A 109,443-nucleotide genomic window follows, 5' to 3' on the forward strand; every position below is an offset into this window, starting at 1 on the left:
GGCCCAAAGTGTTGCTGTCACTCTCCCCAAAGGCCAGTACAAAATTGTACTTTGAGGAGGTTTACTATAACCCTTTGTAGGGTGTCATTAAACTTGGAATTCATCTGGATTAAAATAGATATTCATTCCCATACTTACCACTGATGGGAACTGGAAATTACCAATATATGGTAATTTCCACTTTTTCGGTATAACTGTAGGAGCTTGTGAAATGCTGTGACATACAGAAAATCCAAGGAATAGGAAAGGAAGAATACAGCCCTTCGCTTCTGATTTGTTGCTAAACATTGCTCATCTTAATAACACAGAAGTAAACTTCAGTGCCAGATGCCTACCTGGTGGTTCAAGTGATGGGATTTGTGGATACCTCCCAAATTTCTAGCAGCCATATTCTTGCACCAAATCCACATCACTGTAACCATACTCTAATAATGACTCCTGTACTTTTGTCTGGAGGACACCTAAAAAAATATGGCAATTTTGTGGCCTTTCACAGTTCACGCAGGTTTTTTTTCAAATAATAGTTTGGGATAATTGGAAGTTTGCAATGGCTGTTCTGTACATAATTTTCAGTGATAAAGCTATGTAGTCTAAAAATAACTTCAAGGCCTCCTCTTCCTGCAAAACGCAGGCTACAGAAGGTTTGTTGTTTCTATTGCAGTTTGTAGAATTTGGCAGATGGATAGTAACTTCTTTCCAGTCCCCAAAATATTTGTTTCTAGTTTTGAACCATTTGCTTCCGTCTTGGTTTAAATTCAGACTTTTCCCCCCCTGCTCTTGAATGCAGAATGAGTGTCTTCTGTGCTCCAACGATCCTGTCCTCTCCCAGTTTTTCATGTACCAGGCACTGGGAACCTGAGGCTGAAGGCAGCAGAAGGTATATTAAAACATGCAAATTATGCCTCTCATTGATGAACTATGAGTTTCCTCTACACAGGACTTTTGAAGTAGCATGTGTATCAGTTTCCTCAGATTCTGTCAGATTCCCAGGATCACAGAGATGGGATTTGCAGGAGTGACAAATCTGACAAAAGATCAAATTTGATACTTAATCCTGTAAACCAGGGACTGGAAACCTTTCATGTATAAAATCTAAGACTTTTTTTTTTTGACTTTCTGATCTAAAGGCCAAGTGTGCTTTCAGGACCCCCTGTGAGCCAGCAGAAGCTGCCTCCCAGGAGGGACGATTTTGCGGAGCTGCTGGTGGATGACACCTTTTCCTCCAAGGCAAACAGAGCCAGGGGCTGGGTGCTGTGGCTGCTTTGTCTCTCCAGCTCTGTCTTGCTGCCTGGCACTGCTCACAGCAGTTAAATGGCCACAAGTGCCATCTAAGGAAAATCCCTGCTCCCTTTCAGTGTTTCAGCTACCACAACTTTGTAGGTTAGACAGCACTTTGGTTATGAGTACAAAAGTCCACCTCCCTTAACGATTTATCAGTTGCTAGCCAAGCTCTTAGAACACGATAATCTCAGAGGTTTGATTGGGAAGCTATTAATGCATCAAAGTCTTAGTTAAACAAAGCCAAAAAGCTTGCTCATGAGGTTCCCCAGCCATGGCTTGTCTCTTAGCAGCTTGCATTGCCATTAACTGAAGGGACACAGAGAACCAGCTTTGAAGAGGAAAATGTTTATCTGGTTCTTGGCCTAAATGGGATGAAGGGAGACACTGCATGCCTGAAAACCATTGGCCTGTGAGTCAGGTTGTCTGTCAAAGGACAGTCAGGAAAATGATCACAGCCAAAGTGAAGTTTGGACGTGAAAGCACATTGGATTATCTCAGTTCTTGTGTGGACACTTGTATCCAGAATCAAAGCACCTAATTCCAGTTAGCTTGCCTCATTCTGAAAGCAAACATAATACATTTATCTACTTCCAATCTGCTGCAGACAAGCAAGAACTGATCATACCCAGAGCTGTTGTGTTCCCTCCTGTTTTGGAAATTGTGACGTAAATTACTGTCAAACTAAGGAGAACCTGAAAGCACACAAATGACAATAAATTAATTTTATTTACCCGATTCTATGGTGATGCATTTAATCAGAAATACCTTTCTGTTTCATGGCCTGAGAATATATTTTCCAGGAAGCTTTAAGCAGTGCATCAACACCATCAAATTTCATGGTGGTGTCAATCAAGACAAGTAGCCCTAGTCCCTCTCTTGGCACATTCCTGCATACAGTTGCCCCTCAGTTACCACCGGCCACTTAATCAAGGACACGTTTCCACGCAGGAAAGCTGAGGGTTGTTTTTTCTGTTTGTCGCCGTGTGACTGCATTGCCTCGCAGCCAGTTCTGTTAATGAATGGCACTTGATAGGAGTAACACACGGCTCTGCCCTTTGCCTTGGCGACTGGAAGAAAAGTGTAAGCCAGAAAAAAAGCTGAGGCTAAAAAGGGGTGGGAGGCAGAAAGAAAAGGTGGAGAAGGGGCGGGAGGATGAACAGGAAAGTAGAGGCTGAGAAAAAGTTAAGCCCGAAAAGGAGGAGGGAAGGCCAAGGGAAAAATAGAGGTGAAAGGAACACAGGGGTCAAAAAGGGGGGGGAGGCGGAGAAGGGGTGCGGGGACGCGGCACAGCGAGCGCAGACGCAGGTCCCGCCTCCGCCCCGCCATCTTACCCCTTCCCGCCCCCGCGCGGGACCTTTATAGGCTCCCCGCGCCCACGGACACGCCTCGGGGCGCTTCCCATTGGCTCCGTGGAGGGCGGGGGCGGGGCTCTGCCCGCCCCAATGGCGCGAAGGGCGGTGGGCGTGGTCAGGGGGTGTGTCTGCCTGCCCCGCCGGCCGCTCGCGAGCCCCGCCAGAAGGCGGGGCATAGGGCAGGGTGAGGCCTGCGATTGGTCAGTGTCGGACTGTCCGACCTGCGATTGGTCAGAGCGCCCGCGGCCGAAAGAAAAGTCGAAGCCGGAGAGGGGCGGGAGGCCTCGGAGGGGTGTGAGGGCGAGAGGGAGTGGGAGGGCAAGAAGCGGTGGGAGGCCGAAAGGGAAGAAGGGGCTCGGACAAATTTAAAGCGTCAGAGGGCTGAGAGGCTGGAAAGGGCCGTGGGGTGCAGGGGGCTGCATGCCCAGCGTTGGACCTTCTGGATTTCACTCTCCTCCCGACTCTCCCCCAACACTTGAGAGGCCCGAGGCTTTTCTGTGTGCGAGTAGGAAAATCAGCCATCACCTGTGGGAGAAGTTCTGGCTGCTTGCTCTCTGCCCCCTTCTCTGTCTCTATCGTTTGTTTTGCAGAGCTTAGTTTTAGATAAATCCTCTCTCTGCTACTCAAAGCCACTCAAATGCAGTAAGAACCATCTTGGTTTGAGTATTTACTGACTCTACCAGAACCCCCGACTCTCTCCTCTGTAGAGAGGGTCAGTCACTTTATCCCAGGCATCTTGCTGGGTCCGATGAAATGTATTTAGGAATGAAGCTTACCCATGGCACTGTAAATGCTACCAGTTACACAGGACATAGCTGAACCAGAGCACATCCACCAGGAAAAAAGCACACCATTGGTCAGGAAAAGAAGAAAACTTTGGGAAATAAATGGTATTTTCAAGTATCCACCAGAAACAATACAGACTTAGGGATGAAAAGGTCTTTAAGAGATCCTGACGGGTCTCTTTGTGTTCCTTATCTTTCTACTTAGTATTTTTACTGTCCCTTTCTAAGGAGCCCAGTTATGAGGATGGAGTCCTGTTGCTCTAGCTAGATGAGAACATTCATTAGATTCAGGAGTATTTCCAAACTGCTTTTTGAAAGTGGGATTTAGTGGAGTGTTATAAAGTGCCCTGGACTGTGTGTGTAGACCTGGTGCACATTCCCAGCCCTTTCATCTCTCTCCCCAGCCCTTGGCATGTGCAACAAACCTCAGAGAGGCAGCACTGGGATTTCTGCTGCTTTGAACACAGCGTGTTTGCTTTTTAATGGCTTTAGAGTCCAGCTGCAGAAAACACCCTTCATCTTCACGCTGTAGCTGGGGGTTAGGTAACAGTAAGGGGCACCAATCCCAGCGGGGCTGGAAGGTTGTTGTGGCAGCTGCAGTGGGATGAGACATGGGCAGGTTCCTCATCTGCTCATGTCCTGACATGGAATTGCACAGCCTGACACAAAAACCTTTTTGTATAGTATTTTCCTATCATGTGTACAGACTGTTATCATATATATTAAATAAAGTTGGGCAATATAAATAAGCTGAGATACCTGTCTTCCCTGGCAGACTTCTCCCATGTCCAACTAAAGCCATGGGCATCCCAGCTGGCTCCACAGTGTCTGCCTAAGCGAGGAATTTGTTAGGATGTTTTACACAGGAATCCAGACACTGTGCTTTAAATGAGGATAAAATTTAGACATTACTCGTTTCTATTCAACTGTCAGCTCCCTTGGGCATGATGAAAGCAGCAGTGGGTCCCAGCTATTCAGCTCACCGTGCTGTTGTATCTGGGCCTGCTGTGATTCCTGTGTAGTGTTGCCAGGACCTTGGAGAGGATGGAAATCCCGACAGGAGAATGCAGCCGCTACGCCATGGGGATTAGAGTTCAAAGTGCTTTAAACCATGGTGCCCAGTTCTCGTCTCCAGCTGACAATGACCAGCAAAGTCCACAGAGACACAAGCAATTTTATCCAAACCTATCTTGGGACTACTGCTTGAGGTCTGCTTATTTTCCAGCTCCTGCTTTTGACACTTTAACCCCTGAAAGCCAGATCTTCTGTTTTTCTCACATGTACTAGAGGGACCAGTGATGGCCCAATTTTTGTTCCTTTTCTATCCATATGGATAGAGCCGTGATGATGACTCCTTGGGAGTAGACATAATTTAGAGAAAATTAAAGGAGGGAGCAGACTATGGGAGTGCAGCAACATCATATGGTCCTGAATGCGTGTTGTGGCTGAGCAATGAAGGCCATGGAGGAAATCTGCACCAGCTGTAATGCTACGGCAGAAATCTCAGGGTGAAGTCAGTATGAGAAGGGCAGACACAGCTGGCACTGCTCTGAGAGGGTGCTAAAGGACAGGCGAACACAACCTGCCACGCTCTGGCAGGTTGCTCTGGAGGCAGGGGATGAAAAAAAAATTGATTCATCCTGAACAGTATTGTCATTTTCTGAGAACCATACACTTTGCTTTAACTTGCTGGGGGACAGTCGCTTTGCTCTGAAGAGATGCTGATGCTAAATGAGAACAAGGCAGTCCACAGGTAGGACAGTGAAATGGGAACTAGATTTAAAAAAAAAAAAATTTGCTTTTAATTCTCTGTGCTGTGTAACTGAGATTCAGGTTTTTTTTAAAAATCTATGGGTCAAAACCATCAACAACAACGTTTTACCTGGATCATTTAAGAGTATTTACAAGTGCCCAACAGAGTGAGGGCGCAGGGGCAGCACCTAAAAGATGAGTACAGCAATAGTAAAGGCAGGGCTTCATCATCCTTCTTGGGTACTACCCATAGAGCTCCTCCCTTCACACAGGGACATTTGATTGATCCTGGAGCACCAATGCCACCGCTGTACAAATAATAACAGTGTGCTGTGAAGAAATAATTCCTTTCTGACGAGGTGCTGATTGTCCACTAGATGGTACTAAGCATCGACTCTGAACCTGATTAAACTGCCTGCTGTCAATAACACTTTCAGGCTCTGGGGGTTGTTTGAAAACCTCTTGGCTTTTCCATTTTTTTGGATCCATACCCAGCTTTATAAATAGGTAGGGTTTGTCCCATACAGTGTCATCGTTAGTTGGTTCACCACGGGAAATGGTGTGATGCAGATTAAAATAACAAGCCTGGAGGCACACAGAATGTGTGTGAGTCTCAACTGCTGCTGCCTTTGCTTTAGACAACACATTCAACCCCCGTACAGAGAATGACCCAGTTCCTAAGTTTTTTTGTGTTGGATCTTTATTAGACTTAGCTTTTATAGTTCCTGGAGGCTTTGGGGGACATAGAGGGCACACATCAATGCCTTCCTCCCTGATAAACAGAGAGCAGTTCATTGTGCCAGGCAAAATGTGTCCCCAGAGGGAACGGGATGTTGAAAACATCTGTAGCTAAGAAACTGTTTGCCTTGCTTAGGTTTCTCCCTGGAACTGGCATTATGCTTTTGCTAGGCTTTCCCCTGCAGACACACGAGAGCAGTCCCACAGGGCAGCAGAAGCATCAGGCCACTGACGGCCGGTCACACGCCATCACCTCTGCCCAGGCAGAAGCACAAATGCCAGGCAGAGGCTGCGACCTGGCTGGAAACGCGCACTGGATCTGGTCAGTGAGTGCTCAGCTTGGCTCAGCCAGAAGGGAACAGGCAGGCGTTTGCTAACAGAGGAGGGGTTAAAGCATGTCTCTGCTCTCCCCTGCTTTAGGGGCAGGAGGGTGTCCTGAAGCACCAGGAGGACCACACGTTCCCCTGTGCGCATGGCCGCAGTGCCCAGCACCAGCGGTGACGGGGTGAGTGCTGCTGGGGCGTTCCCCTCCCAGAGGGGAATTAAGCCAAAATGCCCATTAACAACATAAAACTGGGCCAAGTCAAACAGTTAATTTCAAACCTGCATTTTTGCTGCTTCATAGCTTCCTTCATAGCCTTGTACTTAACTGCTGTGGAGTCCAGCGACATTGTAGAGTCCTTAAGCTGTGTCCTTTCAGTACGGAGACACATGCATTTCTATAGCAACAAAAATAGGGGGTTTGCTTATGAACAGTGTTTTATATGGCTAAGAATAGCCACACTTCTACCAAGTTCTTAAAAAAAGACAAAAATGCTAGTTTGGATATTAAGATTAATATATTTAATCTTTCTTGTTTGTAAAACAAGACATAAATTTGTGTATATATATAATTTATATATTTTTATTTATATATACTATATACAGACAATAAAAAAATTTTCCTCTGTAGTAGACTGAGAGATTTATGGAGGAATGATATAGGCATAATGGGGAGCTCGAAGAAACTCAGAGTTTCATAATAGATAATTCACGGGGTAAAGAAAAACCACGGCTCCCTGTCGGCTTTCAGCATTATAACAGGCTTTGCCCACCATGGACTGAAATCCGAATTGGCTCTTCCACTGTATATTTGCTACATGGTTCTTGAAAGCAGGAGGCTGTCCCCACAGCAGGATCCTCTCTGCCTTGCTGACAGCAATGGCCAAAGTCCGGGACAGCCATGGGCCAGGGGAGGTTATTGCACTTGGCAGAGGATGCGCATGTTAAAAGCACATTGTGCATTTCCATAACTCCTATGGAAGAACTAGAGATTCTGAATGTTCGTATTTATAAAAAAATAATAGAGATGGGAAGCGATTGATCGTACGGAGATCCCTGATCATCCCCAAGCACTGGGGCAAGCTGGCTGGGTTGGACAACGGGTCTGACTCCTGGTGCCATGAGGCTGATGCCACGATCTCCCTTTGCAGCCAGAGGTGGGTGCCCGGGGAGAGGCACAGGGACCCCGGGAGGAGCCGCTCTCCCCATGCACGCGTGAAGTGCAGTGGTGGCAGGGTAAGGGCAATGCAATGCGTAACCTTGCATTTTTCTCCTCGCTCTGTTTTGGAGGGTGGGTGACTGCAGTGAAGCACCAGTTAAGGCTGTCTGATTGATTATGTCTAGAAGCTAGACCAGGAGGACGAGGGGAACCTTGGGGTGCAAAGGGAAGCAGTTAGGAACCATTTTACCATTCACCTGGGAGTGAAAAAACCCCAAAACCCCAAATAAATAACCATCACACAGTACTAAAGAATGCTTCTTATGGCAGTCAGTCTGGTGGAGACAGGAAAAGAACCCCAATGCCCTGGCAAGGAGGGCAGCTCATTTGGCCGATGGCAGTGGCACTGCCTGGCTTGGGGGCAAGCCGTGGCTCACAAAGCTGATCTGGGGTTCCTCTCTAATGGGCATGGTGAAAGGAAATAGGAGAGAGTTTGGGCTGAGCCTTGGAGGCACGGACCTGGCCTCTGGAGAATGGTGTGAATGAAGTCTCCTCTCAGGTGCTAGCCCAGCTTCTGGCTTGTAATGGTCAAAGATCTATCTGGGTTCCTTGCAGGCTCTCTAGCATGGACACAGCCATCCAGCAGAGGAAGGGGAACACAGAATCACAGAACCGTTTAGGTTGGAAAAGACCCTTAAGATTATCAGGTCCAACTGTTAACCCAACACTGCCAAGCTCACCACTAAACCATGTCCCTAAGCACCACGTCTACACGTCTTTTAAATACCTCCAGGGATGGTGACTCAACCACTTCCCTGGGCAGCCTGTTCCAATGCTTGACAACCCTTTCTTTGAAGAAATTTTTCCCAGTATCCAATCTAAACCTCCCCTGGTGCAACCTGAGGCTCTTTCCTCTCGTCCTATTGCTTGGGAGAAGAGACCGACCCCCACCTTGCTACAACCTCCTCTGGGGTAGCTGTAGAGAGTGATAAGGTCTCCCCTGGGCCTCCTTTTCTCCAGATTAAATAACCCCAGTTCCCTCAGCTGCTTCTTGTAAGACTTGTGCTCCAGACCCTGCACCAGCTCTGCTGCTCTTCTCTGGACACGCTCCAGCACCTCAATGTCTTGTAGTGAGGGGCCCAAAACTAAACCCAGTCATGGAGGTGCGGCCTCACCAGTGCCGAGTCCAGGGGGACAATCCCTTCCCTGTCCCTGCTGGCCACGCTATTCCTGATACAAGCCAGGATGCTGTTGGCCTTCTCGGCCACCTCAGCACACTGCTGGCTCACATTCAGCAGCTGTCGACCAGCACCCCCAGGTCCTTTCCCACCAGGCAGCTTTCCAGCCACTCTGCCCCAAGCCTGTGGTGTTGCAGGGGGTTGTTGTGACCCAAGTGCAGGACCCGGCACTGAGCCTTGTTGAACCTCATGCAATTGGCCTCAGCCTGTCCAGATCCCTCTGCAGAGCTTCCCTACACTCGAGCAGATCAACATTCCCACTGCAACTCTTTGGGCCTGGCCGTCAGCCCGTTTTTTACCCAGTGAAGAGTATGCTCCTCCAAGCCAGGAGCAGTTTCTCCGGGAGAATGCTGTGAGAAACAGTGTCAAAAGCTTTACTAAAGTCTAGGCAGACAACATCCACAGCTTCTCCCTCATCTACTAAAGTGGGTCACCTTGTTGTAGGAGATCAGGTTAGTCAAGCAGGACCTGACTTTCATAAACCCATGCTGACCGGACCTGATCATGCTGTCCTGCACATCCTGTGTAATGGCACTCAGAATGGGCTTCTCCATAACCTTCCCTGGCACTGAGGTCAGGCTGACAGGCCTGTAGTTCCCTGGATCCTCCCTACTCGCATGCATTAAGTCCTTGCCTGTTGCACAGGCAGTACCTGTGCTCAGGACTAGGGCACTGATGCCTAAGCAGTGAAATTAGAACCCGCTAGGGTAACCTAGCTCTGCCCCAGGATTATGGCATCCTGCCCATGCTAGGACTACTTCCCAAGCCCTAGCATAGCAGCAGGGACTTGCATCCCAGAAATCCCTTCTGCTGCTAATTACATTGCATTTGTGGGCCAGGAAGATCCTGGAGGCAGAAGAGCTGTTTACGTGGCAAGTTTGACTCCAAACTGCCCAAGTGAAGCCAGGAGATCTCAGCTCAGTTCCTGCTAAGTCACTGGCCCACCACACACCGTGACAAGAGGTCTTTGCTTAAGTGAGGCCCAGAACCCCATGAAACCAAACTAACGTGGAGACGGGGTGACTGTGTTCCCCAAGTACTGTCACCGACCAGTCAACTTGGGAGAGCAAGCAGGACAACTGCTTGAGACCCCTGACAAGCTGGTTGCACAACTTGTGACAGGGCATGAATTTACCCTTCAAAAACACCACCAACACAACCATCCATTCTGCAGAGATAATAGAGTGTCTTGGCTACCGCAAACCCCAGTAGGTGTAGGCCTGTAGACACACATCCTCACCACACCTATGCGATTTGAGAACCACTAGCACATGGCCCAGCACACACTGGCTTCTTGGTTTTTGTAGCTGGCTTACTTATTGATCAATGTCTTCAGGGAGCGTGTGAGCGTGCTCATGACAGTGGCAACTGTGGCTGACTGGCGGGCAAGCTGCTCCACCGTCTGCTGGTGGCTCAGCGTTCTGGCTGTGGACTCCTCCGCAGCCTTCAGGAGGAAGGTGTAGTTTCTCACTACTTCTTCCACCTTCGTCAGCAGCTCTTGGCGCTGGGACTCTGAGCGCACGACGTACACCAGCCTCACAAATGTTTCTATGAGGCTGCTTAGCACCTGGAAGCTGCTTGTGATGGCGGAGAGCATGTGGGTAGGACTCTTGTCGACGGCTGCCACGCGGCGGCAGGATGCCCGGAACTCCTTGAACTTGAGGGCGAGCTCTTGCTTGTACTCAGCCAGCTGGGAGATGTAGGGTTTGCAGTCCCGGATGTCAGGGCTCACCACACACTGCCTCAGGATAGTCAGGAGCTCATTTGTGTCCAGCTGCACCTGCAGAAACCCATTAGGAAAGCTGTAGGCATGGCCTCGAAGGGTGTTGATCTTTGCCAGGCTCCCCTCAAAACTAGAGGTCCTTAAATCTATTTCCTGGGTCTGACTTTCATTGGGACTGCTGCAGGCTGTTGCATCTAGGACCTGAAGAGTCCTGCTCATGACTGGGACCATCTGATTGTCCAGCTTCATTCCTGGGAGTATCTGCATAGGGATGGAATAGGACAGCTCATCTTTCTCGCTCCCATCATCTGCAACATCACATTTCCTGTAGTAGAAGCAGTACCGGATGGAGCAGCACTTCTCATCCTCCATGTCTTCATCCCGTAGCTCAGTGGGACTTGGATATATCTCCTCCTGCACAGAGAACACTGCTGAACCCTTCTGGTTCTTTTTCTCCTGTGCTATCTGGACATAGGAGGGGTCAGCCACTCCAGAGGCTTCCTGGATTTTGCTCTTCAGAACAGGACAAAGGATGCTGGGCTCCAGCTCTTTCTGGGGGCCTTTCTGCTTGGTTGTATAGATGTTCTGGTAGATGTCAGAGGACAGGGATGTCCTATCAGTCTTATCTATTTCACTGACACTGTAGCGACGCAAGAGCTTCCTGTAGTGTGGAGCACCCATGCACTCCCCTGGGGAAGTGCACGTTGTCAAACAGGACATGCTGTTCTCTGGATCTGACCGGTAGTCTCTGGACTCTAAACTTGTGGATCGTATCCGCTTGCCTTTGGAAGGGCTGCTCATGCTTGTCAACCTAATGGCTTCTGACTGCTTCTGATCATCAGTAACTTTATCCCTCCCTCGCCTCTCCAGTTCTGGCATCACCAACTGGTTTGGGGGTGGCCTCACCCCACGGCAAATCCGCTTGCAGTCGCAGCTGCGCCTTTGCTCCCTGGACATCCCTGGGACTTTTTGCACAGGACTGCTCCTTAGCTGGCAGCTACAGCGCCCAGGGGCAGGAGGGTGCAGATACTCCTGTGGTGGGAGGTCCCCTTTGCTCTTTGGCTTGAGCAGCTCTTCAAGGAATTCCAGCTCATACTGCTTCACCTTCTGCAGCTGGGCCTGCCGCTCATCCGTCTCCTTCTTCAGCCGGGTTGGAAACGTTGCAGAGAACAGGTTCCTCAACCTGAAGGGAGCTTTTGGAGCTTTGGGTTTAGCTGGGACATCAGCATCTTGCTGAGTCACCTCCAAGACTTTTTCTACTTTTTTGGAAGGCACAGTGCTGATCTGCAGGCTCTCGGATCTGGACACCAGCTGGATGGGCCCTTTGGGTTCCTCACTGGTGCTCCTGAAAGTGCTACCAGGTAATGGAGAGTGCAGATTGCTACCCTCAGCTTTTAAGCTTTTGGCTGAACTTTCCTGTTGCATTTTCTGTCCTTGGTTTGAAAGAGCTGTGTGTTTCTGAAAGACAAGGCCTGTGGCTTCCCCACCTGCCTTCTGACCTGGCTCTCCGCCTGTGGCTTTTGCTGCAGCATCTCTACACACTTTTTGCTGGTAGCTTTTAGAGGCAAAAGTCTTACCGGGCATCATTTCCTCACCTGCTGAAGCAAGGTGGAAAACTTCAGTCTTACTGCCATGAATTTCTTTAGGATTTGGAGAAACTTCACAGTGCTGCTGTGGAGAGAGTTGCTGCTGCTGCTGCTGCTGCTGACAGTTGCATAAGGTCTCTGCAGTTTGTGTACCTCCTTTAAGTTTCAAAGACTTGCTGCTGGCTGATGCACAACTGCTGGTACCATTCGTGTTCTTGTCTTCTTTCGAGGCTGCTAGCACTGGGGGAGCTGAGCCTTTTGTGTTCGCCACTTGCTGCAGAGCAGCTGAAATGATGGCTGGAGTTACACCACTTTTCTGATCCAGGAGGAGCTTGGAGCTCAGCTGGATTTCTTTGGGCATCTTCTCTTGTAGATCCTGTGCCTGCTCCCTGCTTGGGGTGGCTGTGGCATGCAGAGATACCTCAAAGGCAGCTTTTGTGTGGCCTGCACCTTTGCATTCAGAGCCTAGCGCTGGAGCCCCCCTGTTCTGCTCGTTAAGCTGGGGGCTCAGCACTGGCTGGACAGCCAAGGTGTAGCTCTGCTCAGCACGCTGCTGCTCCTGTTTGCTCTTGCAGTTGGTAAGGCTGGGGCTTTGGTGAGAGAAAGCTGGCTTCAGTGAAGGGCTCGGCTCCTGGCGGCCGAGGGGGTAGGGTGACGTGAGAACAGCCTGGGCAGCACAGCTCTGGATTCGGAAAGGCAAGTCCTTTCTGGCCAGGAGGTTTTCCTTGTTGATGTGTTGAGCGAGGAAGTAGGCTGCGTTCTGATGCTGCTTCATAGCAGAGACCATCTCTGAGACATCAGTTAGCTCTGAAGAGTTGGTTTCGTGGCCAGAATCCAAGGATGACTCAGGAGTGATGGCAGCCAGGACAATAAGACCTGAGGAGGGACACAAAGAAAACTCCAAGACAACACTCACACCACACTGCTAGGAGGAGGAGAGGGGAACTCCATGCAGTAGGAGGGTCCCTGGATGCAGGACACAGCATCCCGTTGGAGAAACTTTAGTGACTTCCTGCAACTAAGAGTTAATGCTTTTAAGAAACATCATTTGTCGGCACTGATGTGGCTTGCTAGTTCAATTCATCAAGAGCTCTTGGCCCAGGAGAAGGACCTGGGAAACCTTCCTGTGTTAGAGATAGCAGAGCTACAGGGACTTGTCTGGAGCAAGAAGGAAAATCAGGCAACAGCTATTCTGCCGTAGTGAGTAGGGCAACCAAGGTGGGGAGAGGGACAAAGGACTGTGCTACCAGCAGGCTGGTCCCAGAGACACCCATCTGACAGCAGGTTTGCCCTGTGAAGGGCTCACACACTGCAAAACCTGGGTGGGAACCTGAGAAGACTCTGGGCTGAAGGTACCAGCTGAGTGGGGTCACAGCAGGGAGGAACTCACAGTTTGTTAGTGCCTCACCCCAGCATTGTGGCATGTGGACCATGGCAGATACAAGATAAACAAGCGACTCCTGCAGCTGCTGTCAGGGAGAGAAGTCCCACCTTAGCTTCTTAGAAATCTTCTGAGCAGCAGCTTGGCTGCTCCTGCTACAGCCTGTTGCCACAACTTAGTTTTTACTAGAAGCTACTCCACAGTCACATATAGGATAGGATAAGGAGACTAAAGGGAAGGATGTACCATAGGAAAGAAAGGCTATAGGGAAAAAAAAAGGTCACAGCCACTGAAATACCTGCTGTCTGCTGTGGTGGGGGATGCGGACAATCCTCTGAAGCAGCCAGGGCTTCCAGTGCCTGCAGGGTGGACACCAGGGCATCGTCCAGCTCTTGGGCATGGTCTCGGACTGTCCGCGGTTGCACGTTGTCTATCAGCGTGACGGGGATCTCATCGTAGAGGATGCCACAGAGGTGCCGGCCCTGCTCCTGGCTCTGGGCAGCTGCCCGGCGCTTGGGGTCGTCCTCGTCTGAGCTGTTGTCTCGGAAGCCGGGGGGGGGGGCAGCAATGGCGGGGAGCAGGGATGTCGTCTCATCTTCTTCCTCATCGCTCCCAGGAGGGGGAAGCGACATCAAGTCCACCATATTGTCCCGGGTGCTGCCAGGCTTGCCCCCCTTGCACAAGGCCAGCCGGCTCTTGATTTTGGCTTGGCAGGACTCACAGTAGAACTGTGAGGCGTCGCTCCGCAGGTGGGTGTCTATGGTGTGCGCCCTGGCCCTGCTCGCGTGCCTGTCTTGGTCAAGGCCATCCGGGTCGTACTCATTAGCTGCCCCATTGTAGCCTTGGCCAGAGCTTTTGGAAGTGGGGTCAGATTTGGTCCTGGGACGAGTTTCCTCAAAAAAAATCAGGTTTTCATTGATATCCGTCCTGCTCTCTCTTTCCTTCCTCTGCTCTCGCATGTGCAGGTAGCAAAAGCTGATGAGCTCCGAGTCCGAAGCCCTGGTGGCTGGAGCCCCAGCTGCTCCGGAGCCGGCGGCAGAGCCACCCACCAACCCGCTCTCCTTCTTTCCTGTGTGCCCCGCCGCAGCAGGCCGGTGGAGGTTGTGTGTGTTGATGTAATCTAAACCAAAACCACAACAGGCATATTAGCAGCAGCACCCGGGAGAAGGGAAAACAGCACAGGGAAGCTCCTGCGTACCCTGGAGAAGCATCCACGTGCTCTCTGCTCCCCAGCCCTTGGCATGCCGGACGCGTGCTCCCTGCAGCACAGCCAGGCCACCTGGCTGGTCTTCTGAAAAAACAGCTGCAACCCACTGGGCCTATCTGTCAGTAACGAGTGGAGGAAGAAAAGTCCTGCACGTGCAGATCATAGTCACAGAATGGTTTGGGTTTGAAGGCACCTTTAAAGGTCATCTAGCCCACCCCCCCCGGCAATGAGCAGGGACATCTTCAACTAGATCCAGCTGCTCAGAGCCCTGTGCAACCTGACCTTGAAGGTTTTCAGGGATGGGGCATCTACCACCTCTCTGGGCAACCTGATCCAATGTTTCACCACCCTCATCATAAAAGATTTCTTCCTTATATCTAGATTGAATCTACCCTCTTCTAGTTTAAAACCATTACCCCTTGTCCTATTCCTACAGGTCCTACTAAGAAGTCTCTCCCCATCTTTCTTATAAGCCCCCTTTAAGTATTGAAAGGTTCCCTGAACCTTCTTTTCTCCAGGCTAAACAGCTCCAACTCTCTCAGCCTTTCCTCCTAGGAGAGGTGTTCCAGCCCTCCAATCGTTTTTGTGGCCTCCTCTGGACCAGCTCCAACAGGTCCATGTCTTTCCTGTACTGAGGACTCCAGAGATGGACACAGCACTGCAGGGGGGTCTCACCAGAGCAGAGCAGAGGGGGAGAATCACCTCCCTTGACCTGTTGGCCTCTCTTTCTGCAGCCCAGGAGACAGTTGGCTTTCTGGGCTGTGACTACACGTTGCCAGCTCATGTTCAGCTTTTCATCCACCAGTACCCCCAAGTCCCTCTCCACAGGGCTGCTCTCAGTCCCTTCATCCCCCAGCCTGTGTTGATACTGGGGATTGCCCCGACCCAGGTGCAGGACCTTGCACTTGGCCTTGTTGAACCTCACCAGGTTCACACGGGCCCACTTCTTGAGCTTGTCCAGGTCCCTCTGGATGGCATCCTGTCCCTCAGGTGTGTCAACCGCACCACTCAGCTGAGTGTCATCTGCAAACTTGCTGAGGGTGCACTTGATCCCACTGCCTGTGTCACTGATGAAGATATTAACCAGTGCTGGTCCCCATACAGACCCCTGAGGGACACCGCTCGTCACTGATCTCCATCTGGACATTGAGCTGTTGACCACCACTCTCTGGGTGCGGCCATCCAACCAATGCCTCATCCACTGAACAGTCCATCCTTCAAATCTGTATCTCTCCGGTTTAGAGAGAAGGATGTTGTGGGGGACCGTGTCAAAGGCCTTACAGAAGTCCAGACAGATGACATCTGCAGCAATCCCCTTGTCCGCTGAGGCAGTCACTCCATCACAGGTCAGGCAGGAGCTGCCCTCGGTGAAGCCATGCTGGCTGTGTCGAATCACCTCCCTGTCCTCCATGTGCCTCAACATCGCTTCCAGGAGGATCTGCTCCATGATCCCCCCAGGCACAGAGGTGAGGCTGACAGGTCAGTAGTTCCCTGTCAGTAGTTCACCTGACTGCCATGACTTCAAATATCATGGAGAGTGACTTGACAACTATGTCAGCCAATTCCCTCAGGACTCTGGGAGGCATCTTGTCAGGTCCCATAGACTTACACATGCTCAGGTTCCCCGGGTGGTCACGAACCTGATCTTCTCTTGCAGTGAGAGGGACTTTGCTCCCCCAGTCTCTGTCTTATGGCCCATCCACAAAAAAGGTGTGGGAACAGAGGCTGCCAGTGAAGAATGAGGCAAAAATTTGTTGAGTACCTCAGCCTTCTCCTCGTCTGTGGTTGGCAGTTTGTCAGTGGTGCTCATTGGTCGTGTATTGCTTTATTTGACCTTCCTTTTCTGGCTGACACACCTACAGAAGCCCTTATTATTATTCTTTGTATCCCTTGCCAAGCTCAGCTCCAGCTGCACCTTGGCCTTCCTGACCCCATCCCTGCACAACCAGGCAGTGTCCCTGTACTCTTCCCAGGATACCTGTCCCTGCTTCCACTGCCTGGGCATTTCATTCCTGCTTTTTAGTTTGACTGGCAGGTCTTGACTCATCCATGCCGGTCTCTTGCCTTCCTTTCCTGATTTCTTACACCTGGGAATTGAGAGCTCTTGCACTCTATGGAAAGTGTCCTTGAAGATCTACCAGCTCTGTTCTGCTCCCGTGTCCCTGAGGGCAGTGTCCCAGGGGGTCCTACTGACTGACTCTGAACAGCTCATGGGCTGGAAGGGGTTTCGGGTAATCACCTTGGCTGTACCCCACCTCTGAGGCAGGAAAACCGTAACTAAAGAAACCTTCATATATGCCTGTGTGATGGAGGGGAGCACATGCCCATGGGAGACTTTGTATGTGCCACCCTTGCCTTGGCCTCTCCACCTGAGTGCGTGGGTCTCTAGAGGAAAGGGTTAAGCCCCGAGGGATACCGATGTGTTGCCACCAAGAGCAGGAGGGGACTGCTGACACTGAAGACAAGGGACCTTCTGGCTCTGAGAAATTAACCCCTCCCTGTGATAAGGAGAGAAGGGATGACCTGGAGGAGGCAGAAGGGAGAGGGATGTACAAACATTTACATGGTGGATGTGGAAGATGGCCAGCTCAAAAAAAGCCTATGTGGTATTGAAGAAGCTGACATGCCTTTTTTTCCTAAATCAATAAAATCTGGATTCCCATTAACAAAGAGTTGCTGGAAGTGTTTTAGTGAGGCCCTTAGGTGTGGCTGGGGTATAGCAATGATGGAGGCCAGAAGAGCCTTGAGGGTGGCTGGACAGGATTTAGAATCACTTGAGCTCCAGCCAGCAAAAGCCTTGTGACGCACTGATGGAGCAGGCCACCTCCTCATGTGGTTTGCGCCACTGTCTCCAAAATTATTACATGCTATAGAGTTTAATCATATAACATTTATAAATTTAAATGTTATGACATTTATGATAAGAAAGTATTGACCCTAAAGCTAGATCAATGACACCACAGACCAGCAGCACAACTGATCGGTGCCCTTTTACAAACAACCTTTAGACATCAGAAATATTGTCCTGTTCCTTCCTTTCCATCTCCTCACCCATCTCTTTTCTAGACTAACCACAGCAAATTCCTTTAACCTTTCCGGACAGGTCTGGTTTTTACTGCTCTGGGCTGGACCCCATCCACATCGGCTACCTGGGAAGATGTCTTGTTTCTGTGCTGCATGACAGCAGCTGGGGGAGGCAGCGAGATCCAGTAGCTTGCTGGGAGGCAGAGCTGGGCAGAACCAGCACAGTGGGCACTGAGACACAGGGATGCGGGTGCTGCATCAGAAGTCACCAGCCATAGTCAGAGGGCAAGGGGGACAGCCTGGCCGCATGCAGGACCAGGCTGCCTCTGTATGCCAGTTCACACGTTATATGGCAAGAAGGAATGGTTGTCACCAATTTTGCATAACGATGGCCAGACCAAACAGTTTTCCTCAGGAGACTGCTAAATGTGGCACAATATTGCCTTTCAGGGACACATCCAACGTAGCTTGGCTGACTTTTAAGTGACAGATACCCCCTGGTCCCTCATGCCTTGCTGGCCACAATCCATGCATGGTTTCTGTCTGGCTGACAGCTACCAGATCAGGCCAGCTCCAAAAGAGCCTTCTGCTTCTGTATTTCCCTGTGACAGCCTCCCCTTGCTCCCTTGTGAGAGACAAGTGCCTGAAATATTGCTTGAACTTCTGGCCAGTGGTCCAGCCCTCAGGAGGGGCATCTGTCTGCATTACAGGTTGAATTGTGCAGCTGTGATGAGAACAGCTGCCAGGGGGATGCAGGCTCTGTCTTACCAAGTATAAATTAAATCAAATAAATCCTAATTAAATTCATTAGCTGAAAAAATTGGGCAATTTGTCTCCCTAAACACACGTTTGTGTTATACTGTTCATCACCTGCAATGCCAGGATCCCAATCAAAACAATACCTCTCTCATTTATGGACACAGTGGTACGCAGAATTGACAGTTGTGTGAGTCAACACAAGGCTCCGCAGCTGGGGACGTGCGTTCAGCTCTGGGCTGGCAGCAGGGCTGTGGTGGACCGAAGCAGAGTCTTTCCCAAAGCCATCCCCCTCTGAGGGGTCATGCCAGCAGCCTGTCCTGCTTGGACAGCCTCACTGGCTGCCTGTGCTGAGCCAGCGCCTGTTGCTGAATGGGGCCAAAGCTCCAAAATCCATAATCCGGCTGCTGGATGCGCAGGGGGGGTAAGGTCTTGACAAAGCTGAGAGAACCAAGGGCATGGAGCTGCCTGGCTGACGATGGATGCTGGTGGGGGCCAGGAGAGGAAGGGGAGGGAGGTGAGTTGCCTGCGCAGCTCCAGCATGGCACAACTTTTCCTGCAGAGACCAAGGATCTGGCATATGGTTGTGCCGGGAAATGCGGAGACATGGATCTAACTGGCGGCATCCGGACAGAGCGTGCATTTCTAAAAATGTCTGCAGTTCAGCATGAGGTTTTAATGGGCCTCAGAGAAGATAGATGTGCTCCTCCTCTAGGCAAAAAGCATGGGCCAGGGCTTGATTTTACGTTTAAGATTCTGGCACAGCCTGCCTGCAGCCTGGAAAGTCAAAGCCTGGGCTAACTTGACTCATCCCACTGGGGCTTTCTTATCATTCCTGCAGAGATGTGCTAATGATCAGCAGTCCCTGCTCCCTGTGATCTGCCTAGCTCCCGACAGCTCAGCCTGCAGCCATAGTGAGACCAGAAGTGTGAGCAGACTTTGTTTTCTCAATACACACTAAATTCACTCTTGAAGGATGCCTGAGTGGCTAGGCTGAATGTACTGTGTCTGCAGGGAAACTGTCCCACTCCACTGCTCAGAGAGGTTTTCATGGCATCTCTGAGGACAGACCAGGCCACCCAGAGAGGGGCTAGCTCTTTGGTATGAAGACCATGGATCTACTGCTCCATCACTGTCCTACCCACACTGTGACTTCCCCTCATACTCACTCCAGGCCCCTGCAGAGTAATATTGGTTTCTTGAGACTGTAAAGAAAAGGGCAACATCTACTACTAGCATAGGTTTGGACTGTGCCCAAGGAAAAATCCTGGCTATTATCACTGTTGCTAGAGCGTGGAAAAACACCACTTGCACATGCTGAGACACCTCCTGAGTGACCAGTAACTGTGGGCGCTGCCAGTCTCCCTTCAAGCCCCTGGGGATGTTCTGGGACGCTCTCTGCTTCATACCACATTCCTCTGACTCCCCACAGCCATGTGTCCCTGTAGCCCATCTAAGGGTGACATGACCCAAGGAAGGACCACTCTGATGATGGCCAGTTAAGCTGGAAACACCCTCCACTCACAGGAAAATGTGACTAAATGTGTTTCTGTAGGGCACCCAGAGCAGAGGGCACAGTGATAGCTGTCAATAAGAGGTGTCAGGTGAAGAAACAAAAGGAAACCATGCGTGTATACTTACACCAACATCACCTGCCAGGTCCTTCCCTGGATTCACTGAGGTTGCCACAGATGCTTTCCTGATGCCTCTTGTGAGTGTGTCCTCCCACATGTGCTAAGTGCATGTCCCGGTGCCTTCCTCAGACCTCAGAGGCACTGAGTCCTTTCCCAAGGGCCCTGCTAGCTCTCAGCAATCCTCCCACCTCCTCCAGCTAGTCCCATCTCGAGGAGGCAGTTTTGACACTCTGCCAGCTTGTCACAGCTCTCTGGAGCTGCAGTGTCACTCGGGAGGGCTGGGGACAATCTTCCAGAGTCAGCTGGGTTGGTATTTTGCCCATCTCCAGCCACTGATCCCCTATTTTATATTTCCCCATACAAAAAACTTATTCAGTGTGAACACCTGCATGGAACAACAGCATGTAGCTCATGGCTGGCTCTTGTTTGAAATCACTCTAGAGAATCATTGGTCATTTTGAGGGTGACTCACACCTGCACCCATCCTCAAGGAACAGTGCCTGGTGGGACAGAACCTGTCTTCAGCTGTTCTGGTCTCCTGCTGTGCCCAGACTCACCCTCTGCTCCCTGCGTCAGACTGGGCACCTGAAAAGCTGAGCCACCAAAGTTTCCTTCCCGATTTAGGAAATGAGCAGAGCAGCCGTGCTGGCAGAGCTGCCCTTGCAGCCCAGACCCCACTGCTGAAGGCAGCAGGAGCGCAGTCCCTGGCTGGGTGCATACACTCATGGTGGCCTCGGGCACCAGGATGCCGGCCAAGGACTGTGTGCTGCATCCCTGTGGCCACACACAGGCTGTTCTGCGAGGACCCAGCGTTTAGCTGGCAGCATTACGGGTCTTTTCAGAGGCACCCCCTGGATCTGCTCTAGGAGCTGCCAGAACAACACCTGCAGTGAGTCCTCAGGGCCCAAGCTGACAGCACAAGTCAGAGCTTTTCTAAAATGAGGACTTGTCTCCTTGCAACTTGTTTTTTGGTTCAAAGAGGCTCTGCTGGTTTTGCAGAGCCCTGGGCAGAGGGAGGAGAAGGGGGAGGCTGAGGAAGGGGCTCGCACAGAAAGCAGAGGCTGAAACGTACCTGCCTTGATAATCTGAGGTGGGGGTGGCTGGCTGGGGGCCCTGGAGAATATCATCTTCTTGGAGTCCACCAGGAGACGGCAGTAGCCTGCGATCAGGCAGGCGAAGTTGGTGGCTTCAGGCCACTCCATCAGCAACACCAGTGGCTGGAAGGCAAGAGAGGCAAAGTGCATGAGGGCCATGCGGCTCCGCTGACACAGGACCAGTGTTCCAAAGGGCTGTGCAGGGGCCCTGCACTGGTGTAACTGGCGAGTTGGCTGCCACTTTTAGCACCCACACAGGAGAAACCAGCTGGGTGCACATCTTTACTCCAGATCATCCAACAAAGTGCTGTGCACAAGAAAGCGCCTCGCTGCAGCTGTAATTGCCACTCTCTGACTCCCCTAAGGATGAGGAAGGAGATGGAGCCCCGCAGGGCCGAGGCTCTGCACGGGCAGGGCCTCCATGCAGCTGTCTCCTGTTTGTCTGCATGTTGATGCTCTAAGCCTACTTGCAAACACCAGTTTAACCGTCAGGCCCTGGGGAGCTCAAGGAGTTTGTGGCATCTCCAGCTGCCAGAACCCCTGTTTCATTGCAGGCACCCTGTCGCCCTCCCACAAACTAAGACATCTGCTTCTAGCAAGATGGAGAAGGGGCAAACCCCCATTATTGGCTCCCTCAGCCACCACCCTGAGCCTGTGGATCTTATTTAAATCTAACCCTTTGGAAAACTGACTTTGTGCTTAGGAGCAGATGGTGTCTCCTCTTTTAGGAGGGCATTTACTTGAACACTGAAAAAGGTCTTTGCTTGAAAGAGAAGAAAAAAATCAGACACGATCTGCGTGACACATATCACACCACTGCACAATCTAGCGGCAGACACGGCGACTCCCCAACTCCCAGCTTGTCCCAAGGAGAAGGTTAGCGAGCCCGGGGAAGCTGTCAGGGTGGGATCCGCTCTTACCTGCCCGGTGAGGTCCCGTGTGCTGCTGGGACCTGGCTGGGCAGAGCAGCCTGTGCCAGCACAGCTCAGTCGACCTGTCCATGCTCGGTCTGAGCCCCCAGCACCGCTTAAGGTGGACCCATGAGATGGTAAAAAATTGACAGTGCCTTCAATAGTTCTTGCATGGCAGCTCCAGCCCTCATCTACCCCTTGCACAAAGCACCCTTACCTAAAGGACCTTTGTACCCAGGTACAGAGCTTATTTGGGGCAAAGGGGGGATGATTAGCTACTGCTGTGGTTCAGGCTGCCCACCCTGCCGCGCTCAGCCTCTTGCACACTGAAAGCCCTCCAGGACTCAGAATAACTCATTTACCACGTCCAGGCCAGACCAAGCCTGTTTTAAAAAACACTTAAGCCTATGCAGTGTGTAAAGCATTAAAACTATTTTGGTTTTCTTGTTTTATAACCACAGGAGGTTCCTGGTACCCACTGGCCAGTTCTGTGTTCTGCTCAACACTTGCTTTTTTAAGCCACCAAGCCAACTCTGGCAAAGGAAGACCCAGCCTTACAGCACATCACGCTCTGGATCATACAACGCAATAAACCTGGGGGTGAAGCCATCAGCCCTGGGCAGAGCTGTGTGTGATCCCCAAGTCATGCCAGCTCCTGGCAGGGGCTGATTTCTTCTAGGGCCAGGGTAAAGAAGTTCCCTCTCTGGCTGCTGTACAGGAAGAGAAAGGAGAATAAATAACTCGATGTGGAAGAGAAATAACCCGACAAGTGAACACGCTCTGCTGAGAGGCTCTGCCCCTGCCTGCTTGATAAGGCTCTTTCTGCATCATGGAAAAACAAACCTGAGATGACACAGATCAAAGGGAAAGTATCAAGAAAGAGAGAAAGGAGAGAAGAGAATCTCCACACAGCTTGAAGGAGGCAGGCATGCAGTGGTGAGGGGGGGGTGACACCTCTTAGCCCGGCTTCAGTCTTGACATAAGTGATGAAAGGAAACCATGTGTTCCAGTTCTGCTGTATGAAGCATCCTTAAAACAAGTGCCTTCTACACAGGGCTAAGCCTTCTTGGGTTTTTCAAGCCATCTGCTGAATAAAGAGACATTTGTGCCTTTCCTTCCCTCTGTTATGCAGCAACAAGGGCTTGAGCACTAGCACCAAGAAAGGAAGCAAATGCCAAGGAGAGGAAAGCAGTGGCTGATGAGTATCCACTAGTGGGAGATTAAATGAAGAGGCCAAGGTGGGTTAAGAAGTCCCTTTCAAAAGGAAAACCAGGGGCATAGTTTGTACCATGCCAGAGATTCACAGCTAGCTCTCGGGGACACCAAGGCTGAGTGGCACAGAGTCACAAAGTGTCACTGCCTCCTTGTCAGCACTCACTGTGCAGCTCTGCTCCCCCAGCTGGGTACCAGCACCTCTCAGACCCAGCCCTATTTCCATCTTTGCTCAGATACCTCTGCTTCAGGATGCTCCCACCCACCCAGAGATGGGACTGTAGGTTCTTGCTGGCAAGAAGCAGCCCCTGGATCAGTCCTCCTGAAGGGAGACAGGGCTGAGACACAACCACCCCAGCTGGTGTTTCTTGCCTACAGATGAAACACATGCAACACACCAAGATGCTGTGAGCTGCCTGCCATGTCCCCGAGCCAGCCCAGCCTCCAGAATGGCCTCCAGCGATTGCTGCATGGCATGCTGGGGTTAACTGTAGCACTGTGCTCTGAAAAACAGGAATCTTAATACTGATTAGCATTACAGCTTAGCGAGGGGTCTTAGAAATGATTATTCTCGCATCCTGGCAAGCAAGTTCTCTAGTTGTCAAGCATTCAAATATTGTTATTAGGGATTAAGTCACTTCAGGGCCAGCTTGAAGCCGTCCACCTGCACTGGCAGCAGTGCTTCAGTGAGCTCCCCATGACCCAGGAGCCCACGCTGCAGGGGCTCTGTGTCCTGCTGATGCATTATTGGCTGTTTAAAAAGATACCAAATGTGAGCAAAGCTGCTGCAGTTGGGCTTGTGCATCTCTCCCGGCCTCAGTGGCCTCTCTGATGCTCGCTAAGAGAGGGCTGGCTGTCACCCTTTCCCACGTGGGGTTACAAGACTGAATCTCTCTCTTCCACCCACTTAGGTAATTTTGCCAAGATTGCAGCACCTCGGCTGCCTTCAAGACTTCCACTCTGCTGTCACATCTCTCTGAAAGCGGCCAACAGATCTGAAAGTGATTGGTGGGGTCAAGAGGCAACACGATCGCAGCAGCCTTGTTTCCTTGGGCAATCAGGCTACAAAGGGGAGGTGTCAGGGATGGCAGCTGACAGAGATGTTATTTTTAGACATTGGCAGTCTTGGTCACCCTGTTCATGCAGGCGAGGCAAATAAGATCGCACAGATGCAGCCAGGCACAGCCGAGCTGAGCAAACATTGACTTTCTGAACAGTTGCATGAAAATTTTCCATCTAATGTTGCTAAGGGCTTTAGATGGTAAATTCAGGGCAGCTTTGCAGGGACCTGCTCAAAGTAACAATAATGCAGGACTGCAGTCTGTGCTTTGGGCTTCTTTGTGATGCTCATGTCTTCCGGCCAGTGGGACTGACCTCCTTCCCTTTGGAAACATCCTGCAAGGAGCAGTGAGTCCTCACGTCTGTGGCCGGTATTGGCCTGGTCCCCACAGGGCTGGGGCTCTTGTAATGTCCCTGCCTTCCCCTGCAATTTTTTTTAACCTGCTGCTCAGTCTCAACCAGACCTGACAGAAAAGCAACAACCTGAAAGAGTATGAAACTTCATTAAGTTTTCTAAACCTGGTGGTGTGGTAGAGCAGAGTCTTCGGTGAGCAGCTGGAAGGCAGGGGAGGACGCAGCAGGAGCAAAACTGGTGTCACTCCTCTAAGACCTGCTCCCTGCCCCATCGGCATGGATTTTTTTGGAAGTGGCCACAAAATGCGGTACCTCTTTCCCAGCTGTTAATCAGGAGATGGTGTTAATCACCAATGGGGAACAAGTTATTAACTAGGATAATGCTCTGGTTATCCTCCTGCCATGCACCAATGTGTGTCTCATGCCAACCAGCCCATCCTCTTCCTTCTCCTCTCCACCATGCTCTTGCCGAGCCAGAGGCAGCGGCTCATATCTCAGTGGCCCCAAGGGTTCTGGCTTCAGCTCTGGCTTCCATGGGATGCCAGAGCAGAAATGCCTGTCTTATTTTTGTCAGGTCAGCAGCACCTTTAGGCTGAAAGCTGGTTTTACACAGGAGCAAACTTACTGGGATAATCCTACTGCTCTAAAAATGCCAAAAGTCACATTCCTAGCGGGATGCACAGGTAAAAGTTCATCACTGACCTGTAATATGCCAACATGAAAAGAAGCAAATTTTTTTCTAGACCTAAAATTTCTAGACCTAAAATTCCTAGACCTAGCAAATTTATTTTCTAGACCTAAATGCGTACTATCAGCCTGGAATTATTGATGTCTTGATCTTTCAATCATACTGGTGTTCTAGATTTTCTAGTCCTAATGAGAAAAACACATTTTTCACTTAAAATTTCCTTCTTGGCAATCAGTCTCTCTGGAAAGTAAAACAAAATAAATTTGATCTGGATATAAGTTTTCCATTAGTTTATTAAGGATATAGTGCTTTTTCTATTATGCCCTGCCTTTAAATCAAACCTTGATGTCTTTCTGGAGGGTATTCTCTTTTTCAGACAAAGGTGAAGATTACACAGAAGAACGTCTGGAGGAAATTTTATGGCAAGTGTTATGCTAGAGGATCTTAACAGTCCTCACATTTAAATTAATTTATGACCCGATCTATGCATGCTATAACCTTAAGCTTATGTGCATTTCCTTTTAATCTCCCCCTTTATCATGTACTTCGGGTCTTACCCTGCTTCCTTTAATATAGTGCAGTAGAAAGGTGGGAGATGAATTTACATAATTTATGTACCCTGGTTTACTTGAGGTGCACTGCCAAGTTTATATTTAATAATACAGGCATCCGGACCTAACAAGACATCAGTCAATTTTTCACTTGTACACTGACCTTTCCTTCCCTCCCTTTAAGCATTATTAACTCAGCTCTATCAATACCAGGCTGCTGTGATTAGGACAATTATTTCCCATTTGTTGATCAATAAAGCTCCTGCCTTTGTTAGCAGCAGTGTCTCCTTCCTTAGAGTCTGAGCAGGCACCACCTCTGCCAGATAAACACCCTCCTTGTTCCCCGCACGGTCCCACACAACGTCACGGCAGATGGACAGGTACCTCTATAGACTGCAAACTTGTAGGTGCCTCCTTCTCTCCACTTCCATGGGGGTGCTGTGTCCCCTGGCAGTGCTGCTGTGTCCCGGGGAGGCACAGGTCCAGCCTACACCCTCGCACCAAGCTGCAGCTGCCACCCTGGCCGGCTTTCATCTCCTCCCCAGCTACTCAAAGGGCTTGTGCTCTTCGACGTGGGTTTTCTAATAACCACAGCCTGATGGCACTTTTGGCATACCCCACATTTCCTATTTGCTGAAGCGAGTTCTCAGGACTGCCAGGATTGCAGCACCATCGGGCTGCACTCACGCTCACAGCACTGGACACCTGAGGTCTGCTTGTTTGGTTGGTTTTTTTGTTTGTTTTTTTTTTTTTTTTCTTTTTTTAAATAAACAAATCAAATTTGGCTTTGCAGGCTTGGAAACTCATCCTCTCCACATGTCGTCTGGCTCTTCTGTTTCTGGCAGGCTCCCATGTTTCTGGCTGGCTCCTGTCCTGGGTGCCCGTGGGCAGCGCTATGGGTGGCACCGGGGCTGGCAGCACATGCTGGTACATGCTTTGCTTTATATCCCACTAGAAAGGCTCTGCGAGGCAGGAAACTGCATCCACCTCTCCCACCCCAGGTACTGAGCCAAAGGAAATCTCAATTCCTCCCTCTCTCCTGCGAGATGACAGTGTTTCAGAACGGCTCAATGCAAATAAAGAAGAATCCAGCTTAGGGAACCAGAGCCTTTAGGTCCATCATCACTCCAAAGCCTCGCTCTTTGTGTTGGAGAAATCTGATGGGCTTCAATCATTGCTTGCATGAGTGGGAATAACGCTGGCATCGCCTGCCCTCATCAGTTTGATGGGGCTCCCCACCATTTTCAGGTTACAGTTTGGCAAACACACATAGCACCGGCCTCGGCACCCACAGCGCATGGCTGGGGGAAGCACCGCTGGGCTGGGGTCAGCTGCGGCCCTGCAGGCAGCGAAGGCTGGGAGGCAGGGGGGTCACCATCCCATCGCCACGAGAGGGAGGGGTGGCTGGTGGACAGGGCTTGGCTCCTTCCAGGGGAGAGAAGAAGGCTGTGCCCCGTCCACGCACGGCAGCTTTTTATTTCCCTGGCAGGCTGGAAGCAGGTGGGACCCCTGGGATGCCGACATCAATAGCCAGATTCCAGGCACAGCAGCAGCCGGGGATCTTTCTGAATTAATTTTTCCTTTGTTTTCCTCTGTTGAGTCTTGATCTTGGCTAAAGTGCTGGTTGGCTGCTGGCCCTGCTGGGAGACATGAAGTCAATTACCCTGATGCCTTTGATTGAATTGCGTTTGGTGAGCAGCCAGCTGCTGTGGGCTCCTGCCCCGCAGCCCGGCGCGGGGACAAGGTGCAGCCTAGGACAGCTCCTCCATTCAACTGCAGATGCTTGTTTGGGCTCAGGCAATCCGGCTGCCCCACGAGCATTCTTCTTCCATTCCCACTCAAATGGCTTCAGCAGCTTTTTTGCCAATGTCAAGCCTGTTAATAATAAGAAGCCCAGCGGCATGTATCTGTGTAAATCAGAAAGGAGAAATGCTGCATTTGAAAAGGCATTTCAGCAAGAACAAAACCGTTGCCTCTGCAGGAGCTGAACGTCAGCAGCTGGCTCCGATGTGTCCATGGGGCTGAGCAGTTCTCCCCATGCCTCCTGCACCCCATCAGCACTGCCGTGCTTGTCTGGATGCTGGGCTGGAGATGCTGACGCTGCCCTTCCTGGGACACTGCAAGGTAGAAGAGGACTGCGTGGTCCTGTGCCGGGGAGGTTGGGGATGCGTGCCTGGAAGCCCAGATCTGAGGCATTGATTGCTCTTCAGTGCTGGTCCCAGCACTGCTGGGCAGCTGGAGGGGGAAGCCCCAAGGAGAAATGACAGCCCCAGCACAGAGGGGACTTTGCCAGGTGGGAATGACCACATGATCCTGCCAAATGCCCGCACCACACAGTGCAGCTGGCCTCGCACTGTCCTGCCCCCAGCTGCATGCTGTGGATTTTCTCAGCATTGCCAAGCAAACCTGCCCCACTCCCTCTGTGGCTGTTGAGGCGAAGCCTGCTCCTCTCCTCCCAGCAGCTCCCTTGGACATTGCAGGGAATAAAAGTCCTGCTTGCACCCAGTAGCAGAGTCCTGGAGGCTTTTGTTCCTCTGTCCTGAGGTTGTGCAGCTCTTCTGCAAGGGGTCCCACCAGCATTTGTGCCCCCCCTACCAAACAGCTGAAGAAAGCAAAGCAGAGGCACCAGCCCTGGGCTTGTATCCTACATGGGCTGTTTTAAACAGAAACCGAAGCCCAGGATGGAAAAGGTCCAAAACAAACCAATTACCTACCCAGTGAATAATTTATAAGACAAACACCATTTCTTTTCTTCCTGAATTAAATGCAAATGGTTTATGATCTCCTCAAGCCTGCTTGTTACCTGAAAATCTTCCCCCGCTCCTTCCCAGCAGGTATGTCTGGGCTGTGGTTGCAGGCAAGGAGCAGCTAAGGACATTTGGGTGGAGCTGGCTGGTGTGGTCGGGGTGTGCAGACCTCCCGGCTGATGACTGCTCTGTGACCTGACCCCTTTTTTTTAACTCTTAGGATCAACTACACATCAATAAACCTGGCACTTAGAAATTCAAAATGGCCTTTCTGCACAAATCCCTTCACCGTCACTGACCATCTGCCGTTTCCACAGTAACCCAGCAGCTGCCACAGGCCGCCACCACCCCACCGATTCAGGCCGGCTCACCCACATCCCTGCTGGTACCTGGGGGTACCAGAGCTGCCCCAGCACCCCGCAGTGCAGCACCAGGAATCACAGTGCAGTGGGCCCTGCTCTGCTCTGCAGTCTGCAGGGTTCTGACAGACCTCAGGGGGTGATACAGGTTTGAGCACAGGTCCCCAAAGCAGTCAGGACGCTACTTCGAGAACAACTCTCTAAAATGGTTTACGACAGAAACAGATTTATTTGCAACCCAGGGCTTTAGCCAGAGACATCATCAGTGCAATAGAATAACTGCAGAAAGCAGATTAGCACTGCAATCTTTTTGCCTGCTTTTCTTAGCCTGCCTCATCCGTCGCTGTCCTGCATAACATTAGCATATACCTCATTTTGGAGCAGACATTCTGCCTTCAAAACCCAGCCCTTTGGATAATGGTTAAATAAAGACAGATAACAGCAGCCTCTGCACCGGTGGGGTGCTGTTGAGCCTGCTGAGATTCACAAATGGGCGGGCAGGCAGAAGGGCTTTCGGTGGCTGCAGGCAGCTGCCTGGGATTTCTCAGGGAGATGAAGCTGCTGCGCACACGTACGTGCTGGTGGGAGTTGTATGTGAGCTGCCTTTTCTCCAGCAATTTGGAGGCTGGACGGAGGGGATATGGGAGAAAGTCTACTCCTACAGCAGGAAAGGGCTGGTGTTCGGCAGTTAATAACTGCCGCAGAGCGTGGCTGAGGGGAGAGGCACTGCAGGATCTCTGGAGAAGCCTGGTGGGAATTGCCGCCTAATTTACAGCAGATGGACGTCACCATCACCTCAGCCCCTAGCACATCTGCCACTCCTGCAGCCAGCCTGAGCCACGCACCGGGCTGTGTCCCCTCTGCCACGCCAGGGAGGGCCGGCGGCACCAGGGGGGCCTGTGCACCCCACTGTGACCTCGATGAGGTGCCGGGGCTGAGCAGAGCTAACGCCGCGTGTCTCCCTGCGTGGCAGCGGGGACACGCCGTGCGCCCAGCGTGAGCCGTGAGCAGCCAGTCATGGGGTCCTGACCAGCCTATTATTAATATCATGATTTATACACACATGGGAGGGGCACGGGCACCAGGAGGAACCAGGAGGGTTACTCATGGTTTAGATGATATCCCTCGGTTATATCTGCTCTGTAGGCAGTGAGGCGGAGACCCGATGGGTCTTTGAGGGTTTTGAAGGATATGGACAGGCACAGCAGAACTCTGGCACTTCACCTGGGCAACGACTGACTTCAGTGGGATGCAGAAGAGGGAATATTACAGCTGAGCAAATACTCACTGAATTACAAATGCAAAAAACAGGCTTTGGGCTGTTGGAAGGGACAACCAAGGCAGAGGGGAAGAGGATGAGTGCAGAGGCTACTGGGGTGTTACTGCAGTTCAGCAGAGCTACTGGACCAGGCACAGAGGCAGCAGGAAAACGGAGGAATTAATGAGCCTGGTGGGAGGAAGTGCTAAAATCCACCAGGGAGGAGGCAGCAGGAGAATCCTAAACAAATCCACCCTGATTACATCTGCGAGGCTATGGCTGAGAGCGCAAGGAAGGGGCTGCAGAGAGGGCTGGGGGGGAGAGACCTTGCAGGAGATGAGGAAATGCAGAGGCAGCCAGCAAAGCAGCTCAGCTTCATCAGCCTCAGGGGGAAAAGGGATTGATGCGGGAGCAGCAAAACTGACCTACAGCCAAAGGCTTGGAGGGCTCGTGCAGATACACCCTGTCTGCTGCGCAGCAGCAGCTCCATGGCCCACAGCGGTCGCAGCTCCACCATGTCAGGTGGCATGGCATGGGACAGCCTCTGCCAAGCACTGTTCCTCCCTAATTTAGCCCAAACTTGATCTTAACTCTGTCCTGCTGAATTGAAAGTGGGAGGAGAGGAGATGATGAGGCTTGGCATTTATCTGTCAGGTTGCTGCCTCTCAGCAATGTCCTTCCCCACAGGGCAGGGAAGAGCTGGGCGCAGGGAGGCAGTGAAACCTGAGGATGCCCTGGGGCAGGCACAGAGCTACCTGCCTGTGAGTCTGCTGGAGAAGTGTCCTAGCTTATTAAAAACCTGAGCAAAGGCCAGTGGAAGATGTCCTTTGGATCTTGTGGCTGCTGGACCAGACACCAAAGGCGTGAGTGAAGCTCTTACTGTATTGTTGACAGTCCTTCTGAAGGGTTTGGGACCCAGAAGAGACAGGAGACCGTGAGGGGTGAGGAGGGGTGGTGGAGCCTGACCGTGGGGATTCACTACCAGAACCAGCACTGCACCACCCAACTAGCTGGGGATGGCAGGATGATAGATAACACACAGGGCCCAGGAGGCCATGTATGCCAAGGAGTGGAAAGACTGCTCCATGGGCTAAAGGATAATGGAGACAGCTGGCAAGGTTCCCAGGGGGTGGCTTACTGGAGCCAGAGGCACCCATGGCCAGGGATGCCCAGTGATCTCTTCTCGCACTCTGAGCCTGACACCACCCCTCCCATTATTTCCAGTTCACTCAACGACCCTGTGTGGCTTGACAAGTTCCTTGAGTGCTGCTAGCACACAAACCACCACCAGTTCTCTCCAGTACCTTCATCCAGCCCAGGTATGGCCACGGCCCACTCCTCTCCAGCCCTGAGCAGAGGTGCTGTCCTGCTTCCAAGGCGCCCTGCTACCTGCCCAGCCTGCGTCACCCCCATTTGCCCCAAGGACGCTGCTACGCTGCTTGCATCCTTGGGCAGGCGTTTGGGTCATGGCCAGAACACCACCGTGCCTGTACCGCCCCCACCCCGGTGTCAGTCCCTGCCTCTGCGGCACAGAGAAGCTGAGGAGATGCCACAGACCTTGCACCCTGTGCCTGCAATGTGAAAGGGGCTTCTGAGTCTCCAGAAATCTCCAAGAAGATGCTCCAACACCCCCTCAAACCCAACACTCAAGCGCAGCCCCTCTCCCTGGTGCCTGCCTCTGCGGCACCCATGCCTACCTTGGCATCCAGGATGCTGGTCTCCACCCGGGCCACCCCCTGGTTCTCCCTGAACAGCTGGATCTTGCTGACCTTGCTGAACTCTGACAGCACGGTGGTGAGGTTGGTCTTTAGGTCAATGACGTGGCTGATGCCGTGCCGGGGTCCCACCAGAAGCATGGTGGCTGGCTGCTTCTCGTCCTGGTAGCATGAGCACATGGAGAGAGACAGATGGAGGGGGGTGAATAAACACACCCTGGGGCTGCACAGGCTCTCTCCAAGGAGCCAAACCCCAGTGTCAGCAGTTCAGGCGGGTCCCAGATGGCTTTTGTAGAGCAGCAGGTGAAGCTGGTGCCATGAACTGCCCGCCCCCCCGCCAACCCCAGCATCTCTGCAGAGCCAGGAATGCATCCTGGTGTGCGGGATGCCAAGGCTATTTAAAAATAAAGCACTGAACTGACTGTCCATATGAAATATTCAGGCCTGCTGGTGTCACTACAGAAAAGTAAGAGCACGTTACAAATCTGCCTGATCTGACATTGCCTCTGAGAGAAGGAAGCAGAGGAGGGAGTGGATGCATTTTAGAAAAGAAGAAAGACTAAAGCCTTGTCTGAAAATACAGATCTTTCTTGCTCTGGTCTGCCCAGGAAGGATGCTTCAAGCCAGACCTGGAGTGGAAGAGGAGCTGGGCAGGCCTGTGCAGAAGAGAATAAAGGAATACTTTTTATCACTTACAGGTGGTTCAACTCCTACACTGGCTCAGAGTCATTGCTTTGGTGTCAGAGATGAAAAGGCAGAGCACCCACACCAGAGGTGAGCTGCCCGACGTTGCACGCCCAGGCAGTGCTGGCGGCAGGCTCTGACCGCTCAGCTACGGCACCAACCAGACACCACAGCGCTCTGCCTTCATCGATTTCCTACAGGCAGCCCCCCAGGCTGCAGCTGGGGAGCTCTGAGGCACGGTGGAAGTAGAGTAGATCAAAGGCTGCAAGAGATGGGTGGAACCCAGGAGGAAAAGCAAGGGAAGCCAGGGAAGTGCTGAGACCTTGGGTGGGGGTAAAGGGAAGGATGGCAGGGAGGTGACACCTACATGAGGCCCCCTGGATAGCAGGTGGAGAAAGAGGGATGGAGAGGTGAGCCAGGCAGCAGCTCCACCATTCTCCTGCTTGTCTTGGTGGCTTTCCTCCTGCAGTGGAAGAAGTGAGGTGGCTTGGGTGAGGGGATGAGATGCCTCTGAGGGAGACAAGGGAGGAGGGGGCCACGGTGGTGGCAGCTTCCTGAGAGCTGCTAAGTGGTTGGGCTGGACCATTGCTGACGGAGACAGTAAGGCCAGCCAGGCTATTCCCTGTGTGGACAAGCAGGGGACATGGTGGCCTTTGCCAAGGGTGGCCTCCTCTGAGATGGATGGCACGATGCTGCCAGGGCAGGACCAAGCTATAAGCATGTGTCTGAATCTACTCCAACTTTGTTGAGCTGGTGATCTTGTTGCCCAAAAGGCTCGCAAGAACAGAGCCGACCCTGGCCCTGCAGCGCTGAAGATCTGACCTACTGCCAGCAGATGCTCTGAAGGTTTTTCTGGATGGGCTTGGACCCTAGTGGGGCAGAGCAAGGGAAGTAATTTCTGTGGAAGCCACATCTCCCCTGGCTCTCCCCTCCAGCACACACTCAGGACCAGTGCCAAGCACCTCCCAGCCCATCCTGAATTACCGTACCAGTCCCACTGTGTTGAAGAGGACCCCAGCAAAGGTGGGAAGCTCGTTCAAGATCCTCAGGTACTGCAGCTTCGCCTGGGCCGTGGAAACCTGACAAAACACATAACACGGGTGATCACCCCCAGCACAAGGGGGAAGAAATGCAAGAGGCTGGTGCCAACTTGAAGCTCCCAAGCAGGGGTGCGCAGGCAGCTCGGGGCATGGGCTGTGCTGACAGCGAGACTGGGGACTTGACATGGGGTGGAGGGGGTCTTCACTCCCCTCCTGTCCTGGGCAGATGCTGGGAAGTAACTCAGAGCAGAGGCGCAGCCAGGGAGGAGCCCAGACACTTGATGTATCCCCCCGCACCAGGGGATGTATAATCCCCCCCCCACAAGATGTGTAACTCTCCTGGGGGATATATACCCTCCCTGGGGAGCTCTAACAGCTGCAGGGACCAAGGTAGTGGCTCAGAGCTTTCCAAGTCCAGAAGCAGAGATAACGATAAGGACAGGCTTAATTGATGTGTGCTGCTTCAGCCAAGCTGAGAGCCAGCTCTCGGCTGATCTCACCCCACTGATCCTCAGTGCAGTCCCCGAAATCCAAATCAGCTCTCAGAAGTGGATTCAGGAGAGAGAGTGGCTTGCCTGGCTGTCACCCTGGGATTTATCTCCCGTGCAAGGGGACTTAAGCAGCAGTAACAGGAGTACCTGAGCAGTTAGGTACAACAGGATGGCTGGGGTGGAGGGCACACTGCCACCCCACCAGCCCTGAGCCGCGGCCGTGTGGGTTAGGCTCACCTTGGTGCTGCCAGGCTGGTTCTGGTGGGCTTTGAGCTGCTGCGACAGAGCTTTCCGGAGGCTCTTCTCTTTGATGAGCTGCAGGAGCGAGGGGGGCAGGAAGGGCTCCAGGCCCCACTCCTTCCTGCGGGGAGGGAAGCCTGCTTGAGCCACCGGCCCAGAGACCCCACTGATGGGCAGAGAGGGCCAGAAACCAGGGATGCTGTCTGAGAGCACCCTCTTGCCATCAAGAGGGAGCTGGAGCTACACCAGCGTTTCCTTAGTGTCACAGCTGGAGCAGCGGCAGCCCCCAGCCTGGGTCCCCAACGGGATGGGACCCCCCACTGGTGTCACAGACACTAGTAGAGGGTTGGGGAACACCACGTGCCAGGCTCTGCAGGTGAGGTGTCTTGGGTGAGGGGTGGAGATGCCTCTGAATGGAGACGTGGGAGCCCAGCTCCCACTCACCTTCATGTAAGGTTAAGAGGTGCAGGGAAAATCCCCAAACCTCCTTTGGGGTCCTCCCAGGGTGCCATCTCCCCCCTTCCTCCCCATGCACGAGCAAGGCCAGCCTGCACAGATGGACTGGACAGATGGATTTAAGACCAGCAGGAGCCACAGGAGGGTTGATCCAGGGCTGTGTGGCTTGGTGACGGGCTGAGATTATGCAGCCACAGTTCCTTCTCCTTCTCCTTGCCTTGGATGCCGGAAAATCAGCCCAGGTTCCCAATGAAATGATCCTGGGCTTGCAGCAAATATCCCTGCCAGCCCCTGGAGAGGCTGCTTTATGTGGCTGGATGTCAGCGTGCGGGGGTCTTACACGGCCCCACAGTGGCACCAGGGGCTGCATGCCCAGCCCATAAGCCACTGGCCAGCTCCAGGGGCGCTCCCAGGGCATCTCACGCTCAGCACCCTGAAACGTGGCTCAGAGCACCCCAGTTCTGCAGGGGCTGTGAGCAGGAGCGCAGGGAGAGGACACAGGGGAGAGCTGTGCAGCGGTGTGGTAGAGGGAGGAGGACTCACTCCACATTCTTGAGGGACACCTTCTGGCTGGGGTGGGTGGCTGAGACGGTGATGTAGATGTGGAGGGCAGCCAGCCCCAGCAGCATCTCTGGCTTCGGGTCTGCGCCGAAGCGCTCTCTGATGACATCGTTGCGGCTCTGCAGGAGGAAGGAGAGGTGTCTGCAGACAGCCACGGGGAGAGGGCACCTGAGCGATGCCTCCACAGGGCCCAGCCGGGGCAGATGTGTGGGCCATGAGCACCATCAGCGCCCCACTCCTCGGGGTGAGTCCCCTTACCTGGATGTACAGGTACTCAAATGCTGCGGGATCACGGCGCAGCAGCTCCACCGGGTCCTTGGGGAAGAAGCTCACACGGAAAAGGCATCTCATGCCATGGTAGTGTGTCCTCTGTACAACCTGTTGCAGAGGAAAGTGGTGAGCCCAGCAGACACATTTATTTGCCTACAGAGCAGGAGACCCCCTCTCCTCTCCCCTGGGAAGGGGGTGATTTCTCTCCTCCATGCACCACCTGATCCTTTCATCCCAGGAACAGCCCAGCCTTCCTTGGTGTGACAGCTTTGCCTGGTGCTGCTGGGGTTTATGCAACCAAGGCTACCGCTTCCTCCACGATCCCCATTTTATCCCTGGTCCCGTGCAGCACCAGCTTCCTGGCTCTCCTGGGTAAGCCAAGGATGTTCATGAATGCTGTCTGCAGCTGCGCGGGCTGGAGCACAGAGGATCTTCACGGTGCTGTCAGGGTGGGATGGGTAGAACTCTGATCATCTCCCTTGTTGGCCACCCTTTTCACCCCTGAGCCTACAGGACCATGCCGGAGGTGAGGAGAGCTTACACCACCCAGCACACAACCCTGGCCAAGCCCCACACTGGTGGGAGAAGAGCCTCCCTGTGCCCGGCCACAGCTGTCCCCCTGCCCTCCCGCACCCAGTGGCTTACATGGGCCAGTGGCTGCTTATCCTGGAGCAGCAGGAACCGGTGGCTCTGCTCTGGGCTGGAATACTCCAGGACCAGGGCAAAGTGCTCGATGTGCCTCAGGGACAGGCGGTCCTGCAACGTCACCATCACATCCTGCAAACACCACGGACAGGCTTGGGTGCAAGGTGCCAGCTCCCTCCCAGGGTGGGAGCTGGCACCCCGCTGAGAGCCCCCTCATCCCTCGCACTGAGGCCGTGCCAGTGCAGGATGAGGCCCTGCACTGCTGAGAGTGGGATGGTACCCAGCCACTGCTGGGCAAAGTGACTTTGAAGCAGCAGGTGACCAGCAGCCAGGACCAGCACCTTGGGCAACACTGCGGAGTTTCAGAGGGGGGCTGCAGGGACCTGGCCCCTGGCAGGGGGACTCGCAGGAGCACCCATCCTGGCTGGAGCGCAGGCTCACAGCAAGGAGAAAAGTTAGGAGTGGGAGAGAGACAGCAAGAGCCCATCCCTGGCAGCTGCAAAGCGTGTCGCCTGGGGAGGCGGAGGGGCTATCTATCATGCAGTGGCAGTTCGCAGCCAGCCAAGCGCCGCTGCGGTGTTTGTGCATGGAAGCAGGAGACAGGGAAAAATGGATCAGGCAGGCGGGAGGAGAGGAGTGTCACGGTGCCATGGGGGGAGTGGAAGGGCCCACCTTCACGGTGGTTCGGCCATCAAACGTGAAGGATTTGATCTGCCCATTCTCCAGGAAAACCTTCAGCACGTTGGGAATGAGGAGGAGAGCTTCTTTCTTGAACATGTCCTGGCACACGGGGCCGGCAACGGGGGAGGCGAGGAGGGTGAGGGGCACGGAGAGACAGAGGGAGGGTGGGGAGAGAAAATGAGTGTCAGTGATGAAGTGGTTACGGCATCCTCAGCTTCTCTGGGCTTAGGCACTAAGAGGCACATTTCCCTTGGAAATCCAGTGTCTCCGCTGAGCCATCGAGAAGCTGAGGGCTGGAGCAATTCAGAGCTGCCTGACAGATTCACCTCCCCAGCTCCCAGCAGCTGCAGTGGGAATGGAGCATCCCACTCTGCCCAGCACATCCCCGAGGTGTGCCCATGCCTGGCAGCCTGTCCCCCTCCCCAGCTGGTGTCCCAGCAGGGCGGCAGCGGCCGGGGTGGCTCAGAGCCGATGCCCCAGTCCTGACCCTTAAGCCAAGCCTAGCCCATCTCCACCTTGCACGTGCCCTGTGCAGGAAGTTGGGTGAGGCTTATTTTATTTAGCAAGAAGTGTTTCGATCAGATAATTACTTAATTGATTTTGCTTAGAAATAGAATTTGCTAGAAGCGCTTTATGGGGTGGGGGGTGGGGGGGTGTGTTTTGGATTTTTTTTCATATGCTGCTTAATAAAATCTTTCTGTAATTAAGTGCTAATGGCACTGGGCTGGAACACTACTGCAGCATAACAGCTTCCAGTGCCAGGCAGCAGTGCCCTGGTCACCCTGCCCTAAGCCTGGGCACTCCTGCGAAGCCTTTGGCACCAGGTTGGAAGCCACAGACCTTCTTTGGGGCAGGCACTGGCCCAGATGTCACTCTTGGGTGTCCAGGAGAACTCAAGTGGGACCAGGTGTCCAAGGACAGTTTCTGGGGCTCCATCCCGATGGTGGGACAGGGGAGGATCATGGCATGTCCCCCCAGCACTGACTCAACACCTTGAGTGTGCCCAAGCCCTGTGGGGCTCCCCAAGCCAGAGGGCTGCTCTCACCCAAATCAGCGGAGAGGAGCCCTGTGGCCCCTAGGCACCTCGCACCCCATGGCCCCGGGGATGCCTCAGGGGTGTGACTCACAGAGGAAGGCAGGGCAGGACTTACTGGGTCCGTCTCGCCGACTGTCACCTGCTCTGAAAATCGGACCTTCGCCGGGTTTGACCTTAGCTTCGCCTTCTTGGCTGCGCTGATGAAAGCAGATTTGGGAGACTGGAAAGAGAGCACCGGGTAAATCACCTGCCTGCCCTTGGAGCCGTGGTGTGGGGAAAGCCAGACACGGGGCCCTGAGAAAGCCTCTCCAAAGCCAGCGTGACGATGGGGAGCGGGCAGTGAACCGTGGGTGGAAAGCAAGTCCCCTTCTCTGTGGTTATACAGTGCTGCAGGCAGGGCCAGAACAATGAGCAGCAGCCCCTGAAGTCTCATCAGCACCCTCAGTGTTTTGGGGGAGGCTGCACCCCCAGCCAGCACACACGTGCCCAGCACCCTCTGTTAAAGCTGAGCTCCCGCAGACATGAGCCAGGGCTTGCTCGGAGCCACGGCCACTGGTCCCATGGCACAGACAAAGCCCCTCGGATGTGGGTCTGCAGTTGCGGGGAGGAGCCGGGTGGCTAGGAGCTGGGGGATGGCGAGACCCCGGGCAGCCCTGCAGGACGTTCTGGTGGCAGTGCCAGGCTGGGGAGGCTCTGCCTGCACACACGCTGGCACGGAGGCGGCGATGTTGCAGAGCTGTGTGTGGCTGAGGCCGCCAGTGTCAGACGTGCAGCCTGTCCTGGCTGGCAGCCATCCAGGGATGGGAATAAAAAAAACTTTTCTGGAGCCTGGCACATGCCCCGCTCCTGACGGAGCAGCGCTGAGCAGTGGCATCTCCTTCCTGGAGAGGAGGGGAGCGCAGAGGAGCTCTCACATTTATCTCCTTTACCGACATCAAAGGGCTCAGTAAAGCAGAAATCATGCCCTGTCACCACCGCTGCCAGCATGACGGTTCAGTCTGCTCCAGCACCACGGGCCACCCGGTGCCAGCACCACTTCCAGCGGCACTGCCTGGGGCCTGCAGCCGGCACTCCCATCTCCCTGGGACACCCCGCCCGAGCCTGCCGGGGACACCATGCTACATCCCTCCCTGCCATCTCTGGTCACTTCATCAGACACGCCTGATGCCCTCAGCAAACCATAGGGGTTTGGGGATATTTTTACTCCCTCCCTCCTGTGAGGAGGTAGTGACAAGGACAGGGAGATGGCCGTGTGCCCACACTGACCCTGCGGGGCTGTGGCAGCTCTCAGACCCAACAGCTTGGAGGAGTCTCGGGGTGGTGGGACACCAGTCCAATGCCTCAGCAGAGCTGCCAAAGTGGTCTCCTGGGGCCTCCAGGGACCCCATCTCAGTCTCCCAAAGGGCTCTTAACCCCTGTCCTGGCTCCCCAGGGCTGGCCATGGCCCCGCTGGTCTCACCTGGTGGGTGTGCAGGACCGTGAGGATGATGAAGTCCTTGGCCTTCCTGTGACAGAAAGGAGAAATGAAGGTGGATGGGACCTCATGGGGGTGGAGCTCAGCACGTGCATTTGGATATTGAGAGAGCACATCCCACCTTCCCCAGCCTGATGGTGGCTGGGACCTTCATGGGCATCTCGGGGTGCTGGGTAATACGGCTGTGGGTGCCCTCCCAGTGCTGCCCGCCCCTTGGCCAGCCAGGAGCAGGTATGGCACTTGCTCCAAGGCACCCCTCCTGCTCAGGTTGAAGCCTCCCCACACCAGCAGTGACCACTGGTGACAGCACAGCCTGGCAGTGTGCATCAATACCCCAAGGCTCCAGTTGGGGCACAGCAGCCTGGTATGAGCTGCCTCCCCAAAGGCGATGAGGGATGAGTGTTGTCCTCACCTGACAAGCTCGATGAATCTCTCTCTAGGGGCTTCACTCACGTCCTCATCGTTGATGGCCAAGATCTGGTCTCCTGGCAGGAGTTTATCCTCAGAAGGGCCGCCTGCAGGGACAGAGGGTCAGGGCCAGCCCAGGCATCCCAGGGCTGTGGGGTGGGGGGGGAAGCAGGAGGGTCCCAAGTGCCCCCAGAGCATTTGCCTGTGTATGTGGCTGTGCAGAGCACCCCGCAGGCCCACTGGAGGGGACAGGAGAGGACAGGAGCCCAGCGAGGGGGTCCCGCCAGGTGAAGGTGCCACTGTGCTTCCTGGCACCCTGCGGCCATGTCCAGGGACCCCCCCCACCACACACCCTACCTGCTGCCACCGAGCGCACCACCACTGGCCTCTCACTGCCGGCCACGAAGCCGAATCCGTAGTGGGGGTGGCGCTGGACCGTCACCTGTCGGAGCGTGTCCGAAGGCAGCTGCCCACATTCCATATCATCGCCACCGCGCTCCTCCGGCATCACATGGCTGCGCTGCGGAGCGGAGGGGCAGGCTGTAAGGCACCCCCCCATCACAGCAGCCCTCCCTGCTCACCCCAAGCCCTCTGTGACCTGGAGGGCAACCACACTCCACCCGCCTCCTGCATCGCTGCTGGCACTGCGGGTCCCAGCAGCTTGCCAGGACATCCCCAGCCCTCCCCAGGCTCCCTCGCAGAGCAGCGCTGCTCAGTGCCCGTCCTTGCAGGGGGACATTCATTTACCCAAGGGTAAATCACGCCATCCTCTCCCAGCATCTCTGTCCCATCCCTGTCCCAGCATCTCACTTCATTAGATGGCAGACCTGTGCGGGGTAACCTCCCGGTGGTGTGACTCTGGCCATTACCTGAGGCGTGCCACTGCCACAAGGTTCAGAGGAGGAGGCAGCCCTGGCACAGCTCAAGGGCCAGCTCTCTGCCCGTTCTGCAGAGATTTAAGAGTAAACTCGAGGGTTAGCTTTTTCACACTGTGTAACATGGCTGTACAATACCAGAGAAAAGTGGAAACAAGTTCAGCCAGTCTAAAAACTAGGATTAAGGCAGGCTCAGTCATGGCTGCTGGCTCTGCGACTGAGTCTCCGCTGCCAGCCCCGGGACTCCTCAAAGCACTGAGGGCCAGAAGACAGGAAGACCCAGCGCAGGGCAAGGTCATGCCAAACTCGCCCTTGGCATCCCAGAGCAATGCCAGGCTTGGCTCCAGGCGGCTTGGCAGGGCTGGAGCCTGCTATTGGGGAGCAATCCTAGCCCTGTCCGGATGGCGGTGGAGCGCAGCACAGACAGATGGCAACAGGCACGGCTGCGACCAGAAAAATAAAGTGAGGAACGCGTCATTGTTTCTGTGCTGCTCGTTGCTTGTTCCTGTCCAGACTATTTAGCCTGCTTAAAAAAAATCCTTCCTGGCCTTTTGGCAACACATCAATTGTTCTGTCTCTTATCAGTTTAGGATTTGACACATCATCCATCTAATGCAATCTGTCTGCATTTCCGACACCCCCTGCCCGCTCCCCACGCCGCATGTTGGCACCTGCTGCAGAGTGAAGAGGGACGGCACGCCAGGCTGAAAGAGGACGGCAGCTTCTTGCAGCTCTGCAGCAGCACTCGCACAGCTTCGGGCTTGAGCATATCACTGCCAGGAAAGCCAGCCCTGCGCCAGCCCTGATCCTCAGGTGACCTGTCCCAACATCCTTTAAGGGAGCGGGGTCTGGGCCTGTCCCTGCTGCCGTGTCTCCCATGGGAGCCAGGAGGGCTCTGAGCAGTGGGACACAGGCTGTGGATGAGCCACACTCCATGGTGATGGGATGCCACCACTGCCAGCTCCACCCTGAGCCATCCCTAGTGCCCAGCTGGACAGGTACCCATGGATTTCCCCTCTCTCACACGGCAGCACACGGATGGAGAAGCAAAACAGTAAGACCTGGGGAAGGGAACTGCTGAGGAACAGAAGGGTGCGGGTATCTCCTGGGGCAAGGGGGAGTCTCGCACCCATCAGCAGTCCCAGCGGGGCTGTAGCACCTGCTGGTGCGGGGTGCAGGCCCAGCTCCATCACCAGGAGAGCCCAGCTGTGGGGAGGCGCAGGCGAGACTGTCTCCCCTGCGACTGGCTACACGCCGCCTCATTAGCTGCTCTGCTACTCCCATGAGCATTTAAAAGAACAACAGCAGCAACGACAACAAAAACCCAACACAATTCAACCAATTTTCTCAAACGAACATTATCCAAACCCATTGTCTGCAGCTGAAAAGGGGACTGAATGTATCACAGCATGTCCACACGCCTGGCATGGGGGGGTGAACGCCTGCTGCTTGCGGGGATGGAGCTGGCTCCCAAGAGATGCAGAGCCGCCGAGCTGCTGGCTTCCCAGGGGACAACCCCCCCCCCTCTCATCCCACCTAAACTGCCCACAGCAACTCCAGCACTCCCATCCAGCAAGCCCCTGCAGAGCATGAATGTGAGTATCCACTGCAGGGACTGGGATGCCTCAGAGATGTGGCTGAGCTGCGTGTGACTGCTCCGGGGAAACTGAGGCAGGGGTTTGCTCACCAAGTCACATCCAAGTGGATAAGTCCCAGACTATGGCTGCCCACTTAAAGCTGTTGTGTCCCCTGATCTGTCCTTCTGTGTGCAATTTGGGAGTGGGTCTTACCCCCGCTCCTCCCCATGGAGCCTGTGGCCGAGCCACGGCCCTCTGATGGCCACCCAGGAACAGCAGCCTCTCACGCAGCTGAATTACCATCAGAAAAGGTTAGTGGGGAAATCTTTGAAGCTTAAATGGACAAAAGGAAAAGAAAGCACACCTCATTTCACCCCCAACCAGTCTGCCATCCAGCATTAAATGGAAGAGGGTAATAAAGACCTGGATACTGACAATAAAACTCCTTTACCAGGCTCTTAAGCTGCTCCTCTCCTGATAAGACTTTGACGCTGCAGAAGCATTACCAGGAAATTAAATAAAAGAGGACCAATGTCCTTGTAAGCAGGACTTATCCACTCCTGGAGAAGCACTAATGTGCTCAGCAGCAGGTATGACATGCCTTCCCGGGGCTGCGGCTCCAAACATCCTTCTCGGGGCAGGTCTCCATGCTGGGCTTGGGGCACAACATGTACTTACCCTGGACCAGGGCAAGAGGTCAGAGAAAACCAGCAGTAGCAGTGGGTAACACTCTCCTTAACACTGGTAATTACAGCTAGGCTCCACCCCAGGAGCCATCAAAATCTACTTTTTGTTTCTTCTTCTAATTCCCAAGCAAAGAAGTGTGCTGGGCTGCAAATCTCTCAGCCTCACTCACGCAGCAGGAAGCTGAGCTATAAAACAACCCCTGGAGCTCAGCAGCAGCTGTGCCCCGTCAGCAGCACCCAAACCCACTCCCATCCCATGCTCAGTGGCCAGTGATCTGGGCCACGCTGCCTGGCAAACACCGCCCCCCCGTCCTTGGCGGGCACGGACCAGTGCTGACACCACCCCAGCACAGGGAGAAGATGGCTGTTCATGTCTGTGTCCCCACCCTGCCTACTCCCTGCCTGCCTGCCCCCAGCCTGAGAGGCTGCACCCCATCCCCTCCCATTCCTGGGGACCACCACAATGCCACTGAGATGCAAGGTCACTGGAAAACAGCTCAGCACAAGGTAAAAGGACTCATCAGGAGAACCCCCCCCCAGTGCCCATCAGCAGCAGGAGCCCCCCACGGAGGTGTCCCTGCAGGAGGATGTCTGCCCCTCACCCGGCTCTTCACAGTGTCTCGACCGACACGGCATGAAGATATCCCCTCTCCTGGGGCTTGGACACTTATCTTCTGTGCTTAGAGCTCAGACACCAGTCCGGTCACGCTCTGTTGCCCGAGGTAAGAGAGACATCAGCTCCATCTGGTCACTCCCCACCACAATATGCCACTAAGGATGTGCCTTCAGCTTCCTGAGCACTTTCGGACCTCTGTGCTACAGAGCAGGGCTGAATCCAGAGCCCTCATTCCCCTCCAGACAGATAAAGGCAGAGCAAGAGTTACTCCAAAAGCTGACGTGTACATTTTTAATTCCCTCCTGCAATAAATCTCTGCTCCCTCCGAGGACAGGTTTTCTCCCTTTACTCCTAGTGCTGACTGACCATCTCTGCTAGAGGGAAAAGCCACCAGAACAAACTAGTATCACCTGCCTGGGAGGAGCAATGGTCTCCATCTACCCAGGGCACTCGCACCATCTTAACTGCCTTTAAACAGGAAAGATGGAAACACTTTCTGCAGCTGAAAAAGGGCTTACGGCTGAGCCCCAGGGCGGGGAGTGGGTACGGAAAGGTCCCGAGCCTTTTGCAGAGGGGCACTTTGCACAGATGGTGCTGCCGGGGTGGGTGCCAGCTCTCCTCCCCCTTTCTCTGCTGCCGTGAACACCCTGAGAACAAACAGAGCCTATGGATTCCTGTCTCTCCTGCTGCAAAACCATGCCTGGCTCCTCCATCTGCTGGGCTGCAGTTGGTGAACGGCTTGCGAGGCATGTGGGATCCTGAGCACGTGTGGCAGCGGCAGGAAATGCTGGGGAACAGGCCAAGAAGTGTTTTTATGGGGAGCATATGGCAGCTCCAGCCTCGCTCCTGGTCTCCATCGCAGGCGCAGCCTGCAGGGCTGCCAGGGCGCAGGGGGACCAGCCGTGGGGACAGAGCTGGCTGACACCGCCACATGAGTCTGTGCTCCATCATCCCTGCACATCTGCACCCAGCCAGCATCCGGTCACCTTGGAAGATGCCATTTAGACCACATAAACACGGCAGCTGTTCCCAGCGAGGGCAAACAGATGCTCTACTTCCAGACCATCGCGAGGCCGCTCAGACGCACAGTGCACACAGAGGTGGCATTTGATGGCCCGGTAATGGCTGCCCTTGCTTTGGCAGCTGGCTGAAGAGAGGCAGGCGGGACTGAGGGGTGCCAGCCTGGCTGAGACCAACGTTAAAGGCAGCAGAATGACCCAGGCCTTCACAGCTGAAGTCCTTCATGGACTGAGCCTGGAGAACTGCAGCCTGTGTATGGCTCTGCCATACAGCCCAGGATTTTACCCCCTGTGCTCCAGCATGGATTTGCTGTCAGTATTAGGAAGCAATTTAAAATCAGTAGAGCTCTTCAAAAGTGTTAGCAAGGGTTAGCTTTACCTTTGGGGCTGGATCTGTCCTGAGCTGGCAGGTACGCCAGGTACGCTGCTGGTACCGAGGTCGGGTGCCAGATGGCAACTGTTCAAGGGCAAAAATACTCGAGCTTTCAGCGCAGGAACAAGCAGACAGCGAGCAGCGTCCCCCAGCACAGCCGGAGCTGAGCTGCTGGAGAAGGCAGCAAGCGGCCAAAGGCAGCTGTAAATAATGAAGCAGCAGCCGCAGCCTGGCTCCAGGCAGCAGCCGCAGCTCTGCTGCTCAGCCTGCAGCTTTTTAAACAGTCCTGCCATCTCAGCTAGAGATAAACATAGGCAGAGGGGCAGGGAGGGATGGGGGCCAGGTGGAAAATCCAGGACCTGTGATACCCTGGGGGTGGCAGGGAGGGATGGAGAGGGGCTCAACACCCCCCGGCAGGGTGTGGGACCAGACCAACCTGGCACTGAGAGCTGCATCTTGGAGGGCAAGTGGGGCCATTCCTGAAGTAATGCTGCTTATGATCAAGAAATAGTGTGAGCATGGCTAACAAAGACCCTGCCCCCAAACTTCCAGACACGCTCAGGTCCACAGAAGAAACAGCTTCTGCACTGGGAGAGACTGTCCTGGAACAAGCCCTGTGAGACATGGCCAGAAGCACCACTGAGAATCTGAAGCCCAGCCTGGATTGCACCTTCCACAGACAAACGCTTACAAACATCATCTTCCCCATCTAAGACTTGTGCTCTCCAGCCTGGAAAGGAGAGGAGGAAGAAGTATCAGGATGAGGCCCCCAAAACCAGCCTGACATTGGGCAGGGAGCCAACACCACATGAGAACTGGAGGGCACCTGTGGGAGGAGGTTGTGGAAAAGGCAGAACTTTGCCACCCAAGAGCCAGTTAATCCCTGGAGCTTGCTGCCACAGAATGCTGGGGAGGCTGTAAATTCAACTGGGTTTGAAAAGCAATTTCCAGCTCCTGAAGACAGAGGCCTCCAAAATTCCCATGTTATAGCTTGCCAAATCCTGAGAGAGTTTACACCGAGAAGAGTCTGACTGGGATGAGTCCTCTCCCTCGATACACAGCAGGAGAGAGGACCCGAGCCCACCTCTCCGGCACATGGGTGGGGTGTGTACCCACCTGTGTGTGTCAGGCCACTGGCACAGGCTCCCTGAGGCATGCGTGAGCGTGGCAGAGCTGGGACCCCACCTGCACCCGCCTGAGCGTACTGCCAAGTGCCTTCAGGAGGCAGCAGGGCTCCGGGGCAGGTGCTCAGCAGCTGCGCTGTGGGACATCAGGGACATCAGGCACCTGCGGGAGCAAAGGATGCTGAGTGTGAGATGATGAAGACCTCCGGGGTGTTCACGCACGCAGCCTGGCTGTGCCTGCACGAACTGGAGTTCTGTGCAACCTGTCTGAATGCCCCCCAAAGGCAGCGGGTTGCCTCATCTGTGCAGGTTCCCATGCTGTTACAGACACCGTTCTCCTTTAAATGTGAATTGTTTTTACCTGGGGGGATCCCACCATTTTCTCCTGCAATTTTCACTACAATTTTGGGGTGTTTAAGGGATTTTTCTTCTCCCCAGCTGGAGAAGCACCTTGCTGAGAACAGGATCAAAGCAAAATCCTTTAGCAACAAGGTCAGGCCCAGAAGGCTCCTGTTCCTGCCTCACCCTGCAGGCAGGAGAGCCACTACCCCGGGGCTGCTGGCAAAGCTGAGCTGAGCTGGAGAGCCTGGGCTGGAGGAGAGGGACTGGGGGCAGGCAGGGCTTCCCTCCCAAGGCTCTAACAAATCTGCCTGCAATGAGCAAGGGATGGTGAGGGGAAAGCCTGTCTCCTCTCTAGTGCACTGAGCACCTCCCCTGAGCGTGGGCTGCAAAGCCACGCCGTGTGACAGTATTTTTAGGGGATTTTTCTTTCCCTTCAGGGATGCCCAAAGCATCTGGGCACTAATCTAGAGCCTGGGAGAAACTGGTTTCCAGCCCCTCCTCTGCTATCGTCTGCCGTGGTGACAAGAGGCACGTTACCTTGGTCCCCTCCTCTGCGGTGCTCCACCGGTGTCAGTGGGCAGGAGCCCCCCTTGTCCAGCCAGGGCAGGGTTGGGGAAGATGTTACAGACTCGGAGGGATTTTTATCTCTGCAGGGACTACAGGAATACAGTAAACAGACAGTCAACACTGGGCTAAAATGAAATGAACACATAAGAGGATTAATCAGAGATAAGGAGTGGAATAAAATTTGCAGCACTTTTCTCCCTTATTTGCATGGCACTTCAGTTGTGTGATGGGGGCTTGGAGTGACACCAATTCCCCACCTCAGCCTGGCTGCTCTGCCATTCAGTTACTGCTGCTGATTGAACTGCTCAGCTCCTCTGCTCCCTGAATTTAACCCAGGAAACCTTCACCTTGTTATTAACTTTGCTTTTTGGCAGTGCTGGAGACAAACACTTTCGGCCCCATGAGGAGGAGGGGGCTTACACCGAGCGATGGGTGCCAGCCCCAGGCTCTCCTGCCCCTCTCGTGATGACACAGCGGCTTGAACCCCAACTGAGCCTTTCCTGCAAGAGACCCCAAATGCACGCTGCATGTCCCCAGAGCCTTGTACTCCTCAGGGACAGGCTCTGGCTGCGGCTGCTCAGCGCCGGCTCCTCTCTGGCAGCGAGGCAGCAGGAGCACAGCTCCCTCCGCGCCTGCCCAGGTACCAGGTGAGGGACACCGTAGTGGCCTGCCTTGCTCCAAAGGATTTGTAAGAGGCGAAATTTATTGCTGCGTACAAAGTCCAGAGAGGAGTTAAATAAAGGGGGGAGAGTTAAGGGTCCTTTACTTCCCATTACCAAGAGGGCACAGCTTGCATCCCCTCCCTGGTGGCAGTGAGGAAGATTCAGGGACGCTGTCAGCCCCTCTGTCCCAGGGCTGCAGAAAGAGGCTTGAAAATCCAATCAAGCACTTTCCCTTTGGGCCCTCACGAATCCCCGCACTTTCAGTCGGGATTTACAGAGAGCAATTTGCTCAGCTGATGACTTGCTGGAGGTTTTTGGGACTGCTATCTCCACTCAGCACAGAGCAGGGAAGGGGCCTGGGGGAAGGGATGCCAACGGAGGAAGCAGGACCACAGAAGTGACAGCAGCATCCCCAGCACAGACGGCTGCGTGACAGCCCCCAGGTGCAGAGGGAGCATGAATTGGACCCAGTGAACTCACCCAGCACCTTCCAGTGTGGTCCAGTGACCCACGGCTCAGCTCTGCCAGTCTGTCCAGGGCGAGAGCTTGCCTTGACATAGAGGTGGCAAACCCTGGAGCATTTCTGGGAGCACAACATTGGAGAGAGGGTCCCCCAAGCCATGACAGAGCCGGTGATGAGCCTGCCTGCGTGACAGTGGGGGATGTCCCACCAAACCCCTGATACTGTCAGTGGCCTTGAACAGGGCTACACAGGAACCCACTTATGGGAGGTGACAAACAGAGCGTCTCTGGGTCCCGCTTCACCCCTGCCTTTCCTGGGACCCCTTTCCATGCTCCGAGGCGCAGTGAAGTTCTTGAGCTGGTACCAGATAAAGGCAAAGCCATTAAAAAAAGAAAAAAGCAAAGGAGCAGGGGGAGCCTGGGGCTGCTGGCATTTCTAGCAGAGAGGCTTAATTTATATTTCTTTATAATCTCTTTATAACCTGCTCCGAGCTCTGCTGCCTGTGCCAGCATGCTCCCAGGGGCGCAGGGTGAAGAGGGGGACTCTGCAAGCTGCAGTGAGTGGGCTTGTGAGTGCAGCATGCTTCCCAGGTAGCCAGGCCTATATTTAGAGGCACACCTGCCCACGCGTACTCTGTTTCCTACGTGTGTGTGTACAAACGTTGCACTGAACCAGCAGCCTCGGGAGACGGCGTCTCTCTGTTTGTTGACAGGAGACTCATGCCTCTCACCAGCCACGTGCCTCCTTGCCCACGAGCCACCTGAAGGAACTCGTCTGAAGGAAATGGCAAGGGCATGGGGACGTGGAGCTGCTCCTGCGGTGGCACGACCTGACACGTGTGTCTCAGGGTCCCCGTGGGATGCACACAAGCACGCTTCCCCGTGGGATGCAGGCACATGTGGCCCCCTGTGAGACACAGACAGGGGTGCTGGGAACACCCAAGGGACCACAAGGCCAAATGCCACCCAAGACCTACTGCCTGCCCGTGGCACAAATCCCTGCCAGTGACCCACGAGGCTGCCTGCCCCGCTGGCACGTGCCAGGGCTCCCCGGCAGCACCCGAGGTCGCGCTTGCCCAGCTGTGGCAGAAGAAGGAGCACAGATAATGGTGTAATGGTGCAGCCTCTCGGTCCCTGGTGTACCAGATGGGACCAGATTACCAGCAAGAGTGAGATGCTCACCCCCCACGTGCTGTGTGGGTGCCCTCCACTGCTGGCAGCTTGGCTGTGCCCGTGCCAGCAGGCGCTGCACTGCCGGGCCATCGTGCTCCGAACGGGGCTTGGAGAGCGTTGGGAATGCAGAGAATCACCCCGACAGGTTTCTAAACCAGACTAAATGATTTCTACATTATCAGGGTCATGAGTTTGCCTCTTCTGTCAGATGAGGGGGAGCGACATTTCAGGCTGCTGCTGGCAGGCGAGAAACGACCACCTCAAAGGGGCCCGGCATGCCGGCCACGTCCTGCGCACGGCTCCCCACGGAGACGCAGCTTCATAGCAGCAGACCTCAGCACTCCTGCTGCATAAGAATCTGATGATTTTTCTGAGTTCCTGCTGTAGCAATTAGCCTGATCAGCCCATGCAAATCAGTTTCTATTTGAAACCAGCCTTATTTAATGGGATCCGCTCAGTATTTGCCTCCTGAAGTTTTCACACAGATCAGTCTTCCCCATTTCAGGTGTGAAAAGCAACTGGGACAGGGAATGGTTTCACCTGCTCCAGCATTGGACCCAGCCTGGCACTTGGCATGCACTGGCAATTTCTCAGCTTCATTTATCACACCCAAGTTGATGTAATTTACAGAAACAAAGGGGCTTAGGCTCTGAAAACCCACCTCCTCTGGCAATGGATTATTCATTAGATCATTCCAGTCATATAGAGGAGCATCTGGATAACTGAATTTATACACTCTAGCCCTTGGTGTCAGTGGGTGCAGGAAAGCCCCTCCACAGTGGCCTATTTTGAATATGCAAATCAACCGCATACAAGGAGGTTCATTTTGTAGAGTGCAAGCTGAAGAAGCCATGCCAGTTCTCATCCGTTTCCGGATGACATTTTATTCAATAGGCTACTCATGTGCCCCAGCGTCCCCAGCAGCAGCCACAACCATCTCTTCAGCCTCCTGTAACTCATATCCTGGGAGTCAAAGCAGGGGTCGCAGCACCTCAGTGGGATTTAACCCTCCAGTTCCCCTTGGAGAATGCTCATTCTCTGCCTGGCAGAGAGGGAAGGGGTTCCCCTATGTCTGCTTTTGGCTGAGGTAGAGTTAATCTTCTTCATAGTAGCTAGCGTGGGACTGTGTTTTGGATTTGTGCTGAAAATAGCGTACAGGGATGTTTCTGTTATTGCTGAGCAGCGCTTACACAGAGCCAAGGCCTCTTCTGCTCCTCACCCCACCAGTGAGCAGGCTGGGGTGAACAAGAAACTGAGAGGGGATGCAGCCAGGACAGCTGACCCCAACTGACCAAAGGGATTTCCCAGACCATATGGCATCATGGTCAGCGTATAGAGCTGGGGGGAGAAGGAGGAGGGGGAGGATGTTCGGAATGATGGTGTTTGTCTTCCTATCACTGTTTTGTGTGATGGAGCTGTGCTCTCCTGGGGATGGCTGACCATCCCACTGGGTAGGGGGAGTGAGTGAGTGGCTGCATAGGGCTTACTTGGCGGCTGGGGTTAAACCACGACAGTTCTTTTTCGCACCCAATGTGGAACTTGGAGGGTTCATAATAACAACATATTCAATTGGAACGTGCTAGATGGAATTGACAGCTGTAATAGCTGTTTAGCTATTAACTGAGAGGCTCCTGTGCTTGCCATGGGTCTTGCTCACCTCACTGTATATTAGTCTAGTGCTCGTTAGTGGCTGCTTTTTGCTTTTGTTGCTGGCTGTACTGCTTATCATCCTACTCTGCTGTGCCTGGGAACATTCTGATACCAGCCATGGCGATGCGCCTGGGCTGGCCGGTGGCCAGGGCATCGCTGCTGTTCCCGTGCTGCTGCGCCGGACAGGCTGCAGCTCCAGCGAGGACTCGAGCGAAGGGGCCGTGACCTGTGGGCGAGTCCACGTGGGAGCAGGACACCCCGAAGGGTCTGTGGCCGTGGGTAAGCCCATGCCTGAGCAGGTACACCCTGAGGTGCCTGTGGCCGTGGTTATGTCCTGGAGCAGGTACAACCCCGAGGGACTGTGATCCATGGAAAAGTCTGAGCCAGAGCAGGAGCAAGGGCAGGAGTTCACGGCAATGTTAAACCCGATGGTCTGGTCCAAAGGGATCAGGGGTGGAGACTGTAATGGAAAGAGCTTTAAGTTGTTGTCACCCATGATCTGAGTAGCATGTTACAGGAGTTTCTATAGCAGGAACTGCCTGAACCAGTGGAGGATGAGCCTCACAAGAAGCAGTGCAAGTGCAGCAGTGACCCGACCTGAGCTGGCTTTGGTGCCCAGTAACCACACAACACTCGAGCTCTGCTGTCCTGAGTGACCACCATACCCGATGGAGTCTGAAGTCATGGACTAAATGAACTCACAGGATCCTCTCAGTTGGAAAAGCCCTTGAAGCTCCTCCAGCCCAACCATGAACCTCACCCTGACCGTTCCCAACTCCACCAGATCCCTCAGCCCTGGGTCAACCCGACTCTTCAACCCTGCCCTGGGCAGCCCATTCCAACACCCAACAGCCCCTTCTGCACAGAAATCCTTCCTCAGAGCCAGCCTGACCCTGCCCTGGGCAGCTTGAGGCCATTCCCTCGGGGCCTGGCGCTGGGTCCTTGGCTCCAGAGACTCATCCCCCCTCTCTGCACCCTCCTTTCAGGGAGCTGCAGAGGGCCAGGAGGTCTCAGTGGACATTTGTGGACACTTTAAAGACATTTTACAGGGGTGGTCCCTAGACTAAGGAAAATATAACTGTGTATTGTATCAAAGGATGGGAAGGGGAGTGGTGATTAATGAGGTTGTATTTGGTAGTGTGGTACCTGAGCATGATGTAAATCGTATGGAATAAGGGGTAGAGAATGTGTTGGTTTGGCTGGGGTAGGGTTAATTTTCTTCATAGTAACTAGCATGGGACTCTGTTTTGGATTTTTGCTAAGAACAGCGCTGACAGCACAGGGATGTTTCCATTACTGCTGAGCAGCGCTTACAGAGTCAAGGCCTCTTCTGCTCCTCACCCCACCCCACCAGTGAGCAGGCTGGGGGTGAACAAGAAACCGGGAGGGGACAGATCTGGGACAGCTGACCCCAACTGACCAAAGGGATATTTCATGTCATATGACATCACACTCAGCAATTAAAAGCTGGGGGAAGGAGGAGGGAGGGGGGGACATTGGTGTTGTGATGGAGTGATGGTGTTTGTCTTCCCAAGTCACCGTTATGCGTGATGGAGCCCTGGTTCCCTGGGGATGGCTGAGCACCTGCCTGCAGATGGGAAGTGGCCAATGCATTCCTTGTTTTGCTTTGCTTGCATATGCAGCTTTTGATTTACCTATTAAACTGTCTTTATCTGAGCCCACAATTTTTCCTTTTTTTTCAGTTCTCTCCCCCATTCCACCAATGAGTGAGCAGCTGTGTGGTGCTTAGTTGCTGGCTGGGGTTAAACCACGACACTCTGATAGCTGTGTCCTGGAGGGGACTGACTGAATTAGCAGTGGTGAAGGTGTTACAACAGGAACCTGCCCTGAGCTGTTCAATGCTGCATCCCCAGCACCGCCTCCAGGAGCCCTTGGATGGTGCCATGCCTTCATGCACGTCACCATCTTCATGCCATGTCATCAGCACTGACTGATAACCCCAAATGGACAGAAAACCACCAAACCTCATCCCTCAGGCCTGATCATTCCAGGGATGCAGAAGCTTGAACCCTCCTTGAACCACTGGGACAGAGGCCCCCCTGAACTTCCTAGAGAGGCTGGGCTGGAGCCCAAGCCAGCTGATGCAGACTGGGTCTGCGCTGCACAGACCTTCTCCAGCTCCATGGACTCTGGACCAGGCATTTTGGTGTGCTGCACCCCAAGATGTGCACAAGCCCACCAGCGAGGGAAATCCCTGGGGATGCACATGGGTCTGCTCCAAGCCACCACCCACAACCTCTCTCGCTGTCTGTCTTGCTTGGGTTTGTCTTGCTCCCTCCTATCTCTTTTCTGTTTGTCTCCAGAGCCCTGCTATGGTGCTCCTGGCTGATCTGCAGGAGCTTTAGCTCAGCTATCCACCAGGCTGGACTCAGCATGTGTGCAGTTTTGGGCACCTCAATACGAGAGAGATCTGGAGGGGCTGGAGCGAGGGCAGAGGAGGGCAACGAGGCTGGGGAAGGGTCTGGAGAATAAATCCTGTGAGGAGCCAGTGAAGGAGCTGGGAGTGCTCAGTGTGAGGAGGAGGAGGCTGAGGGGAGCCCTCATCCCTCTCTGCAGCTCCTGACAGGACATTGCAGAGAGGCTGGGGCTGGGCTCTGCTCCCAGGGGATCAGGGACACAACAAGAGGGAACGGCTTTAAACTGCAGCAGGGGAGGGTCAGACTGGGCAGGAGGAGAAAATGTTTCCCAGAAAGAGTGATCGGAGAGTGGAACAGGCTGCCCAGGGAGGGGGTGGAGTCCCCATCCCTGGGGGTGTTTAAGGGTCATTTGGATGAGCTGTGGGGGATGTGGGGTAGGGGAGAACTTTGTAGAGTCGGGCTGATGGTTGGACTCGATGATCCCAAGGGGCTTTCCCAGCCTGAATGATTCTGTGTTTCTGTGACATCAGCCCCATCAGGGCAGGTACAGAGAGCAGGTCTTGGAGTCTGTGCTCCCAGACCAGTCTCATGCAGGGCAGGTGCGAAGCCAAAATATGCTTTACCAAGGGGAAAAACACCTCTGGCAGAAGGGAAGGGGGATGTCTGGAAGGGTGTCTCAGCCCTGCAGAGAAGGGGACAGGGCAGTGGGGAGGGAGCTGGGCAGCAGGGCAAGGGGCTGCCTCTGGGAAGGGAATGTGTGCTTGAAGCAGCCCTGGGAGACCACAACCAGCGTGGCTCCCCCCACCAACCGCACTGCTCTCCTCTTTTCTTTTTTTTCCCCTCTCCTTTTCTCCAATTTATCTTTTTGACACATTCAATGATGCTCCTGCAGACTGAGAACAATAGAGACAGAGTTTCAGCCAAGGCAATTTCAGAGCTGGATCAAAGCTAAAATAACCTAGGCACAGAGCAGCTGAGCAAAGACACCTCGGTGAGGACAGACAGCAGCATGGGGTGCCCTGTCCCTCTCTGCAGCTCCAATCATCTGGCTGCCCGGCATGGGGGACAAAGACCCTCACACAGGAACTCAGTGTGTCTCATTCTCCCACGCTCACCTACCATCCCCTTCTGGCCCTGGTGGCATCGTTTTCCCCTCTCCCATGGATGCAAGCCCCAACCCCAGTGCAAAGCTGACCCTTGCTGCTGCAGCTGAGTAAGTACCTGCTTGCCCAGCACGTCGGTTCTGTGTGCTGCATAGCAAGCACCAGATTTTGCTTTCCTGACCTTACAGCCCAGCAGAGCAACCCAAATCTTCTAGCAGAGATTCTTTTTTTCCCCTACAGATGCTACTCTAATGGTACGTGAAGGGAGGGATGGATGGACGGAGAGACAGTGAGGAGAGGTGGATGATGAGCTGATTTCTGCCAAGCGAATGTTGTATCTGGACTCTTAACAAGGAACAAGACACAATCCTCAGCATGACTCAGCCTGGAAACACATGCTGCTTCTCAGCCCCACCACCAGGACCGGTGTGTCCCCATCGCTCACTCAACTGTCCCACGAGTGAGCAGCCCATGGCTGCTGCCCCAGAGCCCACCCCAAATGCATTTCATTGCCTGGACAGGTAGAGCCAGGCATTTCCTGAGACGTGGACAGGCTGTGGGTGCCAAAAGGCAGCCAGGCAAAACAGGGGTTGATGCTCTGCAGGTCGAGTTGTGCGTGGCTGACATGTTGCTTGGTCTCTCACAGACCTCCTGAAAGCAGCTGTCAGAGCCTGTCTTGTTCCAGCTCCCTGTCTCTCCAGATACGCTGGTAATTCTGCTTCACCGTGCGTGTTCCTGGTTTGTTTCTCTGTGAGAGTGAAAGGGTTTGAGCACTGGGAGCCTCACTGCTCTTGGAGAGCATCAAGAGAACCCAGCGACATAGAGAAATGGAAAGCACGGGACTGCAAGCATCCCCCCGCAGTGCTCCATCATGGCACCTCATGCCCCAGAGCTCCTGCCAAGGGGACAGTGGTCCACACAGGACCTCATATCCTGGGTCAAGCTCAGGGGGCTGTGGAAGGCAGCTTCTGCTCCTGCGTTTTCCATGTGAAACTTCACATCCAGCTTTAGGGTTAACCATGGGGCTGGGCAGGAGATGCCTCAAGTGCCTTCTCTGGATGAGCCCCATGTGAGCGTCTCGAGCCCCTTCCTCCCTAAAATGGCTCCTTGAGCCTGGCAGGGGTCAGTGGCTGCCCCAGCCCCAAGGAGCCGATGCCACCCCCACGCACTACCCAGCCAGGGCACTGTGAGTAACCGTCTGCTGCGGCAGCCACAGCTCGCCCAAGCGGGTGCAAAACCCCTCACTGGGGCTGGATGGAGGCGAGCCCTAGAGCAGGGCACAGCAGTGCTCCTGCCAGAGCCCTCAATCTTCTAAGGGAGGTGGTCGGCACCACCTCCTCCAACCAGGGGGATGTTAGACCCCCCTTCTCCCTGCCCTCCCGCCAGCCAGCTCTGTCAGTCTGGAGAACACAGCCCAGTGCTGATTAACACAGGCTGAGCATCTTCCGGAGGACATGCAAATAAAACCACAGCCCTTCTCACTCCTTAGACACTGGAGAAAAGAGTTACTGATGCTGCCTGTTTATGATAAACACCGTAGTGCAGAAGCCAAGGAGTGACAGATCTGAAGATGGCATGTCAGCCCCGGCTGTCCCGGGAGGACCTGTCAAACTGTCATGCAGCATTAGTTGCGACACATTACTGCATGGCGCCCTGCAACCCGCACCATCACGGGGCTGCGGCACCCCGAGCCCCCGGGTGTGGGAGTGCTGCCTCCCCTCCATTACCCCTCTGGGCAGCCCCCTCGCCAAGGGGTGCTGGTCATCACCTTTGTCACCTGGGTCCTCGCATCTCTTCTGCATCAGGACACCCACTGCCTGCTGCCCGCAGACTTGGCAGACCACGATGGACCCATGGGATCGGGCTGAAACAACCAACTGGCTGCTGTTTGAGCACCTGGAACTGGGGCTGGCACAGCGGGCAGGGGGCTGGGGTTATGGGTATGGCAGGGGAAGTGATGGAGGTCCTGTGTGACAGCCCCAGGCCACCTCACACCCACACTGCAACAGCCCACCAGAAACATGTCCCCAGTGAGGAAGCTGGTGGTGGCACTGAGAGCTTGGGATGGTGCAAGAACCTCCCCACACCAGTCCCGGTGGGACTGGCAGAGTCTCCTAGGACGCAGCCCCCCTCCCCAACTCTATCGCCTTCCTTGCCACATGCTACCTGCTCCTGTCTGTGTTCCTGAGACACTGCAGCACCACTACTTTGCTTTCACTGACACAAACCCATCTGGCAGCAGGTTGAAACTGCTGGTGGGCAGTGGCTGAGCCTCGGGGGAGAGGTGGCACAGCCCAACACGGCAGCAGTGGCTCCCTAAACTGCCATCCATGCCCGTTCACACCGGCCATGTTGCCATGAGGAGAGCATTGCAGAGCCAGGATCTACGCTGCTCCTCATCTGCAAGTGAAACCACTGCCTGTGGTTGCCACAGCTGTCACCTTGGCACTTTTGGTGAATGACAATTCACAGCTGCTGGCGGGAACACATCAGATGACTTTGTCTGTCTTGAGTCACAAGAAGCCAGAGGGAGAGCTGAAGCTTGGCCTTGGGAGCTCGCCACCCCTTCCTCTGCCTGCTCAGACTGATGCTTTGAGGCAGTGAGCAGCTCCAGGCAGCTGTGAGGCCGGGGTTAAGCATCACTGGCTGTTCGGGCACCAGCTGAGCCATGGATAACACAAGGGGCAGCTGCAGTCCTGTGAGGCTGGGCCAGGAACGCCTCTCCCTGACACTCCTAGTTTGGCCAAGAGCATCAAAATCACCTCCCAGAGATGTGGACAGAGATCCAGCAGCCCTTGCCGCCTCATTGGCAAGCTCTGGGCACAGCTTCTCCCATTTCCTACTTCACTGTCCAGATTAAAATCCTTCTGCTAGCCTATAAAAAAGGTAATCAGAATGATAACAACAACAATCAAACGCTTTCAGCAGATGAGCCAGTTGGTCCTTAATACCTCCTGGCTGCCAGCAGCTCATTGTCACGGGGAGATGGGAGCTACAAGCTCTGTCCTGGGGCTAGGATAGACATCCATCTGGGAAAACTGGGGGGTTCCCAGGGCAAGGAGTGGGAAAAGACAGGTTGGGGTTTCACCTCCAGCACTGGGGTTCAGTGACGACTGCAGCAGTGGCCAACCCTTCATGGGAGGGGAACGTTTTTCCTAACAGCCCTACGCAGTGAAGCATGAAGGACGGAAGGCCACCAGGATGGGTGGAAGGCCACCAACCCAAACGGCACCCTGGGAGAAGGTCACTCACAGTCCCCCAGACTCTTCTGACTCGGAAGGGCACCCAGTGGGCAGAGGCACCCTTGGAGGGAGGTGTGTGAAAGACCTCAGGAAAGAGGAGCTGGGCTCCAGGCCCGCGGTCCCAGTGCTAAATCCACACAAAGGAGCCTCCCCCTTCCCTGTTAACCAGGCATGACAACGGGCTCCCTGCATGGGAAGGGCTCGCAGTGAGGTTGGAGCAGGCTGCCTGCTCCCGGGGAAAGTGGCTAGCACAGACCCCTCTCTGCGCTGAACCTGCAGGGATGCTCTGGCACCCCTCGGCACCCAGCCAGGCAGCTCCTCCGAGCCCAGCGGGAGAAGAGCCTCCAGTCACGCCTGGCTGCTGGCGGGGAGCTGCACGGGTGCTGGGGAGGGAGGAGAGCTCACAGGCTTCCCGCGCTTGTGCTCAACCACAATACCAATTATCCTTGTTGCAATTAGAAAGGAGGAGAGACAAAACTCTCTGACCCAGAGCATCTGCAAATCCTGGAACCAGCGGCCAGGGCAGAGGAAGGAGGGGCAGATCTTGCAGAGGCACAGGTCCCCGCCAGCCCGTTCACACGCCGGGGATGGGTCACACAGCGGCGCTTTCCGTAACCACAGGTGGTACCACAGACTTGCAGGACAGAGGAGATGCTCCCAAGTCCCTGGGCACCTTCTCACAGCCCCACCAGTCCTGCGGCTGTACACAGAGCGGTCGAGGTGTATCAGAGGTTACAGGCAATAAGAGGCTCAGGGCTTAGGGGCAGTTTCCAAATCATGCCTAGGGCTGCTGAGGCAGAGACGCAGCGTTATTAACTGGGACCTGCTGCCCAGCCTGCTCGGAGGTGTGGCTGGGGACACCGCCTACACCCAGTGCAGGACTGGGGAATCGCAGACTTATCTGGCCTAGCTCCTTCACAGCCAGGCGGGAGCCGGGCTCTGCAGCCAAATGGCACAGGGACTGGGGAGACCCACAGGTGTTACACCTGGTCTTTGCTCTTCATGCCCAGCAGAGCGATTCCTGTGGAATCAGCCTGGGTAACAAACTGCCACCTTCTCAGCAGAGGAGCCTGCCGGAGCTGTGGTTAGCACACATTAAATCAAGCCGTTTCCACGAGGACCCTCTGTTGAACAAGCACCAGGTGAAGGAGCAGGTGATGAGATGCTGTCATCTCAAACCAGCCTGGGAGACGGACCTTGCCCATGTGCCACTGCCTCTCCGGCTGGATGCCAGCGTGATTCCTCCTGACCACGTGCCTCAGCCTTGCTTTATTGGTCCTGTAAAACCCACACGCAGTGGCTCGCATGCGCCAGCATCCCTGCTGACACCTCATTTGCAAGAATATTGCCGGGGGCAGGTAAACACAGGCAAGTTATTAGTATCAGCATTCACGGAGACTAACTTGGATCTCATCCTGCATGAACAGGTAGCAAAGGAAGGCATTGCCATAAAAAGATCTCCTCAGAAGAGCTGAGACAAAGCAAACCCTGGCATCCTCTTACAGAGCCGAGGGATGGGAGCTGAGACTGGAGCATCCAGCTTCTCTCCCACAGTCACAAGGTCTTTCTCTCTCTGTGCAGGAACCCACAGCTTCAGGAGGGCCCCAACTCTCCAGGGAACACGCCCTTCCTTCGCCCAGCTCAGGCCTGGGCTCCCTCAGGGACTAGAGGATGACTGAGGAAAGGAATTTAAAAAAAACAAACAAACCAGCATTTCATTGCTGTTAAGCCTCACTGAGACACACGCTGTGTTCTGCTGGCTGTGGCTGTACAGACCTTCAGGCTGATGACCACAGCTAACCGTCTGGGGATGCTGCTCCCAAGGTGTCTTTTCTGTGTCCCCACCCCAGGCAGGACCAGGTATCTAACACCTTCTTAGAAATGTCTCTCTAATGAGCAGGGTTACAGCAGAAGCAGACCCAAGGCTCTCCTGTGCGAGTTCTCTGTACAGCCAGTGAAAACAGAAGTCTCAAAAGAGCTGCTTGGAGGTGACGCGGCAGCAGCCAGGAGAATTACCAGCTGCTCCACGCACAGAATGCAATTCACATTAAAGGGAGGGGGAAAAAAAAAAAAAAAAGCAAAGTGCAAAACCCAACCAAGAACTGAACCACTTCAAAGCATCCTCTGTCTAACCTGAAGAAAATTTCCTCTGCCAGCGAGAGCCCACAGCCTGAGACATGCTCCCCCACCCCACATCCCACCACCTACCCTGCTTGTGAGATGTAATGAGCTGCCTCGTGGGGGGGTGCAGAGAGAAACTTCCATGGGGTCTCTGAGGTCAGGCATTGGGTGCTCTACCTCGTGTGGGAGGTACCACCTGCCTCCCCCTGGAAGGAATCAAAGCTGGGGGGGGTCTGCAGGCTGTGGGGCAAACACTGTCACAGCATCCCAGCGCCCCAGGCTCACCCAGCCCGTTTGGCTGCCTGGCAATGAGGGGACTCTCCGCCAGAGCTGGGCACTGGGGCCAAGTGGGAGCTACCGGGAGGAGAGGTCACGGAGCCCACCGCAGGCAAGCCCCTGCACCCCAGGCAGGCAGCCCCTGTGGCCAGAGCACTTCTGCGGGCAGAAGGACCTGGGCGGGAGCCACAAGAGATCGTTAACCAGGCATCCCACTAATGGCAATGGGATTTAAGGGCTTCCCAGAGAGACTGGCACTGGGATCTGGATTTAGCAGCATCGTTCCTTAGGGATTGCAAAGACAATGTAAACTCTTGGGGAATTAAACTAGCAAGGAGAGAGAAGAGGCCAGCACTGTAGGAGGGATGGCGATTACAGAATTACCTGCCAGCCTTTAGGAAGATAAATGACATGAGATTTTATACAGATAAACGGAGACTTAATGCAGCCAGGGAGACGATCGGTGCTGGAGCAGGAGCAGCCTCTGCTATCTGGCTGATGGCAGCACAGAAGCAAGGCCTGGAGGGTAGAGCAGGCAATAAAGAGGAGCCAAGTTTGCATGGCAGAGCCACACTGGGAGCAACGCCGGTGCAGGAGAGCAGGGAGAGACGCAGCATCCCACTCCCGCCCAGAGAAGGATGGGGGGACGGTGCGGCTCGGCACGCACGGAGATCTGTGCTGTGAGAAACCTCAGCCCCTACTTAGCAGTCAGGTCAGGCAGCACCAACGCCACCCGGGTGCCTGGAAAAGGACACGCTGTTTTTTTCTCTTGCAGTCAGAGAGCACAGGGATGGTTTAACCTCTGCACCAGGCCAGGCTGGTTTCTGCATTGCTGCCTGTCCCAGACCCAGAAGCACCCCAGGACCTGCAGACAGCACTGAGCTTCACGAGAGCAAGACACCAAAATAATTCAAGACCAGAACAGGCTCTGCTTACGCTTAATGGGCAGCAAACCCAAGAGCCGGTCAGCAAGCCTGCGGAGAGCTGTCTGCCTGCCTCCCCTTCTCCAGGGCTATGGAAGGCTGAGCCCTCGGAGCTGGGCATTTCCCTTGCTCGCCGCCACATCCCAACTGCCTCCTCATGGCTTTTCTAACCTTTGCCAATGCTGGGCAAGACAAGGCTTTACTGCTTTCCACCCCCATTCAGGCTGCCCCAGGCGCAGGGGTCCTGCCCCCCAGCTGGCCACTTCTCAGCTCTCCTCGGTGGGCTAGGGGGGAGCACACGCGCCCTACCCCGGCCCTGCGGACAAGGGCCTGGGCTCCCCTTTCAGCCATTGCCATTTAGAGACATCTCCTCAGTCTCTTGGAAACGCTGCCGCGTGGGAGCTGCTGCTCGGGGAGTGAGTCACACTGTCAGGCGGGTGAGGGCGGCAATGTGGGCATGCCAGGCACTGGCCACCGCTCGCCCCCTGAGACCCCCGGCTCCCCTGGGTGCCACGCCACAGTGTCCCCGTGGCACAGATCTCCTGTGGCTGGGTGACAGCCCCACACCTCCCGCCCCGCTCTGGTAGCTGCTAACACACCACAGAACGTTTCCCAGCGGCTGCTTTTCTATGCCACGGCATCAGGGAGAGACGGAGCAACCCTGGGAAGGCAGCTCCTGCAGAGACAGAGACCCCACGTCCTGCTGCACATGGCATGAGAAAATCCTCCTGTCTCCAGCTCAGAGACTCTGGAGCCAAGGGGAAACTGAGGCACAGGGCAAGGAAGGGACTTGCAGCAGGAGATCACTGATGGTGCGGAAGCCCATAAACGGAAAGGCTCCCCTGGGCCTCTTTGCCCCAGGGCAGGCATCCCTGGAGCCACAGAGAGCAGCCCAGCCACCCCCCTTTAGGGATCACTTCTTTACCTGGCCTCAAATATAGCACCCGCTCCCCAAAATCCAGCGGGATGATAAGCACCTCTTCTGAAAGGGAGCAATTACCACAAAATAGAGATTATGCAAATACCTTGGTTACCAAAACATGCTCCCTGAATGCTGAGTAGGAAAGAAAAGAGCCGTGGAGAACAAAAATTCATTTAGCCAAGAGCTGCATCACATCTCTTCATTCAAAGCACTGAGAGGTGGAGAGGGGCCTCCTCAAGCAGGGGGGCTTTAGGAGGCCACCGCAGCCCGTCACACCAGGGCCAGGGACGGTGCTCGGCATTTCCCTTTCCTCCCAAAGCCCTTCAGAGCTCTTATCGCTCCCCTCGGCAGAGTGAGGAAACTGAGGCACGGAAGGAGGCACTTGGCCCCCGAGAGTCAGTGTGTGGAGACAGAGAAGAGGCTGAGGTGCTGCTGCTGGGATGCCCCAAGAGGGGCACAGAGCGGGGCACATCACTGCTTCCCATTCCCCGTGAACGCTGCTGGACAGCTGGTGTTCACTGCGCTGGCCTGATGGGTCAGACGTGCTGGAGGTGGCTTTGGGTGGAGCAGAGGTGTAGAGAGACGACAAGAGCGTGGGGTTGGGGAAGAAAACTATGTGCGCTACTCGGGATGGGCTGGGACGGCAGAAGCCACCACAGCAGGCAGGAGGCTGGTTAGGGGAGGGAGAAGGAGGGACGTGTGAGTCTTGATTCAACAGGCAGGGACTGCCCTGCCCCGGCACGTGCCCCTGGCATGGAGGCAGTGGTGTTCCCAAGGCCTGCCTCTGCTCGGGGGTTTTTCCAGCCTCATCTGGCACCGCGGTGGGTCAGCTTTGCAAGCCCAAGACCTCGAGCGGACTGCACAGCTGGTGCCAGAGCCACAGGGGTGAGCACGGCTACCCCGCTGCTGAGAGCAGGGGGGGGGCCACAACTGTGGTATCATCCTCTGTGGTGGTGGAGGACCCTGACAGTGGTTTCAGCTGTGCAAGCAAGGCAGCTTTGGGAAGATCAAGTGCTGATTTGGAAGGATGGAGGGTGACACACAGGAGACAAGGGCCATCAGGCAGCACAGCAGTGGTGGCACCATTTCACACCTGGCCACCACATTCCCCCCAGTGAAAGGTGGGTCTGACAGGGCCAGCTGATACGATAGCGCCACGCCATAACCACGCAGTGTCCCTGAGCAGGAACAACCACTTCTCACAACACCACTGCAGCCACCAGACCCTCACACAGGTCTGAGCTCCTGGCACACCAGTTCCTGCCCTGCGCACACTCACCTGCCTGGCAGCACTCACTCACCGAGTCCCACTGACGTCGCATGAGGAGGAAAGGACAACTCATGACGCAGTAATGCCAGCAGAGCTAGCTGTGCTATGCTATCTCCTATCCCCATGGAGCAGAGAAGCCATAAATCAGCTGGAATGCTCTATGCATCGTCCTCATGCACCGATGCCGGGCAGATTTATGGTAGCAGCACGGCACTAACATGCAGGCCCAGCAGCCCCGCATCCCCTCCTGCAGCCAGCGGCAGGAGCTAGTCCCCAGTGCAAGTGTCTCTGTGGAGACCACTGGTGACACCCTCCCACTGCCACAAAGTGGACTTTGCAAAATCTAGGTCCCCATCCATCCTGGAACACCGGAGGAGATGCTGGACAGCAGCAGCCCGCCAGCCCCACTGCTCGCCTGCTCCCGACGGCCTGGTTGTGCTGGCAGTGGGTGCCCGTGCTGCACGGCAGCCCTGCATGCTTCTGGTCCTGTGGGAAGAGCCTGCCCTCCCTCCTCTTGTCACAGCCCCTCCCTGGGCACCTTTCCAGCGCAGCCTGTTTGCGAACTACCCAGTGCAGCTATTGCACACGTAGGCAGTGCCACATGTAGAGCAGTGGCATCGCTGGCCCAGGAGGTACGTGGTGGCTCCTCCAGCTGCTGCCCTGGTGCAGGTGGTCGCCGTGGGGGCAGCAGGACAGAGCCCAGCCCAAACCAGCATTAGGAAGAGCTGCAAAGTCAGCTGAGCCTTTTCCATTTCTAGGGTGAAATGCCTGCTTGAGGATCAGGACTTTGCCCACTCAGACCATGACAGCAGCCACCTCTTCAAATCCATCTCTGGATCTGAGTGCCCCAGTGATATTTCCAGAATTCAGAAGTTTCTTCCCACACCCAGGGAGAGATGGATCTCACTCCCAGCTGCTCTGCAAGCCCCTGCCCAGCTGCCCAGCCCCTTCCCAAATGTGCCTTGCCCTCAGACAGGTCTCCTCCACCACAGAAAGCCCTGTTTGGCCTCTTGTCACTCCTGCAATGCCAGCGTTTGCTTACAACATATGTGTTGGATTTGCTTTTGATCAGCAAAAACACACCTCCTCCATATCTACCCCACCACGTCCTGAGCTCACACTACCTCAGGAGAGACAGAAAGTGGACAAGGTGAGAAAAGCCAGATGCCTCCTGCTATGCATAACCACAGCAAACAGTGCAGGCACTTTGCAGATCGCCTGTGACACCAGTAATCCTATCTGCTACTGATACAGCTCCTGACTTCTCTCAATTAGCTCTAACTCTCTTACTGTTTCCCAGAATCAATCATCCTGTGCTCTGCTGGGGGAGCGAGGGACTTGCTGGAGGTGCCAGTCCACCCAGCAGGACTAACCTCAGTTTCTCCGCACCTGAGGTGGAACAAGCCTGGCCTCAACTGCTACATGATGGTGGAGACCAAGTGACTGGGTGGCAGCACCTGGTCCCTCCTCTCACCCATCCAGCACCCCACGCCTGCTTGCTTCAGCATCCCACAGCTGCTCCACCACCCTCCTTCCCCCCAGCAAGCCCACAGCCCTGCATCCAAACCAAGGGATGGGTTTGAGGAGCTGCCAAGCCTTTTTCTTAAAACAGAGCCTTAACACCCCAACTGTGGGCAGCTGGAGGCAGGGAGGGTGGCAGACCCCCTGCAGTGCTGCTGGTGCTGTGAGAGCAGGACACTGTTCCAGATGCTGGCACTGTGTGGCTTCACACCAGAGATGACGTGCGGAGGAGCATGGAGGTCTGCCTGGTGCGACTGGAGCTCCAGCCTCTGGCATGGACATGGTGGACGTGTTCCCAGCGGCCTGTCACCCCTCAGCCACATTCACTCACTCTGACAAAGAAAGGCCTTAGCTGTGGGGATCAGAGCTCGGATCTCAGTAAGCCCTGCCATGGGGTCTCTCTCCCTCGGGCTCAGGCTCCTGGAAGCTCCGAAGACCTGGAAGGAGCCCTGATGATGATGCTGGCCTCTCCCACTGACACCAGCTGGCCACGGGGAAGCATCCCAGCACTCCTCCCCATGCTGAAGGGGATGAAGGCAGGGATCCTGCTGTGCCTCCTCCTGTGAACATACAGTAATGCTACATGAGATTTCTGCAGACACAGAAACCCCTCAGCTGCCCACACACCACGCATCTCCCCAGGCCAGCAAGCTGCAGCCTGTGTTTTCACTGCTCTCAGGAAAAACAGTTCAGGCATCCAGGCAGTAAGGTCCCCCGGGGTTGTATCTGATCTTTTCTGGACACCATCATGGTCCTCTAGAGACGTCTGGGGATTTTTTGCTGCCAGCCCACTGAGGGACACCCATCTGTTCATCTGGGAACGGGCGGGAGAAGGCCACTGTGTGGATCAGGTGTGTCCCTGTGTGGATATCCAGCTCATATGACAAAGAGCCACTAGGTCACTCCCAGTCTCTGGTCAGAGCTCAACACTGGGATTTCTGTTTGCCCCTGGGATGGGACTGGAGATTGCAGTGGGGCTGGAGAGCAGCTAGCCCTGGTAGATATCACCCAGACACCATCTCAAGTCTTCTCCAGAGAGACCTGGGTCCAACCCCAGCAGCTGGGAGAAGGGATGTGACAGCCAAGGCAAGCTGGCTGTACACGCTGATGGCAGCAAGTTCCTGCCGACCCCCTTGCCCACCTCCCACCAGCACTGCGTCAGCCTCCCGGGACCGTGGGCAGCAGCGGGAGGAGCATTTCCAGCTCGTGCTTGTAAAGGAATGGAGGGAGCAACCTCCAGACTGCTCCCCGTGGAGGGACAGATTGCTTCCAGTGCCCGCAGACAGTGCCTCCCTGCTGCTCTCTGCACCCGAAGGCAGCACTGCGCGGTCATTCTCAGTACTGACCAGTCCACGGCAGCCCAAAGCTGCCCAAAGCTGGTGACAGCAAGCAACAGCAAAGAGGGAAAGAGGGGGATGGATGCTCAAAGGTAGCTGCAGACAGTGATGGAAGTGGGCACAGGATGCAAGGGAGCATCGGAACAGTGGAAATAAAGAGAAGCAGAGCAAGGAAATATGATCTGAAAGAAGCAGTTAAGACTCCAGAGAGGAGGTCCTCAGGGCAGGACCTGAGGCTGGATATCCACACAGGGAGACGGACACGCCTGATCCACCCCGCGGCTTTCTCCCACCTGTCCCCACATGAGCAGGGCGCTCACTGTAGGCTGTGCTGGGGAACAGATCTGCTCAAAAAAGGTCTCAACCCTGGATGGAGGCCCAAGACACAAGTTCTCTGGGGCAGGAACCACATCTTTTGCATCCTCTGCACGTGTCCCCGTGCCCAGCTGGCAGGACAGCACTGCCCTGTGCCTGGGCTGCCTGCAGCACTCGTAGGAGCAGGCTGGGAACCAGAGCTGCCTGCAGTCTTGCCAGGCCTCTACAGGCATTTCAGCGGAGACATGGCTCCAGATTTGTCAAAGCACTTACAATATGAGTGATGGCAGAAGGATATTGGCTACACCACATCAGCTGCCCTTCCCGCATCCTTTTTAGGGTTGCTCCTTTTAATAACTCCAGTTAATATTACATGCCTCTACCGAGAGTCCTTTTAGACCAGCAGCCTCCGAGTTGCTTGGAAACTGTTTGCTGCAGCAACCAAAAGCCGCTGTCGGGAGGGCTCAACGCCAACCCCGCTTCCCGGGGCTGCCAGTGCTGGGAGCCCAGCAGAACCACCGCTCTCCGGGCACTGGGAGCCGCAGGAAGCAGAGATGGGATGGGAGCAGCAATGACACGCACGGGGACAAGAGAGTGGGAAGGGCTCGGGGACTGCGGGGCCTGTTGGAGGACTCGGAGATCCCACGGCTGCGTTTGAACATGTTCCTGGCCAGAGGGTGAGGGCGAGTTTCCAGACCAGCGTTCACAGAAAATGTGCTCATCTTCGCAAGATTTATTTGGCCAAATCTGGACACTGAATTCAATCATTAAGAAGAGAGAGGGTTTTGCTTTATGGACAAGTCTCAGTGCAACTTTAATGGTGAAGTCATTTACCAACACCTCCGTAATACTCTATGAATAATTAGGTATCTCTTCCAATTTATGGCTTACCATAAAATGCTGCTATAGTTTTGGAGACAGTATTTTTTTTATACTGTAGCAATGACAAAAAGCGTATTTTATTGCAGGAATGGCAGTGTAAGTATATTTATCCATTGGCCGGGATTCTGTGGTATACTTTCCTCTCTAATGGCTGTACAAACATATATACATCCCAGATTTATACCCAGATTTTCCATACTTTGCTTTTTAATTTACATAATATGTGAAAATTTCTATATAAAATGGAGAGGAGCACTGAGCCATTCCTGCCAACCCACCCGCCTGAATTCAGTGCTCCCTCGTCTCGCACCGGTCCTGTTTCCCCACAGTGCCGGTGCTCAGGGGATCCCACAACCACCTTTGGGATCCCACCTTTTAGCTCAGTGCTGCTGGGGAAAAGGAAGGCCAAGAGGAAGGTGGGTGAGGACCCCAGGCCCAGATCAGCACGGGAAACCCCAAGAGAAGGAATGTGAGGGGAGCAGGTTCTGCCAACTCTAGTGAAATACATCTCCAGCGCCATCCCACCTGACACCTTCCGCCATCACCCTGGTGAAGCGCTGCTTTTTGTTTTTTTTTTTTTAAATATTGTGGAATTAGAAGTCTGATTGATATGAATATGTAACAACGCTGCTTTATTAATAGCAGCTGCATTATCAGTTCGCTCCCTGCTATTGGCAGGAGATCTGGGACAATATGTGGTTTGAAAACTAAAGAGAAACGCAACCCGCAAAGGCAGCGGCAGCGAGATAATTTCATTCCTTTTCCTGGTGAGCAAGCCAAGGCCGACACAAACATGATGGTCACTGATGCATCACCATCACTCCTTCTGCCCCATCGTGGGAGCAGGCACTGGGATGGCTCCATGGCGAGGATGGTCCTGAGCACACCATGCAGCCATCTGCAAAAGGATTTGCAGCCAAGGTCCCCCGTATAGGCAGGAGACACCCCTTTAATCTGGGGAGCACCACAGCCAGCTTTAACCTCTGCACACTGAGGTCATTCAGCACAGAACAGCACGCAAATCTCCCCGGCACGGGTAATAAACTCCCTTTGCAGTTTGCTTTCCTTACTCCCCCCATCACCATCCTGGAGGCTTAAATGAAAACAAGATTACAAAGGAGATTGGACATATTTCTGGTGTGCTATTTTAGCTGTAAATTATGCCAGCTTCATAAAACCCCAACTGTTCTTTCCAGAGATCCCTGCATAGACTGGCTTGCTAAGATCAGGCGACCGGGTGCTCGCTGCGGGCAGGCGTTGTCTAGAAAAACGGGGTCCAAACAGTAGCAAGATGCTATAGTACTACACATCCATACATACACACATACAGACACATATACATATGCACGTACGCACAGGCACGGCAGCACCCAAGAACTTCCTATGCCTGTTGATTAGCTAAACAGTGACACACACTCACACACGGGTCTTCCAAGCCCCGACCTGCCGGGCTTCAGCAATCTGACTCTACGGATCATCCGTGCCGCTTCAGCTGCCGGTGCCAGCGCCACTGACACTTTTCTCAGCCTTAGCTAATCCCCAGAGAGAGCAGAGCGCCAGACAGCACGGTCCAAAGCAAGGCAGGGCGCAAGGCACGGGACACGGGGCCACGCTCTGTCATGCCGCACAGAGCGAGCGCGAGTTCGCACACGTGGTGAGGCGAGCGAGGCTTGCGGCTGCGGTGGCCGTAAGGCTCCCAGCCCTGGGCGAGGCTGGCCAATGTGGCTCTGCAGCAGCAACGCAAAATGGCCACAGCCTGAACTTTGCTGTGGCAAACCTGGCGAGAGGTTTTGCAATTCCTCTCACGAGCATCACTGCACCCTGGCTGTGCTCCACGACCCTGGAGGACGGAGCAGCCAGGCTCCCAGCACATGGTGCTGCTTCAGGAAGAGGCTAGTGGCACTGCCCAAAACTAAAAGGACAACAGCTTGGTTCACACTCAGCTCCAGTCCCCGGCCCCTCTCTTACAGTGCTCCCCACAGCGGCTCCCCCCCCGCATCAGGGGCTGCCTCCACACCGTGCTTCCTGCGCTACGAAGGCGCGCGCAGTGCAGGCAGCTAGGCAACGGGACCTTGAGCAGAGTGCCACGACTCCAGCTGCTGCAAGCCCTCTGCCACCTCCGAGGGACAGGAGCCACTCCGAGCCCCGAGGACACAGAGCCAGCAAAGCCCCCACAGCCCACGGGAGCCCTCCTCCACCCCGCTCCCCGTTACCTGGAGGGAGACGGCTCGAGAGTGGCAGCACACTTTGCCTTTCCCCAAGCAGACACGGCAGCGAGCCGTCTCCCGTCACACTCCCACGGCTCCACCTGCTCGGAGCTGAGCCAGGTCCCACCGCGCTTCCCGCATGCGTCGGCTCACAGCCCACACTGCCAGCCCGGGGAGCGGCACAAAGAAAAACTCTCCCTGGTAGGACGGGTCCAGCCCATCTCCTCCATCCTGCTCTCCAACCTGCCCCTCTGGGCAATGCTACGGCAGACTTTGTTTTGTACATCTATCCCAAGTCTTCCACATGAGGAATCCCTGCATGGTCAGTGACCTTTGAGGAACCACACAATTTGTGGGCAGACATCTGCACGTCTTCTCCTACGGAAGGATACAGCACCCAACCCGCGAACGAAGAGGCAGTGTAAGCTGGCAGAGGTGTTTGCATCGCAACGTCACGTATTAGGAAGAAAGGACTAGAAACCCAAGAGTGGTCAAGGCAGCACGATAACGCTGGACAGATACAAAAGGATTTGTACCCAGAGACCCTGGGGTTTATCACCTTGCTCTCCGATAGGGAGCTGCACGTCCCTCATGTGGACACACATGTATGCCCCCACCGGTGACAAGCCACCTCCACGCGTCACACTGTGCCTTTCACCACTGGGACCTGGCACGGGGCTTGTCTGCATGTGTACGTATCTATCAATACAAAACCAGGCTTCCTAGGCAATCAATACCGCTATTTAAGAGATAAATCTCACTATTGATTGGCTGCTGTGGCCAGTTCCCGATTAATTTAAAGGAGAGAGAGAGAACAGCAAAGGGAGCTCAGAAGTGTTGCCAACGTCACTGGGCATCAGTCCTGCGTGCTCAGGCTGTGTATGTGGGGATGGATTGGGTCCGGGATGGAGTGGGCCATCTGACTCCAAGTTACAACAGGACAGGGCTGTGCAGGGATCCAGCTTCTAAGGGGGATGCAACTCCCCCACCAAACAGCTCTGTGAACCGGGACCAGAGCCCTGAGTCTCTTTAAACTTAGCAGGGACCACAAGGCATGGCTATGCAGACATGCTGATGTTTACACAGCTGAGGATCCGTGCACCCTTGTGGAAGAAAAGGTCCATCTGTGAACACGTGAGAGCACTTGCTGAGCCACACACAAATTAAAACCGGACGTTGTGCTCCCTGAGTCCAACTGTGGCTGTGCCAGATTCGAGGTACCTCTACCATCCCACACCCAGCCCTGGTCATCACTTTGAGTGGGGCGAAGGGGCTTGTTGGCTGCCAAGCTCCCAAGGGCAGCTCCTGGCCACCATGTCTGTCCTGGCTGCAGAAGTCTCTGCTGTGGTGCATGTAGGGCCTCCCCCAACCCGCCTCTGACCCTTCATTTTTGGGAAAGGACAACTTCCACCAGAACAGGTCAGAGCAGAGGATGAGCAGAGCTCACCCCAGAAGGCTGTGAAGGAGCCATCCATCTCCACCCTGAGAAGGAGAGCCATCCCTCACAACCATCTGAGGGAGAACGACAGAAGGGAAAGCAGTGCTGAACCCAAACGACAGTACTGCCACGCCAACAGACTGCCACTGTACTCCACAGAGATAATATTCAGCCAGATCAGAGATTACCAGCCCTTCAAGCAGCAAGGATCTAAACATTCCCAGCAGGAGCCACAGAAGGAAAAAAGACTGTAGTTTAGGTAGCCTGGATCGATTGGAAAACAATTCAACAACTCAGAGGCATCTTCCAGCCCACAGTGTCCAAGGCCACCACTTCCCCGAGCTGCACGGCTTGAGGATGGATGGGACCACATTTCCTGTCCTGTTCCCAAGCGTTTCTCCCTGGCTGATGTGGATTCCCTGCTCTGTCCTCTAATTTCAAAGCCAGAGCAACCCAACAGCACTGGTGCTGCAGACGGGTGCTGGGTGGGAGAGAGCACATGAAAACAAGATCTGCTCTGCCAGGGAGCAAAAGGCCCCATTATATCAGTTCATGTCCCCCCCGTCTTGTTGCAGACATAACCCAGCGATGCCAGAGCTGAGCCCTGGGAGGGGAAGGCGGCATCGAAAAGCATCTCAGCCCCGGGGGATTCGGGCTGTTTTCTGCCCCACAGCAGGAGAAATGAGAGCAGACCTGCTGCCCCTGGCCCCGGCAATGCTGGGGGGCTCATTTGGTAGAGAACCCCCAGGTGATCTGAGCTTTGTTTAGATCCAGGCTGGAGGCTCCTTAAGGCAGCAGCCAACTTGATCATTATATAAACACTTCCTTCACTACAGAAATGTGGTGCCCATGGCTGGAGCTGCCCTGGCGAATGACACCAAACTCATGGGTACGAATCAGGAGAGAGGCTTGTGGCTGGTTTCAGGAGGAGTGGGGAAGGACCAGCACTGAGGACTTAAGGCTTTGTCCTTCAGTGCCAGGGAGCAGCTGCCAAGCAAATCATAAAAGCATCTTCCTTGTATCACAGGGCTGCAACCGGAGGCAAAATCCGAGTTCTGCAGACCCACGGGCAAGTCCCAGAGCCCTGCTCCCTGCTCTCCCCCAGTGCGCAGGTCAGCTCTCACGAGCTCAGGCGGTGAAGCAAAACACAAAGGCGGCTGGTGCAAAGACCGGCTTATCTCCTGACTGCCTCACGCTTGATGACTTCTCCTGTGCTAGACCGGGCTTTATGCTTTCAGGCTTCAGTTCAAAGCTCGAACTAGCTTACTTCAAGACAGAAATGAGCTCCAGAGCTCGCTGCAAGCACGCCGTTGTTCACTGAAAGCGTGAGGCTGCCCCCCTGCCTCAGGAAACTCGAGGCCAATGGGTCCCTGTCCATCCTAAGTCGTCAGGTGGCACCTCCTCCCTTTGCCAGCACTCTGCTCCTTCGTTTACGGAGAGGGACCAAGCCTGAGTCTGTTTCAGTTGCACCCCCAGTGTGCTCCCCCACCCATCACTGTACAAAGAGGACGTGGTTTGGCATCTACTGCACATGCCCTTCCTTAACAAGCGATCCCAATTCCCCCGCACTGGGAAATCCTCCCAGGAAGCCGAGTCAGCTGCTGGCAGCCAGCAGCATTGGCCCCTGGGACAGGATCGGGGACTTCACAGCAGGACTGCTGCAGGGACAGGCCTTGGTGCCAGCAGAGCCAAAGCCCTGGGAAGAGGCAGACACCTTCTGACCGCAGGGTGCCAGCACTTAGGTGCTACCCACGCTGGAGCAGCCAGCCAGCAGCACCACGTACCCCCTTCACGCATGGGTCCCGCAGAAACTGCCCGCAAGGATGCACAAGCTGGGGCTCTGAAGTGGTGCTGCAGCCCACTGTGCTGCCAAAGCAGGAGAGCAGCCACGCCAGGGTGCCCCCGGGGCGGGGAGGGGGGTAAGGCTGCTCTCCCCCATGGGCTCCTGCAGCAGCATCGCACCACCCGAGGGGCTCCGCTGCTCCCAGTCGATGCCCTCACCAAGCACTGGGTGCACCAGCCCTCGGAGCCCATTCCACACCCCACGGCACCCCCGGAGCCGACTCCCCACCCCACCGCAGCCCTGCACCATCGCACCCCAGGTCCAGCCAGCAGCTGTTTACATACAGGAGCGCGGGTGCATCCCCACTGCTCGGGCGGCTGCTTTGCGATGGCCGCTCTGGAAGGAGGCAGAGAGCAAGTCAGCAAATGCAAGGGAAAGTTCAGCACCGCGGGGGGGGTGAGCACGGCAGCAGATCCTCAGCGAGCGGCCAGAGCAGGAGGCCGCAGGCTCAGCCCCACGCTGGTGCTCAAAGGCACAGGGAGAGGGTGGGCACCGTGGGGGCAGGAGATGACCAGAGGGCAGGTCAGAGCACTCCCTTCTTTAAAAAAAAAAAAAAAAAAAAGAAGAAAAGGAAGATTATAACAAAAAGAAAACATGTTTTTTGTGTTTGCTACTCAGGTGAGGCATGTCCTCGCTGCAGGACAACATGGATGCCAGCAGCTCACGCAGGGGCATGGATGAGTATGGAGGGCTGCTAAACAGGGGGAAGCACCCTGCCCGGGGCTCTGCCCAGAGGGGAGGCAGTGCCAGCCCTCCCCTGCCCTCAGCACCTGCCCTCAGCACCCAGAGCCCTGGCACAGGCTCAGCCTCCCCTGGGCCTGGCCCAGAGCTGCTCTTGCCCTCGAGGCAGCGTTGTGCCAGGTGAGGCCCCGGCGCAGGACACATCCCGTCCTGGTGCTCTCCTCCACCCTTCCCTTGTAGACATGGGGAAACTGAGGCACGGGGAAGTGGAAGGTGCCACACGAGAAGAGAAAGATGCAAACGTTTTCACATCCCTATTACCCAAAAGCAAGCCACGTCTCTCTGCCAGCCCTCCTGCTGACAAGGAGGAAAACTCATCCCATCCAAATTGCTCTAGAACGGAGAAATGAGGGAAAAAAACCCAGACGAGCCCCAAGCCAGGAGCCAAGTGCATTCATCTCTGCTCTTCCAGCTCAATCAGTCACGATCCGTGACAGCAACTGCCATGATACCGGACTAACACGGAGAACGTCGCCGCCCGGGAGCATGCCAAGGTGACCCGGGGGGCGGTGGCAGCGCTCCCCGCCCTGCGCCCCACCTTCTCCATCCAGCCTTGCCCTGCGCCGGGGCTCTGGGATGGGGAGAGCCGCCGCGGGGGGAGCGGGGCTCAGCACCACTGATCCGATTCAGACCACGCGAGCCTCTCGAACCGGGTTCCTCCTCCTCCTCCTCTCCACGCATCGTGGGGCACACCTCCCGCAGATCCACCGTCCGGGGCCACCGAGGCCGCGACAGGGCGACGGGATGGCCGGGAAGGGGATAACCCATCGCCACCCCGGGCCCCGCAGAGGGCCACCCGCACGGCTCCGGCGGACCCTGCGGCCCAGGCTCAAGCAGCAGGACGGGGCAGAGCCCTGCTCCGGCACCTCCCCGCCACCGGCGGCTCCGGGGCACCCAGAGCCGGGGGGGGCCGGGCATCCCTCCCGCCCCGCCGTGAGAAACACGGGGCCGCCTGGGAGCCCGCAGGCCCGCAGGACACAGCAGACCGCCCCCCCTTCCCCGCCCCGCCATCCCCTCGCTCCAGCCCGCGCCCCCCCGGGGGAAGCCGCCCGGCTCCCGGGAAACGGCAGCACCCCGGACGGAGCGCCAAACCGACGGCTCTCCCCGCCGCCCCCCCTGGGGCCAAGGGCTCACCTGGGTTCCGCCGGTCTCTCCGCAGCCCCCCGGAGGCTCAGGCGGGCGGCGCGGCGGGCGGCGCGGCGCGGCGGGCGGGCAGGGCAGGGCACCGGCAGCCCCCCGCCGCCGCCGCCCCCATGGCCCGCCGCCGCGCTCAGCGCTCGGCCGGGGCCTGCCGCCGCCGCTGCCGCCGCCCTGCAGCGCCCGCCCCCGCCATGCCGGCCCGGCCCGGTGCTCCCCGTCCCCCCCCGGGCGGCCGGCGGCGGCGGGCGCTGTGCGCGGCTCTGCGGGGCGGGGGCGGCGGCGCGGCGGGGGGCGGGCGGAGGCGGGCGGACCCCCGAAGGGGCTGCGGGGCGCGCCCGCCCCGGCCGGACAGCCGGTGGGTGCTGTGTGTGTCCCCCTCCCTCCCCACCCCAGCCCTGTCCCTCCCGGGCGCGCCTGGACGGTCACCTTCGGGGGGCACCGGAGGGCTGCGGCTCCGTTACCCGCCGCCGGAGGAGCCCCCCCGCGGCCTCTCCCCGGTCCCGCCGGCCCCGCACCGCCGCAGCCAGCCCGGGCAGAGCGCCGGCGGCCCCGCAAACCGCCGCGCTGCGCCCCTGCCCCGCCCGAAGCCGGTCCCACCGCTCCCGGGCCGCGCCCGCCCGCTCCGAGCCCCCGGGGCCGCCGCCGGGCCTGCCCGGCTCCGCCGGCGGGACCGCGGGCACTTCTCCTTGACCGCCGCTTGCCGTTTTGGCACCTGCTCACCCGGCACCATGGAACCCTTCTGCAGTGCTCCATCAGCTCTTCACGTTTTAATTATTATTATTATTACCCTCAGACCTTACGTGTGACGTGCAAACATTGACACCGTACTTTTCATCCCCTTTTCCTAATGCATGGGGTTGTCTGTTTCCCATCCATAGGTAACTCCATGGCAACCTCCCTCCCAATCTGGGAAAAACAAACCAAAAAACAACAAACAACAACCCAAAACCAAAAGCTCTTAAGCAAACTATGTTATCAGTGCGTAAAATGATGTTTGTGTGCGTTTCTTACGAAAAGATTGGGAAAAGAGCCTGGGGGGGAGGTTACCATGGATTTGGGGAAGTACACTGTTAGCTGGCTAACATCCTCAGGAAAGAATGTTAATAGATTTGCAAGGCATTAATTCCTCCTTTGCAAATGTGACCGACTTCCATGATATCATTTTCCACATCTCCCTGGTCTATTCTCTATCAGAGCTTCAAGCAACTCACTTGCTCTGTACAGAAGTTGGACTTGCCTGTAGTTTCCCGGCTCTGAGCTTTTACCAAAATTGCACTCGCACATGCTGCCTCCCCTCTGAACGAGGCCAGCACCCAGGGTACCCAGCAGCAGGGGACCCGGCCCCGTTGGTGGCTCAGTAGCTCCATGCTGCAATTCCACCAGAGCCCTCAGGGAAAGCCTGACTGATCCTGGCAATCCCTTGCTCTCCGTTTCATCAATATTTTCCAAAACCTCTTTTGACATTTCCGATTGAGAAAGTTCTTCAGATTTTTCTGCCATAGGAAAGGGCACAGTATGTGAATTTTCCAACATCCTCCATGGCAGATACTGATGTAAAGAAATAAATTTTTGTTTTATGTGATGCCCTTATCTCAGAGATTTTTGCCACCACAGAAACGGAACAAGCCAGCACAGCACCAACTGCCTTCCTTCTAATGATGTTGGCATAGTCTTCATTACATGTTTTTATGCTTTCAGCATGTCCCACCTTAAAACTTGTCTCATCCTAGAGGTTTCCATTTACCTCACCCAACATTATGTCCTGTTTTCCTTGTTAGAACACAACATGCACTTTCTGAAGGCCATCTGTTGACATCTCATTGTCTCCTTTACATGACTATGTATTTTTATTTACGTGGTGTTGGGTTTGTGTGGTGAGGGTTTGGTAGCAGGGGAGGGGGCTACAGGGATGGCCACTCTCAGAAGATTCTCAAAGCTCCCCCAGCTCCAAGTCAGACCCTCCTGTGGCCAAGGTTGGGGAAATTAGTGATGGTGGCCGCTCCTCTGTGATAACATACTTAAGAAGGGGAAGCTGGGGCCAAGGGGTGACTTTAAGGAGGAGTTGTGAGGAGACACCTCTGTGAACACCAAGGTCAGTGGGAGGCAGGAGGAGGAAGGGGGGAGGTGTGCCAGAGCAGGGCCCTCCGTACCTCGTGGTCAGACGGCAGGGCCACCCCCTGCACCCATGGAGGTCCCAGAGGAGCAGGGATTCACCTGCGGCCCGGGGAGGACCCCCAGGACTCTGTGGGAAGAAGAACCCCCGCTGTTGTAGCTCCACGCTGGGAGGTGCAACACGTGGGGGTGACCCACACTGGAGCATCTGGAGAAGACGCATCCTGTGGGGGGATGCATGGCGGAGAGAGTTTGTGGAGGACTGTCTGCCGTGAGAGGGACACGGGGGAGCAGGGGGTGAGTGCTTCCCCCACGTTGGAGGAACAAGTGGTGAACTGACCGTACCCCCCATCCCCTGTGCTGCTGGGAGAGGAGGCAGAGATAATGGAGAACAGAACTGAGCCTGGGAACAAGGGAGGGCTGGTGGGGGGTGTTTTAAGATGTGGTACTGTCCCATTCTGTCTATTAAGTGTTGTTATTGTTAGTGTTTTTGAATTAAAGTGACATCCTTTTTTTTTTTTCTTCCCCTAAGGAGCCTGTCTTTTGCCTCTGACTGTTAATGGGCAAGTCACCCCTCGCTGTCCTCATCTCCATTCCTGAGCCTTTTGATTCGCTTTTCTCCTTCCCAGCACTGAGGGCGAAAGGGGCGAGTGAATGGCTGAGTGGTGCTCAGCTGCTCTCTGGACTCAAACCACAACACATGGCTATATACTTTAAAAAAATATTTCCAGAATGAAGATTGAGAAGAAGATATGACAAAACTCAAATGGTTCTCTAGATTTTAATATCAGAATCAAAAACCATGCCTCTGTCTCTGCCTGCCTGTATGTGAAGACATCCCTCAAAAAATACAAGCTGTTCACTGCAGAGTAGTAGGATTGATTTGTTTGTACCCACTTGCTTATATACACCTGTCGCTTTTTCTTCCAGTTTGGATGCTGCTATAGAGCTGCTTAAAAGCAGGAGCTAAGTGCCTCAGAGCAGCAGTATCATCTGTGAGAATTTTACGCTTTCAGCTGCTTCTTTGGCCAAGTTTCCTTATTTTTGCACAGCTTGTTTTCCAGCAGGTTGTTCTGCCATTGGTGCTGCCGAGAGCTGGCAAGCAGCGGGAAGCTACAGCACGTGCCACTCGCTCCCTGCCCTGCACTGCCCGGGAGTCAAACACAGTTATTTCTCTCCCTTGGGTGCCTGAATAATTGCTCCAGGGTGCTCTCTGCCCTCTTCAAACATTCCGAGGCTCGTTGCCAGGTACAGTTAATTCACAGACCCTCCTCTGGCACCTCCTCATCTCACACACGGGCACCACCACTTATCCATTTCTTAGCCCGTGCTTCCCACGCATGCTGTGGGCTCACCACAGCCTCCCACGCCGCCCAGCCCCAGCTGTGTGCTGCAGGATGAGACAAAGGCTGCTGGGTTCGCACTGCAACGCCGCTCTTCCATGCTTCTGCTTGGTGCTGGATTAGCCTCTCATTAATTAGCAGCTTTATTGCCCTCCCCCCAGGGACTCTTGCTGTCCGTGATGACAAGATGAGGGGTTTCACTGCCCAGCATAATACTGGAGGAACCTCAGATGGTACTGCTGGAGCCTTTGGTGGTCAGAAAGAACAGCAGGATGGAGGTGAGACAGAGACAACAAGTGTACACCGGAGAGCTCATGGAAAGCAAGAAGCAGACTTCAAGGGGGCTCTTGTTCTTCAAAGAAACTGCATACATCCCTGGTGGTGTTTAAGAGTAGGGTCGACATAGCGCTGAGGGATATGGTGTAGTTGGGAACTGTCAGTGCTGGGTTAACGGTTGGACTGGATGATCTTTGAGGTCCTTTCCAACCTAGCTGATTCTGTGACCAGCAGGCACAGCTACCCCAGTGGTGGAGGCTTGTGTAGAGGAGGAGGATGCCAGCATGTGGCAGAGGTATCGTGGAGGCAGCGTGCACAGCCCCTGATCACACCGGTGATGCTGGTTGTGTGATTGCTGTTGCAAGAACACTTGCACGGGTACAACCCTCCCTGCCCCGGGAGCAGCACACAGCGGGGATCAGATGAGGACGGAAGGTGGGGAGCACAGCAAGTGTCACACTCGTGTAAGGGGGACAGATGAAACAGGGGGATCTGTGCTACCTGGGTTTTCTCTCTCCTACAAGAAAAGCAGAGCAGCCCCCTCCTACTCTGTCCCTCTCTCCAAGCCAGAGTGAGTAGGAGAAATCACGACTACCTGATGGCTGTTTGGCAGTTGTCATGAAACAAGCCTGGCAGTTGTCAAGCCAGATCCTTGTCGCCTGGTTATAGCTGCACTGTCACGACATGGCAGGACTCTGGTGCACATCCCAGCCTCAGCCCAACCTGGTAAAGGCTGAAGATCCCTCAGACTCCAAACCAAACAAGGAGCTTCTTCCCTGGGCAGAAATGAGCTCAGACGGGCACAAGCCCCCTCGATGTGATTCGGGCACCAGCATTCAACTCCAGCAGCACTGGGAGCTGCGGCAGGGAGGGATTTCACGTCTGCTCCTGCCTCAGTGGGAAATTTGGGGTGATGGCTCAGCACCCCTCCTGCTGGGTGTTGAGGGAAGGCTACTGTGGAGTAAACATCCCATTAAGCCAAGAAAAAATAAAGTGAGCTTGCAGAGCCCAGTGGGGTGGGAAGCAAACGGCTACATCAGTGCTTGAGAGAGAGCAGTTTATATAAGCAACAGGCTTACCAGCTGAGAGAAGAGCAGCAGCACAAGGGAGCAGAGCTAGGAGCAGGGGCATACCATTGCCTTTTCCAAAGGGTTTGTCACCAGCAGGCAGGGCACTCTAGCACCTGCAGTTATTTCCGGGGACTATGGAGATGCTCCTTCGCATGGGATGCAGAGGAGAGCAGCAAGCCCCAGGCAAGCCACAAGTGGCAATTTCAAAGCTGCAGCTCTGAGGAGGCTTCTCCCTTCTCCTTCCCTCTGCCCGGGGTCACTGGCAGGCAGGGAGGGTGTGAAGCTTTCCAGCCACACAGTACACAGCTTTCACAGCCAGGGAATCTGGGGCGCACACACAGCCAGGCTGAAGGGATGGGCAAGGCAGGCACAGGCATCCTGCGCCAGCTGGGGACCAGGAGTCCCCAGGGTGACACAGTGACTCCTGGAGAGTCACAGGGGTGTGTGGTAACAGCATCTGTGCCGCTGACAGGAGTGAGGTGCCCCACGCTGAGGAGGAAAGTCCAACAGCAGCCATGGCATAGGGACCACCAGCCTCCGGGTCATTGTTTTCCTGCCTTTCCCAAATTTGTCTCTCTGCCTGCCCAAAGCCCATCTTCCACAACACGTTCCTCAGCCCAGCCTCTTCTTCCTCAGTCCCCAAAGGCCTCAGTTAAATGCACAATTAGAAATGCATTCCAATTATATCAAAACAACCTTTCAAACTGGAAACAGTGTTGTTCACACAGCAATTTAGCTAGATGAGTGCAAGTTTGCATGTTCACAGGAGCTCACTGAAGGCAAAGCCCCCTGTTTTTGGCGGAAGATGGGTGATTTTGTCTGTAAAGAGATGTTTTGCTGTTTGGCAAGGCTGCAGTCCAGCCGGGGGCTGACTCCTGCCCCAGGAGCTGTACCTGGCCTCATGTTCCTCGTGGGGAAGCACCTAGAGCAGCCCAGGCACTGACACACAGGTGCCACAAGGCCACCTTTACATGGGACTGTGGCACAGCTTTGGGTGAGAGGCAATGGGCGCTCACTTCTGGACATCACAGGAAGGTGGAATTTTTTGGCTGGGCGTACACAGTAGTTGTCAGTTTGGTGCTATTGCTGTAGGTGTGCTAGGGAGCCTCTCTGCTCCGGACAGACTGGGACAGCCCTGGCTTCACATCTCACGCTCCTCCCAGGACAGGGATGCTCTGGCAGAGGTGGCAGGACGGGCTGGGGTGCTGCAGTGACTTACATCTGGACCAAATGAACAGAGTAGAAAGACAGGGCTTTGACAGGTATGAGGAAGGCCGTTCCCCTGCAGATTTGTCTCTCAAACCTGAAATCAGCCTCCCTTGAAGATGTCAGCCTGAAGTGAAGCTTATTTAGAAGGGGACACTCGAAGTCTCCTATCTGGTGTTATTAAGGAGTCATTATCTTACACAGCAGATTTTTTTCCCCACCATGGAGAGCAGGAAAAGGAGTTTGTTTTCCACTCAGCTTCTGATTTTCAAGAAACCTGTCAGATATCATATCCGGGATCTCAGATTTAACCTGGTTTCACCCCAAAGCTGAGGGCAGGCCAGGGGGCCAAGCATGAACAGGCAGCACAGCCACCCAGGCAAGCCGGGCTGAGAAAGCAGGAACTACCAAAGCCAGGAACTACCAAAGCCAGGAGCACTCACAGCCCAAAGCCCTGGAGCAGGGCTCCAGGCCCAGCCCCAGGAAGCACCCAGGGAACAGCCCCTCCATGGTGTGCCATGGGTGCTGACCCACCGGGAGGGCCTGGCAGGGTCAGGCTGGGTGCAGGAGAGGAGATGGATCCCAGCCCTCTGCTCCCACCTGCATTAGCAATTAAAGAGCCCATAAACACCAGAGCTGGCTGGGGAGGAGGCAGCTCTCCAGCTCCTCACCTGACTAGATTGGTCCATCTGCACAAAGCTGCTGGGGCTGCCAGTCATCTTGCCCAGCCACTTCCAAAAGCCAGCGGCAATGGGCAGCAGTGCTGGGAAGCTAAATGCCTTTGCTAATTGGACCTGTTACCATGGCTTTTTTGTTGTTGTTATTGTTGTTTTCCTTCCAGGCTGTGGTAGGAACCTGCTGGGGTTATCAGAGACCTGCCAGGTGCTCTCCCCCATGCTGGGATGCAAGACCTGGAGGGCAAAGCATTAAATTACCTTGAAGAGCAAATTCCTTTGCCCTTCCTTTTCCCTATGCCACTGACAGGGATTGGACCATTCCCCCAGCAAGGCTCGCTGTGGGCCAAGTGCTCCCTTGGCAGGGAGGGTCAGCAGCCTCTCTCCCCTCCATGTCACACGAGGCTTGGACCTCACAGCACTACTGATCCTGCTACAAGGAGCTAGAGGGGCTCCTCCCCTCCTTGCTCCTCCTGCTCTTTCTCCCTGCTGTTCAACTAGTGGGAAAACAGAAGCGGCTGGATCTTGAGGAGAGAATAAATAGCTTTGATTTGGCCCTGGAGAGGAGATGGAGGCATTTGCTAGAGAGCATCTGACAGCTTGGGGAGAGCAGGCAGAGCTGGCTCTGGAGGAGCTGTGGTAATTAGAGTCTGTGTTTGCACTCTTTCATTTAGCACCAGAGGTTGCCATACTCAAAAGCAGCCCTGTCACTGCTAGATTACAGGGCCCTACAGCTCACACCCTGTCTCGCCGAGACACTGCTGCCCCAGCATCACAATGCCACTGGCTGCTGGGAGGCATCCTGGCAGCGAGCAGCCTCCCTTGGCCAGGCAGCTCTGCCCCTTCCCTGCTGCACCCCAGCACGGCCCCAGGGCACCCCTGGGACCCGCGGGGCTCCCCCCCAGCACCCTCCATGGGTCAGACAAGGGGCAACGCAGCATGGGGCTGAATTACCACGGCAAGCACTCTGTTCATTCAGCAGCGATTTACCTCCACGGTGGCAGGCTTGATTCATTACCCTTCTCCCTGTGCCCTGTTACTGGAGGAGCCGGCAGTGAAATTACACCTTCTGCTCCACACCCCCGCATTCCCTTACTGTCTCCTGGCCAAACTCCGCTGCCTGGTGTTATTTTTAGCTCCCAGGAGCTCTGATCTTTTTCTTAATGGGACACGTGTACTATGAAACGTGCGTAGGCAGATGGCTCCAGCCGCAGGCTCACGCAGGAGCTGCCCGTCTCTCCAGGCATGGGGAGGGAGCAGCAGGTCCTGTTGTAGTGAACACCCCTGGGCAGGGACCAGGATGGCATCGCTTTGCCCCTGTGGCTCCCTTTCTGCAGGGCTATAGTCCCAGCTAGGTCTCCATGCTGCTGGCTGTGTCCAACCTGCTCCTACTGTTACCTGTCATGGGACTGAGAGGGCTCAAACCACTCCGGTCCCTCCTGGTGGCAGGGACGTGTGACAGGGGCACTACGCTGAAGTATCAGAAACCTCCTGGGGCATAGCCACACTGAGGTGCATCCCCCAACCCACCCTGGGGATGCTGAGGCCAGGTACCAGGTTGCTTATTGATAATTCTAATTAATAGTTGCTGGAGCCAGCAGGCTCCTGCAGCACCAGGAGGGCAAACCCCTCCAGAGATGGGGGAGGAGCTGCAGCTTCTCTTTTTCCAGGCCCTGACTTCAACCCGGGGTAAATCAGGGATACAGGAGGATCTGAGCTTCTTATACCTAGTGCTGCTGGATTGCTCCAACATGCCCAAGAACAGAGCACCTCCCTGAAAGCTTCTGGATGCTGTGTAGAGCCAGGGAGGAGAAAGGAAGAGGCAAATCAGTCTGTTTATTGAAGTACCTAAATTAGGAGGTGGGAGTCTAATTTTAGGCACCTAGCGTTGCCCTTCGGGGTGATGAATTCAGAACTGCAAGGGCTTAGGTGTGCCTAGCTCCTTTCCTAATGTTCCAGGAGAGCCTGTGTCTCTGGGGCTGAGGCAGCACCCTGCTGAGATCAGCCCTCACTACCCGCCTGGCCTGTGGCACTGGAGCTGCTCAGACATGCTGTAACAGACCAGGGACCCCATCAACCCTAAACAGTGACTTTACAGCCTGTTTTGCAACTGAGCCTGGCTGTGACTCAGCAGCAGGGAAAATCGAGGGCTATAACCACCCAGTGCTGACAGCACATCCCTTCTGTCAAGGAGCTCCCTGGGGCTGGAGACACCTTCAGCTGAGACGTACCACTGCGGCCCTGCAGCAGAGCCAGACTTGCTTCATTACTGCTAATGAATTAAGTGTCCCAACACCCAGCGAGGAGGGGGAAGCTGAGCTGCTGTTGCACCAGAGATGAAGCTGGCATGCAGAGGTACTGAGGTCAGGAAGGGAGACAGAGGGACCAGAGACCTCCACCACCCTCTGGATACCAGCCGGGGTACAGCTGCTGTTCCGGCTCCATGTCCCAGGGCAGGACAGACCCTTTTCATGTTTGCTTCATGATCCCTGGGAAGCAGATTTGCTGCCCATAACCCAGCCAAATGCCAGATTTCTGCTGCTGGAAGAGACCTCCGCCCCGCTCTGTCCCACAAGAGGGCTCCAGGGGCATCTGTGGCTGCCTCAGACACCCTGGGCAGCACAGGGAGCTTGAAACCATCTCTGGCTCAGCAGAAAGATAAATGGAGAGCAAAGTGGCATGCTGACAGGCTGCTGCTCAGCAATTGCCCCTTGGAGGACACCTTCTCTGCAGCTCTGCCAGCCCGCTGCTCTCGTTCAAGACTTTCCAATCATCCTAATAGAGTGAAACCTTATTTACTGCCCTCGTCCCGGCTTTCTAAAGTGGCCATGGGCACACAGCAGATCTCTTTCCTTCTGTACTAACAAGAGCACCTTAATGGTTTTTCTGCCACAGCACAAATCAACACCAAATAAATGTGGTCATTGGGGGAAGGCTGTAAGTGGTGGCTGGGGCAGAGCTGGGGAAGGGGAGGGCAGGGGTGGCCGGGGCTGTAGCTGGCAGCCGTGAGCGAAGGTCTGGCCCTGAGGAAGGAACAGCGAGCTCAGCAGGGTGGCCACGCGCTTCAGCTGCTGCTGGGAAATGGTGTCATGTTCGTCCATATTTTAAATGGTCCCTTGGTTCAGCCGTGACTGAAGGACACCCACTGGCGGACAGCAGCAGGGATGGGGGGCACTGCCCCACACTGAGCACACACAGACTCATCACACATGGGCTCACCACTGGCCTTTACTTTAGGGAAGCCTCAGGCCCAGCTTGTCCACATCAGGCAGCTGGGACGCCCTGGGACGTGCAGCATGTCCCAGGGACATGTTGGGGCAGAGTGGCTCCCTGGGGCTGGGCAGGGCTGGCCACCAGGACCTCAACCCGGGCAGGTGCCAGGAGGGTGGGAAGCCCAACAGACAGCACTGCCCGTACCCAGCCCCAGGGCTTTCTCCCAGAATGGAGCTCTTCGAAGCCTTCTTTTCCTTCTTTTCTGGGAGGTGCAAACAGATCTGCAGCTTCAGAAAAGGCTGGGGCAAAGCCGGGCAGCCCCACTCTCCCACCCATGCTCTGGTCCCACACAGGGCCATGACGATGAGAGGGGGGAGCAGACATGCACAGTGGCACTGAGTCACTGGCGAGCACCACAGGCAGTGTCACACCGCTGCCTGAGGACGGGAGCATGTCCCGGCGGAGCTGCCTGCTGGGGCAGAAATGCTGTGTTTTGCAAGAGCATCTTGAGGCTGCTGATTTCCTCTGAGAAGCTTCTTGGCCCAAACTTCTGCAGTGTTAGACACGCGAGAGCATTTTCCTAATCAGTCAGCTCCGTCAGCGTGGGGGATGCCAGCTCCCCATCAGGTCAGTACAATGCTGTCTCTCAATTACTGTGTGCTAACCAAGGCTCCACCGAGAGCTTCATCAGGAGAGAAACTTCCCAGTAGAGTCAGGGAAGAAATACAGCTGCAGAGAAACACTGGTGCCCCCAACAGGGCTGGGCCACTGTGGCCGCAGAAACAGCACCTCCGGCTCAGCTCTTCTGTATGGGGAAAACTGCTCCCAAACGGATCAGCAAACTGGTACTCAGAGGGCAGAGACAACCCTGTCCCCAACCCCGCGGGACGGGACCCCCAGCCCAACACTGTCTCAGCCCATCACCGGCCCTGCTGGGATTATTGATTTGCCAAGGCTCATCCTTGAGATACAGGATGCTCATGGTGGAGACGTCCTCCATCCTCCACTGGTTGCCATGGTGATGCACTGCCACCTCCCCATCCTTGTCCCCCCGGTGGGACAGCACGGTGCCTGGGCAGCAGGTTTCCCCTGGGGCAGGTTTGGGGCTTGGTGTGCCTCCTGTCACGTACCCCTGGGGCTCATCCTGCGTCCTCCATCCCGCCAGCACAGCTGCATGTGAGGGCTCAGCACTGGCTGGCCTCACTCCCGGGTCAGGGGGCTGCTGGAGCTGGACAGGAGGTGAAGGAGGTGCTGGGGTGAGCCAAATGGTTTCTCTCCCCTTCCCTTCCTTTCTTTTCTGTGTTTTATCTTCCCTTTTCTTTCCCTTCCCAGCCCTGTGGCTGGACCAGCTCCGCTCCCATCAGATGTGCATCAGCGTCACCAGGAGGAGAGCGGGATTTGCAGAGCTGCAGTTGGGGCCCAAGAAGACAAAATGCTCTCGTGCACCAGAGAGCAGTTTCTGTTTGAGCTGAGATGGGAGGAAGTGAGAGACGAGTCATTGGCTGGAAGAGAGAGCAGCTGGGCTGCTGCTGGCCTGCCTGGGCTTTCTCCCTCCAGCCAGTTAACAAAGAGGGTTTCTTCCAGGAGCCCCCCTCCTCATGTGCCCCAAAACAGCATGCAGCTGCCCAGGGAGGGGTTGCCCGATGCCACAGGGCTGGAGTCACCCTGGTGAAGCAGGCAGTGCAGACAGACCCTCCTTCCTCCCCCAGCCAGAGGCAGGGGCAATGCACAGCCTGAGGTGACATCTCCCTCCCCAGCCCTGGGCTATGGTGACATGGTGCACTGGTCGCTCAGGGGAGGGGGACACTGGGCTCCCGGGGGTGATGATTTATTCAGCGTAGCTGCTGCCTCCTGGTTGCCTCGCTCCACTTGAACTGCGCTTCATGTATAGCTGAGCTGCAGCCAGGGATGTAATCTGAACCTTCACATCAGGGGAAATGGGAAAAGCGCTTTGATGGATGGAATGAGCTGATGTGGATCACTCCTGTAACACCGGAGGAGCAGATGCTGCTGGTGTATGCCTGGTTCACCCCCCCGTGCCCGCCGTGGTGTGGTCATGGAAGGTGTGTGTGCAAGAAGCCAGGCTGCCTGGCCCGGGCAGGGCTGCGTGGGACAGAGCAGTGCAGGCAGGGAACCCTCTTGCCTGGGGCTTCCTTGCCTCTGTTTTGCTGCCCTCTATCCTCAGCCTTTTCCCCATCCAGCCTGTGCTACCCTTGCTGGGGGAACCATAAGTGCAGTGGACACGTACCTGCTCTGTGTCCTCTCATCCCTGGAGGCTCTCTGCTCCCTCCCCTGCCCCACACATCCCTTTGGGACCCCACGGCCGAGGGCTGCAGCGCTCCTGGGAGATGTTCTGCTGGGATACACGTGCATTGGCAGTCCAGGTATTCAGGTGTGTGTGCTCCCCCACTTTGGATGTGTCTTTGCCCTCACGGTGAATGCTGACGCACCTGCGTGTCTCTGACGTCGACGCGGGCAGCAGGGGCTGTTACCTTGGCTCTTACTCCTGCCGAGCACCCCGCTCACACCAGAGCAGCTGCCGAGGCCTTGCGTAAACGGCCAGGCTGCCATCGCCCTGCAAAAGCCAGACTGTGCTGCTGTTCTAAAAGCAAAATGGGCAAAAAAGGTTTTGGCTCTGCAACATGCTCCCAGGCTGTGCGAGAAATGCTTTCACGATAGTTGAAGATTCAATGCAAACTGGGCGCTGAAGGCCAAAGGCTCTTGTAGCATAAAAAAGACATTTTCTGAAAGCAAAAGCTGACTCATACTGACAGAGATGGCCGTTTATTTAGGAAATCTTAAAATCTCAGAAACCTCTCACTCCTGTTGCATCTAATGGGATTATAAACTCTGCTGTAACCTGCCTGTCCAGGGAAAATAACACATTTATAACACTGTCTCTCTAGCATCGGTGTCCAAACCACCACAAGTCCACAGCCAGAAAAAGCTTGGTGGTGAAATCAAAAACAATTCAGCCAGACCTGGACTTGCAGTCGGCATGGAAAGGCACAGGAGCCAGCACAGTGCAGGTCCCAGCGCAGGCAGCACTGCCGGAGCCCTGGCAACCAAATTCTCCCCAAGTGAAAGCAGAGACTGCCTGTGGCCTTCCTTATTTTAATCTATGTTGCAATGAATTAAACATGTTTTAATATCAGAAATGAAAGATCAAGGATCAGCAGTAATAAATCCTCCGCACTCATTTTCAGTATTAAGCCGGTGTGTACCCAGGGCAAGCGCAATAATTAGAGTCATGTGGTGATTTATTTGGAGGAAGGAACTGAAGGCATTCAGATACTGGCATGCTCAGTCTTGGCGAGCGGTCATGCCCCAGTTTCCTGCCTACATCAAAAATCCCTCCCTGGTGGGGACCCCGCAGGGATGGGAGCGCTGGGGGCAGCAGGATGAGTGGGTCTGGTATGTGCAGTGAGCTTCTAGTCCTGGGCACTCTCTGCCATCACAGGTGCCTGACAGGCAGCAGGCTGGAAAGGAGGATATATCTGGGGTCAGAAGTGGCCTTTGCCTGTCCCAGGGGGACTACATCTGTGTTTCCAGGGGCCTGGAGGGAGTAACATCACCCAGGAAGGCCCCTTCACTGAGGACAGAGGAGGGGGCTGGCTCTGGCAGACCCCAGGAGAGTCTTGAGTTCATGCCAGCATCTCTGGGACGGGGGTGTCTTTAGTGTTCCTGGGACTTTGCCACTCTGCCCCTCACTCAAGCACTCCCCACTTTTGGCACAGGCACTCCCACCCTGGGCTGAGGATGCTTCCATCCCCAGCCCCAGCCCCAGCCCCAGGAGCATTTTCCTGGGCCATTTCCCAGGCTCCAGCTCCAGTACAGCAGGGCTAGCAGCAGGCATCTGCATTTCAGACATGCACTGCAGAGAGGAAGCCATGGTTACCCATGTATTTCTACACTCAGCATTCATTTTCAAAGTTGTTTGTAACTTTTCCCTCTCTTTTCACCTTTTTGGATAGGAGGTGGCATTTTTTTCTCAGCATGGGTATGGGTTCTTGTGGGCAGTTCATGTCTTTTTTGAAGGCTGGAGAGGACCTTGAGTATTGTGTGCAGTTTTGGGCACCTCAATACGAGAGAGATCTGGAGGGGCTGGAGCGAGGGCAGAGGAGGGCAACGAGGCTGGAGAAGGGTCTGGAGAATAAATCCTGTGAGGAGCCAGTGAAGGAGCTGGGAGTGCTCAGTGTGAGGAGGAGGAGGCTGAGGGGAGCCCTCATCCCTCTCTGCAGCTCCTGACAGGACATTGCAGAGAGGCTGGGGCTGGGCTCTGCTCCCAGGGGATCAGGGACACAACAAGAGGGAACGGCTTTAAACTGCAGCAGGGGAGGGTCAGACTGGGCATGAGGAGAAAATGTTTCCCAGAAAGAGTGATCGGAGAGTGGAACAGGCTGCCCAGGGAGGGTGGAGTCCCCATCCCTGGGGGTGTTTAAGGGCCGTTGGGATGAGCTGTGGGGGATGTGGGGTAGGGGAGAACTTTGTAGAGTCGGGCTGAGGGTTGGACTTGGTGATCCCAGGGGGCTTTTCCAACCTGAATGATTCTGTGATTCTGTGACTTTTCTCACTGGGGACATGCAACTGCAGGCATTCCTCCCCAACTGCTCCAGCCCCGCAGCAGCAGGCAGCAGGGCTGCGAAGTGTGATGAGTATTCCGCGGGTGGGTTTTTGGGTGAAAACCCGCAGATTCCCTCGCAGATGGATGAGGCTGTGAAAATGTACAAAGGGAGAAGGGAGCTTCAGCTGGGCTTGTGAATATCTGGAAGTTTCATGCCAATGCTTCCATGGCTCAGGGGCTGCCCCATCCCTTGGCAGCTGGAAACCACACATCAGAGGCTTTGTAGATGCCTTTGAATTTCCCCAGGAGGCACAATCCCATCCAGAAATTCACCCCACCCTTGTACAGACTTCAGAAAATTTATCTTTTTCCTTACTCCAAGCAGTAATCCGTGGATGTCGCAGATCTGTGGATCACAAAGCAGAACTCCTTGCCCTGAAGAAAGTGGAGGCCTCCTCTTAATGTGGAAAAAAGGGGAAGGTCAGTAGCCGCTCAAAGGCCATGAAAGCACAAGGTACATCAGTTCATGCAGTGGAAAGCATGGGGTTTGCAGGAAGCACATGTCTGGCACTACTGTAGGACCCAAGCAAGGGCATACGTGTGCACTAACATGGTAACAGGTCCTGAAAGCCAAGGGGAGCCCATGCCCTGTGCTTCAGGGCTTGAGGCAGTCTGTAATGCCTGGAGGCCAAGCCCAGAGCTTGAGCAGGGTTGGTAGAGCGCAGTGGCTGCTGCCGAGCCTGGCTTTGCCCTGCCAGGGCAGGCAGTAGGGTGTCAACCCTCAGCCCCAGCCCCGCTCCCACCCGACAGTGACCCTGTGCCCACCTCAGAGCTGCAGCCCTGACTCCTCCTGCACCAAAACCCACTCAGCATCCTGCTCTTCAATCAACATTATAAATGCCCCAGGCTGGCGCAGGCTGTGACTGCCCCAGATGGATCAGCATGAGGCTCCTGATGTCCCAGTCCCACTGGCACAAAACGCTGCCGGTTCTCACTGTCTCACCATGCGTCTCATGATGTTTGATTTTTCTTTCAGACCTCAGCCTCCAAATTCACAGGACTGCATGAGGAACTGAATTTTTAATGTGTTCTTTAAGGATTAAATTGCAAGATCTCATGAACACGCGGGGAGTCTTGGGGATACACACCTATAAGCAGAGGATAAGAATCCAAGAGCTGGTATTTAAAAATGAATGAATCAGGGTTTTCAAGTCAATCCTGCTATATTTAAGATCCTGATTCTTGAAGGACCACTGCTCGCCGCAAAAGCATTCTGTACTTGGTGTTGGAGCTGGAACACAGTGTGAAAACCCAGCAGGGCTGCAGCGCAGATGCCCCACTGCCAGCAGCAAGGGCATGATCTGCTGTAAGCTCGGGGGGGGGGGGGGGGGGGGGGAATCTTTCCAGGGGATGGCTGGTGTGGAGATTACAGCTTTCTCTGACACGGCACTGAAGGATAATAACTTGGCATAATTCCTGCCGAGGGTGGATCACTGCAAACGGTTGTGGGAAAAAGCAAAATTTAGACCAAATGTTCTCAAGTCTCCTTGAGACCCCACACGGAAAAACTGGAGCAACCCATCCTTTTGCAAAGGGGGAAGTCCACTCCTGACCCATGTTGCTGGAGCACCTGGAGCTGGATGGTGCCAGGTCCCAAATTAACTCAAAGCAAAGAGATTGTTCCCTTCTTTAAAACAGTGGCAGCCATAAAGAAGGTCCAGAGGATCCTCACCTTTTGGACAGTGCCTGCACAGCTCCCTGTGGCAATGTCCTGGCTTCTGCTCTCAGAGGAGGGAGATGCTTTCCCTGCCCTCAGAGGATGGAGCTGGGAGAAATCTCCCATGGCTGTCCAGTGGAAGAGACTATGTTTCTTCCAGATTTAAACATTCTCAGTAATTCCCATGACTCCAGGAGCTGGGGCTTACTTCAGCCACTTGATATCATAAGACTGATGCTTTCAGGTCTGGCAAAAGTGTGCATAGCTCTGAAGTGTCCTGCCATTAAATCACAGTCTCCTTCAGCTTGTCTTGGTAGATCCAGGGCACCTGGCACTGCTCGGAGCCCAAAGCAGAGCACTGCAGCAGCACAGAGAAAGAAGAGGAATACATTATTTTTAGCTGCATAGCATTTGGTTTTTAGCTCTTTTGCAGAGATGGGCTGAAAACAGTGAGAACAGCCTATTGCCTTGAACTCCCCATCTAACACTTCAAATGCTTGCCATCAAAATAGAAACTTATCTGAGATCTTACAAAAACTCATGGGGTTGGGTCTGTCTTTCCAGTGCAGAGGAGGTGAAGCCCTGGGTCAAGCAGAGCCAACCGGGGGTGGCAGGGGGGGCACCAGGCTGGTGTGCTCAGAGCAGCTACCATGTTTGGCTGGGAGCATCTCTCCGTGCCTGTTACTTGACACACTAAAATGGGTAGAGGTGCCTTTTGATGTTCCCTTTGAATCGCTCCTCTCTCTTCCTTCTCATCCCCAGGGTATTTTATTGGACTTCGTAATTAAGCTGGAGGGGGAGCAGAGAGGGAAAAGTTCTTTGAGCTTATTGTAAATGAGTAGTATCTTATCATCTCTCTGCTTCCTTTTCAGATTTACCCTCTAATCTTATTTACAAGCTGAATACCAAGTGTTGAAGTAGGTGATCAGTAACTAAGACAGGCTCCTTCTTGATCTGCAATCATTTAAAGTCAATCTGTTCACGTGCATGCAGGTATGGAAGCTGCTTTTTGGGTGGAAATATGCTGTTGTGAGAGCCCAGCACAGTCCCTCCCATGCAGATAGAACCAGGGGTCTGACAAGCCCCAGTCCTCCTCCCAGGAGCCCTTGTCCCCGGGCCACCAGCCTTGCCATGAGCTGAATCCTCAGCTGAGCCATGATTTGGGAGTGAGATGCAGTCAAACCTTCCCTGGTACGCATCCCCTTCCCCCGCCTTGAAACACAGCGGGGGGGACTATGGTCACCACCTCTCCTCCCACTCAGCCCAGTGTAAAACAGGAGCAACACTCCCAAAATGCAGTGATGTCCTTCTGCCTGGGGAGGTGGGACCAGTCGCTGGATCCATGGGAAGCTTGGGCTGGCATGCTGGGGAAATTTCCAGCCCCTGCCTGCTGCTAATTAGCACGACTGCTTTCCCCTGGGATTGCTAATCTTATTATTTCTTGCTGTCCTCTCTTTCACACTCAGCTTTGCTGGCAAACCCAGGGAACTTTTAATTTAAAATAAATAAATCAATCTAATTTTTAAGAAGGTCCGCAGGAAGGACGGGGAGAAAACTTGTCATCTCTGTTAATCTGTAGTTCAGTCCTGGCAAAAATCAGGTGGCTAAATTCTGATGTTACTTCTCGTGTGACCACCTCAAGCAGAGGGGACGGGGACACAGATATGTGCCCAACCTGCCCCTGCCTCACCCTCCAGCTCCCACGCTGGCTGGGAGACAGCTGGGACGGTGCCTGCTGGGTCCCCGCCTGTTGCTGCCTCCCTCTCGCTGCCTTCTCCTTACTCAGCAGCAGCATCCCTTCCCCAGCTCATCCATCACCCCGCATTAGCCATTAGTAAAGCCACCCATTTGCAGGGCTGCAGCTCAAATGAATTGTGTTAGTATTCCAGCTACCGCAATGAATGGCCTGACATCGAAACCATTTTGGATTGCGGGGAGAAAGCAATCAATTATTTCATTCTCCTGCCTGCTGCCAGCACACAGGCACGCAGGGCTGGAGCACACGCTGATCCCTCAACTGCATTTTGAAACCCTGGTCAAGAGAACGGTGCATTTCATTTCAGTCCGTGCACGGCAAGTGCCAGAAGGGTGTTATTTAAAAACCCCGTGGTGGGATGGGCTGTCCCCCACTGCTGTCTGCCCCTGCTTGCCCGTCCCTGCACCCCTCCTGTATCACAGTGGGTCCCTCCTGCTCCCTGCCCAGGGGCGAATGCTCCTGCTCCCCCACAGCCTCCTCCAGCCACGGGGAGCACTGCAGGCGGTCCAGCCCCCGCAGGCAGGCCAGGGAAAGGAGAGCAATTATGTGCAAAAAGAACGAACTCAACTGGAGTGTCCTGTCTCTCAATTCGCCCACCTAAGGCCGTTGAGTTCCCAGCACCAGTGTCTCTTGCTCACTTCCCCCTATCTCATGTACAAATATAGCAGCAATAATTAGAGGAGGGCTCTTTGCCCTCTCACCAGCATCTCATTCTACATGGAGCTCGCTCAGGCAGACGGCACAGCATGCGGTCCTCTGCTGACCCAGCTGGTCACGCCGGGCAGTCGGCTGCAGAGCATCTTCTGGACACATGCTCTCCTTCTGCTGCCTGAAACACTCCTGCGTGGGAAACGGTGTGAAATGGCTTCAGACACCCGCCAGCTCCAATGTGATGCAGCATGGCTAGGCTTGCCAAGGGGGAATGCATCCTCTCTGCTAGATGCAGGTCCCTCAGGGTCAAAACACCGACTGCGGGTGATGGTGCTGTGTCTTGTTTTAAGGCATTGTGTCCTCCAAACACTACCCCTTCGGGTGGCTGTCCCAAAGCCACGGTCACTGGGAGGGGATGAGCAGGAAAGACAACTTCCCTACCAGCTGTCTCACTTCTCTGGTGCCAGTGAGAGCACAGCTCTTGGTGGCAGAGCCAGTGTCCACTGAAGACAACTTGTTGCAGCGGTTTCTGTTCCTGAGACTGCATGTAAAGAGAAACAGCAGGCTGGGACATGCTGGGGTTGATCCCAGTTCCTTTTAGCTGGTGTTAAATCCAAGGAATAATGATTTCAGCACAAACAATCCCATATCCTGGTTTACAGCACTCATTTTCAGAAGCAGACGCCAGCTCTTTGGGATCCTGAGCAGATACTTTCTCCCCTCACTGAGCTTTGCCTTTCACCCCTCATGGAAGAGAGGTGCAGAGCTCATCTCACACTCACATAGTACGAGGGACCCTCGGCTGCTCCCTCCTCTGCTCGGTGGCTCTGTGCATCTTAATGACTATGTATGTGCTTGGAAGACTTTTTCACTCTATCATGATGCACAAAGTGAAGAAAGTGTCATAACCAAGTGGAACAGCAAGGCACATGCTACGGGATATGACATTCTCCTTGCCATGGTGTCCCAACTCAGCTGCAGCAGCAGGACTGTGGGATAGCATTCAAATCCTTCTGCGAGCAGCATGATTGTACAGCTTTTCTCCATGCTGGTGTTGGGAAGCAGACTGAATGGAAGGAACCAGCTTAATATCAACTCTGATTTAAAAGGTAAGTGATGGTAAATGGTTTCATTGTTTGGGAGCAAGAACCTCCAAAGTGTTCTCTGGAAGAGGCACAGCCAGCCCCAGCAGAGCCAGTAATTAATGGTAACTGTAGCCGTTACAGCACTAATAAAGAGATGAATGGAGGTTACACTCCTGTGGTGGGTTGACCTTGGCTGGATGCCATGTGCTCACCAAGGCGCTCTATCACTCCCCTTGGCAGGATGGGGGCAGGGAGAAAATAAGATTGGAAAAAAACCTTTATAAAACAAAAGCAAAGACTGTACATGGAAGCAAAGGAAACAGAAGATTTATCCTCTACTTCCCATCAGCAGGTGATGTCCAGCCACTTCCCGGGAAGGAGGGCTTCAGTAAGTGCAGCAATTGCTCTGGAACACAAATGTCGTAATAACGAACGCCTCCCCTGCTCCTTTCTCTTAGATTTATCACCGAGCAGATGTCATACGGTCTGGACTATCCCTTAGGTCAGGTTGGGCTGGCTGTCCTGGCTGGGTCCCCTCCCAAGATCTTGCCCACCCCCAGCCTACTGGTGAGGGGGGATGTTGGTCAGACAGCCTTGGTGCTGGGGGCACTGCTCAGCAGCAGCCAAAACACGGGTGTGTTATCAGCACCTTTTAGTGACAACACAAAGCACAGCACCGTGAGGGCCCTGTGGGGAAAATTAGTTCCATCTCAGCCAGACACAATACATCTTCCCCCAGTAAATCTGTAAAACCAGCACTCTTTGGCAGCTGGGCATCCAAGGGAGTTCCCGTCTGCAATTGCACTGGAAGCACTAATTGGAGAGGAAGATTTCTCTCCATTGTTGCTTAGAGGACAGTGAGCAGCCACGCAGGAAGAGGGAAGAAACGCAGATGCTGCAGCTGGAAGACTACAAGAAATCCAGTGCTGGCAGCCTCACCCACACCTGCAGTGTGCCACCCAGAGAAAGACTTTTTCCCCCAAAGGGTGAAAAAACCTCACATCAGCACCCACTGAACAACACGGAGGCCTTCTGAGGATCTGTGTGCACTGGGAGGTCATTCCCCGGCCTTCCCAAGTGCCGTAGCAGGATCCCAGCCGATGGGCAGCAGCACCATCCAGCTGCCACCTGCCTGCCCTTCACCAGTACCAGCCCCCGCCACCGAGAGCGATCCCCAGCTTCTTGGCCGAGATGAAAATGGTTTCTTGAAGACGTAATCTTCACTGCGCTCACTCAGCCTTATCTGGTTTTGGAGTGGGCTGCAGTATTTAAATGAGGTGAACTGAAAAGATTTAGGAGGCAGCAGGAGGCCTCTTTAAGAGAATGAAAGGAATCATCTACAGCGATGGAGAAAAGAGACAGCTCCTGAGCGAGTAAGGGAAGGAGAGCTGTGACAGCAGTGAGCAGCAGTGCTAGCCAGGCACTCGCAGCACAGGAGATGATGTGCACATATTTCACATGCCGGAGTTGTGCTGGCAGCAGTGGTTGTCCCCAGCTTGACACAAGCAGAGCATCCACTTGAGGTGTTAGCCTCCTTCAGAGATGATCTTCCACCCCATCCGCAGGTCTGGAGTCCACACAGGTCCTAAGGTACTTGAGCAAGGAGAACTGTCCCTTGCAACTCCTCTTCAGGACTTCTGGTGGCCTTTACTTGCAAGCCAGTCAGCTGTGACATAGGGATCGCTTCTTCACACGGGGTGAGAAACGCCTCATGGGGTGCTGTGGTACACGTCCCCGAGCATGGCAGGACCTCAGTACTCACAAAACTCACAAAACTGCCAGCCCTCTTCTGTTCTGCAGAAGGTAGCAGTGTTGTCCCTGCTTCACAGCTGGGGAAACTGAGGCACAGAACAGCACCAGGATTTAAAAAAAAAACCCAAACCAAAACCTCAAAAGTGAGCTCAAAGGAGCCTCGAGCAGCAAAGGGACAAAAGACACGAAGGCGGTTACAGCAGCAGGGCTGGTCCCAGCAGGCACCGACGGCCCGCAGCTCCGGCATGGCTGTGGTGAGGGTGCTGCTGGGGGCTGCCTTCTGCTTCCAGCAGTGGCTGTGACCTGCTGCCAAGCAGAGCCCGGGGGAAAGGAGCCAGTGTGACACAGCTGGGGCTGCTGCAGCGTGCCCAGCCCCAACTCACCCACCGCAGGGAAGCAGCAACCTCCAGCCACTGACATTTTCTCACCTCAGCTCTGCTCCCCTCTCTGGGCTCTCCAGGGGAGGGAGCATTGCCTTGGCGCTCTGGCCATGCAGGGTGTTAAGTTGCTGCCTTGGAGAACAGGAAAGACCCCTGGCCCACAGGGATTTTCAAACACAAATGTCACCTCAGCCCCTCCCATTGCAAGACACATAAAGAGGCTGAAAGAATTGGAAAGCCAGGGCAGATACCACAAAGCCTGGATAGCAGGTAGGTACTTCTGTAGGCATCTACAGCCCCGTGAAAATTTGAAACTGGCTTGCTGAAAGCTCCCTTGAGAATCTGAACTGGATTGGCGTCCTAGAGTGTATAAGCAGCTTGAACAGAGCTTGAACAGAGCTTGAATAGAGCAGCTTGCTTCCAAGACAGGAGCTGGAGGCAGATATAACAAATCCCAGATGCATGCCTTGAGCTTCCCTCCCAGCCCATGGGGCTTTGCAACCTCCTTCCCCGTGTACTCAGCCATGTGTTGGGTTTGTGTGTGTGTGGTGGAGTTTTGGTAGCAGGAACAGGGGCTACAGCAGTGGCCCCTCTGAGAAGCTCCTCAAAGATCCCCCTGCTCCAAGTCAGACCCAGCTCTGGCCAAGGCCGGGGCAATTAGTGATGGTGGCCGCACCTCTGTGATAACGCGTGTAAGAAGGGGAAGCTGGGAGGAGGAGGGGGAGTTGCAAGGAGGACATCTCTGCAGATACCGAGGTCAGAAAGGAGGAGGGGGGGGGGGGTGATGTGCCAGGGCAGAGACTCCCCTCAGCCAGTGGGGCCGTGGGGAGAGGGCAGGCTGTGCCCTGCACCCATGGGGGTCACTGGGGGAGCAGATGCTGACCTGCAGCGTGTGGGGGACCCCACAGCAGAGCAGGGGGCTCTGTCGGAAGCCCCCACTGTTGTGGTTTGGTGCTGGGAGGACTGGAACACATGGTGGGGACCCACTCTGGAACAGTTTGGGAAGAACTGCAGCTCATGGGAAGGACTCACATGGGAGAAGTTCGTGGAGGACTGTCTCCCATGGGAGGGAGCCCATCCTGGAGCAGGGCAAGAGTGAGAGGAGTCCTCCACTGAGGAGGAAGGAGCAGCAGAAATAACGGGTGATGAACTGACCACAGCTCCCATCCCTGCCCCCCTGTGCTCCTGTGGGGAAGGAGGTAGAGAAATCGGGAGCAAAGCTGAGCCTGGGAAGAAGGGAGGGGTGGGGGGAAGGTGTTTTTAAGATGTGATTATACTTCTCACTGTCCTACTCTGTCTGTTAAGTGGTGGTGCTGTTTGAATTAAAGTTATGTTCTTTTTCTTCCCCTAATAAGTCTGTGTTTTGCCCATGACCATAATGGTGGAGTCATCTCTCCCTGTCCTTATCTCAGTTCCCAAGCTTTTTACTTGATTTTTCTTCCCATTTCTGAGGGGGAAGGGGTGAGCGAGTGGCTCTGTGGCACTCAGTTGACCTCTGAGCTCAAACCACAACACATGGTTTGCCTCCTCTCCCCTCCCTGAAAGAAAGATGTACCCTGACACCAACAAAACTAAGTACTCGTACAGGAGAAGAAAGTAAGATTGATTTGACTCCAAATGCTGCCAAATGCATAAAACCTATACGCTGGGAAAAATAAGGCAGGCAATTTTACCCTGCTCTCTTTCAGCAGCAGTGACATTAGGTGTTATTTGATACAAGAGAAGATCAAGCATTTCCATACTGAAGGACAATTATTTAAACTTGTGTCTTTAGAGGATCTGGAAGCAGTTCAGAACAGGAGTGCTGGGGAACAGCTTCTGACTCAGGATCGTGTTTATCAAGGGCCCAACACATTTCTTGATGGTTTCACCTTAGTCCAGTCTTTCTGTCTAAAGAAAAGCTTGGACAGGTTTTCCAAAAGCAGCATTGTCCTGACTCCTGTCTGCCATCCATAACCATCAGCTGGATCAGTGCTAAAAGTCAGTGCCGAAGCTTTTGCAAGCCCCATATTGCTGGCTAGGAGCTAAGGAAGAGCCCTGTTCACCTTGCCGAGCGTGAGCTCCGGAGCCCCCGCCTAATAATGTAAATGTCAGCTGCTGAACCTCCAGCCGGCCTTTGTGGGTGTCTCTAGCACAGTAATGTATTGCCAAGATTGTGAAATATTAAATGAGACGTTAGAGTCAAAAGAACAAAATTACACTTCTGAAGGCCGCTTTCCAATACCTTCAGGGTTTGGCTCTGGCTGTCTGTGACGTAAACTGGGATGGATTTATAGCAAACCTGCCCCGGCACAGGCGCCAGTGCTGGCAGGGAACGGGAGGTGGCTCCTGCTCGGTCCCTCAGAGCCCGCATCTCCTGCCTGCCAGAGGAGGGTGCGTGTCCACAAACTCCAGCCCCTGCACCATGTGCTGCTGCACCGCCCCCAGGGTCCATCAGGGTAACATCAGGTCCCCAGGGATGCTCAGAGCCCCCCCAGCTCCTCCCGTTTCAAACAGGAGGTAGGGCTTGGCTTTCAGAGCTCAGAATTCCCCACAGGGCTTGAGGCAGAGGAGGGTGATGGATGAAGGCTCCCCAGTTCCAGGCTATCTTTTTTTCCCACGAGTCCACCCCATTTTGCCACAGGAAGAGCCAGCAAGCCTCAGCAGGAGGCTGATGTAGGTGCTTGTGAAAAGCCCCTCTCAGTGCTTTGGTACATCCGCTGGCACCAAAGCAGCTTTGCAAGATTGAGCTTCACAGACCTGATCTGCCAGAAATGAAGTAAGGGGCCTCTGCCAGAATGGCAGAGACATCCTGGAGAGAATGCAGGAAAACAGAGCAGGTACAGAGCGGAGAGATGCTGAGATACTGCAGGCATGGAAATCCAATTCCTTGCTAAATTGGAAAACAGGCAGGGCTTTGAAGATAATGCTTATAGGGCAACATCTCTCAAATGGAGATGAGGCTGCAGGTTGGAGATGCAGAAAGGCATTCATGTGTGTACATATGGGCACGTAGAGGAAGATGATTGAGAAAGGCCATAAGTGTAATACTGGAAAATATGGAAATTAACACAGAAAACAGCCTGGGAAATTCAAATAACCAGTGCCACGCAATGGGCTAAATGTATCTTGAGCTGGAAGCTGCTGAGTGCTCTGCAGCTACACCAGGGAGATGTGACGCCCAAGACATCAGGAGCAGCCGTTAGGATCACTCAGCTTCTGAGGCTTTTTAGGAGCTATTTTGCAATTCTATGCAGTTATTTTGCAGGATGTTCAGTCCCGCCCTTCCCCGGAGAGGCTCATCCTTTTCTCTTGGCATAACCTCTCCATTTGTTTGAGGTGGAGGACAGAGGCCTGGATCACACAGCCATCAGGAGGGCAGGTTTCCTGGCCCCAGATCTTCAGCCAGCTCCTCGCAGCAGCAGAGTCCAAGGAGACCAAGATCTCCAATCTCATCCCAGCAGGTGAGGGCGGGAGCAAGCTGTGCTCCTCCGTACACCCGCTGCACCAGCCCTGCAGCAGCTGCTCCGGCACTGTCCCACCAGCCCCATCCTGCAGTGCTGTTATTCACAACAACCCCCCTGCCACGCTGTTACAGCGGGAGCACGGAGCCGTTATCCGTCAGCATCCTGGCAGAGAGGCAGGAGCTGTCATTGCAGCCTGCTCTGTGAAGCCTCCTGGGTGTTCTGGCTGGGTGCAGGGTTCGACGTGCCCCTGAGCGCCGCGGGAAGCTGCCTCCCCTGGCGCTGAGCCTCCCAGCCAGCATGGCTGCTTGGCCACAGCTCCCTCAGCGCTCTCGTGGGGCCGGGGAAGTCCTGAGCTGAGTCAGGCACATCTGTGCCCGCAGCCGAACACCCCAACCTCAAAGGGCTTGAACCGCACCGGGAGGGTCTGGTGGAGCCACTGCTCAAAGCTGGGTGAGGTCTGGTCTGCTGTAAAGGAAATGCCTCTCCTTCAGGAGGGGAGGGAGGGATGTCTGCAAAGGGGGACCCAGAAGTGACAACCACAGGAGGTCCAGCCACCTTCAAACTCCAGCTGCTCCCAATACACCAGCCAGGATGACAGTGCCAACATCTCTATTCTGTTAACGAGGAACATGGCAGATGAAGGCCATGTTTGCAAAAATTATTAAAGCACAGCTATTTCACCGCTTAATCCTCCTACATCTGTGTTGAACCAAGATCCCTTGATACTCCTAGTCTCTAGCTCAGAGCACTTTACCTGAAGTCATCATGAAATTGCCATTTCACACCCAAACCCTGACCTCTACTTTCTCTCTCATGCCCCATCAGTCCATAAAACTTACCATGCAGCGCTAGCACTGTGGCAGAGAGTTGAGTGAAAAAGGGCAGGCACAGGGAGGGATGCAGGGGGCCAAGCAGACAAAAGGAGTCCCTAGGATCACCAGCCACCAAAAACTGAGCAACTGCTGTCTCAACAACTTGGACCCCACAGGGTTCCACAGTGCCAGGAGTGCTATCCCAGCAGGAAAGGTCCATCTGATGCATGACACCAAGAAACCCACCTCCCCGCCTTGGAGATCTCTGCCTTGCAGGCCACTGTCCCTTGGAAGGGAGGTATCTCAACCTGCAAACCTCAGGAGCTACGGCTCTGAGCTGCACAGGCAGGGGCCTTAACACAGCACAGATGTTAAGTGAAGACATTTACCAAGCACAGTGTAGATGTTAAGTACAAAGCCCAAGGCTGTCTGTGGCAGAGTCCTGGGCTACTGCAGAACAGAGCTATTATGGCCTGTGTTCAGCTAACAGGAGATGAGGCTGTGGGTGAGGAGCTCCTACTGGGATAGGACAGGCAGGGCTATTTCCAGTCTGCCTGTCACAGCTCTAAACTGGTGCTGCACCTTTGTGCTGGGTTTGTGTGATGGGGTTTTTGGTAGCAGGGGAGGGGGCTACAGGGATGGCCACTCTGAGAAGATTCTCAAAGCTCTCCCAGCTCCAAGTCAGACCTGCCTTTGCACCAAGGCTGGGGCAATTAGTGATGGTGGCTGCACCTCTGTGATAACATACTTAAGAAGGGGAAGCTGGGGCCAAGGGGTGACTTTAAGGAGGAGTTGTGAGGAGACACCTCTGTGAACACCAAGGTCAGTGGGAGGCAGGAGGAGGAAGGGGGGAGGTGTGCCAGAGCAGGGCCCTCCGTACCTCGTGGTCAGACGGCAGGGCCACCCCCTGCACCCATGGAGGTCCCAGAGGAGCAGGGATTCACCTGCGGCCCGGGGAGGACCCCCAGGACTCTGTGGGAAGAAGAACCCCCGCTGTTGTAGCTCCACGCTGGGAGGTGCAACACGTGGGGGTGACCCACACTGGAGCATCTGGAGAAGACGCATCCTGTGGGGGGATGCACGGCGGAGAGAGTTTGTGGAGGACTGTCTGCCGTGAGAGGGACACGGGGGAGCAGGGGGTGAGTGCTTCCCCCACCTTGGAGGAACAAGTGGTGAACTGACCGTACCCCCCATCCCCTGTGCTGCTGGGAGAGGAGGCAGAGATAATGGAGAACAGAACTGAGCCTGGGAACAAGGGAGGAGTCAGGGGAGGTAGGTTTAAGATACAGTGACAACACTTCCCACTGTCCCGCTCTGTTAAGTGCTAGCATTTTGAATTAAGATGATGTTGTTTCTCCCCCTAACGAGCCTTGTCTTCTGCCTGTGACCGTTAATGGGTGAACCATTCCTCTCAGTTCTTATCTACATTCCTGATCCTTTTGATTCATTTTTCTCCTTCCCAGCACCGGGGTAAAAGGGTCAAGTGAACGGCTGAGTGGCACTCAGTTGCCCTCTGGGCTCAAACCATGACCGAGGTCTTACATCAGCCGAGGGAGTTCATGTGGTTGAAGGTAGGGGAAGATGTAAGTACTCTTCTTAATCAGTGTGCCCCATGAGTCAAAAGACAAGGGCTCCTGACAGTGCTGAGAGTGAGAAAAAACCCAGTGATAGTGGCAGGATATTGGGACAGGAGATCCAGGCCTCCCTGGACAGAGGCAGCAGCTGTCCTTTCCTTGCATGCATGAGGCTTGGGAATTTCAAAGGGGGTCAGGGGCATACAGGTCCATGTCTCCCTGATCCTAACTCTTTCCATCCTACTTTTACTAGGAATGAATCAGAAAAAAAAAAAACCAAATAGCTCTTCTGTTTACCCAGGTGAATTTACCACAAGAGCTAGTCAGCTTTCCTCAGCCCCTACGTAGCCTGTGAGCAGCCCTTAGCAACTGTCTCACTGACTGTATGTTGTCTTAACTACAGGCTCATGTCAGGCAACCGGTCCTTTTGGTTTCTGCCAACTATCTTTTAGGATGTATTCCTTCACTCACAAAGTCCTCACAAATATTTTTGACACTAGCTCTGCATAAATAGTCATGGGTCTCTGTTTACAAGTACTTTTGTGCCTGGAAACTCGTTGACTGAAGGAAAGTTCCCTGCAGCCTCGACACCTGTCCCTGAACTCCAGAGCTCCATTTCTGAACAGTGCCAGACTTTCCCCAGCCTAATTAGGGCTGTCTGAGTCTGAGTCAAACCAGCCCTTCCTTGTGTGGCCAGATGCTGCATTGTGCCGCTAGCCCAGAGAGAAAGCAAGCAACTTAGGCTGTACTGACAGAATTCCTAATGGAATAATTAAACTCAAATAATTAAATTAACATTGCAATTGAGTAATTGCATTCAGAGCATTGCTGTAATTGAGCAATATTTGTATTGTCCCAGCAATGAGGATAGGCACAGTTGCTTTTCAATGGGCAGAGAGAGACAGATGGTGCTAATGAAGGGCAGAAGATAAATGTGAGGTCACCAGATTAAATGTTCTTCCTTTTTGGCTACAGAAGAAAGTCAAGCCACTGTAATCCTGTTGCCTTTAAAAGCCCAAGTAACAGAAATAGAAGAGACTCTGCAGGACTGCAGGAGTCTGCTTTACCATTAATTACTTTTTATTGAAAGCTCACAGCCCGCTTGGCTTTGCATCAACAAGAGGGCAGCTGTGGTCCCTGCCCAGCTAGTCAGTTATCTTAATCGAATGCTGCTTCAGAGTTCAGACAGCAGCAGCAAACGGGGAGCTGAGACTTTGGGAGGGGTTTCTGCCTCCCTTAGCAACCTGAATGAGCCTGCAGCAAGTGTCAGGCCTCAAGTCAGGAAACCAGAGCTCGGTAAGGTAAAACAGAAACAGAAAGAGAAACCATTCAGTGTTAGGATGTCTCACTTGTTGTGCTAGGTGTATCTGCATCATGAGAGTCTGCAGGACAGAGACCAGGTAGGATGCTCTGGGTCAGTGTAGATGGCAGTTAAATTACCACCCATGCTACCACCACTTGCCTCACAGCCCAGTTCTGGGGAGGAGTCCAAACTGGCCGCCCCACTATCTGTCAAGTTTGACCCAAGCAAATTCACTAACTCTTTTTCTCCTCTCAAAAAAAAAAAAAAAAGTGGTATTGCAGTGAATGTAAAAGATAGTATCTCCTCTTTACCTGTTAGTACAGGGGCTTCAGGTGCTGGGGTTTGCCTTTCCCTTGAGGCTCCAGCCTTGGCTGTACAGGCAGTTGTTTTTCCAAGGATTAGCTGCTTCTAACCAAACAGGAGCTGCAGTTTAGGGCTTCCTTGCCTGTATTTGGAGGTGTGGGTGTTTCCTGGGAATCCAACTTTATCGTGTAGACTAAGGTGCTGGGAATGGAAAGGTTACCAGCACAGTTAACACCTTCAGCACTGTTGTGGTTTAGGCGCAGACGACATCAAAAGCACCAGGCAGCTGATCGCTTACTCCTTCCCGCAGTGGGATGGGGAGGAGAATCAGAAGGAAAAAACCCAGTAAAATCTTGTGGGTTGAGCTTGTGACAGTTTAATAAAACAACACAAGAGGAAAAGAAAATGATAATGACAATACTACTATTAGAATGACTATATAAAGCGAGCGACACACAAGGCAATTGCTCAACCCCTCCAGAGTACCACAGGCTTAGCCCCTTCGATCACCCCCCAGCCCCAGGCAGCTCCCCCAGTTATATACTGGGCATGACGTCAGCATGGTGGCGAAAATCCCCTGGACTGGCTCAGGTCACCTGTCCCAGCTGTGCCCCCTCCCAGCTTCTGGTGAAAATTAACCCTGTCCCAGCCAAACCCAGGACAAAGTCTGTGAAGTCACTGCAAGCAGGATGTACATCACCTCTAGCTACTCTGACCCGTGTCTTTCGCAGCTCCATTACAGCACCACAACTCTGCTTCTCTTCCTCTTCCAAGCAATTCCAGTTTTGCTTCCCCACTCCCAGAGCTCTCTAAGCAATGTAAATTTGTTTGGCAGATCTGAATTTTTTATTTTATTTTTTTAAGAAAGAGGCAGCTGATACTATTGTGCTGTTTGCAGCTCCTCTCCCCTCCCACTCTCAGCAACTTCTGAGCTTGCTGGTTAATTACTATGAGACCTCTACGCCTCTATCAGTGTTAGCCGGAATGATGTTTTTTACACCCTGCATATCAACAAGCAACTAGATGGAAAACAAACCTACTGATGCTCCCACTGTTGGGGAAACCAGTGTGCTGATTCAGGCTCTGTCAGGCAACTGAATCCATGTGGATGACAGGCACATTCTGCTCTGCAAGAGAGCTGTGATCCTGTATTAGGTTCTCCCATGTCCACTGCAAGACAAATCCATAGAAATTAGACTTTGTTAGTTCAGCTTATTGCTCTCATTTGAGGCAAGTTGTCCAAACACACCAGGTCAACTCAGTTCAACTGTACTAAAAGTATATTTTGAAGGCCTTTTCCTAGGCACTCATAGCCAGGAAGCAGCGCGGGACCCTCTTCAGGCAGGAGAGCACTAACAACCCCAGGGTCTCTTCCAGCCTCTGACTCGGAGGGCAGCTGGCCACGGGCTGCCTGCATCTCAGTCCCCACACTGCCACTTGGGCTTGGGGAAAGCAAAACCAGAAGCAGGTCTGTTCCTTTGGGCATGCAGACCATTGGCAGAGTAAGCCACAGAACCGCATTCTGGCTCGTTTTCCTTCAAGGCACGCAGCAACGCAAGTATGAGAGGGGACAAACACGTCCTTGTGACTGGAGAGCTGCATGATGGTGACGAGTTGGGATCTGACTCATAGCCCAGGCGATGCTGTAATATACCACCACTGGCCTGCTCTGCCCATCCGAGCACTAAAGTAGAGCTTAAGCATTCATGTCCATATTTACTCTAGGACCCCATTTTCCCACCACAAGATCAATCTCAAATCTAGGGGGACAGTTACCCTTGCTCACTGTGGCAGCTTGTCTTCTGATTAAGATCTTGCACACAAACTCATTCCCAGTTCTCTCAGGAAAATATTACCAGTGTTTCCTCAGCTGTGATTGGCTTTCTGTGTGCTTTGGCTTTATCAGGTGCTTGAGTAAGGACAACTAGCATTAGCGTGCTCCAGAAAATCCTGATGTGCAACTCCAATAAGCCCAGAAACGTGCACAGTGGCATCATCATAGGAGAAACCCAAGCAGCGCTCTCTGCACACTCCTTTGAAAGCGGGAACTGCATTAACAACAAAAGCAGCAAAATCCCTGCGGTGGCACTGTTTTACACAGAGGCAGGTCACGTGAGCTGACTGATACTGCCAATGAACATTGGAAAAATCTCTGGAGGTTTGATGAACCCTGCCCTAGGCTTGGGGGGTAGCAAGGGAGGTCCTGAGCTGATTCTCACTGGGAGCCGTGTGCTGCAGTGGCTGATTCCTAAACTCACTAAAAGCAAACAAGAGTTGCACTGTTTCAGGATATTGCGTGTTTGCTGGAAAAGTGTGTCCTGGGGTTTGAAAGCTGCATTCTGGCTTCTGTAGGTGGGAATGCAGTTGCCATTAGCCCCTGTTTCTGCCAGTAGTCCGTAGTTAATACACTTGCTCAGAAAGCGGGTAGATAGACACAGGAACGTTTTTTGTTTTTTTTTAAATAAAAGTGAGCGAAGAGAGTGCTGTCGTCTATGTGTACAGGTACGTGTGAAAGATGCAGCTCAACATTAGCGGGTGACAGTGCGCATGCATCGCCCATCCCTCTGACTACGCTGCTGCACATCCGCTAGTGGAAAAGTAGTCGCTACCAGTCTCAGGATTCCAGCCTCCAAATTCCCTTACTTTCCTTGAGAAAACCCCAAAACAGCCAATTTTCCTTCAGCTGAAAAGAAGGATTTCAATTTCTGGGAAACAACAACAGAAAATTTATTTTGGCAAGGAAAGAGGAACTCATAATCTTCCCCCACACAAACACTTTGATCTAAGTCGATTTTTCCAGGTGTGCCACTAGTCTTGAAGGGTAGGAGGTGGGAAATAATTATTTGCAAAGCCCGATTTACTATGTGATGACTTGTTTCGTATCAGCCATCGAACAACCCTTTGCATTTGTGAAGGTATCCAGAACCCGAAAGCCACAGCCGCTGTCATCTGTCAGCATCAGCAGCAAGTGCCAGAAGCCAGCTGCGTGCTGAGGAATAAGCTGCTCTCCATCCCTCTGACAACCCCTCCAGATCAGCGGGCCGCTGCTTTTGGCTTTGCTGCAGACCCATTCTGGAAGTTGTTCTCCCCAGCTCAAAGACTAAACTTTGGCTGTTCTGCATCTTCCAAGATTAAAACCTCCACTACACAGAAGAAAGCGATGCCTGTGTGTCTAGCAGGGAAGGTCTGGGACAGACCGAGCAGCGTGGCTCTCTCTGGTGGTGTGATGCAGTACGCCAGCTTTCGTTCCACCAGCATCGCACACTCTGCCTGGAGAGGGAGAAGCTGTCACCCAGCAGCCCTTGAACGCTCTGCCACCTCTAGGGCAGGGAACCTGCTTACCCTGTCCTCTGCAGCGGTATCTCCTGCCTCTGTGGCCACAAGTCTGGAATTAAGTTTCTCCAACATCTGGCACTAAGCAAGCTGATCACACAGACTGCATCAAAGCAAGGGACAACTACTTCCCCACCGTACCTTCCGGTGTTGTATTGTGTTAAAGGTTGAGAGTACACCCTTTTGTCCTCTCCAGTTTGACAACATTTATTTCATAAAGATCGAAACACCACTGCAGGGCTGTTGATTGTTGGGGGTTGAATGGCACAGTAGGCCTCTGAGTTAACTCATTCTCAATATTATTCTCACTACTTAGAGGCCTGAAGTTCCACCAGCTCAAGCGGCCGCAGCATGCAATGCCTGACACAGAGGCAGCCTTCTCCATCAATCTCTTGGCAGCATCTCTCTGAGGGAAGACATGGCCCTTACCACTTCTATGCCTGAGGTACAATATATAAGAAGTAAGTAAGCCTTGCAAGTTAGAGCATCTCCAATAGCAAAATGCAGACATGGCAGAGTTAGTGCACTGCCAAGGCTGTGGAACCAGCAAGGGAGCGAATACAGGGTCAGGGCTTTAAACTTCCAAACGCCACCCCAGGGACCTACATGCGCCCTTCACTTGAGGAACAAGGCCACAGCCCACCAGCACTCACAGGATCCTCTCGGTTGGAAAAGCCCTCGAAGCTCCTCCAGTCCAACCATGAACCTCACCCTGACTGTTCCCAACTCCACCAGATCCCTCAGCGCTGGGTCAGCCCCACTCTTCAACCCCTCCAGGGATGGGGACACGCCCCTGCCCTGGGCAGCCCATTCCAACGCCCAACAGCCCCTTCTGCACAGAAATCCTTCCTCAGAGCCAGCCTGACCCTGCCCTGGGCAGCTTGAGGTCATTCCCTCTGGGCCTGGCGCTGGGTCCTTGGCTCCAGAGACTCATCCCCCCTCTCTGCACCCTCCTTTCAGGTAGTTGTAGAGGGCCATGAGGTCTCCCCTCAGCCTCCTCTTCTCCAGACTAAACCTCCCCAGTTCCCTCAGCTGCTCCTTGTAAGACATGTGCTCCACTCCTCCAAATCAAGCTCCAAGTGGGAAGAGCTGCTCAGCAGGTTGCTTCCTGCAGCCCACCACCCCATCCTGCTCAGCAGTTCACCCCAGAGGGGCTGTGATTTCAGCCCCATGCAGATCACACACACCTTCCTCCAAACAGTTCTGGACTCCATAGTTCAGGCTAATGCCTAAAACACAGCGCTCAGGTCAGCCCCATCTCCACTTCTGTCTTAGCCCCTCCAGTGAATACCAAAGCATTAGTTTGCTTCCAGGGAACAAATTATTACATAAAAACAACTACCAGATCCAGATGTGTCGGGGGGGGTTTTTTTGGTTTTGTGTCCCCCCCCTCCTTTGGTAGGACATATAAGCAAGTAGATTCTCTCTTTTGATCCATTTCACACTTTCTTTTTTTTTGTCACGTACACTGCTCTGTAACACAGTGGATGTCTTTGTAACAAGAAATACCATAATAAACTCAAGTGTAAGTGGTGTTTAAGCCAGTGTATGATGCTTCCAGGGAGAATTCCAAGAGAAGGAAATCTAGCTTGGTAACTGCTGCCCAAGAACATCCCCAATCATCCTTACACTGCACAGCCTTCATTAACTTACAAATGAATTCCTGCTGTGTCTCATGGTTTTCCTCAGATGTTATTTTCCCAGCCTCCAAGGACATAAACAATTCTCTTGATTTAAGGAACTAGGCTGAGATGCTGCTTGATTGTGACTTGGGGAGGGACAACAGCATTGGAAAAGAAGTTTTATTCAAGAAAGCAAAAAAAATAAAAAGACTTCCAAACAGAAGCAGAGATCAAATTTAAATAAACTCACAGAGCATAAGCTGGGGAATTCATGGATAAAGAGACCCACAGAAACAGCATTTTGTGTTGCTTCAGCTATTCTCTTCATTCAGGACCCATATTACAGCAAACAGTTGATCACCTTCATCTCTCTTATCTGAGCACTGGTTCAGGACAACCTTGTGGGATCTTTCTAGATGATGAAACTCTTCATCTGACAGATGCCCTGCCCCTGGTCTAAAGGTAGCACCTTGCTGCAGAATAAAAACAACCCTATTCCCTTCATTTACCTACTGTTCTTAGGGCAAAGGCTTGTTTTCCTTTTTTTGTTTTTTTTTGTGTTTTTCTTTTTTTTTTAATCTTAAAATAAAAACAG

At 54.3% G+C, this 109,443-nt stretch overlaps 1 protein-coding gene across 5 annotated transcripts; it reads right to left on the bottom strand.

The window, feature by feature from the left end:
• Window positions 1–6,793: 6,793 nt before the first annotated feature.
• FRMPD3 (FERM and PDZ domain containing 3) lies at window positions 6,794–74,762 on the bottom strand. 5 transcript variants are annotated; one of them, XM_074915194.1, is made up of 17 exons: window positions 74,651–74,762; window positions 47,021–47,139; window positions 46,134–46,304; window positions 40,229–40,391; window positions 39,876–39,978; window positions 39,449–39,494; window positions 38,105–38,209; window positions 36,945–37,052; window positions 36,273–36,404; window positions 35,616–35,735; window positions 35,340–35,476; window positions 34,338–34,461; window positions 33,559–33,648; window positions 31,868–32,047; window positions 21,010–21,154; window positions 13,615–14,436; window positions 6,794–12,811 (listed from the first exon to the last, which is right to left on the bottom strand). In XM_074915194.1, exons 4-17 carry the CDS (start codon window positions 40,377–40,379, stop codon window positions 9,939–9,941), a joined length of 5,136 nt encoding a protein of 1,711 aa, XP_074771295.1. In that variant the 5' UTR covers window positions 40,380–40,391; window positions 46,134–46,304; window positions 47,021–47,139; window positions 74,651–74,762; the 3' UTR covers window positions 6,794–9,938. The 5 variants fall into 5 exon arrangements, with proteins under 5 accessions (XP_074771295.1, XP_074771293.1, XP_074771296.1 ...); XM_074915192.1 differs by having other exon boundaries at window positions 38,081–38,209; XM_074915195.1 differs by lacking the exon at window positions 36,945–37,052 and having other exon boundaries at window positions 38,081–38,209.
• Between the last annotated feature and the right edge of the window lie 34,681 nt (window positions 74,763–109,443).

Source organism: Athene noctua, chromosome 11 (genome assembly GCF_965140245.1).
Source record: "Athene noctua chromosome 11, bAthNoc1.hap1.1, whole genome shotgun sequence".
Taxonomy (NCBI): domain Eukaryota; kingdom Metazoa; phylum Chordata; class Aves; order Strigiformes; family Strigidae; genus Athene; species Athene noctua.

Bases quoted from the DNA above. Each gene is read 5' to 3' on its own strand.
- FRMPD3 (XM_074915192.1), bottom strand. From the start codon at position 40,379: ATGCCGGAGGAGCGCGGTGGCGATGATATGGAATGTGGGCAGCTGCCT. The intron at 33,649-34,337 runs GTGAGCCTAACC...GTGTTTTGTCAG, and splicing joins ACCAGCCTGGCAGCACCAAG to GTTTCCACGGCCCAGGCGAA. The intron at 21,155-31,867 runs GTAGGCATGGGT...CTTGCCTTCCAG, and splicing joins CCAGCATCCTGGATGCCAAG to CCACTGGTGTTGCTGATGGA.